The sequence below is a fragment of the Danio rerio genome, chromosome 1, assembly GCF_049306965.1.
Source record: "Danio rerio strain Tuebingen ecotype United States chromosome 1, GRCz12tu, whole genome shotgun sequence".
NCBI classification, from domain to species: Eukaryota; Metazoa; Chordata; class Actinopteri; order Cypriniformes; family Danionidae; genus Danio; species Danio rerio.
The window spans coordinates 13,683,570-13,822,500 of NC_133176.1; the positions used below are offsets into that span (position 1 = coordinate 13,683,570).

Here is a 138,931-nt window from a genome sequence, read left to right on the forward strand (position 1 = left end):
ACCATTTCAAGTGTGAAAGCCTTAAAGATTATCAGATCAGACAGCAGATGCAGATCATGGGAGAACAATTTTCCCAATTCTCTTCTCGTTTTTTAAATAAGCAGACATCCGCTTTCCTCCATTTCTTCCTTATTCCCACATCTGAGTTTGACGAAGTAGGTATAGTGGGTCATTATATCAAGCAATGCACAATAGGTCCACCGAGATCATCAGAAGCATTGATTGTGAATGTAGATCAATACTGAAGGGCCAGGAGAGAGAGACGGAGAGAGAGAGAGGATGGTTTATGGTGGGACTGTTTCTGCTGAACTTTTTATTCCGCCAGCATTTATCTTTTCTGGGCTGCAGCCAAATGGGAAACACTGATTTATTGGCTCTCTGCGCAGAAAGCTGAGTGGACACAAAAAAAGAGGAGAACAGAGCAGAGACGCCGAGGACTGAAGGAGAGGAATAAGAGAAATATGTGATTGAAGTGTCTCATGAACATCTTGCACAGGTCGTTTTCATCTCTGCCATCTCCTTTATCACGGTGTAGAGTGTTCTTGAAGAGTTCCTCCAGCTTATGCAATGCCATGGAATATATCACTGGTACTTTTCCATTTCATTTGGGTGAAATATTGAGAAATCCTACTGTGAGAATTTTTTGATTACATTATTTTTGTCCAACAGTTGACTTGTACGGTGACCAAGAGAGTTTAAATGTGCTGCTAGTGAAATAAAAACAAATATACTGTATGTATATGGAAATTCTCAGAAGGATCAGTGGTGTTGTCGGAAATCTGCAACCTAGGCTCTTTGTAAAAATGTGTTTTTCAAAACATAAACTACATTGCTCTGGGTACATTTTGTTGCGCCTTTCCAGCCTGATCTCACAAGGAAACGTAAGTATTTTAAGTTTTGTCAGTTTAGTGGCTAATTTGTACGAATTCATACGAGTTCAGTCGTACGAAAATGTAAGATGTAAAAAAGGAGGCATGGCACCCAACCCCAATCGTCATCGCAAATCATACTAAATTGTACGAATTAGATCATACGAATTCATATGAATTAGCCACTTAATCAAAAAGTTACGAATTGCCGTAAGATTGCGTTGGCCTTTCAGATGACAAATCCACTTGAGGGCGCTGTCCTTATTTTTGTGAATCTAAAATGCGTTAAGTAGGGTGTGTTTTGTTATATGTTGAACTACTGATCTAAACCCTTCCCTATAAACCCAGCGAATAGTGTTTTTAAAATCAAACCTGTGAGAAAAATGCATAGTGATGGTATAGTCATTCATTCATTCATTTTCTTTTAGGTTTATCCCTTTATTAATTTGGGGTCGCCACAGCAGAATGACCCGCCAACTTATCCAGCATATGTTTTACACAGCGGATAACCTTCCAACTGTAACCCAAGTGATGATATAGTTTCACCATTAATTTGTATGGCTTTTATCTCATTTGTAGATTTAAACCAAGCAGCAACCTCCCACTATACCTCTAGCTAATAGGAAAGTGACTGAAACTGAAATTCATTAAAATTCCACTAGGCCTGGCTCCATAATAGAGCACATTTCTATTGAGCCCACTGTTAAAATGGTTAACTTTACAGCAGTAAAAAAGGTGTACAAAGCCTGGTACAAAGAACGTTTTTACTGTATATAGCTAATAATACCCTTCATGACAACTGTGTGGGGGTGCATTTTTTGTTACTCATCTGTTTAATTTATATAGTTATATTAAGTCTGCATAATTAAGGGCGTGGCCACTTCAGTGACAGCTAGGTCTGTCGTCACTTCACCTCAGCTGATTCCGGCTGATTAGCTGCTGAACTCAGCATATACATCCTAATTTTGTTTTGTATATGTGGCTTTACACAGTTCAGTTGTCTTTTGGAATTATTTCTCTAATTATCAGATGATACAGCATGCTGTGTGCACTTAACTGTATTCACAAACCATTCACGTGGCCTCCATTTCCCAGGTGAGCAAAATTATATACTTATACAGTATACCACATCTCTAAATGTATTCGTTTTATTTAAGATCATTTATCATTTATAATTTTCTTTAGAACTGTAAAGCACTCCAGAATCCTTCAGATTTATTAGCTGTAGGCTATTTGCTATTTAAACAGTGTGGTGCAAAACGTCAAAATGACTCCTGCGCCAAGCTGAAATTAGCAAACAACAATTGAGTCGCGCATTGCGCCGCATTGCACCGAGTGTATGATAGGGCCCTTTGATTCAAAACCCAAGCACTCTGCAACAGTGTACAATGTGAGCTTCCAAGCAGACTGACCTTGCCAGGAAAGTTGGCCATTTGGAGATAGATAGGTGAGACAAACATATTTGATTCCAAATTATAGATGTTTTTAAATTGTTGTGCATAGAACGTCACATTATTTTTCATCTGTCTATAATTTGTTCCTGTAAATATCATAAGTGTGGAAAGGAACAAAAGTAGTTGGTGTCATATTGCTTCATAGCACTCATTTTGACAAAGCTGCTGTCAAAGATATGTTGAAATGCGTTTTTGTGGTTTCATTAAAAAAGTAGGCTGAAGCACGTATTTCTGATGATTTCAAATGAGATCTGAGAGTAACAAAAAAATGTTACAATAAAATTTTATTTATCATCAGTTGTGCAATTTGACTGAGTATTATGGCTAAAAATAACAAAAAAAAAAACATCTAATCAACTGGATTGACTCAAGTCACAGACCTCAGACAACACCATTTGGGCTTCCCTGTTGTTGACTGCTATTTGCAGTGTGTTTTTGTATTTGCATGTGTTGTCAAATTGATGTCGACCACTCTCCACTACCGTTTGTCCATATAGTACCCAATTTTAAATTGAAACTCCACTACATTTTATTTAATAGTGATGGAAGGTGACAGTTGTGGCCCATATTCCATATTTAGGGTCCATATTATGTGATTCAAGTGTTTTCTGTTTATCTATGGTTGTGAATTGCATTATGGGAGCTTGAGCTCAGCTCTGTTGACTTTTGATGTTGAAAATTGAACTCTACAGTTTAAGAAAGGGAATTTTTTTGACATTTTAGTACTTTGAAATTATATAATGTATAAGAAATAATATATAGAGCAATAAGTCTGTAAAATAACAGCGAATGTGCTGGCGGTTTATCACAAGGTTTTTGTACTGTAATATACAACACAAAAATGTTAAGAAAAGTCTCTTTATTTAAACTTGTCAAAGATAAAAGTTGTTGGAAGAAAGATCAAGGCCCCATAATGCAGTTCAAAAGCATAATTAAAAAGGAGGAAATAAAACAACACTAACAAAAATCACAAAATTGCTCATTTACATATATATTTACAGTGCAGAATGAGAAAAACAAGTCATTTGCCATGAATATATAATCCAGAAGTGAAAAATAAACTCATCTGGGTTAAGTCCCAGATGACGCATTTATTGCTATTACAGTTTGGTATATGGATTTTATACTGTATTCTGTCAGATTTGGAGTCTGACAGGGAGGTTATTGTTCAGGAAAATGTGTTAATAAACATCACAATGACTCGGTCATAATTTCATGAACTAATCAAGGTGAAATTTTCATGGAGATATGCCAGTTTAAGATGCTAGTAGTTTTGTGGAGTCAGCTGTATGCAGTTGCCAATCACTTTAAGTGCTCTCTGCGTCGACAGCTGAGCATATGAGGTCACCCTTCCCGTAAAAATGATGCATTACACTATACGCTATTATCTACTTTTGTGTCTGGTGTATGGTGTTTCGAAGATTATTTATTAGCATTGGAGGCTAATAGTCGCTGTGTTACATAATTAAATCACAGTTGAGTCTGTTAAACATAATTTGTTTTATTTAGGGATCCTGTAACCATTGACTTCCATGATAATTGTTTTTTCTATCTAAGTCAATTGTTCTTTTGTGTTCAACAAAAAAAGAAACAGTAAATGGTGAATATTCTTTTTTTGTTTGTTGCATGATCTATCACTTTAAATACTAGTCCAATGTGAGATATAACCTTAATTTTTTTTCTCAGTGCAAGAGTTCACACTTAGATACTGTTTGACAACTTGTTAGCAAGTTAGCAGGTTTGGCATGCTGTCCCGGGAGAGAACCCTGAGCTCGGAGATAGTTGAGCCCAGGGTTCCCGCCAGGTCCATAAAGCATGTGAGGGGAGTACGAGGTCAGGTGTTCTCGAGAGCTCCCCTCGGCAAAAGAGGAAAGGAGGAGAAGGGGTGGATGGGGGGTTTCTTCGGAAAACGAAGATAGGGGTGTACATCTTAGCTAGGTTATTTATAGTGGGTTTGGATCGTTCCGATTGGCTAGCTAATGAGCTTAGATGAGTGGCCGGCTGCAGTCAATCATATCACGTGCTCCTCTCGAAATTAGTTTATGAAACTTCATTTAATTAAGTGCATTTCTGAGGTATGTGCCAAAATCTGATGATTGTTTTTTTCAGTGTAAACACATTGCTCGTGTTCTTTTACAATATAGCATATATAGTGCAAATACATAAACTTGTATACACCATTCCTCTGTTCAGTTAGTTATTAGACTGCTCATCCATTTCATAATATATTATTTTAATTTAATTTGCTATCATTCTTCCAGCAGAGACAGTGTTTTCGCATTTAAACCATTGATTCTGAAACTGTCAATGCAACAGGTTGTGTTGTTATCAAAAGTGGATGTTGATGATAATATACACTGAATATGAAAATTCATTCATTCCTTTTCTTTTAGCTTAGTCCCTTTATTCATCAGGGGTTGCCACAGCGGAATGAACCGCCAACTTATCCAGCTTATGTTTTACATAGCGGATGCACTTCCAGCTGCAACCCATCACTGGGAAACACCCATACACACAGATTAGTTTACTCAGTTCACCTATAGCACATGTCTTTGGACTGTAGAGGAAATCGGAGCACCCGGAGGAAACCCACACAATACGAGGAGAACATACAAACTCCACACAAAAATGCAAACTTGCCCAGCCCTGGCCTGAACCAGCAACCTTCTTGCTGTGAGGCGATTGTGCTACCCACTGCGCCACCGTGACACCCGTGATTATGAAAATGTACATTTTAAATGGGCCGATATAATCAGAAATCAGTCTCTGTTGTAAATATGTTTTGTTTAGATGATCTTAAAACAATAAGGACAAAAAAAAAAAAATATTAAAGAAACAGTTTAGCTTATTAATTTGGTTTGAGTGAATTTGTAAGTCTTAATGTTTGAGTCTTCAAGCCTTTAAGTGGTATTTGACAATGGGCCGTGTTATTATAGAAATGAGCAGCACAATAAACACTTATTTTTTTTGTTCTAGTGCTGGGCAAAGATTAATCACGATTAAAAGTTTGTTTTGACATAAGATATGTGTGTGTATTGTATATATTTATTATGCATATGTGATATACACACATAAATAAAAACTAAACTACTAAACACACTAGTTACATAGGTATTTTAAGTTATATAAGAGATTATTATGGGTTATTTTTGGATATTTCGTATGGGTCATTTTGTATGAGTTATTTTGGTTATTTAGGGGTAAATTATGAGTTATTTCAATCCAATTCTCAGGGACTAACTCAACTGCTGGGTCATTTTTTCATTAGTCTAAATTAATAGGACTATATATAAAAATATATACATTGTATCATAAACATATATTATCTAAATGTAAATATCTTTTTTCAAATAAAAGCATACATGTGTGTATAAATATACAGAGCACACACTAATTATTATTATAATTATAATATATATTATTATATTATATATATAATATTAACTATACTGCAGTGATGTTTTTAAAAATCCAAACTCTAAAAAATGATGGGTTATAACTTATTTTAACCCAACTGTTGGTGTAATATGGACTAAGCCAACTGCAGGGTTAATTTTTTGAAAATAAATTTATAGGACCAAATTTAATTTAATGTTTGGGTTTGTTCAAATGTTACCCAATTTGGGTTTAAATAACCCAGCTTTTTAGTGCATCTTTATTTGAGAGTAAAACCTCTTTTAAAAGAAAAATCACTGTTGTGAACGATTGTTTCTTTTTTTGAAGTTATAAATTCTCTGTATTTTTGCTGCAGTTTAGCTACTTCAATAATACTCTTTTAAAAAATCCAAACTAAAAAATTATTTGGGTTATTTTAACTCAATTCTGGCTGTAATAGGAACTAACCTAACTGGGTTATGTTTTATTAGTATAAATCAGAGATGCCTAAACTAAGGCCTGTGGGCCATAGTTGGCCCCATGGCAACCTTTGATTTGGTCCGCCATCCCATCTGAAAAAAGAGAGAGAATGGTGGGGAGATTTGGAGCGAATGCCTTTAACAGAGATCATCATTTCTAATTGACATAACCTTTTGTTATTGCTGTGAATAATTCAGATTTGTGATATGATCTGTCACTCGACAGATCGAGGAGATGCAGCTTGACTCGTGTCCTCCGTATTGAACACCATTTTGTTATAAATGGGATTGTTTTTATTGTAATAAGTTCAATGTAAAAGGAAAAATATATATAATTATTAATATGATTAAATTATTTTTTCTATTTATATTTATTTATAAATAAATTAGGTATTTACCATGACAACTTTTCTGTAGTAGTTTATTTACCTTCAGCCCACCATTTTCAATTAAGTTTGGTTTTTGGCCCTCATAACAAAATGTTTGGGCACAGCTGGTTTTAATTAATAGGACCCAATTAAACCCAATGTTTGGGTTAGTCCATATATAATTAAACATTGTATCACGTACGTTTTATATCTAAATGTAAATAAACATTTTCTCAAATGCTTGTATGTGTGTATCTACAGTATATAAGAACAATTCCAGCATTATGGATGTGACATTTGCAGTAAAATCCCAGAATATAAATTAACAGAGAATATCTCTATTGAAACATCTCTTTACATTTTCCAAAACAACTAACCACAGAGTTATGGGATCAGAAAAATATCGATCTGTAAACATGTTTTATTTTTTAAATGAGGAAAATAAATGTGTCATGGATGGATGTGACAAAAAAGTAAAGAAATGTTGTGAATTAAACTGCACAAGCAACTGAAACAATGCTCATATAATGAATCAGAGTTAACTCACTACAGAGCAAAAAAATACTGATTTAATTTTGGCATTTTTTGCATTTATGAGGAAAAAGCTTGGTTATGGATGTTACACTTTTCTGTTATGGATGTGATGGATATAAAATTGCCACTTGTGTAATTTTAGGAAATCTAATATAACAGTTTGAAAACATTAACAGAGACGTGTTTGAGTATTTTAAAGCACTGTAAAATACTTGCTTGCTTACACAAAAAATGCAAAAATGGTTTTGATTTTATGGCGAAAACCTAATGTTGTTCATGGCAAGGTTGACATTTGTTTGGAATTGCTCATACATAAACAAACAGAGCACACACACCCAATGTGTGTGTATATATATATATATATATATATATATATATATATATATATATATATATATATATATATATATATATATATATATATATATATATATATATATACATACATACATATAATGTCAAAACAAACTTTTGTTTTGGATGTGTAGTCGCGAATCTCTTCTGCCCAGCACTGGTGTTTTTTCTATTTTAATTTAACTTAATTTTGTAGGTACATATAGGCTAGTTTGTAGCTTTTGTTCCTGGCTAAATTACATTTAAAACGGTTATGTTAATTATCAACATAACGCACAAAATGCTTTTGTTTAGGGGGAAATATATGTTGGATTACCATTCATTCAAAAAGTAAAACCCACAGTGCATTTGGCTAATGAATGTAAAAGTTTAAAGTACATTATTTTTCAGTGTAGGTCACTAAAACTATGCAATGTAAGCTAGTAGCAAATGAAATAACAATATCTGGCTTTGACACAATGTAGTCCTGACTAATTAGTCTAAAAAGAAGCAAAGCAGGCCTTGTCTTCACATGCTTGTGAAGTGACAGATCGCCTCATTAGTCTGTGTTGGAGCTCGTGTTTGCTTTCAAAGTGCCCTTCCCTTCTCTCTCACGTTTCACTGCGACACCCCGTTAAACCCCAGAAATCCCTCCCTCCCCTCCCCTTCCACAAAGCCTAGATTGCAGAACGAGTCGCTTTCGATTATGCAATCCGGTCCAGCTGAACGCACATCATGCAGCGCCTGCACCGCAATGCAGCAGCGAGGCGCACTCACTGCTGCCGGCTTCACCGCTCCCGCACGACCATCATCCTCCTCCTCTCCTTCTTTATCTCCATCATCATCTCGCGGGATTCACTGGGCGTGTGTGGAGTATCGATAAGGCAGATTGATGCAGAGGAGAGGGGGCCTGTGATCATCCATCTCTCTGCTGCTGTCTGTGGGCTGATGATCATGCCTGTAAATCTGCTTCTGCGGCATGACCCTTTTTGTTTGAGCTCGAGAGTGAAACCTCTTAATATAAAGGGGAAAACACTGTTAATTGTGAATTCTTGTTTCTTTTTAGTGGAATTATATTTTTTCTAATGTAATATAATTTAGCTACTGCAATATTATGTTTAAAAAAAATCCAAACTATAAAAAATGATGGGCTACTGTTGCTGTCAGGGGCAGATTCAAAGGTAAGCGGCTGCTTAGGGCTCCAGGAAATTTGAGGGCCTCCAAATAAATACCTAGAAATATAAATTGACCTATAATTATATATAACATAATTTTCTATCATATTTTGTGTGACGAGGGTCTAACAAAGAAATAAAAGTTTAATGACTAAAATTTCTGCGCAAATGTGTCCCCCACCCTCAATCATGGAACAGTCCAGCAGTCAAATTAGGTCAAGAAAGATTTATTGTTAAAACAAAATAGTTTATATATTATTTTAATAGTGAATTCATTTTAAGAAAACCAATCGTTTAAAAAGTTTTACAAGATGCTTTACATGTTATTCTGCATTAAGACACAATATAGAGAAGAAGGTTGAGTGATGAAAAAACTGATAAATAAACCATTCCTTCATTTTCTTTTCGACTTAGTCCCTTTATTAATCTGGGGTCGCCACCGCGGAATGAACCACCAACTTATCTAGCAACTTTTTTACGCGGCGGATGCCCGTCCAGCTGCAACCCATCACTGAGAAACACCCATACACACTCATTCACACACATTATGACAATTTAGCTTATAGAAACCGGAACACCCGGAGGAAACTTAGGCAAACATGGGGAGGACATGCAAACTCCTCAGAAACGCCACCTGACCCAACTGGGGCTTGAACTAGTGACCTTCTTGCTGTGATGCAATTGTGCTACCCACTGCACCACCATGCTGGCAACTTTTAGATCCCATGGCTGGCATTGCTTAAGGCCCCCAGATCACTAAATCCACCCCTGGTTGGTGTAATATGGACTAAACCAACTACAGGGTTAGTTTTCAAAATGATTGTACCAAAATTAACCCATACTTACCCAATTTGGATTTAAATAACCCAGTGTTTTTAGAGTACCTATGTTTGAGAGTGAAACATCTTAACATAAAAGAAAAAAAGATAAAACACTGTGTTGTGAACTCTTTTTAGTGGAATTATAATTTCTCAGTATTTTCTTCTGGGGGCGACATGGTGGCACAGTGGTTAGCACCGTCACCTCACAGCAAGAAAGTCGCTGATTAAAGTTCTCCTGGTGTTGGTGTGAGTTTCCTCCGGGTGCTCCTGTTTCCCCCACAGTCCAAAGATATGCGCTATAGGTGAATTGAAGAAACTAAATTGGCCTTAGTGTATGTGTGTGAATGTGAGAGTGTATGGGTGTTTTCTAGTACTGGGTTGCAGCTGAAAGGGCAATCGCTGTGTAAAACATATGCGGGATAAGTTGGTGGGTTATTCCGCTGTGGTAACCCCTAATTAATAAAGGGACTAAGCTGAAGGGAAATGAATAAATGAATAATTCTCTGCACTTTCTGCTTCAGTTTAGCTAATGGACTAATATGTTCTAAAAAAATCCAAGTTGTAAAAAATGATGGTTAATTAAACACAATTCTGGGTGTAAGGACTAACCCAACGGTTTGTCCATAATTGACCCATTTTGGGTTAAAATAACCTACAGTAGCATTTGTTTATAGCCTTTATTTGAGCAACAGAGCGAGGCCTCTAAATATAAAAAATCCCTGTTGTTCTCACTTTTGTTTCTTTTTAGTGGAATTATAATTTCTCTGAATTTTCTGCTGCAGTTTATCTGCTGCAGTAATATGTTTTAATAAATCCTAACTAAAATTGATGGGTTATTTCAACCCAATTCAGGGTGTAATAAGGACTTACCCAACTGATGGGTTATTTTTTTTAACTAAATGAATGGGATTACATTTAACCCAATGTACTTTGGGTTAATCCATATTAAAGTATTTTTCTATTTATTTTAATATATGAATAAATTAGGAATTTACCTTGCCAACTTTACTGTAATAGTTTGGTTTATTTACCTTCGGCCCACCACCCTCAATCTAGTTTGATTTTCAGCCCTATATATATATATATATATATATATATATATATATATATATATATATATATATATATATATATATATATATATATATATATATATATATATATATATATATATATATATATATATATATATAAGCAGTCGTTCATTCATTTATTCAATCATTCAATTATTCATTTTAAACATAATATAGGTAAAATATGGATTATCCCAAAGTAGACTGGGCTAAATTTGATCCTATTTATTTAATAATAAAAAAATAATAATAACCCAGCAGTTGGGTAAGTATATATATATATATATATATATATATATATATATATATATATATATATAACCTAATTTTAAATAATTCTAATGTATTTATTCATTTGTATAAATTTCCTTTAAGTGTTAAATTTTATTCTTCTTAATTTGTTAATAGCTTAAGTAGTAGGCTGATGATAGATTTAATTCATTCATTCATTCATTCATTTATATATATATATATATGAAGAGTTATTCTATTATTAGCCTTTTTCTTAGCCTCCTATGTCTTAATTCAGTCATTTTACATTTATGGCAAAGAATAGATTGTTTTCATTGCTTTTAACATGAAATAACTAAACATAAACATAAACATAAGAGGCAGAGAAAAATGCTGGAGAAGAAAATTACAGATGGCACTTAGAGGTTTTTGCATCTGAACACTTCTCATATATATATAAATCTGAGTGTTAGCCTTTACAAGGTTTTTCTAATGGTTGTATCAGTAAACGGATTTATGGTCAATCATTAAACCTCTTTGCATATTTTTGTGTTTAATTTGAATAATAAATACATTATTTAAATAATTAAGTTTTTAATTATCAATAATAATAATAATAATCATTATTAATACTTAGATGTAATATTGAATTTTTTAGTATTATAACATTCATTTTTTATTAATAAATATATTAATATTTAGCTGAACGTTTTAAAGAGGAAAACTTTCCTTTTAATGTCAAAACAGCCAAAAATATGAGAATATGTAAAAAAAAAAGAAAAAACAACAACTTAGTCTTCAGTCGATGGGTGGCAGCAGTGAGCTGAGTGTGAGTCCGCTCCTCCAATAGAAACAGCAGAAGAAGAGTCTCACTAGTTTTGCGCGACGCGACCAATCTTCCTCTGTTGATGATTAATCAAGCTCATCTCATTTGGCTTATTCGACTATATAAACTCGTCAAGGGAATGAACTACAGATAATCGCGTCGGACGTAAGTAACGTGCTAATATGGCTTTCTAGCATTCAGTTGACCGGTGGATTGTGTGTGTAAACTCACGCACACACACATAGGAAACTTTCGCCACGTTACATGTACCTTTATCCTACTGTTGACTCGCCTGCTGGCGTTTCTCGTCAGCTCTGTTTTTAACTTGTATCTCACTTTTTGTGTAGACAGTATTTCAGTATGCGGGGTAAAATGTACAGTCGCTATAAGTGATTGCTTATGATATCTGTAGATGAGTATAACGACAAAATCTGTCCATTCAGTATGTTAGATTTCTTTACAAAATATTACGCCCACACAAACTTAACAAATCAAAGTCTTAGTTTTTTTGTGATAAACAAAGGAAGCCTTTAACTTTTGAATAAACCTTTGTATAAACGGTTTTCATTCAGAATATGCTCACATGGATTTGCAGTTGCAACGACACAACAATAAAAAGAAGCACTATGTTACTGTAGAACATTAATAATAAATGTTAATGTAATCATTATAATTCATTTTAACAATGATATAACAAAGCTGCTATTGCTATAAATTATTTTTCTGCCATTTAAATACTGCTATATGAATTTGTATTGTATGTATTTTTTAAATGGCTCTAATTGATGTTTTTTTTTTTGAGTCTAACAGTATTCAGCTACAGAAATTCAATAATTACAATGCAAAAAAAATGCTTTTCTTTTTTTAGTTTTGTCTTGTTTTTAGTACACTATTCATATGAATAGACAAAATAAAAATGTTTAGTTTTTACCATCAGAAGAAATAAGTAAAAATTTAGAGTTTTAAGTAAAAAAAAATTCTTATAAGTGAAATAATCTTGTCTTCACTTAAAAAACCTAGATAATTGGGCTGGAAACAAGACAAAAATTATAAGTAAGAAATGTTTTATTTACATAAATCATATTAATTCGATTTACAGTTGAAGTCAGAGCTATTAGCCCCCCTGAATCATCAGCCCCCCTGTTTATTTTTTCCCCATTTTCTGTTTAACAGAGAGCAGATTTTTTTTCAACACATTTCTAAACATAACAGTTTTAATAACTCATTTCTAATAACTGATTTATTTTATCTTTGCCATGATGACAGTAAATAATATTAGACTACATATTTTTCAAGACGCATCTATACAGCTTAAAGTGACATTTAAAGACCTTGTGTTTATAAAATTAAAAACTGCTTTTATTCTAGCCGAAATAAACAAATAAGACTTTCTCCAGAAGAAAAAATATTATCAGACGTACTGTGAACATTTCCTTGCTTTGTTAAAAATTATTTGTGAAATATTTAAAAAGGAAAAAAGATAAATAAAAAGGGGGGATAATAATTCTGACTTCAACTGTAAATACAGTGATTACAATTCTTTAGCTCTTGGTTAACACTCAGCAATCAACATTGCATATCTTTTTACGATGTGACTATTGAGAATGTGCACATATAGATCCGTCAGATCCCCTACTGCCCCCTAAAAACATAAAACAATAATTTTGTGAATAATTCATTCAATTTCAAATAAGTGTTTGCTATTTTAATACATATAAAATTCAATTCATTACTGCAATTTAATCTTCAGTGTCATTACTTTTATTCAGAGTCATATAAGAAATCATTCAAATGAGATTATTATGATAATTATTAATGCATTAATGATTAATGTTGACAACAGTTGTTTGCATTTATTTCTTGAGTATTTGATGAATGCAAGCTTTATGAAATTACATTTATCTGAAATAGACAGCTTTTGTTATTTTACACACTGCTGTTCATGTTTTAAAAAAAAGAAAATAATTTTATTTATTAAGGACAAAAACATTTTTAAAAGTGACTGTAAAAGACTGTTTGGTTTTTATTTAGTTATTTTTATTTTCTTTTTATAAGACAAACTTATGAAAAATGATATATGCTCACTATTTTAAGCATCAATAATAATAAATGTGCTGGAGCAACAAGTAATTTCAGAAGGATCATGTGACAATAAAGAGTAGGTGTTCACGTAGAAAACAGTGGATTTAAAATCGCAGTAGTACTGTTTTTGCTCAGTTTTGATTCATTTATACTTTTGAGCGAAAGAACGCGTTAAGTGATCACACAGATGTATGATGCATACAAATATTACCAAAGCACTTTAAAAAAATTCACATAAAATAGGGTAATGGTTTCACGCAGGCATGGGCCAGTATAAGTTTCTGATGGTATGAGAACCTTGAAAAAAAATACCACAGTATCATGGTATTGTGTTTACTGCTGTAACAATTTCTTTTGAAATATCTTAAAAAAAACAACAACTTTTTTCCTCATTTACACAATATATTACATTTTAAAAATCATTTATAATAATTTGGAACAGTAAACATGTCAGGCTACATAATTCAACCCTTCTGTCTTCATTAGCTTCAAAGACACAAATTCCCTTACAACACATTATAAAAAAACTTAAAAAAAACAAAAACCACATACCTTAAAAACGGTATAACAAAATATATTTGCCGTTTTAATACCTTGACTTTTTCAAACTGCGGTAAATCTTGAAAGCGGTTCTCGTCCTATGCCTAGTTTCACATCTGAATTTGATCACTTGAGCCAATGAAAAATAAATAATTTGCCTTAAACAATATTTTTTAAGTCCATGAGAGTACACTGTAAAAAATCCACACAATGCATTCATGTTGTCGCAACCCTATTTGATTAAGTTAACACTTTTAACAAATTGATGTGGATTGAACATTAAAAAATTTAAGTTGTCCTAATGAAATCTCAGGCATTGTGTTGCTTCAGCTCATTTTAAATAAGAATTTAAAAAAAAAAAAACATTTTTTTTTGAGAGTACACAGGATATTGAGTTTCTGTTTAATTCACATGCACAGGCTTGTGTGAGTAACCTTAACTTTACATCGGATAAATCAAATATTTTTTAATTGAGCTCTTAATCAAATACATTTTTGTTTAGCTATCATTTGAACTTAAAATATATTACTTGAAAAATAAAACAAATAATATTAAACTAAAATGAAGCACTGCTTCATTTTTTTTTCAGTGAGGATTATAATGCACTCATTCATTCATCCATTTCTATTGTGATCAGGTGGTCCTGGGCATTCGCTTGTCACTTATTCTGCCAACAGGTGGCACCATTTCTCTCTCATTTTTAATTTATTTTTTTGATTTGTCTTCAAATTAACTTACACATACAGGCCTGTATTATTGTATCCGCTATCATTGAAAGCTTCAGGAACAGCCTGCATCCATTTGCTCTCTGTGTATTTTGGTTTTGACTCGTCTTTCGCCTCTGCTTGAAACTATCATTTGATCCTTTTATTTTTCTGACTCTCTTCCCCAATCAGCTTTTTAAAAAATTCGACAAGCTTGAAGCTCCCATTCATAATAAACTTAGCATCTTGCTATTAATCTGTGATATTCAGTCAATATAACAATCAATAACCAATCTAAATTAAGTGAAAAGTATAAATTTATTGGCAGCTTCAACATTTTTTTAAGGGCAAATGAGTTCAACGTTTTTCTTTGCAGTACTTAAAGCAGATCACTGATTGTATATGAGTGTCAGTGCAATGCCTGAGAACACACAAACACACACACACACACACATAAACACACACACATACACACACATAAACACACACACATACACATACACGGATCCTTGTCCACCGCACCTATAGGTTTAATGTTCTGCACACAACACACACCCTTATATGTGTGTAAAGAGACTTGTGTGTCTGATGAGAGAATGCAGGCTCATGTAATGACGCCTAGAGGTTTGTGTACCTGATTGGAGGGCACAGGTTATGAAGACGTGGCTCTTTTTTTCATGGTCTCTTTAAAGACGGACTGAGCTAAAGAGTTTTTGTAATGTCATTGTATATCATTTAACAGTTTTGATAGTAAGTCAGCATATCTGTTATAACAATACATTGATATTATATTAGTAAAAACACATTATTATTAATAATTATAATAGAAATAAATTGATGTTATTATTATTAACACTTCTACTACTACTACTACTGCTACTACTGCTACTAGGCATGGGCTGGTATAAGATTCTGACGGTGTATGGAAACCTTGGATAAAATTATCACCGTTTGATGGTATTGTGATTACTGCTCTAAAATATATTCTTTTTAAATGTCTGGGTAAAAAACTCAAACTTTTTCCCTTTTGAACACAATGTATTTTATTTTGAGAAGCATTAAAATATTTTGGAGCAGTAAACGTCTCAGGCTAAATTAATTTTTTAATTTTGCTGTCTTCAATTGTTTCAAACACGTTTTTTTCACTATTTAAAACAGCATTTTTTTTGCTGGAGATATTGTTGTCTTAAAAAAAAAAAAAAAACGTAATAAAAAATCGTACACATACCTAAGGAGCCGTATTGCAGAAAATTTTAAAGGTTTTAAAACCTTGACTTTTCCAAACCGCAGTATACCTTAAAAATGGTTATAGTCCCATGCCTAATACTACTACTACTACTAATAATAATGATAATAAAAAAAGTAATTAATACATTTTTTACTATAAATATAACTTTATTATTATTATTATTATTGTTATTAATAATAATAATAAATTGTTGTTGTTGTTGTTATTATTATTAATATTATTAACAACAGTACTACTAATACTACTACTAATAATAACAAATTTATTATTATAAAACAAAATTATTAATATAATAATAATAATAATAATAATAATTATTATTATTATTATTATTACTATTACTATTATTGATAATAATAAATTGTTGTTATTATTAATAAACAATACTACTACTACCAATGCTGCTACTAATGTAAGTTATTATAAATAAAATTATTATTATAACTTATTGCTATTATTATTATTATTGCTATAATAATAATAATAATAATAATAATAGGTTATTATAAATAAAATTAATATTACAATTATAACCTAATTATTATTATTAATAATATTATCATTACTACTACTACTACTACTACTACTACTACTAATTATAATAATAATAAATTTTAGCTAATATTATTAACAGCAGTACTACTACTACTATTAATAATAATAATAGTAATAATAATAATAATAATAATAATAATAAATTATTGTTATTATTAACTTTACTACAACTACTACTACTACTAGTACTACTTATAAAAATAAGTTAAAAGTAAAATAATTATTATAATTATAACTTATTATTAAATTTATTATATGTTCAGATCTATATCATGTCAGTAAAACCACAAAAAACTGTGTTTGTCTATAATGTTTGTCGTTTCATATTTCAATCTTATTTTAATTGATTTATATACTTTGGCATAAAATATCTAAAAATATTTTATTCGTTTGCCATTTGGTTGACGTTAGTTTCATTTCAAAGATAATCAGTAAAATAATTCTTTATGATTATAAAGGCAGCTAAAATCTTAGTAACATTAAAACATTTTCAAAATTTGCTGATAAAAATGAAAAAAGTCGATGTATTTTGTTTGTTATTTTGTTGTTTATTTCAGTGATATTTTTTTATTATATAATTTTAATTTAATTTTATTTATATAATTTATTATATTATTAAGGTGACGCGGTGGCACAGTTGGTAGCGCTGTCACCTCACAGCAAGAAGGTCGCTGGTTCGAGCCCTGGCTGGGTCAGTTGGCATTTCTGTGTGGATTTTACATGTTCTCTCCGGTTTCCCCGCAAGTCCAAAGATATGCGGTACAGGTGAATTGGGTAAGCTAAAAAATTGTCAGTAATGTATGTGTCTGAATGAGTGTGTATGGATGTTTCCCAGTGATGGGTTGCAGCTGGAAGGGCATTCGCTGCGTAAAACATATGTTGGATAAGTTGTTGGTTTATTCTGCTGTGGCGACCCCAGATTAATAAAGGGATCAAGCTAAAAGAAAATGAATGAATTATATCATTAAATTTTGCCCCATTTTTGTGGTTTTGATTGCTTCAGCAGTCCTAAAGCTTGATCAAATGTAACAAAAAACAAAAACAAAAAAACCTTTCTGAAAATCCGGTTCAGTTTGCCAACACATTTCTCATTCAGCTGCTGAACCTGATCAAGCTGAATGATGGAGGCAATTGATAACTGAAAGCATATTGTGGGATTGCAGTAATGTTATGGAATGTATAAAGGATGTACAAAGGTGCACATTCTTTTGATTCTTCTTCTAAAAGGAAGTGACACGACAGTTAAAACAAAAGTGTGTACACATGCACTGCAAAACGTGTTTAGTTTACTTAAAAAAATTGAGCCTTAAATTAGGTAAATGAACTGTGCGTTATTCAAAAAATTGAGTTAAGTGAACTTAACAGCTCTAATTTAACAGAATTACTTCATTTATTAAAAGTAAAATCAACTTGTCGCGATGGATTTACTTTTTTAAATGAATGGCTTTTTGGCAGCTGTATGTGCCATATCACTTCTGTGCTAAAGATGATGCAGTGGGCGGAGACTCCCTGCTCTCCTCTGTCCCAGCCAGCCAGTCAGTACGCATCAGCCTATATGACCCTCCCACTGAGGCGGTCCAGGCCGAGCTGCTTTGTGTGAAGCATGCCGAGGAGCCTCTGTTCTCCTCCCACTCGCTTTAATGGCTGTCAGAGGCTGAAAAGAAGCAGAGCAGCAATTTGATTCATTTCATTCATTGAGCAGCGGATAAGAAAACGGCGCGTGCACACACACACACCATGATGCCAGGACATGCTAGAAACCCACACGTGAGTCGGATGCCATTTTGTCATGTGCTTTTGCTCATTCCTTCCATCCCTGCCTCCCTCCCCCGTCTGTAATGAGTCTTGTGATGCCTTTTAGCAAGGATGATGATGAGGAGGAGTGAGTGTGTGTGATGGAAACATGGTGGAATTAGTAGGATCTTGATGTGGATTCTTAGTCAGAGGGATGTTCGTAGGGCAACTTCTGGTTTCTATTTTTATTTAAAGCTGAAAATCAGGAGCCGGTGCATAGGACAGATGGCAGATTTATTGGGTTTACTACATTTTCTTTAGGGTAACTGGTTGCAAACAGTTTATATGGGCTGAATTTAAACAAACAAATTAAATTGAGTAATGTTCAACTTAATTTGTTTGTTTAAATTCAGCCAATATCAATTGTTTACAACCACTTGCCTGTAAAATATTAAGTAAGTCCAATGATTTTTTCAGTGTAGGACAACAGTGATGAAGATTTCCCATAAGGCCATGCACTGCTTTTAACTGTGCCATATGCACTTTTTTTTAGGGTAGACATATGGAAGTTAAGTCTGAAGTTCTTCCTGTTGGTGGTTTTTTTTGGCAGTAGAGAAACGATTATGTACTGTCTGAGAGATTGGTAATGTCAGAAACCACGAGGGATCATATTTATGTGTGCGAAGTTGGGTTATTTTATTGCAGGGTGTTTCAGTGTGATGTCAGATGAAATGATAGTTCAGCCAAAAATGAACAGTCTGTCATTATTTACTCGCTCTTCGCTTGTTCAGAATTTATTTGTGTTTCTTTCTTCTGTTGAACAGTGAAGACTAGGGCTGCACGATATCGGAAAAGTCACATGATGTTATGATAATTATCTGCGATAAATATTGCGATATGAATAGTTTCAGAAGATGGTTTAAATAGCTCTAAAAATGCTTTTCTTACTTGGTTTTGCCTTGGTTCTAGTCTAAATATCAAATTAAATCAATTCTTAGACCAAGTAAAAATATTGTTTAGTTTTCACCATCAGAAGAAAGAAGTTTTTTGCTTGTTTTAAAGAAATGATCTGCTATGGGGGAAGTGAATTAATCTTGTTTTTACTTTGATATGTAGATATTTGGACTAGAAACAAGACAAAAATTATAAGTAAGAAATGTTTTTTTGTTTTGCATAAATCATATAAATACAGTGCTTAAATACAATTAGCCCTTGGTCAACTGTAATTTACACTGGACATTGCATATCTTTGCGATGGGACTATTGCAGATGCGCAAATTGCAATATCGATGCTAAAACGATAATTGTGCAGCCCTACTAAGGAAGATATCTTTTTTTTATAGTTCTCAGCAAACAGCATTTAGACTTCTTCTTTCATGTTCAACAGGAGAAGAATCCTCATAAAGGTTTAAAACCACACGATGGAGAGTAAATGAAGGGGTCATTTTCATTCATGGGTGAACTACACACAATACATGTTGCGTTCCACACAATCAATAAGCTTACTAGTTTGTGGTTTGAACACAAAAAATTACCAAAAGAAAACTGTTTTTCTTTTTAAGTTTGTAGTTTGAACAAAGAGCAAGCTTATTTAGAGTGTATTCAAGGTTACAGCTTATGTTGAAAGTTTTGAGGTCAGTAAGATTTATATTTGAAAGAAACGAATACTGACATTCAGCAAATATGTATCGAATTGATTTACGTTTGTTGTAAATTAAATAAAATGTTTTAATTTAAGTGGATTAAGCAAAATTAAGTTGTCACCAAAAGAAAACAGCTTTATTTAGAAGTTTGCACAGTGAAAAAAAAATTACTCGAAGATGATTCCTTCATGCTAAGTAATTGTAAATGATTATTTGGGCTGAATTTAAACAGACAAATTAAGTTGAACATTACTAAAATGAATTTGTTTGTTTAAATTCAACACATCAAAACATCTTTTTTTCTGGAGTGTATTAATATAAGGTTACAGCACTGATGTTGAAAGTTTCAGGGTCAGTAAGATTTATATTTGAAATAAATGAATACCGACATTCAGCATTGATGCGTCAAATTGATTTATATTTGTTATAAATTATAAAGATTGTTTTAATATAAGTGGATTGAACAAAATTAAGTTGTCACCAAAATAGAACTCCTTTTCTTAAAGTTTGTAGTTTGAGTAAACAGCAAACTTAATTTTCTCCAGTGTAATATACACTGTAAGAAATGATATGATTAGTTAGTCATGACAGCCTATGTTTTTAATTCATTGTAACTTATTAAACTAAATTAATCATGTTCTAACTTAACAGTATAAGTTACACAAGCTGTTTTAAGTCAGTTTAACATATTATGAGTTGAATCGACTTATAAGGGTGTTTTGATTTAGCTTACAGATATAAGGCAACCGGGATTTTTTTTACAACGTAAGGTAATAGCACTAATGTTGAAAGTTTTGAGGTCAGTAAGATTTATATTTGAAAGAAACTAATACTGACATTCAGCAAAGATGCATCAAATTGATTTACATTTGCTATAAAATTTATACACTGTAAGTGCTTGGTTCCACATTTGATTTGTGTTGGGGCAACATGAAGAAATTAAGAAAATTAAGAAATTAAGTTTATTTGTTCGTTTTTACAAATATAAGATGATTTACCATAAAACAATTAAGCTGTCACAAAAAAAACTTAAGAATTGTGTTGGTTCAGCTAATTTTAAATAAGTAGTTTGAACAAGCAGCAAAAGTCATTTTGTATAAGTGTAGATTAATAAATGCATTTTCCCAAGATGAATCTTGTGAAATAAACTGTTATTGTTTCCTGAACAATATTTAGCAGCACAAACGTTTATAAAAATAAATATTTTTGAGCATTAAATCTGCACTGCATATTGCAGTGATTGTAGAAGGATCATGTGTCACTGAAGACTGCAGTGATGATGCTGAAAATGTAGCTTTGTCATCACAGGACTGAATTACATTTAAAATCCTTAAAAATAGATTAAATTGAATATATATATATATATATATATATATATATATATATATATATATATATATATATATATATATATATAAATAATTGCATCCCTTTCTTAATTAAGCACACAAAAAAATCTTAAAGACCTCAGCATTTCAATGGTAGTGTACATCTTTTTGCACGCACAGTACACGACAGTGAAAATGTTCATTTGTGTCCATCAGTTTTTGCTCTCCAGCTTGATTAAATCCTTGTGACATGTCAAGTTTTGCAGTACAGTTTGAATGTAGAGTACTGTATAACTCGTCTGTCTTATTAAATTAGCAACTCAAAAAGTATCTAGTTTTTCAAGCCTTTAAAAGGATTTTGAATGTACAGTATTTGTGAATTCATTAATTAGATATTGCATTATAAACGCTGAATCTAAGTGCATTGATTTTTTTTATAATGTGCAGAAAACTGTTTGGAATTTTTACTATTTTTATGAACCTCGAAAAATGTATGATTTTTTTACTGTCTCGATATAAATTGTATAAAATTGTATAAATGAATTAATTWWTATATATATATATATATATATATATATATATATATATATATATATATATATATATATATATATATATATATATATATATATATATATATATATTTATTTATACATGTATATTTATTTATACATGTATATTTATTTATAGATGTGTTAATAATTGTTTATTAATTATTTAACAAAGCATACAGACTGAAATATCTCAGACATATATCAATTTAATGCTGGAAATAAGTTTATCTTGTACATATTTGTAAAAAAAAAAAAAGAAGAAGCAGCCAATGTTTTCAAGAACATCTTAATTTTTCATTGAATCCATTAAGTTCTTTAAGTGTTTGTCTTTCTGTGCCAGCTGGTTTGTCGTGATGTTTAGTTCTGACAATTTACGTGGGACATGAACTGTCACATTTGTTTTAAGACGGAAGACTTCAGCTCATATTTGACTTATTTGCATCGGCCCCAAGACACACCCTTGAGGCATTCCTGTGTTTAGGCTAGTTTCCAATTGAACACGAGTGGTTAAAAACCCCCTAGATATGTCTGCTGAATGTATTCAAAGAATGTTGAATGAAATCATTTTATGACAGTGCGCTCATCAAACCTCAGCTGTGTGCTTTTGAACAACAACTGTAGTTTTGCTAAATGAATCGTTTTTTGGTGTTCACTGAACTGTAAAAATTGTGCAAAAGTAATGTATATAAATTATAATTCTTAATATAGTAATATAGAAACAGAAATATTATTAAAACAAAAATTTACTTATTTTAAAACATAAGTAGGTTACATCTGACTATTATTTAATCTGTTATACTGGGTTAAATGCAGTTTGCCTGATTTTGCCCCGTAATGCAGTGGGACTTTGGCCCTCATAATGATGGCACCTATATTTCATGTACTTTGCTACTGCTGTACTTTCTAGTTACAGTGCTGTTTGCTTTTTCCACCTGTTAAAAAATGTGCGTTTGAATGGTCAATGTCCAAACACAGAAGTAAGCGTTTGAAGGTGCCTTAGCTCATTGAATTGTTCAGGCATTATTAGTCTGGCAGGTCGCTTTCATAACAGAAATATAGTCTTATAATCCTCTTCGAAGTGACGTCGCAATATATATACCTCTTTTTCTTTCCTTATTCTGTTTTCATGCCTCAGAGTGTTCAGGTCAGGAATTCTCATGTAAGTATGATCCTTCTCAATTTGGCAACCCTGGCATGAAAGGCTTGCTCTGATTTACTACAGTTATGATTTCTTTGTTTTTGCATTTGTTTAAATAAATACTGTATATACACGGTAATTGAAAAGTTTGGGATCGGTGCACTTTCATTTTTTTACAAGCAATTTCTAAAATGGTAGAATTTTATGTGATCAGAAATGCAGTTAAAACAGTAGACTGTTGGCAGGTAAAAGTTTTCTATAATATATAATGTTGGAAAACACAAATATTATAGAACTTAAAAGGCTTTTAATGTATTTTAAAATGTATGTTGTTCTTATAACACCATTTTTCAGTACACATCATCATTACTTTCTAAAATTTAAAAAAATGTGGAATTTTTATCATGTATTAACATTAAATTTCATGTATTCATTTGTTGTTTTTAATTGTTTATTTATTAATTAAAGGTTTTTGCCCTGAAAATAGCCTGTGTTGCTCACATCGTTTTAAAGAAAAATACGTCATAATCATAATTTTTCTGATATTTAAATCACAAGACTCATCATCATCATTATTATTAGTGTTAAAAAATATTTAAGATATGTTTTTACTGTCACTTTTGATCAATCTACAGCATCCTTGCTGAAAAAAACTTAAACTAAAAGTTACTGAGCCCAAACTTTTCTTTTTAGTGTATGTAAAGGCGATTCAGTTCCAATCTGTGAATGCTGATTGGTAAATACAGAGTTCAAGCTGTGCTTAAATATGCATTATACTTTCTGAAAACATCTCATTACACTTCAGTTTACATGTCGGGGACAGAGAATGTGAAAGTATAAGCACCATTAGACAAGATTTTTATGATGAAAACACTTTAATGCTTTTAAAACGGTATCACCAGGAAGAATTTTACGTTATTTATCAAACATGGAAGTGAAAAATCATATTTAACTTTTAATGTACAGTTTTGATTGATTTATTTCTATTTATATATTTGTCTGTGCATCATCTCTCAATAAAATATATAGTTCTTCTTATGTTATGTTTTTATGTATATTGATTAGAGCTGCACAATATCAGCATCGATATCACAATGTACGCACACACAATAGTCGCATTGCAAGATATGCAATGTTGAGTCTGAATTATAGTAAACCTGAAGCTAAAGAATTGTATTTATTTACTGTAATTATAAGGAATTTATTTAAAAATGGTTATACTTGTCCTATTTCTAGTCCAAATATCTACATTTTCAAGCAAAAACGAGATAACTTTACTCGCCCCTCTGGCAGATAATTTTGCTTATTTTAAGGAAAAACTCTTAAATTTGACTTTTATTTCTTCTCAAGTTGAAAACAAAACAATATTTTTACTTGACCTAAGAATGTTCAGATGTTTGGTCTAGAAATGAGACAAAGCAAAGTAAGAAAAGCATATTTTTTTTCACATTGTGATTATTCCATTTCTGTACATAAATACTTTTAGACTCCCTTAAGAATTGTGCTATTCAAACTGTCTTCGGAAACTATTCATATCGCTAAATTTATCTCAATTTCAGATTTTCATGAAGCCCTAATATTGATCTTTAAGTTGCTGATGTGGCAATTAATAAATAAACAAACAAACATGTCGGGGACTGTATTTTGTAGCAGAGGAAGTAAGACGCTAAATACATATTCTAAATTGTTTATAACAAAATTTTTAAATAGTAAAGCTCTCTGTTATGTTCTTCTAGCAGTGATTAATTCGCAATAATTCTTTATTTTTATGCCGTCTCAAAGCAGGGTTTATATTTCTAATCGTGTTCCTCTTTTAGGAGCTTTACTATCTGAGAATGCAGCGAGCGCAGGAGAAGATGGAGCGTTTGGAGAAGCCAAAGAAAGAAAGACTCCGCGTGTGCGTGGCCACTTGCAACCGAGCGGACTACTCCAAACTGGCACCCATCATGTTTGGCATCAAATCTCACCCGGACATCTTTGACCTGGAGGTGGTGGTGCTGGGTTCACATCTCATTGACGATTACGGGTAAGAAAGCTTGAGCAGAATTTAGGTTGCGTCATCTCTTTAACAAACTTGCACACTGTTAAAAATGCTGAGATTTGTACAATTCCTTCATGTTTTCCCGACATAAATTGATTAAAGTGTTTTGATAAATTTAAGTGGATTGAACATAAAACAATTAAGTTTCCCCAAAAAATCCTTAAGAATTGTTGTTTTTAAGGCAAGGCAAGCTTATTTATATAGCACAATTTATACACAATATCAATTCAAAGTGCTTTACATAAACAAGAAAATTGTTTACAATAAACAATTTTTATTCTAAAATAAAATAGAATTAAAAATAATTAAAAACCCGAGTAAAATGTGTTAAAACAGACTTTAAAAGAATGAAAACAAAAAAAAAGATAAAACGGTGCTCATTCAGTAAAGGCACAGCTAAACAGAAGAGTTTTAAGTCTTGATTTGAATGTACCTAATATTGAAGCACATTTTTCAACTCATTTTAATAAGTAGTCTGCAAGTAATTAGCATTTTTCAACTCATTTTATTAATTAGTTTGAACAAGCAGTAAAAGTCGATTTCTGTGTATATTTTGAAAAGGTAAATTGTGTGTTGTAGCAGGTATTCACAACTGTATATTTAATCAGTGAAATGGAAAAGATTTGGTCCATGTGTTGAATCACTCGTCTTGAAGTGTGTCGGGTCACAGAGGATATATGTATGGATGTTAATGAATTGTTGCTTATCTGTAACATTTATGGTCTTGTCGGGCAGATAAAAAGGAATATATCGAAGTTGTTAGAATAGGAGTGTCTAATGTACACTCGCAAAATATACTGATGTACTGTTAAAGTGATTAACAGAAAGAAGATTTTTTTTTTCAACACTTTTCTAAACATAATAGTTTTAATAACTCATTTCTAATAGCTGATTTTTTTTAAACATCATTTGGGAAATATTTAAAAAACGAAATTGACAGTAGGTCTAATTATTTTGACTTCAACTGTATGTAATTATGCGGGAAAAAATGCTAAAAATCTAGAATTTTATAAATTAATATATAATAATTTAAGCCTCTATTTTAATGTTTTACATTACATAATTCATCATTGTGCTCAAACAACAGTGTAATTTTGGAAATACATCAGTCTTTTAGTGCATATGCAGTTAGCATTATCTATTAAGAACGGCCACAGGTGTTTGTCAATTGTATGTTTGGTTTCTGGCCTCATTTAGTTGCAGTTATTTTTAGATGTACAAAACATCTTATTTTGCTGCCCGATGATGCAGTTATATCAGCAGTTTTTACCATGTTGTTTCAATGTATTGTCTTATGCTGGCTTTCTTCATTTTGCAGTGTTATCTTTTCTCATTATTTCCCTGTAGTGGCTAATGAATTTAAGTCTTACACATTCACACTACATTTTTTCCCCGCCATGTAAAATGTACAAAATGTTTAAAATTAAGTGTGTATTTTACTTACAGATCCGCTTTTGAAAGGTTTTGGAAACAGTAAAGAAAATGTCAGCACCAATTGGAAAACCTTTTACTAACATTGCAGTTTGCATATTAGTATTTAAGTGTAAAAACTATCAGTAAACTGTCATGTTAACTGTGTAAAATACATACATATATATATAATTGATAATAATTGCTGGATCTATTTGCAATTACTGTGTGGATAAATATGATGTAGCTACTTCAACATACAGTAATTTACCTTGTACAGTGGTAATTCTGGTTTTATAATTATGTTTATATTATTCTAAAGGTGCATAGTTTCAGATTTCATGAACTCTTTCACATTTGTAATGTCTGCTGTTTTGTGCTGTTATCAACTTTCTATAGAGTCGGGAAAATTCTTCAAAAAAATAACAATTTACTTGTTTGAAATATTTGCAATGTAAGAATATAGAGTGGTGCTTTAGGTTTAGAATCTGTTTTCTCATTAAAATCTGATCTGTTTTTATGGGTTCAGTTGATCTTATTAGCTCTACAGTAGTGGCCGACTTTTGTTCATTAGCAGTGGTTTAGAAAGTATTTCCCCATTCTTTTTTTTCCCCAGATGTCTTTGTTAAAGCCTTAACAGCTTTGAAAACATGCTGCCCACCAGCCATTATGGATTTTCACAATCATAACACTACAAAACTATATGAACATTGGTCAATGTCTATCTAGTGTCCACTTGGTGTCTAAAATGAGGAAAATATCTTGACAAAATCACATTTAAAAATCCATCAACACAATCTCACAGCAGTTTGTAATTTTTTGATTTGGTGGCTATTTCGTATGAATTCTTATGATCTCATTTGTACAATTTAGTACGATTTGCTTATCCCCCAAATAGACACATGAACAGTTTGAGTTTACTCGCTTCATTCGAGCGTCAAATTCACTTCACAATAGATGCAGATTCACATCATAGGCAGGGCTTCCATCTGCCTCGTGACTAGCTTCATTGCTTAATGGCTAACATGGATTTTATTTAGATAGTAGCTGTGTTTATGTGCTTTAGGGATGCTGAAAAACAGCTAGATTTGTTTGGCGCTGTGTCTGAGTCCACCAGACCCTTTCTGAGGTGCACCCAGCTCTGTGAGTTCAGAAAATATACCTGGATGATCGAAGCTTTCAGCGGAGCTTCAGACTGAGCTGAGCCCAGTTTGAAGAGCTTTTGTCTGGTGTCAGGAAGAGGATTTCCCCTTGGGACACCAACAACAGGCACTACGTCATAATTACTCCCCTACAAGAGTAAGCTTATGATTGGTTAACAACTCAATTGTCCGCTAAAGTTCAGATTATTCAACTCAAGTGAGATCAGATTTTTAAAACGTGCAAAATGCTGAACTCATGCCACTTCATCCATGAGAATCGCCCCGCAGGATGTCTATTCGCGTTTTTGCATTGACCTAACATGTAAGTCACTCACACTTGATGCTTCATCCGCGTCTAGTGTGAATGCAGCATTACAATTCTGCTCTCAAATTAGCCACTAAACTGACAAAACATAAAATAGTTATGTTTCCTCGAGATGAGGCTGGAAAAAATAAATGTCTAGTATATTAAATGTTTAAACATATAATATTTTAAGAATGTAGAGATCTATTTATTATTTACCACACTTCAGAGGAGTGGGTGGAGCTAAAGGCACACTTTACTAGCTGGGACTCTCTGATTGGTGTTTTTTTTAATACTAATTCTAGTGTTAAAAAATAGATGTTTAAACAATGAAGTTGAATTAATGCGAACAGATTATTTCAACAAAATTTACAATTGAAAAACAACCTCAGAAATCACAACAGGTGTGTGTTTATATGCTTATCAGTTATTATACAACATCACAATAATAATTTCTATGGAGAAGTTGTTTTACCCTGACCGTTGCTCTCTATATGGCACCACCGTGGCTTTACCAGTATTATTAGCTTATATTCATATGTACTGTAGGGACAGTTGAAATGATCAATATAGTTAGGGTTAGGAATAGGGTCGGGCCGTTTAATTAATTTAGTTTCTGTGTGAGAAAAGACAGTTGTTCATACAGGTTTATAATGTTGACTGAGTCTTTCATTTATCTGTGAACAGTCTGATCTGTTCTCTCTGTAAGGTCATAACGTCTCACAGCGGTAATGTAAAACAAACAAGCAAAGTCGTTTCCAGTAACACTGTCTGCGTCTAGGTTCGAGAGCTTCATTACATGATTCAGCACTATTTCTCACCGTTGCCTTGGAAATGTTGGTATGCGGCTTTTGACAGTGGGAGTTTAGCTCTTTCTGTGACCAGAAGTCATTGTGTTTTATCACTGAAGCCAAACCAGCCTTTACTCCTTCTGGGTTCAGTGAAATATGACATTACCTACAGGGAGCAAAGCCTTTTTCTATTTTTATTTTTCAGAGCTAATGGAAAAGTCTACATCTTTTCAGTCTTTGGTACTGCAAGGTGTTTTGAGATGTGCTTTGTGAATTGTTATAGAGTTCCAGATTTATGTTTTCTTTATATCTTATTAAAATGCATTAGCAGGTTAGCTGCGCAGGTTGTTTGTGTATTTCCATAGATATTTACATTAGATGTTGCCTACGCTATTGTTGTCTATTATTGTCTATTACTATCAATAGAGCCTCCATTTTAGTACAGGGTAGCGCTCCTTTGAAATCTATGTGGGACCAAGGTGCAGTGGATGACTGGCTATCCAGAGCCAGAGATATACACATATATACATGTCTATGATTGGGAGTTTTCCCAGTGGTCAGTACTCAAATATTTTTTTAAAACATGAAAATTATAATTTTACATCACTTTTCTACATCGATGGATGAGTGACGGCACGGGCATTGCTGGCATGGACATGTATTATCCTCCCTCCCTGTTAAATTTGATCTAATCTATGCCCTGATACACTTCTCCTCTCCTGCTTTCACTTCTCATTTTAACGGAGGGAGCGATTCGTTTGTGAATGAATCTCCGTCATGAACGACTTTTTCACTTAGCCGACATTAATACAAGTTTCTAGCACCACAGCATCTTGTTGTCATATTTCATTTACATTGTTTGCTGATTTTATTCAACCAAACTAGCATAAGCCTAATATTTAGTGCGAGTTGGTACTACTTTGCCTTATGGTCAGTGCAGTAAGTGACTGTGTTATCATCAGTAACGTTACTTGTTTAGCACAAGAGTTCAACACATATAAAAACATAAAAAACGAAATATTACCTATGAAAAGTTCTGCCTTTATGCTTTGTTTTCTTTGTTTGCTCGTTATTGCACACCCGTACACAGCGCTAAAGTCCAGCATCTTCACATTGGCTTTAGCCTTGACTAGTGCTGTTGAATGACATTTGTGATGGGAGCACTGTACAAATGTGGCGGCGCTATTAAAGCATGCTCAGGGTCCCTATGCAGTGTATATATCTATTGTGTCTTTATTTGTAGCTGTTGTGACTCTATATGGGGTCTTCTTTATTATTTTAATGCACCAGTTTCAGATGACTTTTTGAAATAGCCAAATTTATAGCGCTTGTTTGAATTTAATAGACTCTATGCAGGAACTCTGCTGACGTGTTTTTGGGAGGAGCTTAGTCAGTCTCTCTACTTCCACATAGCGCGTTCTACAGCGAAATCTAATAGTGGTGAAACTTAAATGCATCGGAGCATGGCAAAGAGGGGAGATTTACTCTTCAATTGATGAAGATCCTGTGCTAGTAGATGCTCAGCATCAGGAACATCATTATTGTTCAGTTCCACAACCCGGTAGATGATTAATACACCAGATTAGGCTGACAGTCTCCGTGACTGAAAGGAGACTGCTTCGATGCTACTTTTGGTGATGTTAAACGGCTCTTAGAAACTCTTAAAAGCATCGAGTGTTATCTATCATCCTCACCTGCGCCATCCGCTTAAAGTGATCGCTGTGCTGCACCGGAAATTTTCGTGTGGGATAACCGCAAACGTGGAAGAGATTGTGCATCTAGAGTCTATTTACTAGTGTGGTTTATTCCCTGCCTATTATTAAGATATTTGTTGTTTATTAACATTTATAAAGTGGAGTTTCTGCATGTTTGTATTCTATATCCCCAATCATACTAAACCCAACTGCTATCTTAATAACTAACCAGTAAATTAGGAGTTTGAACCTAAAGTAACAATTTATTGCGAAGATCTAGAGTTTTCGTCAAAGGGTGTGTGGCATTTTAAGCCAAAACCTCAAACTCACACAGACTTATTTTACATCTTGTAAAACGAGGAGTTATAGATCCCTCTCAATCTGTTAATTGATTCTCAAATTTATTAATCCTCAAAATAATGGTTAGTCCTATTTAATCACAATATGCCTCTCTCTTTCCCAGAAACACGTTCCGTATGATTGAGCAGGATGACTTTGACATCGGCTCCAAATTACACACCATAGTTCGCGGTGAGGATGAGGCTGCCATGGTGGAGTCTGTCGGCCTGGCGCTCGTCAAGCTTCCCGATGTCCTCCAACGTCTCGCGCCCGACATTCTGCTGGTTCATGGTGACCGTTTTGATGCTTTGGCTCTGGCGACGGCGGCGGCTCTGATGAACATTCGGATATTGCATCTGGAGGGTGGAGAAGTGAGCGGAACCATCGACGACTCCATTCGCCATGCCATCTCCAAACTGGCACACTACCACGCCGTGTGCACGCTCTCTGCCGAGAGACACCTCATCTCCATGTGCGAAGATCACTCTCGCATCTTACTGGCCGGCTGCCCGTCGTACGACAAGCTGCTCTCCGCCTACAAACGAGACGATTATGCGGACATCATCAAGTCGTGGATCGGTATGTAGATGAATGGAACGGACAAAACCTCAAGATAGCACAAAGTGCTATTTTGATGAACTGTTAATTTCTAGATGTTGCAAGGTTAATAATATGTTGCATTATTAACATATATAAATATATATGTGTGTGTATATTAGGGGTGTCACGATTTCGATTTTTAATCAAAATCGATCGAAATTTATGCTCAATTTCGATTATCGAATCAAAAAATAGAATTGTCGATGCTGCCACGCCCCCATGTCACGTCAGCTTGGCTTGCCAAGCGGGAAAAAAACAGGCTTGTTAAACTGCAGAAGCAGGAGACCCATCGTCAGAACTTAAACCCACTCCTCTTTCAATGAAGTCGCTGGTGTTTAAGCATTTTGGATTTCCAGTGAGTTATGTTGACAACGTTTGTGTTGTCGACAAAAAAAACACAGTTTTGCAAGCTCTGCTATGTACGTATTACGTACGGTTCGTCCGATAGACAACACCGGCATCGCGATCCTCCGCCCGCCCCCGTTGCAAATCCGCTTGCGAAAAGTACACACTCAGACCCTGTTTACACTGTCTTTGTTTTTTTAAATGGCATTTTGGAACGACAACGATTTGACATCCACAGTGGCGTGTAACATTTCTGAGCAGCCCTCCTTCCTCACTACCTCCGAAAATGCACATCACATGACCACAAAGACACAGACGCACACACAGCCATGCGCTCAAGACAGCAGGTCCAGGCATTCAGAGGACTGCTTCAATCTTTCACTCACTTGTACTTAGTCATTTTAGTGAACACCTCAGATACTGTTGGCTGGTTCCTATTGGTTGTGCGTCTTTTTTACCGACGCCATTATAACGACACAGATCACTGCCTATTCACGAGTCCCGCAGAAAAAGTGATTGACAGGTGGTAATTATGTGTGTATCTTGCCTTTATTCATTTATTGTATGATTTGTTTATGGGTAAAACAAAGACCATCCAGGTCAGGTAGTTTAAACGGTAGGCTACAAATAATTAATTGGTCATTAATTAATTAATTATTCATAATCGAAAATCGAATCGAAAATGTAATTGAATCGAGGATTTGGAGGATCGTGACACCTTTAGTGTATATTCACCGTTTTTTTTTTCTTCTTTGATGTGATGTCAAATGGTCAACTTGGCAGGATTCACCAGTAGGAAACAACAGTGTTTCAGTGATCCAACCTAGCCTATCCCTGATAGACTCTATCTATCTATCTATCTATCTATCTATCTATCTATCTATCTATCTATCTATCTATCTATCTATCTATCTATCTATCTATCTATCTATCTATCTATCTATCTATCTATCCATCTATCCATCTATCCATCTATCTATCTATCTATCTATCCATCCATCCATCCATCCATAAAATATACCTTTAAAGGTACCATAAAATGTACTGGGTGGCAATGAGTAAACATATAGTCTGTATTTCATTATTTTGTTCTGGTAATGAGATGTCTGTTGCATTACCCATGGCTTTCTAATGGCTGCCTCTTTTTTAAAATAATAGTCCTACATATAATGAAAAATAGGAAATATTTTAAGCTGTGTTAAACTTAGAAGACAAGGAAACATTTTTATCACTGTTGTACTCTCACTAGGAAATATTGTAGCCAATTAGATTCTCCTGAGGCGTACGTATTAATGATCCCGAGTGTGACATAACAGTCAGTGTTATGTTCTGATTTGCCTATTTTTCTGGGGTCTTTTACTCAAGTGAGAAAAAAAGGAGCAAACAATGGAGTTGGGGGCTTATGCTATGTCATTATTCAACTGTGACTAAGTTTATGCAGTTTTCCTTTCTATGGCACCTTTAAAGGGCTATGACACTCCCCACTTTCGGTTCAAGTCTACCTCAGAATTAAAAAAAAAATGCATCCTAATGGCCGTTGAGTTCTGCTATCAGGAGTGGGCGTGGCCAGCAGAGCAGGGGAGAAGGAGGGGAGCGAACAACTGTTGTCAGTCGACTCACAAAATGAGACACAAACCATGAGGACACCCATGATTTTATAGTTTACAAAGTTAAAATGTAAAGAAATAAACAGTAATTTAATGTCCTGCTACATTTGTTATTCGTAATTTCAATACACACAACCATAATTTATATCATTTTAAAGATATTCGTGTTTATATGAACACCAAATGAGGACTTCTACCTCAATCCCCGGGTCTGAATGCAGACTGTGCTGTTGTCCTGTCTATTTTAACCATTAGCCCTGCTGGTAATCTGGTAATCTAAACAATTCTTTGCTTTGACAGCATCGCGGGGAAAACATGCAACAAACCCCGTGGGTAATAGAAACTAACACATGACCCTTCATGAACAGTTAAATACAGTTTGCAGTGGGTCCGTGGACGTGGTTTCACCCAGTCATCAAGGTAGGATCCCACAGTAGGCACTGGCAGGTTTGCCTTGCCTTTGGAAAGCACATGTGGTCATGAATAATTAAGAAGCAGGCTCTTCTCATTGGATAAGAAAACTCTGCTATGAATAATGATGAGAAACCAACACGTCATCTTTGCACTTGCAATTTTGTGCTACATCACCGATTTTGATCCGGCCCCAAAATAATTTTAAACGCGGAAGATGAAATTAGCTGACAAAAGCACCAAATTATCCAGTTTACCCCACAATTACAGCTAACAGGTGCTAACATTGTCTTAACTGATGCTCAACACACACAAATCTTTTAAAATCTCAAAAATACTCGGGTTTCTTGAATTTTTAATGGCACCAAGCTAATGATTCTACAGATGACAAAGTTTCAATTGATTCAGATTAACACGCCTCAGCAATACATTGCATAATATTTAACAATTAGGTCAGTAGACAAGAGTGGGCTGTTTGAATACACTTTACCCCACAGGAGAGTTTACTCTACAAAGCACTATCTCTGTAAATGGTTGAAAGCATTGTCCACTTATTATTGTATTTATAAAACCACATCTTAATATCCAGATTTAGACCTGGAGCTAATGTGTGTGTTTTTTTTTTTGCTGAATAGGGGACGACGTGAAGGAACAGGACTATATTGTAGCCCTCCAGCATCCTGTTACCACAGATATCAAGAACTCCATCAAGATCTACGAGTTAATGCTGGACGCTCTCATTTCCTTCAACAAGAAAACTCTCATTCTCTTCCCGAATATTGACGCAGGTCAGCTCTTGCTCCCTTTTTTTTTTTTTTTCTATTAATTTCTCTCAGTTTCTTGTTTTTTAAAGGTCCCTCCAGGAAAGTACTTGAGTTTCAGACATATGGATTCAAGGCCTGGAAAATACTTAAAAACAAACATGGGTCCTTGAAAGTGCTTGAATTAAATTTGAAATGGTTTGTAATGGTGTTATTTCAGCAATTGTATTGCATAGCTGTCAGAAAAAGAATGAAAAAAAAAACTCATAATTTAAAAATACTAAATTTAAATCTTGTACTAAAAATACTGCACTTTTTAAAATAAATCTTTGTATATTGGTTTTAATTAACATAAATAAAAACAAAGCAAGAACAAAATGAACAAAAAAGGACAAAAACAAGGATGCCAGTAAATGCAAGTATAGTAAAAAAAGGTTGCAAAAATCTGAGTAAACATAGTTTGTAACTTGTTTTCTTTTTCTGGTAAGCAATGCGATGCGTTACTTTTGAATTACTTTTTAATACTTAGCGAAGGCTTGATCTCTTTCAGAACTTTTTTTCCCGTTTTTTTTTTAAATAGAGGAGCTCTGCAATTAACATTGCACTGTATTATCGACACCATCATTTACCTTAAAAAAAATATTTTTACAGTGTTTGCTGTGTTTGCTACTGTTGTCTTATTTGTCTTAAGTAAAATTACTGTACATTATGACAATTCCCTTTTCCTTTTATTTGATGCATTCGAAATAATGAACCCATTCTCTCATTCACAGCATGATTCATTGTGACTACTTTAGCTTTAATTCAGCATTTTTTAAAAGCTAATTATTTAAACCAAAAAAGTAACTTAAGTTACATTTTTGAAAAATTAACTCAAACGTTACTTATTTTTTAAAAGTAATGTGTTACTTTACTCTTTACTTAGAAAAGTAATATTATTACATTACTTGTATTGCGTTTCCCCCAACAATGATTACCAGTATTGAATTCAACAAATTTTATTACAATTTTTGAAAATGACATGCTCAAAATATCATCATTACTCTGATATTTGAATGTCAATATTAAGTGTAAGGGAAGTGTTTAGCACAGTAAGGACCGCATAAAGGCGGTCGCACAAGTCTTCATGTCGTTTTATATACACTGCTTAGCAACATGGACACCTCCCAAATTGTTAAAAATGTCACAAACTGTATAAGGTATAATTCACTCAAAAATATAATTTTTGTCTTAATGTAATGATGTGTTATGACAAGCATTTGATATGTTTTTTCTTTCATAACGAACACAAAGTGTTTTGCATGAAAATAAACATTTACTAGATCAGTATAACTACTCCAGCCTATATAATGTTGAATATAATGCAAGAGGGAATCTGATTATGACAAATGTCTCATTTTACAAGTGAAAAAAATGGTAATGTTGTTGTCAATGACAAATGACAAGCACATGTCTCAAACATATTAATTCAACCTCAGAATTATGAATAGTTGTATTCTGATGTCATCAGTTTACTGTGCATTAATGACCAGGACTGTCTATTCAGGTCCACCATTCAAAGTATATACAAACCTTCACATTTTTAACCAACAGCAGACCAACACATAGGCCTAATATTATTGTTGTTGTTTTACCATATGTTAGAGAATAACAATAATAATAGCAGACTCATATTAACCTTTATTTTACATCTACAGAATCGTGAGAAAAACGTGATCTTTTAGCCAGAATCGTGTAGCTCTACTACATATGCTGTTGAGGGAATTACAGCGGTGCTTGATTCGAAATGAAAGGTGCTTTAAAACGGCCTTGCACCTGTTCTTCTTTAAAGAGTGGGAACTCTGTTCACAGTAAAACACAAAAAATGAAGCAAACGCCATTTGTTTTGAGAAAGCAGTCAGTTTAGACTGCAGATATATATAAAAAAGCCGCTGCACCTGCACCCAAAGTGCTCTATAGGCTATATATTTACTGTCTTCTGCCCTGAGAGTTTGTGTGTCTGTGTGTTTTTTCTCACATTGAAAAGCTTCACATGACCCTCAGCCAGTTTATCATCAGTGAGTTATAAAATAACTTAAGCAAGGGCTCAGGAGATAGACTACACGGTTATGGCTACAGTTATGGTTTTGAGTGCAAGTTAATGACAGGTAGACGCTACTGGAGAAGCAGTCAAAGCAGAGCTGTTTGTCTTGCATTGAAATAAATCTCCAGTCTGTTTACAGAAACGCCACCAGTCTAAACATCACAAGGGCACTGACGCCGAGATATCTCTGTCAGCCATAGTGTTTTGATGCACCTGAAAATGTAGTGATTCCTTAAAAACGCATAGCTGTGCCAGCTTGACAGTGAGGAGCTTTAACTGTTATGAGAGAATATCTGCAGTACATTAGTATTAATAAGTAATATGATCATTTGTAGTGAGGGCAATTAAAAAAAATATTCTATATTTTTTGGTTGCTGTGCTTTATGTAGTGACAGTTTAGTGGTATTTGTCCTTCCTTCACTTTCATTTGACGGCTGCACATGAGTTGTATTGATGAGTGCTGGGTTTTACCTAAAGTTAAATCCTCAGTGCTCCTAAAAATGTAAAAAATCTGTTAAATAGACAGTCAAGCGCTCTGATCTAATAACTTTCTCGTATATTGTAGCCAACATTTGACATTTTTCTGTTATATAAATGTGTGTTAATTAGAAACTATTTTACTGTGGTTGTACTTTTATGTATTTTTTAATAATTATGTACTATTGAAATATTTATATTTTAATTTTTGTTAGTTTTTATTTTACTTTTAATTTAAATTTATTGTGTACATTCTTTTTATGTTCTTCTTGTTTTTCATGTTTTTATAATTCAATATTCAATATCAATATTCATATTATATTTAATGTTAGCTTTCAAGTAGCATTTAATTTTTTTATAGTTACCTGTATGTATTGCTGTATCTATCAGATGTATGTATTTCACACACACACAGTCAAAATTCAAAAAGTCTAAATTATTATCCCTTCTGCAAAATTAGATTTTTATTTTCCAATATTTTCTTAAGTGATGTTTGATAGAGCGAGGAAACTTTCCCAGTATATCCTATAGTCTTAAAAAAATAAGATAGCCGTTAATCTATTCTCAAAGTTGGGTTGGGAGCTGGGTCTGTTCTACGCAAGCTATGGTGACTTTCAACTTGATATTTTAGCGTGGATGTATACCTGACCGGTAAGCCGTCTGACTAAAAAGTGCCCTTCTGGATCAAATCAGCAGGATGCTCTTCTGGCTCTTCGGCAGTTTCACATTCACTCATGATCATAGTTTGATCGTGGTGTTTACTTCAAGAATGCCACTAATTGATGCATTCTCCCCGTCTTAATTCCATTTCTGTTTAGTTCAGTTATGGCTTTAGTCGGATTAAGGTGATCAAAAATCGCTGTTTTGAGCTTATGTAGACCTACAGTTTAAAAGTCATGTTTACCTGAATGAACAGTTAGTAAACATAAGTACATCTTATTGAACATCATTTATGTTCTTCACCAATTATCATAGTAGAACAGTTTCTGAAGCAGTTTGTGATTCATTTTGGAAACAGGAGATGAGCTGCTGGTCTAATGCGCCACCTGGCTTGAGAAACCCATTCTCAAAGACTTACCTTTAGTCATTATTTGGGTAGCACACATATTCTGAATGCCTTTAGTAGAATTTAAATGAGCCATTTTAATTTAGATTAATTTCAAGATTACAGTGAGATTAGTCTAGATTAAAAAAAAATCTATGCCCATCTATATTTAATACATATATACTACATATATTAATTACTATATATATATATATATATATATATACACACAACTCGCAAAAGCTATCTTTTAAATTCCTATTTTAATAGGAATCTATGCAATATTATTTTTGTGCATATACATTAGATTAATAATCAGTACTGAAACGATCTAACAAAATAACCTATGATAACTGTCCAAAATCTAGTACCCAAATTTAAATGTCATAGAAAAATATTAAATACACATTTAAAAAAAGAGGGAAAATCAAGAGAGGCAAAATAAATAGTTTTTTAAATTTGAAAACCATTTTTAATATCAATATTATTAGCCCCAGATTGGCTACAGAGCAAACCACTGTTGTTCAATGCTTGTCTACTTAACTGATAACTTGCCTAGTTGACCTAACTAAACTAATTAAGTCTTTGAATTGTAATAATTTGGATTTTAAGTAAAAGTGTTTAAAATTCTTTATGATTAATCCCCAAAATCTCCTCTTACAATCTCAGATCTTCTCTCAAAACCTTTCTGTATATAGTAATTGTGCATATTGAGTTGTGTTAATGGCACACTGCTCTGTGTTTGTGTCCTGCAGGCAGTAAGGAGATGGTTCGTGTGATGCGGCGGAAGGGAATCGAGCAGCATCAGAACTTTCGTGCAGTAAAGCATGTGCCGTTCGATCAGTTCATCCAGCTGGTGGCTCACGCAGGCTGCATGATCGGAAACAGCAGCTGTGGAGTTCGGGAAGCCGGAGCGTTCGGGACGCCTGTCATAAATCTGGGCACTCGGCAGACAGGCAGAGAAACAGGTCAGAATGGATACAAATATTACCCATCAATGCTTGGAGAGAAATTTAGGCAGTGTGGTAGGATATGTTGATAGTGATTGTTCATTTAAGCTTAGAAAGTACAGTAAACTTTTGTGGATCTGGTTTACCAATGGATATATATGTTTTATTATAGGGGAAAATGTTCTACATGTGCGAGACGCAGACACTCATAATAAAATCTATCATGCCCTCGAGCTGCAGTTTGGAAAACGCTACCCCTGGTAATGTTTTTTATTTTTCTTAAACATTTGCAATTAAGTATACTTATATCTGCACACATTAAATAGCAGTTAAAATTTTATGTTATTTTAGTATTATTTATTCACTTGTAGGGATCAGTATTTTAACTTTAAGATTTGTGGATATTATTGTATTGCACAGGTTTCTTTCTTTTTTGTCATTTTGTTTTTTTTTTGCTTTTTGCAATAATTTTTTGTTTAGCTTTTATTCTATTCAGATATAATGTATTTGAGGATTTAGTTTTAATGTTTTTCTTTCATCTTTAGCTTTGTTTCAGTAATTTTAGATTTTTAGTTAAACATTTTTTTTAATATTTAAGTTTAAGCTTTTTAAGCTTCTGAAAAAATCATTCTAATCGTGTGATTTTAGTATTATTTATATACTGTTGAATTATAACATTTTGTATTAAAGTTTTTCTTTTTCAGTTAAATTTTACATTGCAGTGGTCCTTCACTATAACGCAGTTCACCTTTTGTGATCTTGCAGTTTTGCAGATTTTTTTAGAGCAGTTTGACACTTTTTTTTTTTTTTTACTGAGCATTGTGTTCTGCGTCCTGATTAGAGTTTGGTACCGAAACCCAGTGCCATTATGACAAATAATTAGATCACCAATGTCCATGTAAACGGCAACGCAGTGGCGCAGTAGGTAGTGCTGTCGCCTCACAGCGAGAAGGTCGCTGATTCGAGCCTCGGCTGAGTCAGTTGGCGTTTCTGTGTGGAGTTTGCATGTTCTCCCTGCGTTCGCTTGGGTTTCCTCCGGGTGCTCCGGTTTCCCCTAGAGTCCAAAGACATGTGGTACAGGTGAATTGGGTACCCTAAATTGTCTGTAGTGCATGAGTGTGTGTGGATGTTTCCCAGAGATAGGTTGCAGCTGGAAGGGCATCCGCTGCGTAAAAAGGGGCTGAATGAGTCCATTCCGCTGTGGCGACCCTAGATTAATAAAAGGACTAAGTCGAAAAAGAAAATGAATGAATGAATGAATGTGCATGTAAACAGTCACAAGCACCAACCCTACAAAAAAGGAGTACACTGATTTTGATGACAGCCTTTTCACAGGATAAGCTAATGTAATGTTAATAGCAAAATGCAAAATTCCCGCTAACAAACAAATGATCAAAAGAAATATATTAATTTAATTCAAATATATAAAATATGAGTTGATGTATACTTTAAACTTTAACTATGTTGTTCAATTAAAATGATTCAAATATTTTTTTTTTTGGCAAATAAAAGATTTTTGTTGAGTTGTCCACCATAATTTTGTGGCTCAAGTGTGTCAGTTCAGGCCCCGTTTTCGCACCGGTACCGTTTTAAAAGTATGGATTTAGCACCGGTATTGAAATAACCCCAAACGATTCCCAACCCTTGTCCTAATTGGCTGTAGACCATTGTCAACTTATCTCTTTCATGCCATGTCTCCTGTACAGTTCAGAATGTGTTCATCTTTCCAACTTTACATAAATCTTCGATCGCTAGCAGTGTGACTCTGAAGTGCTGGACTGTATGATTGCAAGTTTTCTCCTCAAAAAACATCAAAGGGCAGTGAAAGATGCTACCCATTACACAAAAAGTTCTGGACATGCTAAAAAAAGGTAGAAGTTACGCAGCTGTAGGGCGCCATTACGGAATAAATGCATTCAGTTTTACAGCCTTAAAACATCTATAGTAATTAAAAAATAAAGCTGAGTACTTTGTGGGTTTCATCCCTCATTTTTAGAAAGTAACTGCTTCAATAAATGAGGGATCACTGTACATTTATTTTTTGCTTTTGTGTATTTTAAATGTCTTTTAAAATGTTTTTTATTTCTATTCAGATTTCAATTGTTTAATCAATAATACGCTTTTGATTTAGATTGAACTCTCTTTAATGTCTCAGAGTCTAAACTTGTCAAATATGTTCTGTCTTTTTCTGCTAGCTCCAAGATCTATGGAGATGGAAACGCAGTCCAGCGCATTTTAAAGTTCCTGCAGACCATCGACCTCTCAGAGCCTCTGCAGAAGAAGTTCTGTTTTCCTCCAGTAAAGGAGTGCATCTCGCAAGACATCGACCACATTTTGGAGACCCAGAGCGCACTTTCTGTCGACCTGGGGGGAACAAACCTGCGTGTCGGCATCGTCAGCATGAAGGTACACAGAGGCACATATGATATGATGATATCATAATTCACCAGTAAAAGTGCAGACGTGAACTCTGAGATGTGGGCCCTTCTCAACATCTGTGTTTGCTTATGCCAGGATGTGAGTGTTTGCCTGAATGTGACGTGCGCACGTGTGTGTGTGTGTGTGTGTGTGTGTGTGTGTGTGTGCTTTTTTAATGTAGCAGGATATGTCAATATTTCATTCGTTTGACATGAAGCAAACTGCACGTTTGATCAGAATGGTTGTGTAATCGGCAAACAAGATTTTTTGACTGCAAACTGACGGAAAAGCCATTTGATGTGCTTCACTTTTAATATTTGCTGATGGATGAAGCATTGGCCAATCTTAATGCATACATTTGGACTGATTGTTAGGCCTGCACGATATTGAAAAAATATCTGCAAAAATTTTATGGTATTTTTATGCTTTAGAAGCAACAAAAATTTGCATACAGCAGCTTTAAAATGTAATGACGATGTGCTTTTGTGTTTCAGGGTAAAGTGGTCAAGAAGTACGTACAGTTAAATCCCAAGACGTTTGAGGAGAGGATAGAGCTGATTCTGACCATGTGTAAACAGGCCATGGCAGATGCCGTTCACCTTAACTGCAGGATCCTGGGTGTGGGTATGTCTGCTCTTCTCCATGCTTTAAACTTTTGTTTAAGAAGTAAACAGATGATCAATTCCTCCCTCATAGATCAGACCTATCATCAATGGTTACGTTAAACAAGTGGCAAAAGGAATGGGATACATGGACGAAAATTAAATTGTATGAAGTTCACTCTGAAATTTTAAACCCATATTAATACCTTTTAAGATGCGATTTGATTAGGTGATTTTTACCAGATGTCATATTGAACAGTTAGTGTAATTTTTTTAAAGTGAAGACTCTTCTCAATGTTTGTTCTGCTATATTCCTCCTCCTGTAAAAGTATTGTTTGTGGACTGTTCCGCTTTTTACTGCAGAAGTTTTTTTAATGAAATGAACTCATTTGGAGAGATATTCATCAAGTATTCTGTCTATCATACATTTACGTTAAAAACCCTATTTAAATTTAGGTATTTATTTTTCTTTGGATTTTATTGTATTTATTTTTAATTAACTGTTTTTATCATTGTATTTTTTTGTCTATCTACTTGCATTATGTGTTATTTGTTTGTAAACGGCATGTAACATGCTGCTATGCAAGAAAAATAGAAGTCTATGAATAAAGTTGTATCATATTGTATTGTATTGTAATATAGCTGTATTGTATCATATCGTAAAATAGCTGTATTGTATTGTATCATTTCGTATTGTATCCTAAAATAGCCATATTGTATTGTATTGTATCGTAAAGTAGCTGTATTGTAAAGTAAAATAGCCATATTGTATTGTATTGTATCATAAAATAGCCATATTTTGTTGTATCCTATCGTAAAATAGCTGTATTGTATCATATATTGAAATAGCCATATGGAATTGTATAGTATCGTAAAATAGCTGTATTGCATCATATCGTAAAATAGCTATATTGTATGGTATCGTAAAATAGTTGTGCTCTATTGTATCGTAAAATTGCTGTATTGTATCGTATCGTATCGTAAAATAGCTGTATTGTATCGTAAAATAGCTGTATCGTATCGTAAAATAGCTGTAGTGTATCATATCGTAAAATAGCTGTATTGTATCCTATTGTAAAATAGCTGTAGTGTATTGTATTGCAAAATATCTGTATTGTATTGTATCATAAAATAGCCATATTTTATTATCGTAAGATATCTGTAATGTATTGTTTCATAAAATAGCTGTATTGTACCGCATTGTAAAATAGCTGTATTGTATCGCATTGTAAAATAGCTGTATTGTATCATATTGTAAAATAGCTGAAGTGCATCGTATCATAAAATAGTCTTATTATATCAGAAAATAGCTGTATTGTATTGTATCAGAAAATAGCCATTTTGTAGTGTATCGTATCATAAAGTAGCTGTGTTGTATTGTATCTGAAAATAGCTCTATTGTATTGTATAATAAAATAGCTATATCGTATCCTATCTGTCGATATATTCGCTCTCTCATTAATGCAGTGTTTTTTTTGTCTCTGTTTCAGGTGTGAGCACAGGGGGCCGTGTGAACCCTCAGGATGGTGTCGTTCTTCACTCCACCAAGCTAATAAAGGAGTGGAGTTCGGTGGACATCCGCACGCCCCTCTCCAGTGCCCTGCATCTGCCCGTGTGGGTCGATAATGATGGGAACTGCGCTGCTCTGGCTGAGAGGAAGTTTGGCCATGGCAAAGGCGTGGAGAACTTTGTTACCATTATCACTGGAACCGGTTCGTTCCCTTTTTAAGCTCTACTTTTTATGCATCGTTGCACAGAAAAAAAACATGAGTGACAGTGGATTTAAAGTTATACCACAATCATCCAAGCTTAACTTTTTGTCAAGCAGGCACGCAACCTGTCTGTCATTTTTTTTTTTTTTGGCATCCATGTCTTTATGTATCTGTAGGTATTAATTTAAAAGTCAAATGAGAATCTATTGCTATAAAACAATTGAGAGTCCACTTTCAGTTTCTTTTGATTTATGCATTTGAGTACAATATTAATATTTGTTTAATTATACATAGGTTTGATAACATTTTGTCTACATTTCAGATAAAGATATTGTCCAAAAAGAATAGTTGATCAGAATAACAGTTTTTTTATTTGTTGTGACTGAAGATTTACAAGGTTTTCCCACTAAATATTGTTGGTAATAAAAATTATCTGAACACCTTAAATTATTTTAAGCCAAACCAATGCTCTGCATGACATTTTTATTTTAAATAAAAGTATATAGGTATAGAGTTGAAGTCAGAATTATTTTTATGTTTTCCCCAATTTCTGTTTAACCGAGAGAACACACTTCTTAACAATAATTTTAATGACTCATCTCTAATAACTGGTTCATTTTATCTTTGCCATGATGAGAGTAAATAAAATTTGACTAGATATTTTTCAAGACACTTCTATACAGCTTAAAGGGACAATTAAATGCTTAACTAGGATAATTAGGTTAACTACGCAGGTTAGTGTGTGTGTGTGTGTGTGTGTGTGTGTGTGTGTTTACATCAAATTATTTTTATTATTATTTATATTTATTTGAATTTTTTATTTTTAAATATTTTTATTTTAATTTTTTTATATTTATTTATATTTTTGTTATTTTCTTTATTTCTTCATTCATTTTTTTGTTTATTATTTTGTTTATTTTATTTCTTTCTTTATTTTTTTTTGAAGAAATGTCATTAGTAGTTTGCACAATAAAACAAATGTTGTTTTACTCAAACAAATAACTTTATACATTGTAAATCTGAAATGGGACTCTTATTTTACATTTTTCTACATCAGCACAGTTCCAATTCCAGTGATCTAAAGTTACAGTAAAATTATTTCAAAATTAAAGGAGATTACTGATTTTAAAGCGTTCCTATAAACTTTATTTTTGGGAATATAGTATTAAAAATATTAATGAGAACAACTGTTTTGAGCATTGATTATAATGAGAAATCAATATAAAATATGTTAGCTGCCATAGGAATAAATTGGGCTTTTAAACGTATCTCACTAGAAAATATTTATTCCCAATTCAATAAATGTATTTTTCTGTACTTTAAAAATATATGTTTTTTTTATTCTGTGTATCTTAAATCTTACAAAAAGCAACTTATTACATGTATTTTTTAAGTTATTTCTTTCTAAATAATTACCTAAATGTTATCCCAGTGCTAAGTTGCAAAGTTTTATAAGAGACTTTTATAGAATTGATAGGATTCAGTCAAACAGTGACTGAATCCTATCAATAAAAATGTAAATAATAATAATAATAATAATAATGGATCAATAATGCTAATGCACAACTGTTTTCCAACATTTCCAATATAAGAAAAAATATATAGTACGTCAAAGGTACTTTATCTGTATAATTTGATAATTATATAATTGATATATGTGTGTAAACAGCATTCATGAATTACAGGTTTCTTACATTGGGAACCTTCAGATTTCTTAATTGTCCTAATAAATCAAGATGAAAGCTGATGGAATTGCGGTTATTTGATGTAATAAGCTAATTCTGCTATTCTTTGTGTCTTTTATATGCAGGTATTGGAGGTGGTATAATCCAGCATAATGAGCTGATCCATGGCAACACATTTTGCGCAGCTGAACTGGGACACATCGTGGTGTCGCTGGAAGGACCAGAATGCATGTGTGGAGGCCACGGCTGCATAGAGGCCTATTCATCAGGTCTCGCTCTGCAGAGAGAAGCCAAGAGACTCCATGACGGTAAGAAAACGAACAAAGAGAAAAAAAAACACAAAGCCGAATGACTTCTTACCAGCCTCAATCACTCAGGTGTGTAGGTAGGTAAAAATCAACTTCCTGTTAGGTTCAATTCTATAAGTTGTTTTAAAACGTACCTGAATAGAATAAACACTGTAACTTGATTTTTACAGCTTCTATAAGCAGAAATCACTGTGAATCTCAAATGTGCTGGCAAACAAAAGGAGTCTGTGTTTTAATGACACTTTTTTTGGCTTTGCTAACAGAGGACTTGCTGCTGGTGGAGGGAATGACTCTGAATAACAAAGAACAGGTGAACGCCATTCATCTGATCAACGCTGCTCGACTCGGCAACTCCAAAGCAGAGACTGTCCTTCACACCGGTGAGATCTTTCATATACACGTCATTCTCACACACATCTGAGCTGAGTTGTCACAATGCTGTATCCTATACCTTAGTACGCCCAAGTCGGTTGTAATCAAAATTTATAATGTTTATTTTGCTAGCTCACATTGGTATTCTTAATGTGGACCTATTACACAAAAGACTATTTAATAAGGGCTTTATACACAGCTGTGTGTCAGAAGTCTGTAAATATAATTAGCTTTTTATAATCACACTTCATAAAAACTGTACAAAAACAGAAACACTTTGACTGACATTTCTGCATAAGTCTTTAGTCTTGTTTTTGAATCTGCCACTATGTTGACACATAGGCATTTGTAGCTCCGCCCTCTTTTGAAGGGAGCACAATCTCATTTGAATTTTAAAGCTACAGTCACCAAACTGGTGCAATTTGGGTCAAAGCCTAAAAGTGGCTTTAAAAAAAGTTATAAAACATTATTTGTTTGATATTTTGAGCTAAACTTTTACCTACATCAGGGTTTTTTGAGTGTTTGCCGATACAGAAACCCAACCCGATACTTCTATAATACATAAAAAAAAAGAATAAGGAAGAGTATAATACATATTAATAAGAGAATAAATACAGGGTGCTCCTTATTTTTTATTTAATTTACCTTATTTTACCATTCAACAACTCTGTTAACAAACAGCACTTCTGTAAGGTAGCTTGAACAATCAAGTCATAAATAACATCAATTCTTCACTTTTGGACTTTAGTGCAACAGTAAATATAAAAACTAAAACCACCTCAACTTAAAACACCCGGCAGGCAATCCTAAGTTTACATGCTCACGCTTCCTGCTTCAAGCTGCTTCCGTGTTCTACTTTGCCAGAATTTAACCAATAGCGTCTCTAAAACAGAGTGATGTCATGCCCCACATGTTTTTGTTTCAGTGTGAAGTCAAGAAAGAAGTCTAACTCTGTACCACAGCATAACTACAGATGAATATTTATATATGAATAAATATTTGAGTCTTGATCGGGAGGTAACATCCGATTCCGATCAAGTCTTAAACCGTGGATCAGGCCCGATTTCCGATCACGTGATTGGATCTGGACATCCCTAGTTTTAGTACTCTTCAATCAAAGTGTGACCCTTGGCTTCCACTTTGGAGTGGTGGTCCTTCTGTTGGCATTAACCTAAGGGTTTCCATAGCAACGACATATAAATAAATACCCTCTCTTACCATTAGTTTTCAATGAGGGATGAAGTTCAAGAGAAAACCCCGTACCCTACTCTGTATTCCCTTTCTTTTGGAAGTACATCAACATGATGAAATAATAGTTTCAGCAACTTCCACTTCATGCTGACATTAAAGGGCATCTATGATGAAAAGCATCTTCTGTAAGCTGTTTGGACAGAACTGTGTGTAGTTACAGTGTGTCCACAGTCATATTGGGGTGAAATAAAGACAATAAGTCGCTTTTTTTAATTTCCTGCCATTAAAATAGGATCCAAATCCCTCCCATTTTGAGGCCCACTGCAACGGGACGTAGGGGTGCGGTTTCCTCACCCACTGAATTGATTGGCAGCCGCGTATTAACATGTCTCTGTAGTAACGACTTTAATCATATCAACAGGACAGGACGTGCACAAAGCAGCTGTGATTAAAAGATCTGTTAAAAAATGAGTTTTACAAGTTTAAAACATTTTTAAACCAGTGCAAGTTCGTAATAAAGTAAGTTAAAGACGATAAACTTGATGTAATTCATCAGCACAGCCGCACGTCAGGACAATTATAAAAAGACGCTTCAATCCCGGTTTGTGGATGGTAAATCAGGGTTATTTTGTACATTAACATAACGAATGTTCATATAGCAGTGGAAATAAAATGTGTCCTGTCACATTTGCCGTGCAAAAACATAAGTTAACTGAGTGTGTGTGTGTGTGTGTGTGTGTGTGTGTGTGTGTGTGTGTGTGTGTGTGTGTGTGTGTGTGTGTGAACTTTGTTACGGCATTGTGTGTGACTCATCGTTGCAGAAAGGCTTGAACTAACTCCACAACAAATACATCAAATAATCATTGGGAAAGTTCTTACTGTAGTATTTCTCTCAAACGTTACGTGAAATCTGCTTCCTTCATGTCTGTCACTGTGCTGTTTATCTGACGCAGACAGAGATTGAGGTAGAGGTCTGCATTCTCGCAGAAACTGTGGGACCCGACCAGATTTCTTGCAGCGTGGGAATAAATTTTCGAATAAATCGCAGGAGTGGTCGGTAACTTGTGTAATTTGAACGGGAGCAGGCGGTCTAACAATATCGCTCCCGACTCCAGAGCGAGCGAACACGTGTTTGTATGTGTGTGAATGAGAGAGCGCGATGCTGTGTGTAGCTTGTTTGTCGCTGTCTTATGTGTGTGCGTCTGTGTGTAAATGAGAGAGAGAGAGAGCTTGGTGCCGTGTATGTGTGTGAATGAGTGAGAGTGTGATGCTGTTTGTGTGTCGCTTGCTTGGTGATGTGTGTTACGCAGATCGCTAGATTGAGGCATACTCTGACAGGCACGTGGGAATGGTGGGGCGGGGAGAGCTAGCATTAAAGGCACAGGCAACAAAAACAGCTACATAGAGTTCAAAGCAGAAAATCCAATAATCTAAAAGGTCTAATAAATAATCTGATGGGTGAGCTGAAACTTTACAGACACTCTGGAGACACAAAAGACTGATCTTAAATCTTGAAAAAGAGGGAAAATAGACGCCCTTTAAAGAATAATGATATTCAGAATCATTGCTACAGCATTCATTGAAATCAAAATTGATCTATCGAACGACCGCCCTAGTATCAATACACATCAAACCTTCATCACTTTTGAAACAGTGCTTTAATCCATCTTCTCTTATCTTTCCCCACAGCGGGTACAGCTTTGGGTTTGGGCATCGTGAACATCCTGCACATGATCAACCCGTCTCTGGTCATTCTGTCTGGGGTTCTGGCGGTGCATTATGAGACTCCGGTCCGCCAGGTGATCGGCCAGCGGGCGCTGCTCACCGCACAGGGGACCAAAGTCATGGTGTCCGACCTGGAGGACCCAGCGCTGCTAGGAGCCGCTAGTATGGTGCTGGATTACACCACCCGCAGAACTTACTGAAATATCACTCACAGACTCAAAGAACCAAGGCCAATCATGTGCAGCATCCTTGCTCTGAAGGTTTTTTAAAAATGTGTAGTTATTCCTGTAGGTGCTGTTTGCGAATAACTTTTAATAAAAAAATAAAAGTTTACATTTACATAATAATTTTGTGTGTATTAGCTATATTTATTATGTATGTAAATATATATATATATTTATTATGTATGTAAATATATATATATATTATTATGTAAATACACACGTGCATCTATACATGTTTGTAGATGTATAGAAAATGCTTATTTATATTAATATATACAATATTTATATATAACATATATTTATATATGTCATTTCATGTAAATATTTTTAAGTTATATATGTGTGTGTGCATTAATACATATATAAATATACACCGTTATGTAAATGCAAACTTTTATTTTTGTTTTTTTGTCTCGATTAATTGTTAAACAGCACTAGTACTTTTATTATTTGGGAACAAGTATTGAAGGATAAATTACATTTTTGTGAGAAAGCTCTTATTTAATGTTCGTATAAAGGAAAACACACTCTGTGTCTTGCTTTGGTTTTTTTTTATTTATTTTTTTTTTTTTTAGAAATTGTACCATGTAAAATGTTGGTAAAATTATGGCTTATTTGTTGCCAAGCCTTTTTTGTCTTCCAGAATTATGTTCAACTATATTAAATTAAACATGTTTGAGTTTAGTTTTCGCTTTGAACAAAATAAGGTCCTTTATCATAGTATTTTTATTTTACTATGGATTTCATCTTTTTAAATCTCATATAAAGTTTTTGAACATCTCGAGGATGACTAAACGCTTAGTACATTTTCATTTTTGGTTGAACAATGCCTTTAAAGACACTCAGCTGTATGAATGGGAAAAATGTCTGTCCACTGTGTTTTCCTTAATTTAATATTTAAAATCATTTACAAACATTTATATTAAAACCAATGAGAACACTGTTACCTTTTATTGCCAATTAATTTATTTAATATATTAGAGTTCCGTTGTAAACCTATTGAATATACGTGGGCCAAAGATGAGATGCTTCATTATGGTTTCCACATCAAATGCAATTGTTTTATATACACTGAAAGCTTAATAAATGGAGGTAGAAATTATTTTGTAAAAATTAAATGTCAAATGTATGAAAAAAAAAAATCTTCCATTGTCATTTAGTGTCTCACTTATGCTTTTGGAAATGTGTAAAAGAATAATTAATCGTATATAATGTTGTTATATTGGAAAAGCTTGTTAACACTTGGGTAAAGCCTAGTGGTTTGAAGGATTGTGGAAAATATAAAGAATTAAAATGACATTTATTCAGATTTTAGGGCCACACTGTGTGATTCTTTTAATATATACTCTCACCGGCCAATTTATTAGGCACACCTTACTTGTACCAGGTTGGACCCTCTTTTGCCTTCAGAACTGCCTTAATCCTTTATTGCATAGATTCAACTAGGTACTGGAAATATTCCTCAGAGGTTTTGGTCCATATTGACATGATAGTATCACACTGTTGTTTCAGATTTCATGATGTGGATCTCCCGTTCCACCACATCCCAAAGGTGCTCTATTGGATTGAGCTCTGGTGACTGTGGAGGCCACAGAACTGCCGCTCACTGGATATTTTTTTATTTTTTTCCTCCCATTCTCTGTAAACCCTATAGATAGTTGTGGGTGAAAATCCCAGTAGATCAACAGTTTCTGAAATGCTCAGACCAGCCCATCTGGCACCAACAACCATTCATCATTCAAAGTCACTTAAATCACCTTTCTTCCCATTTCTGATGCTCTGTTTGAACTGCAGCAGATGGTCTTGACCATGTCTACATGCCTAAATGCATTGAGTTGCTGTCATGTGAATGGCTGATTAGAAATTTGCATTTATGAGCAGTTGGAGAGGTGTACCTAATAAAGTGGCCGGGGAGTGTAGAGTAAAATTATTCTTGTTTTAAACATGCCAGACAGTATTTTATTAAAAATAATAATAATAATTAATTAATTTTTAATTTTGTAAATATAAACTATTAAAACTTATATAAACCATTGAAATACCAAATTATATTTCAGAGGGTTCTCAGGATACTATTGATATTATTACAATAAATCACCTTCTATTATATAGAACAAATAAATAAATACATACATTTTTGGACTTTAAATAATTTCATAATTAAAACACATTTTCACATTCTTTTGACCTTGGTGTGTGCATATAAATTATTTAAGAAAATTATGATTTCAGACTTGGTAGTACTGTCTTCCACACTGTTTACTATTATAGCTTTCTCATTTTTATCCTTAAATCATTTTTAAATAAATAAAACTTTGAAAAGCTCAGGGCTTTGTTTATGATTTACAGTCATTTTTATTTTCCAAACATTAATCTGCATAAAGACACAATATACATCACTTAAATGTGTATTTCAGGTGACTGAGAGCCACAAAACCTTATTTCATGTGTCATTTGATTTAAAAACCCCTTGAATATTTAGTAAATAAAAAGTAATATAATAAATGTAAGAAAATAAAAGTAACTATATTGAGTGGTCTTTTATTTTGAAACGCAATAAACCCGGAAGCTCGAGTCACTATTTCAACTCGGCGTTTGACGCGTGTAGTAGTCAAAAAGGAGTGTGACTGTCTGTAGACTCCTCGAATTTCTGTAGCTTTTCTTGTCTTGTTTGTGCATTTAGTTGTGAGAATGCCACTTAAATTTGAATTATGTCCCGGCCGCATGATCGGAGGAAACAATCCGTGCTTCATTATTGCAGAAATCGGACAGAATCATCAGGGAGACATTGAGATTGCCAAGAAAATGATCAAAATGGCAAAGGTGAGTTTTTTTTTGCAATTATAAACCGTGATGCATCATATCTGCTTATTTATGTAAGTCTACAAGGGTTTAGCAGAATGTATTGCGTTGTTTAGTCTGTATTTGTAAGTTAATAGTGAGTTTTAAAGTGCTCGACAGGTCCATAGAGACTGCTCAATATAATAACGTTACTGACATTTAATAAATACTTCAAATGGTCATTCAAAACATATTAAGATAAAATTTTTATATTCGCACATCCTTTGTGCTTTTTACAATGGTAACGTTACTTTGAATATTCGAACTGAAATCACATGTAAATATGACTTCAGAACAACATTAGCACTATTTAATTGAATGTGAACAATGTACTTTGATTGTCACTAGCTGCTAATATGATTTCACAATTAGGAATTTGCAAAGAATACTTTTCTAAAATTATATTATTAAGGAGAAAGTCTGAATGTGTGAATATAAAACAAAATTTACCTCAATTCGAAACATGATTTACCACAGAGTATTTTTTTGACATTTACGTTACTATATTATAACTCTTACAATAAAGGCGTTTAGTTAGACTAAAATCTCTAAGCAATATTTCCAGTACCTTGTTAAACCTATGCCACAAAGGATTAAGGCAGTTCTGAAGGCAAAAAGTGATTCAACCCAGTACTAGTAAGGTGTACCTAATAAAGTGGCCGGTGAGTGTTTATACAAAATGTATTAGTTTAATATTTTTTTCTATTCGGGAGAAAATTATTTCACATAAAAATAGTTATTTTAACCTGCAATAATGACCGTTTTATTGTTTGTTTAATTGAATGAGAGTGATCTTAAAGGGGTACAGCACTATTCACTTCAAGGGGATCCTTTTTATTCTGATGAACACAAAATAAGATATTTTGTGGAAAGCTGAAAACATGTAACTATTGCTTGTTACAGGTTTCCAGCTTTCTTCAAATTGTCTTTTTTGTGCTTAACAGAAGAAAGTGAGTCAAAAAGGTTTGGAACAAGGGTGAATAAAGGGTGATTATTTTTCAGCTTCCGGTAAATTATCCCTTCATCTATCCCAAATACAGCTATGCCTAATTTCAAAACTCTGGTACTAATAATTGTGTTTTAAAAAAAAAAGACAGATGATTACTGTTTTTTTTTTTTTTTTTTTAAATGCATGATAATTAATTCATTTTCTTTTCAGCTTAGTCCCTTTATTAATCTGGGGTCGCCACAGCGGAATGAACCGCCAACTTATCCAGCACATGTTTTACGCAGCGGATGCCCTTCCAGCTGCAGCCCATCTCTGGCAATCATCCATACACACTCATTCACACTCGTACACTATGGACCATTTAACCTACGCAATTCACCTGTACCGCATGTCTTTGGACGGTGGGAACCGGAGCACCCAGAGGAAACCCACACGAATGTGGGGAGAACATGCATACTCAACACAGAAATGCCAACTGACCCAGCCGAAGCTCAAACCAGCGACCTTCTTGCTTTGAGGCGACAGCACTACCTACTGCGCCACCACATCACCTTTTATGCATAATTAATTAAATAAAAAAATACTTATTAATTATTTTTGATTAGTTATCTGTCACCAATATATTTAAGGATTGTTTAAAGCAGGGGTCTCAAACTCAATTTACCTGGGGGCCACAGGAGGCAAAGTCTGGGTGAGGCTGGGCCGCATAAGGGATTTCACAAAAAAAAAGTCCTCAAATGTCATTATTAACAGTTTTAATTATTTCTTCTGAACATGAAGTGTCCTGAACATTAATAAAACATTGAGTGAAGATTATGAACAGTTCTTCTGAACATGGCATCTTTTGCCTACTTCTTGCTGCCAGAGACTTGACAGCGCTTCTTCTCACAAATCTGAACCATATTTGGCTTTAGAGCGGAAGCAGTTGAGACCCTCAGTATGGCTTGAAGATGATCATCAAGTCTAAACCTGTACTTTGACTTATTGAAGTTCAAGGTGGAGAATAACTTCTCACACACTTCTCACACACACTCAAAACTTCCATTCCCTCACCTAAAAAAAGGCGTATATATGTATAAATAAAACACCCCCACCCCACTCAAGTCACATCAGTCTGTGCCAGTCTGTATCTACCTATAATATATATAAGATGCAGGCTGTAGCTAGGTAGGTGGCAGGCTGCAGATAGGTAGCTAAGTGGCAGGCAGGGGTGGGAACAGCTTACCTTGGTTCTGGCTGGCGCGAGTTCCCTCCTAACACTTCCCGCCCGTCACAGCGTCTAACAAAGGGGCGGGGTGCGTGGTGACGTCACCGGCATCCCCGCCCCTTTGTTTACACGGCGGGCGGGGAATGCCAGTGACCGCTGTGTACGGATAGAATCAGCGGAGCGGGGAGCGCTCTCTCTCCCCGCTCCGCTGATTCTGTCAGTGTACAGCGGTCGGCGCGGGCCACAAAATATTGCACTGAGAGCTGCAAATGGCCCGCGGGCCGCGAGTTTGAGACCCCTGGTTTAAAGGCTTTATTTTATATATTGTTCTGTGTGTATCTATGTTTCTGTTTGTGTATTTTTTTCCCCTCTTCTGCTAGGACTGTGGTGCGGACTGTGCAAAGTTTCAGAAGAGTGAGCTTGAGTATAAATTCAATAAGAAAGCCCTTGAACGGCCATACACCTCCAAACACTCCTGGGGGAAAACATACGGAGAGCATAAGCGACACCTGGAGTTCAGTCATGAGCAGTACAGGGAGCTGCAGCAGTACGCTAAACAAGTGGGCATCTTCTTCACTGCGTCTGGAATGGACGAGGTGAGCCCCTTGCTGACATACTAAGCCAGAATAGACCACTATATATATTTACATTACATTTTACATTTAGTCATTTAGCAGACGCTTTTATCCAAAGCAACTTACAAATGAGGATATATAAATATATATAAATAAATAAATATATATTTATTTATATAATAAATATTTATATTTATTTATTTATTTTTTGCTTCAGAATTGCTGTTAAGTGGGAAAGAACACTTTAGACTCTATTTCGAACATGTAAACATAAATAACTACAATAAAAAAAAAAACAAAGCAAAATAATTCAGCACAATACAATTTTTGCTCATCCATGACCAAAAAGAAATGAAAAGGATCATATGCTGTTTAATCCCTCCCCTTCTCCAATCTACATCAAATTATAAATAAAAATCCATAACAATTAATTACTATCCATGATAATCAGCAAATTTACTCCATGATTCTGTCATCTCTTATTCTGATACACTTTTGTGGTGTAGGGAAAAAGGAATTTATTTTTATTACTTTTGTGTCTTTATTTTTTATTAGAAAAAAGTTTAGACTAACAACAGATTAATCAATCTTTTCTATTGTATTATAACGCATCTTGACCAGACACACTTCCTCTTTTTTACTGTGCTGCATACTTTTTAGAAGAACTGCTGACTAGTGGAAAAAGCAGAATAAGAATAAATTTAGTTTTGTTCCAGACTGCTGTCTGGACATGTCTCAAGGAGCATGATCTTTGTAGAAGTTATAAAATATATTAAAGATGCACGTAATTGTTCAGTTCTGGTATGCAGAGAAGGGTTGCAGAAAGAGGAAGTATGTCTAGGGGTTACAAAGAGCCAAGGGACCTGCAGAATGACTGATCAGTGATGTTAAACCAAAACTCCACCTGTTATTATCAGTTGTGTGTATATATGCTGGATTCAGGAAATGTAAGTTAGTTGCAAACCTCCTGAATGTAATTCTTGTATTGCATTGGGGTAACGTAACCCAGAGCTCTGTCATCGAATTATTCATTTGTATCTAATCAATTTCTAATATTTTTGGCATTGAAGAAAACGCTCTCCAGACCTATTGAACACGCATGGAATTGGCTTGATATTCCAACAGTGAGAACATCAATCAAATCTGTTCTTCTATATAGATTCTGAAGATCATATATTCTGTGGTTCCACAATTTCATTCCACACGCAGAGATGCAGAAACATCTTAATGTTGCACGAACATTATTATGGAGTCTGAAGGATCTCAATAATAATTAATGCAAAAGACACTATGTGCATGTGTAGCCAAGTTCGCATGCATAAAATCTAATTCGCGTGCAAAATTTATACACACACACACACACACACACACACACACACACACACACATATATATATATATATATATATATATATATATATATATACACTAGCAAGTTCATCCTGATTAAAAATGTGCAAGTCGTCTTTTGTCAAATTGGTTTTCTGTGTGCGTTAGTTTGCACAATGGTTGGTTGGTTCATTCGTTCGTTTGTTGGTTGGTGGTTTGGTTCATTTGTTGGTTCGTTCGCTCGTACGTTTATTGGTTGGTTGTTTGGTTCATCGGTTGGTTGGTTGTTTGGTTCATTTGTAGGTTAATTCGCTTGTACGTTCATTGTTTGGTTTGTTGGTTGTTTGGTTCATGGTTGGTTGGTTGTTTGGTTCATGGTTGGTTGGTGGTTTGGTTCGTTAGCTCGTACGTTGGTTGTCTAGTTCGTTGGTTGGTTTGTTCGCTTGTACGCTGATTGGTTGATTGGATGGTTGGTTGTTTGTTGGTTTGTTTGCTCGTACGTTTGTTGGTTGGTTGTTTCGTTTTTTGTTTTTTTTGTTTTGTGCATGTGAATTTGGCTACATTGTGTCTTGCATGAACCATTTTTGAGATCCTTCTGACTCCATGTGTTACACTTTTAAAATAATATATATTTTCTCCACTAATATATAGTTTTGAATATGAACAATTCTTTATGATCATTTGATCTTTAATTTGGTGTAGTCATCTCACACTATTAATAGGTGTTTAGAAAGTCTTTATCCAACAGTGATGATGCTGACAAAACCTTGGATGTTAATTGTAGTATTTCTGTCTTTTAGATGGCTGTAGAATTCCTCCATGAACTCGATGTGCCTTTTTTCAAAGTTGGATCTGGAGACACCAACAACTTTCCTTACCTCAAGAAAACTGCCCAAAAAGGTCCAATATTTCCCTTTATACTAGCTTGCATCATTGGATGGAGTTGTGTTAGAAATTAACAAGGTTTCAATACTAATCAGTTTAGTGACAAATTCATAGAAAATACATTGTTAGTGTTTGTATATATAAAAATAGGTTACATGTAAAAATGTGTGCGTCAATAGACACCAAATTCAGTGTGTTTTAAATTTTTTTTTTTTTTTATAGAAGCATGACATTATGGCTAAAGAAGTCACATGAATAATTTGCTTTAGATATTACCATGATTTACAGATGACACCACCTATAATAGCATTCAGTGTAACAATAATTTATATATTCCCAACAATTGTGAGGAATAGAATAGTTAGAGCAAACTGTGTTTAAGTATATATTACAAGACTGTAGAGCCCCAAAATAATAATTCATTGCAATTTATGTTTATACTTTTATACCACTAAAGGGTTTTCTTGTCTGCATAAAAAATATACTTAAATGTGATTTAAATTGTATATTTATTGGTACTGAACCAAATTTAACTTGCAATGCTTGTGTTTGATTTCAGGACGCCCCATGGTAGTGTCCAGCGGGATGCAGTCCATGGAAACCATGCAGCACGTTTATAAGATTGTGAAGGAGCACAATCAGAACTTTTGCATCCTGCAGTGCACAAGTGCATATCCACTTGAACCTGAGGACGTTAACCTGCGGGTTATCACGGTAATCAATCCAGCTTTTTTCTGTTTTTTTCTGTTTCCATTCAATTCCATTTTGTGTAGTACAGCCACCAAATTGGCTACTCGGTACACAATACTTTGTGACCTTTTCTAAAGTGCTACTATTAAATAATTAATTTGATTGGCTGGTTGGGTGATACAGTGGCTCAGTGGTTAGCACTGTCACCTCACTGCAAGAAGGCCACTAGTTTGAGTACCAGCTGTGCCAGTTGGCATTTCTGAGTCGAATTTGCATGTTCTCCCCGTGTTGGCGTGGGTTTCCTGCGGGTGCTACGGTTTCCCCCACAGTCCAAAGACATGCGCTATAAGTGAATTGGGTAAACTAAATTGGCTGTATTGTATGAGTGCGTGTGTGAATGAGTGTATGGGTGTTTCCAAGTACTGCGTTGCAGCTGGAAGGGCATCTGCTGCATAAAAACACATGCTGGAATAGTTAGCGGTTCATTCCGCTGTGGCGACCCCTGATAAATAAGAGTAAGCCAAAGAAAAATTAACAGTTAACTAATGATTTATATATATATATATATGATTATATATATATATATGATTTATTTATATATATATATATATATAAGTAAACATTACGTAAAAATCTTGCCTAAATTTGAGTTAAATGATGTTAAATAAGCAAGTTATTCCCCAAACCTAACAGGAATATCAGAAAGAATTCCCAGACATTCCCATCGGTTACTCGGGTCATGAAAGTGGGATCAACATCACAGTCGGGGCAGTTGCTCTGGGAGCCAAAGTTGTGGAGCGGCACGTGACCCTGGATAAGAGCTGGAAAGGCAGTGATCATGCAGCGTCTCTGGAACCAGAAGAGCTGGCTGAGCTGGTGAGGTCCATCCGCATTGTGGAGAGAGCTTTGGGCACTGGACTGAAACGCATGCTGCCATGTGAGGTGCCATGCCATGATAAGGTACAGGTATTTTTCAAGGTATTTTTTTTTCTCATAAATGCAAAAAATGTCAAATAAAAAAATAAATTGCATTATTTCTATTGGGTTGTGCAGTTTAATATACAGAATTTCTACACAGAAGGTCACTTCCATAACAAATGTTTTTTTTTTTTTTTTCTTCCACCTTTAGAATACATATTTTTTCCAGATTAATATTTTTCTGCTCCCTAACTCCCTTAGAATATAAACAGATGTTTCAATCTAATGTTAAAACATACCATCTCCCTGAATCTTATGTTCTGAATTTTTACTGCAAATGTCAAATGCATAATGCTGGAGTTGCTCAAATGTAACTTGAAAATTGAAGTTGAAGGAAGTTGGAAATTTATTTATTTTTTCCTCAGAATTGGAAGTACATATTTTCAATTGCAGCCTTTATCCATTCAAATTCAAACAGAAATGTAGCAAAAACTCTAGTAAGACAAGAATTGCGAGAAAGAGATTGCGAGAAAAATTCAGTCTCAATGTTTTTTTTTTTACTTTGTATTTTGTGACATTTCTTTGTAAGTTTCTAATTTAATATCTCAATTAATAATAAAAACACTATGCTAAAGACATAAATGAGTTAAAGGTGCAGTAGGTGATCTGCCAAAATGCTAACCGCTTAGCATATTGTCTTTGAACAACAGGGAGGGACCGACTCAAAGCCACGCCTCTTGAAATCGCGGATGCGCGCACCGCGTCACAACAGCAGACAACCCACTAGTTCTTGTCATTTGCCAGTTAGTTAGTGTTTGACTGGCGGCGTGCAGGAATTACATTTATTACTAAGCCATACTTGCATGCTATTTCAGAGCGAATATTCAGAGTAGCGGTAAACAGTATAGGAGGGCTGTCTTTGTTCAAAAATGAACCAATGTTAATAAAAAGCAACTTCAGCTCAAGAAAAGCAGGTTATGCGGAATAGCGCTGTTTACTGATGTTTTGTTAAACTGAATAAAAATTGACATTTATAGATGCTGTAAAAGGCCCTTCTAAAACGGAAAATAGTCACATCAGTCTTTCGCTGGGAGATTTCAGTGGCTGAACAACACTTCTATGCATGTGAGCAATTCATAACACAACACAATCTAACATAAGCTTAGCCTAAAAATAGGATCTGCGTGAACAGATGAGCAGAAGTCCGAATCTGCATTTGCTGACAGACAGTTTGAGCTACTTATTGGAATTATGAAAGATGTCGGCCCGACAATATTTAATTGGATAAACATTTTTTTTAGTTTTAAGCCTTACCCAGAATATAACGTGTCTTTAAGGACAATCACCTTTAATTTGCTAAATTTGTCTCTCTTTTTTTTTTTGTATATAGTTGTTTATTAGCATTTGCCTTTACATCCTCCTCCTGCATATTTTACAGCTCTGTTCTCTTTCTGTCTTGCGTTGCATTCCTTTTCCTATTTCCCTCCAAAACATCCTGTCATCCTGTCTTCACTTTCTTCTTTTTCCCATCAAATTCACCCATTCGTGACTCGTATCATACCCCATAACATTCCTTCCTCTGACATGTTTTTTTTTCTTCTTTTTCCATGTGTGTGTCTGGCATTTGTTGTATAGCACACTCACCATGTCTTTAAGATATCTGCTCCGTCTCTGACATTCCTATAATTCTTCTTCTCCATCTTTTGTTCCTCTTTAGCTCGGAAAGTCGGTGGTGGCAAAGACCTCCATTCCAAAAGGTACAGAACTCACCCTTGACATGCTGACAGTGAAAGTAGCTGAACCCAAGGGTGTAGCTCCAGAAGAAATCTTCCAGCTGGTGGGGAAGAAAGTGACCACAGATGTGGAGGAGGACGAGAGCATTACTGAAGATGTAGTCGACAGCTATGGCAAAAAAGCTAAAGCTTGAGGAAAGCATGTGATCCTTGATCAAACTGCAAAAAAAGGTTACATGTTTCAGTGCCCTGATTAAAATCAAGTTTTGTTTTTGAGGCAAAGACAAATTCTACAATACAACAAATACTGTGTATGAAGCCAGACTTGTTTATATAATGCATTATTTGCCAAATACTGTTGAATAAATAATGGATTATAAGACAATGGAAATCTGTCTCGTTTTGAAGATAAATACATAGGATGCTGTATTTAAAAAAAAAAGTGTATATACAGTGCTCAGCATAAATGAGTACACCACTCACTAATCTCTCTTTTAAATTAATATATTCTTTTGGAAAATATTTGAACACAATATATATATTTTATTTTGAAAAACATTTAAAATACTTTAGTGCAGTAAACACTAATTATTTAGTCAGGCTAAATATTTTAAATAAATCATTGCCTTCTGCTGTCTTCAATAGTTTAAAAAATACCATACAGATTTCTTTAATTTAAAACAGCATTTTTGGAGATCTTTTATACTGGAGATACTGTTGTCCTAAAACAATAGCAACAACAAAGTAAATTAAAGCTGCAAGCAGCGATGATAGGGACCTCGCACCCGGGCTCACCGCCGCCCGGTGGCATCAGGATGACAGAGAACAGCGAACAGTAATAATTTAAGCCGATATATTAAAAATATCTGAGAAAATCACAGATTTATGCCAAACTTCCTCCTGTCAGCAGGTGGCGCTATAACACTGACTCATGACTGGCATGTAGATGTCTTCAGGAGAGGAAACTTATCAACCATGTGAAGTTTTAGGCAGATCGGACATTGTTTGGCTGAGTTATAAGCCAAACTGCCTTTTTTCAGCAGGTGGCGCTATGACAGACTCAATGTTGTTATGTAGATGTGTTTAGGAGGGGACTTTCATCAACCTTGTGAAGTTTCAGGCAGATCGGACTTTGTGTGGTTGAGTTATACTGCAAACTACCATCTGCCAGCAGGTGGCGCTATAACTGTGACTTAAGATTGGCATGTAGATGCCTTCAGTAATGGAATTTAATCAACTATGTGAAGTTTCAGGCAGATCGGAGTTTGTGTGGTTGAGTTATAAGCCAATCTACCTTCTGCCAGCAGGTGGCGCTATGACTGATTCAATATTGTTATGTGGATGTGTTCAGAAGAGGACTTTTATCAATCATGTGAAGTTTCAGGCAGATCAGACATTGTGTGGTAGAGTTATAAGGACTTCCTGTTCCATGGCGAAGCGTTGAGGTTTGTCATGCCACCACGGACACGCCCCTCTGCAAAAACTCTAGATCTTCACAATATATCATCGCTAGAGCTTTCAGATGACACCACTCTATTTTGGTGCTGATACGGGAAAGTTTGTGGAAGGAGTTTGTTACAGTGTCAAACATGTCATTTCCTGTAGCCAGCAGGTGGGGCTATAACTGTAACTGGATATCGGCACGTAAACCTGTTCAGGTCAGGACTTTTATCAAACGTGTGAATTTTGAGGCAGATCTGATAATGCATGCCTGAGTTATAACGACTTCCTGTCTTGTGGCGGATCATCAACGTTTGCGAGGCCGCCACGGACACGCCCATCGACAAAAACTCTAAAGCTTCGCAATTTAACATCACCAAGGCCTTTAGATGACAAAACACAATTTTTATTGTCAATCAGATAAAATCCCTAGGAGGAGTTCGTTAAAATATAACGCCTAGAAATGGCAAAAGAGCCACTTTTTCGCCACAGGAAGTTAAAAATATACGACTTCCTGTTGAGTTTGAGATATGGCTCCAAGAGACTTTTTCGTATGTTTTGCCATGTTTGAGGTGTGTGCCAATTTTCGTGCATGTGCGTGATTTGTAGATCGGGGGCTCGTCCGTTTAATTTTTATAGGTGGCGCTGTTGAGTCGTTTTGCCACGCCCACTTCAATATTGTTATGTGGATGTGTTCAAGAGATGACGTTTATCAACCATGTGAAGCTTCAGGCTGATTGGACATTTTGTGGTTGAGTTACAAGGACTTCCTGTTCCATGGCGAAGCGTTGAGGTTTGTCATGCCGCCACGGACACGCCCCTCTGCGAAAACTCTAGATCTTCACAATATATCATCACCAGAGCTTTCAGATAACACCACCCAATTTTGGTGCTGATACGATAAAATTTGTGGATGGAGTTTGTTACTCCGTAAATCATGTCATTTCCTGTGGCCAGCAGGTGGCGCCATAACTGTCTCTGGATATTGGCATGTAAACGTGTTCAGGTCAGGACGCTTATCAAGCGTGTGAATTTTGAGGCAGATCGGATAATGCATGCCTGAGTTATAACGGCTTCCTGTTTCGTGGCGAATCGTCAAAGTTTGCGAGGCCGCCACGGACACGCCCATCGACGAAAACTCTAAAGCTTCGCAATTTAACATCATCAAGGCCTTTAGATGACAAAACCCAAATTTGGTGTCGATCGGATAAAATTCCTAGGAGGAGTTCGTTAAAATATAACGCCTGGAAATGGCAAAAACGCCACTTTTTCGCCGCAGGAAGTTAAAAATATCCGACTTCCTGTTGGGTTTGAGATATGGCTCCAAGAGACTTTTTCGTATGTTTTGGTGTGTTTGAGGTGTGTGCCAATTTTCGTGCGTGTGTGTGATTCATGGATCGGGGGCTCGTCCGTTTAATTTTTCTAGGTGGCGCTGTCGAGTCATTTTGCCACGCCCACTTCCGAAGCCCATAACAAACGTAAATTTTCGCCACTTCTGAGGCGTGTGCAAAGTTTCGTGAGTTTTCGGGCATGTTTAGCCCCTCTAAATCGCGATTCATTCCGCGGAAGAAGAAGAAGAAGAAGAAGAAGAAGAAGAAGAAGAATAATAAACAGAGCAATTCCAATAGGGCCTACGCACCGTTTCGGTGCTCGGTCCCTAATAAACAAATCGTACACACAACGGTATGGCAGAAAATTTTGGTGGTTTGAAAGCCTTGATTTTTCCAAATCGCAGTAAACCTTGAAATTAGTTATCGTCCCATGCAACCCCAACATATTTTCTGTTTTACATTTTTAATTTCTATAGCTTCCAAAGAGAATGCAAAAAGAGCCACATATTGATTTATAATGGTATGATAGCTGTTTTAACATTAAGTTAAGAATGAATTGCCTCTTGTTACAGTTATGAAATAGTTTGATAGCAAGCAGGAAATCTTCATGGGCCAATGACATGACCACACTGAAATGGTCTACAAACAAGAATTAACATATAAAAGGTACTCCAGAGATTTGTGTGTGTATCTGAATGTTTGTCTTTTTATCTATACAACAAAGCAGGCGTTTTCCTTTTACCCTGAAATGATAATTCTCACTGTCAGGTGACCTTGAAAAGATCCAGCATAAGTGTGTCTAAGATATTCTGTCAGTTTGTCATGATAAAGCCTATTTATATTCGTTAGATTGATACGTATGCAATTTCATTTTGCTGCAACGCCCTATCAGGGCACGCTGCTGGTCACGGGACTCGCGCAGCCACGGTTTAGTCATTTCATTGGCGGACGACTAAACTATTCGTCGTTTGTATGGACGACAAAAATGCCCGTCAAAAATAGACAACCCTGATTGGTTGAGCGGCCGTTTCCTTCGCGTCCGTTTTATCTTAAGTCCCTCCCCACTGACATTGGAGCCGTCGACGAGGAAGACAGTAGGGTGATTAGTGTTTTCGGTTGTTCTCCCTCTGAGCACATTCAGCAAGCCATGGACGATTTCGATATGCTCAGTGCCCCTCAAGGAAGCGCAGGGAACGGTGTCGGGGCAGACGAGGACCCGGCGGCGGCATTTCTGGCCCAGCAAGAGAGCGAGATCGCTGGCATCGAGAATGACGAGGGCTTCAGCATCCTGGACAGCGGAGATGTGCCTTCGTCCCTGAGCCAAGACCAGGACGGTGGGTTTACACGACATATTATTTGCACCACATCGATGATAAAGATTAAAAGCGTGCTTTATAGTCTTAAATGCGAACGTTTAGAAAAAACACCAAAACAAAGAACTCCTTTATTCGCTCATTAGCCAGCTAGCCTTCATCTATGAAGTGTCGCGCGTGCAGATAACACTGCCAAAACACCGTCAAAATAGCCGCTTAAATGTATTAATGCTTCACACTGGACTGGTTGTTAAAGTAAGCAGGAAAATGGCGTTATCTGTTGTTAAGTCAGTCAGTTATCTATAAGTATTCCAGTGGTAGACCTCTTATTAAACGGTTTAATCGTAATTTTATTAGGTTTTAAAACAGATGAATGTTCCATTGAAACCCATTTGCCGCTCTATGTTTTGATTGATTATTCCAGTATATGGTGGTATCAGCGAAATTCGACTTCCTTAAACGCTGATGCTTTTTTTATTATATAATGACCTTTGGACTGGAGGCTGTATTTGTGTGTTCAAGTTCATTACGCTAACGTTAGACCAGACATCCTTTAGATTATTGAGGTAAATTTCGGTTTTATTTTTGCACATTGGGACTTTCTCTTTGATATAATTTCAGAAAAGTATTGTATGCTAATTCTAAATATGCATATTTCATTCATTTTCTTTTCGGCTTAGTCCCTTTATTAATCTGGAGTCGCCACAGTGGAATGAACCACCAACTTATTCAGCATCTGTTTTTTTTACACAGAGGATGCCCTTCCAGCTGCAACTCATCACTGGGAAACATAATTCTAAATAGCGAAATTATATTAGGAGCCAATGACTCAGTTGTTCTGTCAAATAAGTAGTGTTAATGTTGTTTTGATGTCATACTTGCAAGTGATTTCAAGCAGAATATTCAAAGTATCATGGTAAACAATATTGAGGTAAAGTTGGTTTCATATTCGCACATTCGTTCAGTGACAACTCCCTAAATTGTCACATGTAAGTATGACTTCAAAACAGCATTAGCTCTACTTATTTGACTGTGAACAATGTTGTACTTTGAAAGTTATTGGATGCCAATATGATTTCACTATTAGGCTTTTGCAAATAATTATTTTCTAAAACTGTTATTAAGGTGAAAGTCCGAATGTGTGTGTATAAAACCCAATTTACCCTATTGTAAACAATATAGGGAGCATGTCACAAGCTGTCACTGAATGAATGTTAAAATATAAAACCAGCTTTACCTAAATTTTTGGATTTATATGACAAGCAAAGCGTGTTCATGTTTGCTCCTTAACTTTATTCAAAGGTTAAAGTTAGGGATGCTCTAATCAGGATTTTTGCAGCCGATACAGAGTACCGATTCTGTTGCTTTAAGCTTCATAATAATTAAGTGGGGATCTCTCCTTACCTGAGAGAATAAATTAAGGAGGATGCATATAATCCCTTAGATACCTCTATTATAACCATTTACTATAGGTGTGAACATGTCAAGAAAAATTGGTAAGAAAAATGACTAATAATGCAATTTAGAAATGACAACAATCAGGAAAAACTTTGGAGTGCATATTTGATGCATGAGAAGTTAAAATGCAAACCTATAAATCCATTACTTCTTTACTAAAAGGAAACAGGTCTATAAACTACTGTTTATGGCGAAAACGTACAAGTGTTAAGTGTTTAAGTGTTTAAAGTGTTTAGGTGAAGTACCATAAGTTAAGTTATTAAATATTCTTGTAAAAAAATATAATTAAAAGTTTTTTTTTTATCTAATATTTCCAGCCACGTTTTAGTGAACTTGCAACATTGTCAAAAACACAGAACTTTCAGTTCTGAAAATACCTAAATACATGCGAGATCATTCAGATATTTTGCTCATCCCCAATTAAAACAAACACTTGCGATTAGTTCATGTAATCAGCCAGATCAGCGAGTACCGATTGAGTCATCAAACGTGATTATTGGCCGATACCGATCGATCGAAGCATCTCTAGTTAAATTGCTTATTGCTTAACAGGATATTTCTATTTCTTTAAATAAGTAAAGTTTAGCGCACATATGACGACTAAAAATGTTTGATTCAGTGGTTCAGATGTGCCTGTCATTATTATAAATGTTTGATTTAGGGTTGCATAGTACTGGAATTCGGTACTAATCGATACAGCAATGTTAAAAACCTCCATTTACCAGTGACCTTCACAGCCAATCACAGTCATTTCTGTTGAGCATGTGAAAACAACGGCAAATCCGCGCTGTTTAAGAACGTGCTTCATAGCACTCAAATGTCAGCGGGAAATAGACTATATAAAATTTCAGTATCGTGACAACCCTAGTTCGATTCGAATAACCAGTAATCCCAAAAAGTTTGTTGAAGGTTCAGTTGACTCGTCTTTGATTCAAAAATAGAGATTCCAAAACGAATGTTAGAAGGTTGCGGCTGGAAGTTAATGAAAATGATTTATATTATTTATTTAATTTCCTATTAATTATATTTTATTAACGTCTACCCCCATCCCAACCCTAAATCCACCTGCCACAGTAACAAAAAAACAGTAGTTGTACTGAATATTATTATTTTATCTACTAAATTACCAAATAAATTGTATTTTTTTGACATCTACTTCTACCCTAACCCTAAATCCAACTGCCACAGTATTGTAAAAATATTTATTATTGTCATAAAAATGCTTCTATATCATATATCGCACTTCAGGCCAGCCGTGTATCCTATCTACACTTTACTATGTTACAAATGCATCTGTAATTCCATACCCTGTCTTATAATTAGCAAATCATAGCATTCAATCATAGTTTCTATTGTAGAAATGAGTTAAAATTGATAAGTTCTAAATGCTTGAATATGCACTAGGTCTTAATGGTTCAGGTAAAGTTAGTGTTATTTTCACACATTTGTTCAGAGACAACCTCCCTTTATTTTTTTTATCATGATACCTCAAATATTTGGTCTGAAATTACTTGAAAGTATGGTCTGAAAACAACATTAGCACAGCACTATTTATTTTACTCTAAACAATGTTGTACTTTGAGAGTCAGTGGCTGCTATTATGATTTCACTTTTTAGAATTTGCAAACACTTTTCTAAAATTATATTTTTGGGGAGAAAGTCTGAATGTGCGAATATAAAACGATTTTATCTCAATGTTTTAAGGCCCTCTCAAATGTCCATCACAAGCATCTCACAGCAAAATGAGTCCCTACAGCACAGGTGTCAAATCCAGGTCCTGGAGGGCCACAACTGTGCACAGTTTAGCTTTAACCCTAATTAAAACACCTGATCAGATGAATTTAGTTCTTTAACCTTGTTTGAAATTTACAGGTAAGTGTGTTGAAGCATGGTTGCAACTAAACTGTGCAGAGCTGTGGCCCTCCAGGAGTTTGACACCTGTGCCCTCCAGTAACCAAACATTAAACAATTAAACTTTTTGATGTTAAATATGTAGATTTTAGTCTTTTTTTGTTTAGTTACAATAACAAGAGTATTACTAATCGCACATGTGTCCGATATTCCCTGTTCACTGGCTGTTGGCTTGAATGTTACCCTGGTCGAAAGGTTTGAATAAATGATGATAGGGATGTTGTTTCACTGGCACAAAGGCACAGTCTGACTTGAGTCTAGAATGACTGAAGACGGCAGTCTTGGAAGTAATATCCATGGCACTGTGCAGAAAAGCATAAAATCAGGCTTTAAAATCAATTTGCATGAATTGAACATTTTGATTATTTCTGATGTAAAACTCTGATTGCCTAATGAAAATGTTTAACTCGCTTCTAGTAAAGAAAAGTTAGCTACTTGATGTTTTCCACTGATTCAGGAAGAAAGGAAAAGAAGTCAGCAAAACCAGAGTCTCAGGCAGGCGGAAAGACTCCATATCCTGCTCTCAAATTCAGTATATATTCTTGGAAAATGGCTATTCTTTTACAACTGTGCATTCAGCAGATAGTTTTATCCAAAGTAACTTGCATTTCTTTCTAGTTATGTCTTTCTCTGTTTACCTTGGAAGTGAATTGCCAGTGTATGTTTCTTTAAAAAATTCTGTCTATGGCTGTACTTTGGGTGATTTGATGAATTATGAGATCTGCATGACAGTTTGACTAGACAGTAGTTATTTATTAACATGTTCTTTTTCTTTTATCCTTGCAGGTGGAGCAATGAATGGAGATCTGCATGGGGTAAGGCCTTGAATGCTGTATTTTGAATGCTCAATGCAATAGTACAAGCACTATTGAACAAACCTGCATTACATAAGAACCATATATGGTCATTTCATATTTATTACAATAAAAAAGTAAACATGCATGTCTCACAGCGTCTTGTAATAAACCCAGACAACAATCTAGTGTTTTTTTTAAAATATTTATTTCAATGAGTGCCCTTTAAAGGGTTAATACCTAGTGCCAAACCAACCTTGTTTTAGTTTTAATACATAGTAGTTGTACGTGTGAGTTTCTCTTGCATGTTTTTATACTGCAGTGTAAATACATCTGTAGTACATTTTAGTTTTTGCTAGTGTTGATAATAGCAAATGAACAAAAGACTAAATCTAAACCTTCTTTGAACTTTTGTTTCAGTTGAAGCACTGGTTTAAATAGCTGAAAAATTACTTTTGTATATTTAGCCAATATGTGATCATTAGCCTTATGAAGCCTACTGTAGGTTTGTTTTACTTTTGTGCTGTTATGCATCAGCAGTGTTGAATAAATGTAATATTTAATATCTGGATCATATGTGACGCATCTGTTTTTAATTTGATCATCTCTTAAGCCTGGTTTATGCTCCGCCTTCGCTTGAGTGTGCGTGGCGAATGAATGAGATGTTATCTCTGTGTTTGTGTAGGTTCACTTTGGGTGCGTGACAATTTCGGCTGGCGGAGTGCACAATTTTTATTTTTTGAGACTTGAGCGAACAGTTTGAGCGGTGCTGCGTTTGATTTAAGTTGAATATGAAATACTTTGAAGACATTTTGTCTGAAACAGTACGACTGTACAGACATCTTCATGATCCGTCCATAAGTGATCGTAGGGATTATCAGGTGGAAAATGATTATTGGCTAGAAATTGCAACAGCCATGGGAAAGAAAGTTTATTAAAACGTTTGGAAAAACCTGAGGGATAAGTTTGTTTTAGCCAAAAGAGGCCATGGCAAAAGTGGAGACTCGGGTACACAATTACAGAAATATATTTTTCCACCATTCACAGGTTTTACACTGATGCATATATTACAGTTTTAAATTTAAAAACAATTTAATAGTTACAAAACTGTAATTAGGGAAACAAATTATTTCTTTAATAACTGGAAAAAAAAATATCGAACCTATCGGTTTACAATGTACTGATGCCCTGTTTTACTAGGCTTTATTGGTGATAATGGTCAGAAATGTTGGACTAGGCTAAATCTGACACATCAACAGTATTTTTTTAGTAAGTGTACTTTTTTTTTTCTGCTTTTATTCTTGCCATAATTTAAAACGTATTTGAAGAGCAACGCATGCTCTGTCATTAACATTTTAATAAACGTTAATAGGTAAAAATGTTTGAGATATTAACAAAAGCATGTGATGCATCAAAGTTTGATAAAAAAAAATTCTTGAATGGTTATAAAAATGTTTATAATCATTAAAATAATGTATTAGAATAATTAGTTTAAAAATCTTGAATGATATTAATGCTCTAACATGGTTCCGGAAACTTTCTACTTCTCTGTTTTGTCTGTCTGATTTTACGGTGTGTTTCTTTTGACCGCCTCATGTCGTTTTAAAGAATATCTCAATGGCGAACGCGTCAAGTTTAAAAACCTTGTCCATTTCGTAAGTTGCGACACCGCTTCAGGCAAAAGTAAAAATCAGGCTTAAGTCTTCATTTAATGTCGTTAGTTACACAATTTGCCCCCTCAATAAAATAATACATTTAAACATTTACAATACATTTATTTATCATCTTACTTTAACCTATCAGATTTAAATGATTAATTACAGAATAACTGAGATCGATTTTTGCATTGTATCTAAATTGCCTTCCGCACTTTTCTCACTAATTTCCATGACAAGCTTTTAGATTGACTTTTAGAGTCAACCCAATTGTGTAATTTTCTTCTGCTTGGTGCTCTTCATATGCTATAAGAGTATATTACTTCTATATGACACATAATGTGTGTAAATGTCTATGTATTGTGTCAAATATGATACAATGCTTGATGGATGAACAAATAATTTTGACTCCAAATCAAATAAATTGTCAGGCTTTACATGCTGAGCAGAATTCTGAATGCCCAGTTTTACCAGTGACTCCTATTTTAAAAAGCCAGTTTTGTTTTTCCAATTCAAATATATAATAAAATTCATAAACATAATGGACAAATCCCTGATCCAGATACCAAAATTAAAATCTATCAACTAACTTGCGTTCTGGAATTGTGTGGCTTGGCTGTGTGTGTTCTGTAGGAGAGTAATGGCCCTTCAGATGTGTACGCGGCCATCTCCAGTGTGGATCGGTTGCAGGCTGAGCCGGAGAGCTTGAGGAAGTGGAGAGAGGAGCAGCGAGATAGGCTGGAGGAGCTCGGTAAACGCAAACCTGACCCCTGGATGCTTTTATATAGATGCATTTAAAGTTTGAAGTTCATTTAGGGTTGACGAATGTTTCTCTTCAGATGCGAACTCGCGTAAACAGGAGGCCGAGTGGAAAGAGAAGGCAAAGCTGGAGCTGGAGGAATGGCACACCAGGCAGAACGAGCAGCTGGAGAAAACCAAAGTCAACAACAGGTACAAAACACTGTTCGAGCAGAAGAAATCAACAAGGCAGGCCTAGTTTCTGGCTTTTGCTGTGCGATTACAAGAGCACAAGACCTGCACAGTTTAGTTTCAACCCTGCTTCAATACACTTACCCAGAGGTGTAAAACAAGCCTCAAGGACTCCATTAGTTTGATTAAGTGTGCTTAATAAGGGTCAAAGCTAAACTATGTAGAGCTAAGGACCTCCACAAACTGAGTTTGACACCTGTGCACTAGACAGTGCATGGCTCCCTTTATTACTCCATTTGTATATTAAAAAAAAGTTTTACACAGCATTAAAAAAAAAATATATATATATATATATATTTAAATAAATTTGCACCAAACAGAAAAACAATCAACATCAAACAAACAAACATCCCCAAACAAAGAAGCTCCATTTTTAAATACACAGCCGAGACATTATACCAGAAGAGGCACATCGCTAACAGTCTGCAAACAAATGGTGTTTGATCAAGTCCTCAATCGTCATACAAATGCACAGCAAGTGTATGCATAGGTTGAATACACAACTCCATAATACTCAAAATAAATAAGATTAATAAAAATGTAAAAAGTAAAATAGACAGTTAAAATAAATAAATAAATAAAATGCAACTCATTGGACACTCCCAGCATGAGTGATTGTAAAGATTTATCATCTTCAATAATATTGTAGGTTTTTTGATGTTGACTATGGCACAAAAATAGACTTGAATCGTATTACGTTCTTGTATTTTATAGAATTATCATAACCGTTTGATTAGATTTAATGTAATGATTTATTAGGGCTGCACAACATACAGTTTTAGCATCAATATTGCAATGTGTGCATCTGCACATAGATGTGTATATGTTGGTATTATATTTTAGTAAGAGCGATTATCCTGAAAACATGAAACTTGTGGATTCGAACCATAACAAAGTTTGTCATCTGCATGTGTTAATAAGTGAAAAAGCAAGCCTGATAAAGGTGACCCATACCCATCTATACTGTATTGTGCTGTACCACTCAGTGGCCATAATACAGATTCCTTGTATTTACCTATTTATTCAACAAATAAATGACTATACAGCGTTATCTTGCATATGATTATTCAATTTTTGTATCTGAATACTGTTTGACTCTCCAAAGAAACATAAAGCACTAGCTTTAATTTAGCCATATTTTTAAATGATAATTTATACATCATTCACACCCAGAATAATCCCCAATCAGTCTGAATAATAAAAAAAAAAAATTCCACATGAAGCTATTCAAGCTATCTGGTGAAGTTGTATTTATATCGCAATAAATACTGCAGGAAAACAACATATTTTTCCAATATCGTGCAGCCCTATTAATAATAATGACTTATTACTCACTGCTGCCACCTACTGCTGGTTTAAGTGCCATGTGTATTTATCCTTGACAGGATAGGTCAAGCTAATGTTCCAGCACAAAAGCACACCTTCAAGTACTCCAAGTACAATTGTAGCCATTTTATGATCCGAAAAGCACACTGAAGAAGCAGATCTGAGAGTCTGACCTTGTTCAATGGTCATGTGAGGTCACAAAATCATAGCTGGTCCAATCAGGAGCAGGTATTGTATCCATCATCGCTTTAGGATGTTGTGTTAGAATGGGGGGAAAAAGTGATGAGAAACTCTTGATCAGTTGGTGAAGCATCTGAGAACTATATTACAAGAACAGGTATTAAGTCAGAAATCAAATGTAACTTCAGTCACATGCTTTGTGCTTCCCATTCAGTCCCAGTGGAAAATTCACAAATGTTTTGGTACAAATGAAAATGCCACGTCTTCTTAAATCTCTTTCAGAATATCTGTCTTAATTCCTGTCAATGTGAAACGGTTGTCTGAGTTCTTTGTCTCTGTCTGTCTCTCTTATGTGTTCACGGTTTGTCATCTTGTATGTTCTTGGCCTGGTGTTAACACTGGCTCTGTATGAGTGTGGTTTTTCTCCTTTTTACCACTCTCTCTGTTCTCTCCTGCTTCGCTGCTCTCCTCTGGGACTTCCAGGGTGCTGGATGAGGATTTCTACAAACAACCCTTCGCTGATCTGATTGGTTATGTGTATGTTGCTAAAACTAACATCCTTTCTTTTCACATGCATCTCTCATTCCCTCGTTTCCCCGCATCCCATCTTTTTTTCCATCACCTGTTAATCTCACACATCTCTAACTAAACTCTTCGTTCACTTCATGTTTGAAGCCAGATAGTTTTTGTTCAACTAATCAGACCAATATTGTTGCACACTATGCATGTTGTTCATTTGTATATTTTTGTTTTAGTTTCATAGATTTTTTTATTTGTCTTGTCCAACATTTTTTTTTTTTAAATCAAGATCTTTTTTTTTTCCATGGTCATTCATAAAACGTTTAACTCATTATTTTTCTGTCATTTGTGTTGTGCTTTTTTTCATATTGTGTGAATTATTCCGATATTGAAGATATACTGTGTAAACATTTGTATAGATGATGATTAGTCAATGCTGTTTATTGTCTTTTATTAATATTAATTTAGATGATTCAATATGTTAGTGCTATTTAGTGTAGTAGAAGTAGTTGTGTTATCTGTAATGCAGTGAATTTCTTCCCTAAGTATTAGTGAATTTTCAAGCAACTACGTCTCTGGCTGATCTTAAAACCAGCGGATCAGTGAACTAGCCAGATATTGAATGCTAAAAAACAAAAATGTTTTTTAATGCTTTCTAAAACTAAGTCTGATATGTTTTTGGATATATTTGTGTTTTGGGTGTCTTAGAGGTGCACTAGGCCTTTTATTTTCTTTTAGTATAAATAATAGTAATGGGTTTATTATTAGAATATACTATAAAAGCTCTCTCTATAAACAAACTGTTGAATTGAATTGCTTTTAGGGCTTTAAGATATCTGTGATGTGGAAAATGTAGAAGAGATCCTGTCAAAACTGTGCAAAATGAAATAAATGTACAAATTTTGGATCAAAAGTCGAAAAGTATACCTCATTAAATCAAGTTTGACAAATTATAAATGGCAAAATGTATATTTGTATATATTAACTGTGTGTTCACACAGAATGCGGTGAGAGCGTTTAGTTTGGTCTGGTGACAAACACTGTCTGGGTTTACTGCTCCACTGGCAAGAGCGCCAAAATTCGCTGCGTTGATCTCATATTTAAAGGGTCCGCTGCAGCGAATCGGTTACCTTCCCGCATAAAAAACATGCTTTTATCAAATTCACATAACTGGAAGATCAAGTTGTTGCACGTGGTGTGGCTTTGCTCTACTTATTCAATATGTTTCTTAATGTCAGAAATATTTTGAAGCAGCAATACTGTTTTGTATTGTCATTACAGATAGCATGAGATTTCCGCTTTTTTAAAGAAAAAAAAAAATAACATTAATGCACCAACTCGCCAGTAATGTTGTTTTAATGTAAATTCCTGTAAGAAATTATCGTTAACAATCAGAAATCTGGCGACAGAGACAATCAAACCCATGGGAACAATTGTCGTCGGAACCAAAGTTCACATGACTGTGTTCTCTTGAATTCTCTGTAGCGGTCTGTCTACATTTTGATTTGTTGCCACTGAACAGTGTCAAAGCTCTTTACCATGAAGTTCACTTGATTTCAACCAAAGTCTTTTTAAGGCAAGTCATTTCACTTGGCGGCCATCTTTGAAATGTTTGGGCTTTGTGTTTAAACAGGGAAACGTTAAGTTCTCCAAAATTGCTCGCCAAGCTTATGATAAAATTTCATATTACAAATAACCACTAAAATTAAACAACAACTATCGCTTTACTTTTATTTCTAAACATTTGAATCACATAAAATCTGCAGAAAGTCACACCTGGTCCGAGCCCCTCCCTCTGAGAATCCTCAGTCTATAGAGATCACTGATTGGCTACTGTAGTAGAAGGCGGGGCTTTATTTGCCATATTGACGTTACACTTTTCCTCGTCTTGTGTCACGCGTCTTGTGTTTTCTATAGTCTTTGTTCCAACTCTCCTTTACATCCACACCAGGGAAGATGCGCCTCCTCACTTATCGTCGGCAACTCCCATCAAAAACGAATGACTTGCGGCGACTTTGACGCTCTTGCCACTTTTTTTGTGAACGCAAAGTTGTATCATGACGACAAATTTCATAAAATATATATAATTGTATTGAATTTTATGTTTATAATTTAAATTGAAACTTTTATACATTTAACATTGAAATGTATATAACTTATATAAATTTATATAATAAAAACATAATTTTAATTGTTAAATGTAAAACTGCTTGTAATAAAAGTTAGTTTTCAATTTATTACAAAATTTTGGTTAATAGAAATTACATTAACATTACATTTTTAATACATTTAGGTATATTTAAAATTGTTTTGTTGTTATTATTATTGTTATTTAAAAAAGTCTTTGTGCACCTTTTATCTCATAACTGGCACTTCGGCCGGACACCTAGTTGCTTCAGTTAGACAGTTTTCTTTATTTAGAAGTATGTTGTGCATAGGTTGAGCAGAGCTGTCCCAGGCTAGAACTGTAACTGTCCTCTTAGTTCTGCAGCCCTCATGCTCATCACAGACCTCTTACTGCTTCTGCCTATTCTGCAGAACTAGCACAAACACTAGCTGCTTTTCTTTTTTGCTTGGTAAACATCTCTCAACTGAAGCGCCAGTTGAGATTGCTGAATGCCATATAAGCGGCTCACACACACACACACACACACACACACCTCAATGACGGCTGCAAGCTAAGCGCACTTAGAACAACACCCCTAAGATGACTTGGGTTTTGAACAGTGCATGCCTGCTTTGGTCATCTGCATAAATCTCATTTCTTTTGGTTTTCTATATATCTGACTTGTGATCTGTTTCTCCTTGTTTTTCTTTTCTCTATGCACCTTTAAGCACTCACATTAACCATCCTTGCTACCGCCTAGACCAGTTAAGTAAAAAAAGAAAATGACAATAACCAAAAAAATCTTAAAACAAGACAAGAAATCCAAATATGCTCAGGAAACAAGCCACTGACTGCAAATTGATATACACCAATGAATTGCTGTCTTTATTACCATCAAGATGTTTCTCTTCTAAAGTTTCTAAGATTCTGGATGTCATTTTGTGGTGATGTGTTGGTGCACTAGTCCTGTGCGTTGATGTAATTGATTGTGACCGTGATTTACCTCATTGGCTTTTCATACCCATTTTGCTGTGTATACTGTGTGTGTATATATAGTGGAGAGGCTAATGCAACTCTACTAGACTGAGTCCACGGCAGCGGAAAGGGTTGGTAACGGGAATAGTCCAATATGGTTTCAAAAACCTTTAGTGTGTTTGGCTTGCCAGAAACTTGGTTTAGTTCCCCTCCCCCATGCTCAGCAGAAGGCCCCGCTTTTGGTCACTGCCAAACGCATGGCACGTTCAGCCTTTGCGCAAAGATTTAGTGGTTAAAATAAGCCAATGGGCCTGTCAATCGATACATTGAAGGCTCATTAGCGTACGCCGTTCCTCTGACCCTCAAGAGACGAGGAACATCCCTTAATTCAAAGTGCGACCAATTGTTTTAACCGACTGAATCGCTGCAAAACTTTTTAATTATGGCTGTTCTGGAAACCTTTTCCTGCCTTCAAGATGGAGACTAGTTCTGGTAATGGTGGGTTGGGGGCATGATGCTCAAACTACCATCTGTTTTGGATGTGGTCACTTGAAGAATGTCTCTGAATGTATCGATGGATGGAAAATAAGCACCTGGACGCTCCTGCTTTTGGCTCACGCACCTCTAACCTCCTAACCAAAAAGCTCCTGGTGAAACATTTCAGATTTTAGACAACTCCTTACTGAGTTCTTTGGAAATTGATCGTTTGAAGTTCTGGAGGCTTTGAAGGAGGTCAGCGGTGCTGCGCTCAAGCAGGACGGGTCTGCGAGTGTTCCCCGTGTCTATCTGAAGCTGATTTTGGTTTGTCATCGGCAGGGCGGCTGAGGAAGCCATGGTGTCGGAGCTGGATGAAAACAGTCCTGGCACAGAATGGGAACGTGTGGCGCGTCTTTGCGATTTCAACCCTAAATCCAGCAAGCAGGCAAAGGATGTGTCCCGCATGCGTTCAGTGCTCATCTCTCTTAAACAGGCTCCGCTCGTCCGCTAAACAGCTTCAAAGTAAACGAAAATCCAACAATCCCAGCAACCATTGGGTTTCACAACATCGATTTCCTTTGTGGCCCTATCCCAATGGCTTTGAGCTCCATATATGAATAATCTATATTATATTATATGTATGTGTAATATGATATAGTTATGTCTATAAATATTTCATCTATAAATATATACATGCATACATAAATATATATAACAATGTTTTTATTTTTGGTGTCTATTTTATGGACCAAACTCCATGTTCCACCTATTTTTCCCCTCGCCGTGTAGAGCCAGCGTGTGGCATTGTGACACTATCGATCTATGCATTTCCCTCGTGAATCTGTTGGGGAATCCAGTACTGACGTCTTGTGTATGTTGTATACAGATGGTGTGCGTGTGTGTGACTGTACATAAAGACTGGTCTTCTACACTTCATTGTGAGATTATGGCACAAGTTGTTGTTGTTGTTGTTAAACAGAGCTGTACCCCGGTAAACGTTAACTCATGTTGTCCATTCTGTTTCAGTTTGATTAAACACATTTGAAATGGTAAGTGTTTGTGTGTCGCCACCATTTTATTTGCACTGTTTGGAGGAAATCGTGAGATCTGCTTTTTCTTTAAGTTTTCTTAAAAATCCTTTACTTAAAGTGAAGAAATGTAGGTTTAATTTTAAAGTTGCTGTATATACATTTTTGACTCTACTAAAGCATCAAAATACCATAATATGTTTGCAGATATTTGAGAAACATGCCAAGTAAATATACTTGTTTATCTGAAAAACAATGCTGAAGTCAGATATTCTGCTTTTATAAATGTTCATTACGTGCCAAAACGACTGTCTTTGTTTTGGGTTTTTTAACCTGCACATTGCCAGTTTAGCCAATTATAATTCAGCACCCCGGGTTGCCTCGGTGGAAAACCAAATATTTCATTCATTCAGTCAGGAAGGCTCTCAGAGCATGTGCCTGTGACCAAAAGGTGACCTCTGGTGGACAGTAGCAGACTCCTAAATGAGACGCAGATTCAAAGTTCCACATGAGGTTATTATTTAGCAAATAATATAAAAATATGAACATAAGCATTAGGTGAGCAGGTTACACTGTAACCCTGTGTCCTAACAACATGCTACGTGACGAGATTTGCAGTGATACGCAATTTGGCTGTTTGCACCAGACGAAACAACAGAAATTTAAATCCAGCCATTCAGAAGCACAGAATATGCACTCACTCACGAAATGGTGAGGATGATTAATTAATACATATTAAACCTCTTTAACATTATGAAATGTAGATGCTGAATTACTTTGTGTTGGTTTTAATTCTAAAATTATATTTTTAACTGTTTATTTTCAAGATCTGAGGTGAACTATCTGCTGCTGCTGTCAGTAGTATGGCAATAAATGTCATGTAAAATGGCATTCAAACTCACATTATTTTTATACATTTAACACTGGATAACAATTATTATACATTTAACACTGGATAAAGCACATGAGGTGATCATTGTCAGTTTTCTGTTGTTCAGCTGTGAGAAATAGAAGCCGAAGAAGGACAAAAACCCCTTTTAATATGGAGAATATTTCCACTATTGCGTGCCGTTGCTTTTATTTAGAAGATGATTTAAATCAGCCTTTAGTCTCACTCATCAGACTTGGGTTTTTTTTTTTTTTTTTTGGTCCTCAATCTGGCAACATGCACTTGCGTTTGTTTTGATCCAGCAATGCAATACCTATTTCAACCACTGGGTGTCAAACATATACTGCACCTTTAAAAGTCACATTTAAAAAAAATTCAAAGAAAAATAATAAATTTATAAATTATTATAATGATAACATATTAAATCATCTGATACTTGTAAAACCAACTGGTGACCTGTTGCTGAAATATTGTGAAAAAATCTAGATTATTAATGCATGTCTCATGATTTCATTTACAATCTTTATTCTGGTAAGTCTAGGGAAGCCAGTCTGCCACATAAAATAAAATTACACATTTCATTATTTCATTGTGTTATCATTAGAAATGTGTCAATTGTTATTGTGGTATTTATATATAAAAAAAATCATTTATACCTTTAGATTGAAAGATTTTCCCCTTCTAAACTGTATTAGATTGATGGGAGTATGGCTATTGTGACCATAGATGTTGAACTCATACTCAAATGTGACAGAATAAGGCTTCCTTTATGAAAAGTACATTATTTAGTTGAGCGAAAACATTTAGAGACAGATTTATACAAATATTTGGTTAACTCTCACTCAAAATAATTGGGTTAAAAATACCCCAACATAGAACCCAACTATAGGTAATTATAGCAACTTCCCAACTATAGGTTATATAATTTAACCCAATGCATTGGGTGATTTTGATTAAATGATATTTTCCCCATTTTTACATTATGGCTGTGTAAATATATAATATATATATTTTTTAAAAATATTGCAAAATGCTTAATTTCCGTTACATTTCAGTTGCAGACACTTTTAAAATAAATCAAGAATCACGAACAATAAAGAAACAGAACAAAGTACAGGCAGTTATAAACTGCAAGCAGAGAATCCTCTGTTGATGGAGCACAATATGAAGCTGTGTGTGCTGTAGTGACCATCCAGCAGCTGCAGCAGGCTTCACTCAGTGTCTACAAGGACAATACATTTTTACCACTCCTCTATCTAATAAAAGATGGTTTTGGATAGTGAAACGGATATAAAAAAAAATGACAGAGATCATTTGATATATATATATATATATATATATATATATATAATTGCGTTAAAGCTTGAATAAACTATAACGCTAATCGGTTAAATCAGTTAACTGTTTCTAAATTCTAATTTTTACCCTAACTGGTTGAGTTTTTAATAAATAACCAAATAAGGGTTAAAGGGTTAAAACAAAACACAAAATATGTTTAACTCAACCATTGGGTTAAATAAATGACCTTTTTTAGAGTGCCTGATTTTAAAAAGCAGATGGAGCATCTCTGGTCTGTTCAGACTTACTTAAAGGGGAACAATTTGAAATATTAGTTTGACATTGAATTAAAGATGAAAGGAGCAAACATTCAACAACCCTGTAGTGCAAACGGTCACATTTATTGGCTGTCTTTTACAATGGCACAAGTTTAAAACCAGCACAATGAAATGCGTTTAGAAAAACCATAAACTCAATCATTCATCAATATAGGTTTGGTCATCTTCTAAACCATTTGTCAGATAAAGTAATGCAAAGACTCCAGCATGGCCAATTAAGATGTGCTTAGTTACCAATTTCACTACAGCAAAAAACTCCCAATTTTTAATTCAGTCATAGTAATAAGCCAATCAATTCATTCATTGCAGAGTTCTTCCAATGGAGTGATTAAAAAAATCTTCATTAAAGGTTTTCTGACAAAAACTGCTGCTGTTCATCTATGCTAAAGTCTCCAGATCCATCATGGATGCCGCTTTTCTCCGTTGTGACATCACACTCAGCTGAAAGAGAGATGGGGGAGGGTGTTCAGTACAGATTCTGAAGAGAAATTGATTTATACCAGCAATAGACCAGCATGTCACATACGTTTACACACATTGCTTTTCTAAAATGCAGTAAAAGCAGCAGCCCGAGCGAGAAGCATTTTCTGTTACAATCTGTGTTTTAAAATGAAAACACACAAGTGTAAATGCCCCCTATTTGCAGGGTTTTGTCTGGTTCAAAATGAGGAGGTGGCGTCCAGATCATGAATATTTTGCTACAGTTATTCTCCCTAAAGAGCTCTCTCATTTAACAAGGCTAACATCAAATGCAGTAAACACATGACCAGTGCTTGAGCTTTAGTTGGGGTCTGTCATATATATTCAGTTCTGCATTTGCTTAGATATTAGATAACAATTAAACAATTGTCATTTGTCAATTAGCAGTGCATTGTGGGATTGTAACTCTTGTTTTAAACTATGCCTCTGAAGTAAAACATTGTACTGTTGTGCTTCTCCTCATAGTGGTTCATTAGTTAAAGTGTGTAGAATATGGCAGACGTTCACCTGTTGTGAAGCACTTGCTGCACGCTGCTCTGCCTGAGAAAGACGCCGCTGTAGACGAGTGTTCTTCTCCTGCTGTTCTGAGACCTGCCTCTCAAACTACACAAGACCACAACCACAGACTCGATCACTCACAGGATATATTACAGGCACAAACAAAGGTGTGCATTATTATTTATCTATGACTATAGCGAGATCAAATATCACTCATTCACTGATCTGTTCAGCCACTTGATTGGTTTCTAAATCAATCAATTATTTTGAGCAAATTGTTGAATCAATAAATCCCTCATACAAACGGGAACTTCTGCCACCTATTGGCACAAACACAACATTGGAAAAGAATACAGCAGAATTTGGAAAAAAACATTCATTATTGCTAATTAAAAAGTTTTCCCAAACCATAAATAAGAAATGTTTGTGGATCTTGCCCACCTCCAGTATCTTCTGATGATCAGCTTCCATCTGGATCTCTAGTTCCTGAACGCGTTGTTTCTGTCTGTTCAGCTCTGATCTGTAACCAGCAGTCATTTCAGTTTAACCAGGGTTCCCACACTTTCAAGAATTTTTAAAGCACCATTAATTTTAAATCAAGCACCTTTGTGATTCATACCCCAGCTATAGTATATGTAGCACCATGAAAGTCCTTTCACTTACACTAATCATTTATTTATATTAAAAGTGTCAAGAGTCATTTTAAAAAAATGTTCAAAGAACTTTATTAAAATTTGTTGAACGCAATAATGGTAATATTCAAATGTAATTCCTGAAATATTGAGCAAATGTGTATTATTTGTCAGTGTTATTGTACAAGATTTATTACAGGGTTTTTTTCATTCTATTTTTCACAATTGAGTACAATTGTTGAAATAGCACCATAAACCAATTTTATTTCTAATTTAATTCAAGCACTTCCAAGGATCAACTATGTTTATATATTACAAAATAAATAAATGATATATATATATAGATAGTCACCTTTCAATTATAAGGTTCTGTCTGACATTTTTGTCAAAATTAAGTTATTGACATTCTCATTAATTGACAACACATTACATTTTAAGACTTTTTATAAAAAACAAAACAAATAAAAGCTCAATATCTCAAAATCATTCAGAACGCAGATAGAACCTTATAATTGCAAGGTGACGATATATATATATATAGTTTCAATCAGAATTATTAAACACTGAATTATTATCCCCCATTTATTTTTTCCCCATTTTTTGTTTAACGGGGAGCAGATTTTTTTTCAACACATTTCTAAACATAATAGTTTTAATAACTCATTTCTAATAACTGATTTATTTTATCTTTGCCATGATGACAGTACATAATATTTGACTAGATATATTTTTAAGACACTTCTATACAGCTTAATGTGACATTTAAAGGCTTAACTAGGTTAATTAGGTTAACTAGGCAGGTAAGGGTAATTAAGCAAGTTATTGTATAACGATGGTTTGTTCTGTAGACTATCGAGAGAAAAAAAATTTGGTTAAAAGAGTTAGTAATTTTGACTCTAAAATGGATTTTTTTTTAAATTAAAAACTGCTTTTATTCTAGCCAAAATAAAACAAATAAGACTTTCTCCAGAAGACAAAAATATTATCAGACATACTGTGAAAAGTCCCTGAATCTGTTAAACTTTGGTAAATATTAAAAATAAAAATCAAAAATAATTCTAATAATTCTGACTTTAACTGTATGTATGTATGTGTGTGTGTGTATATATATATATATATATATATATATATATATATATATATATATATATATATATATATATATATATATATATATATATATATATATATATATATATAATTTTAAGCCTACTTAAATACTTAAAAGTTAAAAAAGGATAATAATTCATATGTAATTTTACCAATTCTTAAAGCATTCTAGGAGCAATCCATTTAAAACATACATTCATATTATTTTCAATAAAAATGTGGTATATGATATATTTAGCTGATAACTGAAATTTGATACATTTTTAATGAACATGAACATGTAAGTCTTGTATTGTAAACTTGTTGTATGTGTTCAGATGTGTTCACTGTATGTGTCTGTTCAGATCACTAACTGTAAATATGAGTAACGGTGAATCTCGCCATGGCAAACTATGCATCTGTGGGATCTGTGTGTGTCAAGTGTTTAATATGTGTTGACCTGAGGCTGTTGAGTTTCTGCTGGAAAGCCTGTGTGAGGTTTTTGGCCTCGTCTTTGTATCGGCTGATGGTTTTCTGCTGAGCGAGCAGAAGTCTGGTCAATCCAGCGCTGGAGTTTTTACTGCTCTCCTCCATCTCTCTCAGCCTGGACTCCAAACCCTGCTCTTTCACACACAGCTCCTGCTGCATTGAAGAAACCTGCGTGCGCACACACACAACCAAATATCTGTTGCTAAAAAAGATGCAGTTCTCTACACTTTTAGCACTTTGGTTTTTCCTTATAAATGAATGCTGGGTGATCTAAAAACTTCAAAAATGACGTTCACTTTTAATTGGCTCACTTTCTGGTCAAGCAAGACGCAGGTTAGTATTTTTAGTAGAACATTAAAGAAGGCTTTCAGCTGAAACTATAGTTTGGGATAGTTCACCAAACAAAAATCAAAATTTTGTCATCTTTTATTCACCCTACATTTGTTCCAAACCTGTTTCTTTCTTCTGTTGAACACAAAACAAGGTGTTTTGGAGGATGTTGGACGCCAGCATTCTTCAGAATATCTTGTTTTGTGTTAAATAGAAGAAACTCAAACAGGTTTTAGAACAAGTCGAGGGTGAATAAAAGAATTTTCATCCTTGAGTGAATTTTCCCTTGACTTTTGTTTATAAAGTTACAAATAGTTTAATTTAAAAAACAAATGTAGTTTGTACATACTGTTTTCTATATGGAATGCAAAAACTTTGAAGCTCAACATCTCAAAACTCAAAAATTCCAAGGTGACGATTTGTGAAGTCATTTTTTGAGCGCACAAGTGTTCAGGGAGCTTCATATGAATGCAGTTGAACCACTGAAGTCACAGTGAATGCGTTTGGTTCCTTTTCTGAACTTTGAAAGTGTCATGACCATTTCTGTCTATGGAGGATGAGGGAGCTCTCAAGATTTCATCCAAAATTCCTTCATTTGTGTTCTGAAGATGAACAAAGATCTCAGGGGATTGGAACGTCATGCGGGTGAGTGATTAATGAATTCATTCATTTTCTTTTTGGCTTAGTCTCTTTAATAATCTGGGGTCGCCACAGCAGAATGAACCGCCAACTTACCCAGCATTTGTTATACGCAGTGGATGCCCTTCCAGCTGCAACCCAACACTGGGAAAGACCCATACACTCTTACATTCACACACATACACTACGGCCAATTTAGCTTATCCAATTCACTTATACCACATGTCTTTGGGCTGTATTTGAATAGTTCTGAGGTTGGGGTTAGGAATTGGGTAGGTCAGGGCGATATTATAGCTTTATATTACACTACTCCACAATTAAAATTTACACTGGTAGCAAAATCTAATGGGTAGGATCAGAGGTAGGACAATCTGACAAGATAGAACAAATTGTCAAAACAAGGGTTTCCTGTCGAGAACGAGAAAACAGACTAATGTCATCCCACCAACCTGATTTCACCAATTAGGTCATGGATTGCCTAATAATGGATTGCCTAATTCTGATTGGCCGATTGGAATGTTGTTCCAGGATCAACATAGATGTTAATCCAGGAACAACATTCCAATCGGCCAATCAGAATCAGGCAATCCATTAACTGTTTATGTTAAGTTTAGGCTTACAGTTTATACACTTCTACATGATTGTTATCCAACTATTTTTCCCCTCTGATTTTGTTAATAATTTACAGTTATGGTTGGGTTAAGGGGTAGGGAATAGCTATGGATTATATTTTCGAACAAAAATGATGTTCCAGGATCAACACAGATGTTAATCCAGGATTGCATCATACTTGGCAAAATCATGACATTCACTGCCACCCACGGGTGCGAAAAAAGACAGAATGCACACTTTCATTTCAGACGGCTTTTGTCCGGTTGGTGTGTTCTTGGATTTGTTTTGGTCTAGACAGAATCAATTGTGAGCTGATCGGAAGCGACAACGCAGTAGGGATAGTCAGCGCTAGTTGTTTGGCGTGGATTTGGTGTATCCTGGCCCTTCAGTATTCTATTTTTCAAATCGGTCACCTGTTGTTTGGCTCTTCTCTGAGCGAGCGCACACTCTTTTCGCAGTGCTTCCATGTCTCTGTGCATCTGCTGGTTCTCCTGCTGCAGTGTGAGTCTCTCCTCACTGACCGCTGTGCTCTCCTGTCTGGCAGTGGTCAGCGCTGACTGAAGCCTCCGCACTTCCTCCTGACAGCGAGAAAGCTCTTCTGAATATCTGCACACACGTCACAGGAAGCGGAACGACGTTATGGATTCACCTGCGCATTTGGCCGACATCTACTATACTGTATATACAGAGAAATGTGTTGAAAAAAAAAATTCTCTCCGTAAAAATAAACAGGGGGGCGAATAATTCTGACTACAACGGTACACATAAGTGCGTGTGTGTGTGTGTTCTTACTCCATCTCCATCTTCTTCATCTTGTTGTTCATGCTGTTGAGTGCAAGTTGTGTTTCATCCTTCAGTCGTTCAGCATTTAAACACCTCTGATGAAGAGCCTCCATCTTCCTCATCTCAGGCTCTCCAACTCGGCCTTCTTTATAGACCTGCAGCAAACAAATTACGATTCATTATTCTTAGTATTTAGCATTTGTTTACTGCCATACCCGCTTCATTGGCTATTACATGACAGGTATAAATGAAACATTTAACATAATTTCACAAATACATTCATTCGGCTTAGTCTCTGATTTATCAGAGGTCACCACAGCGGAATGAACCGACAACTATTCCAGCATATGTTTTACAGCAGGGGTCACCAATCTCGGTCCTGGAGGGCCGGTGTCCCTGCAGGGTTTAGCTCCAACTTGCCTCAACAAACCTGCCTGGATGTTTCAAGTATACCAAGTAAGACCTTGATTAGCTTGTTCGGTTGTGTTTGATTAGGGTTGGAGCTAAAATCTCCAGGACACCGGCCCTCCAGGAACAAGTTTGGTGACCACTGTTTTACAGCATTTTATTATGTGTGAACAAAAATATCAGCGTTTATTTCCACCTTTTCTAGCTCTTCCTCCACAGCTTTTCTCTCCCGGTGGGCTCTTTCAATCTGCGTCTCTTTATCAGCACATTCCTGAATGCATAACCAGAGGAAACATGTTAACGCACATTTAGCGGCGGCTACATCTGAACGCATCTCTACATGTGCTGATGAATGGCTCACCAGTTGTAAGGCAGAAAGCTCTTCAGCCATACGATGAATCTGAACATTGCACTGCTTACGGACACTCTCAACCTAGAAAAGGAAACCATTCAGAACATTGAAGTCATACTCAAAGATGTTCAATGTAAATACATGAACACAACAAACTAGCTCAATGTCAAAACATTAGACTTAGAAATCACATTGACTTTTATACAAGCTTTTTATGACTGTTGAAAGGTTTTTTTAAGGGGCAGTTCACACAAAAATTAAAACCGTTTACTCACACTCAAGAAGTTCTAAACTTTAATGAATGGAAAAAAAGCAGCTATTAGCTGTGTTTTCATCCACATATTTTGAATGCAAATTTATCACTATAAAAATTATTAATGGAAACACCATGATGTGCATAAATTTCTTATATAACAACATAGTAGGTTCAACCTTTTACCTCGTAAGAAAAAATGCACAAACTACAATGGAACAACATTTACTGAACAAGAAAACTTTATTCTCTTTGACTTATTGGATGGAAATGGTGCTTAATTCATAAAGGTTTTATGCAATATTCCATTTGTGTATGGATGGAAGCACAGCTATCGACATGTATAGTAGGAACAAATATTACTATGGGTTTCAATGGATGCTGTTTTCCAACATTCTTCAGTATATCTTCCTTTGTGTTCAACAGAAGAAAAAAACTGAAATAGATTTGGAACAAGTGCAGGATGAGTAAATGATGACAGAATTTTCATTTTTTTTTTGTTGAACTGTCCCTTTAATATGCGTTCTATACATTTGCAAAATATTTGTTTGTAAATTTAATTTGATGCAGACAGAAAAATAAAATGTCTAATCTTTGACCCATCAAAAAAAAATCAAATAAAATAAATCTTTTGTCTGCACTGTCTGTAGATCACGAAGGATTAAATCGGGGGTCACCAATCTCGGTCCTGGAGAGGCGCTGCCCCTGCAGAGTTTAGCTCCAACTTGCCCCTATACACCTGCCTGGATGTTTTAGGTATACCAAGTAATATTTTAATTAGCTTGATCAATATCTCAATGATTTTGATTAGGGTTGGAGCTAAACTCTGCAGGACACTGGCCCTCCAGGAACAAGTGTGGTGGCTGGCTGGGATAAGTCACCCCAAAATAAAATACACATTTATGATCATATATTCACCCTTTACTTGTTCCAAACCTTTATGAGTTTCTATCTTCTTTTAAACTCAAAAGAAGATGCTTTGAAGAAAGCTGGAAACCATTGACTTCCATAGTTTTTGTTTTTCCTACTATGTAACTTAATGGTTACAGGTTTTTAGCTTTCATCATAAAATCTTCCTTTGTGTTTAACAGAAAAAAAAAGAAAGTCATAAGAGTTCATAACCACTTGAAGGTAAATTCGAATAGTTTTTTTTTTTTTTTTTGTGGAACTGTGCCTTTAAAAGTCATGTCAGTGAAATTAAAATAAAGTAATAATAATGATAGTTGAGTTGATTTTATGTTCTATATATTATTTTAGTATTGTTCAGATATTCTGATGAGTCATGAGACCGCAGTGTTCAAAAGAAACTCTAGACGCACCTGATCTCTGTCATCCTGATGAAGGCGGTCGAAACGCGTAGGCACAGTTTTAAGGTCAATAAAGGCATTTATAATTTTAATATTAATAGTTTTTTGAGTGCCTTGGACTTATTTTTGCTGTTTATTCTGATGAATCCCTTACCCAAAGAGCACTGATAAATTAATTAAGCTAGCCCTGAGCACTTTTGATTTTGCTAAATTGGTTGTTTTTTTTAAGGGAGGAGCTACTCTATGTCCCGCCCTCTCTTTCAGTTAAGATTATGTCAAGGATTGAATAATAAATGTACATTTCAAAGCTAGGATGGGAGCAGAGCCTAATTGAATGTGCTTGAGACTAAACCAGTCAACTCATGTTTACTCTCATGTTTAGTGTTTCTGCAGATTTTACCAAAGTAAATTCAAGACTTTAAGACATTATAAGGACCATTATGAAAGAAATTTTAGACTCATACAGGGCTAAACGCTAAGGTTTTTTTTTTGAATATTCCAGCTGAAAAAGATTTTTATTTGCCCCATCAAAAAATGTATTATAATTTAATAATAAAACAGTTGAATAATTTTGTTATTTCTTAGCGACGTCTTTTAAATAATGTGCCAAAACAAGCAAGCTCTAGTTATATACATTCAGCTTTCTCAACATAGCCTTTGTTTAAAACAAAAAAATAGACAAATTAAAAACAGCCTGTGCAGGGCAGTGTCCTCAGCAGTAAATACATGGGGAACTTTTAAACAAATGTAATATAAGTAAATTAATTAAACCATTTTGGTAAATAAAGTTCAAAAATTACTTTTTTTTTTAAATAAAAAGTTGAAAGTTTAATTGAAAATGAAGAATCAGGGTGAATCAGGGTCCTTCCGCATTCTTTAAATTTTAAAGGTCAGTACTGGGCCAATACCCCCATAAGTGGTTCTGTTCTCTCATCAGTTGGAATAGAATAACGTTTGCATAGATTATGATAGAGAGATTTTTCTTTTTTCCTATGATTACTGACATGTGCAGGAACCTAAAAAATTAATTACAGCAACCTAGACCACACAGAACCTAAAAGGTACACTTACAAACTTGAGTTTACAAAAAAAAAGTGCCTCTTTTTTGGAAGGGACTATTATAACACAAACAACATATACAATTATTTTAATCATTTAAAATAGTTTTTTTATGAAAACTCTAAGGTTTTTTTTTAAAATGATACTAAACTCTTGCATTAGCACCTCTGCATGTGGATTTGGGAAGCTTTTAAATTTGGGTAGGTAAAATCCAGGCAGAAACACCAAAATAGCGCTTGACTTTAAGAGGTTAAAAAAGATTTAAGGCCTACAGCACAATATTTCAGTAAATTTAAGACTTTTTAGGCCCTAAAATTTTGTTTTTGAAATTTCAAGACTTTTTAAGAACCTGCGGACACCCTGATTCTATTGTCTCCAGTCTTTGCATAATTGAAGAACGCTAGCAGTAATCACCTCTTTCCTGGTGCGCATGGCAGCATTCTGGATGAGCTGCTTCATGGCATCCTTCATCTTCTCCAGCTCTTCTGCTCTTTGTTTCTCCCTCAGCTGAGCCTACAGGAACACACACACACACACACACACTGATTTGAACTGATGTTATAGTCAGCTGTGATGGGGTTTGTGGTTTTTGTGGAGCGTGACCTGTTCTCTTTGAAGCGACGCCTCTTCGGCCAGCTGGATGGAGCTGCGGAGGCGACTGAGGGCTTCAAATTTCTCATCTTCCAGAGAGGAGCAGCGGCCCTGCAGTTCACCAACCTGCCTCTCGCAGTCCGTCTGCTTCCTGCGCACAGACTCACAGTCCTGTGTCGCCGATTTGAGTCTGCAAAACAACACATGAGCAATTCCATGTAAATGTCAACCTTGCCATGAAACAAAAATATGTTTTTACCAAAACAGCAAAAACCCTAAGTTGTTTTGTAGGCTTGTGTTTTAAAGTACTGTAAAAATACTCAAAAATTTCTCTGCCAATGTTTTCAAACAATCATATTTGTTTTACCGAAGTCACACAAGTGGAAATTTCACATCTATCACATCTATAACAAAGCTTTTTTCTCATCAATTCAAAAAAGTAAAATAAAATAAAATGTTCAACTTTATTTAAAACATTTTTCTACCGTGAGCTAACACTTATCCTTTTGATTAGCATAGTTTCTTTTGGGTTGTGCAGTTTAATTCACAAAATTTCTACAAAGCATGTATACTGTAAACTAGGGTTGGGTGATGTCAATCAATTTAACATTGTACAATGTCTAATGTGAAAAATTACGATAGACGATGGCATCGTCATTGTAGGCAGCGGTGAATAAATTATTTATGAACAACTAATTACTTCATAAGAAATGTATTATTTGTAGCCTACCGTTTCAACTACCTGACCCACATGGTCTCTGTTTTACCCATAACCAAATCATAAATAAATAAAGATAAGTTACACATAAATTACAACCTGTCAATCACTTTTTCCTCATGAATAGACATGATCTGTGTCATTATAAGGGCGTCGACAAACTTGGTTGCTAAAAAAGGTGCACAACCAACAGCAACCAACCAACAGTATCTGAGGTTTTCGCTAAAACTACTAAGTACAAGCATGAAAGATTGAAGCAGTGTACTGATGCTGTGACACGTCACCTGATGGATTCAAAAGATTGAACAGTTGTTAGATAGAGACAAGATGAACTAAATATCATGTTTAACGACTATAGTGAGGAAGCGATCCAGCGGTACATCCTTGATAAACTGTCCGACGTGCACTGCTTTCTGGGGTTTTGTGCTCAAAGCACTCGCTGACTGCTGAAGCTCATACATGCGCATACACTGCAGCATATGACAGTGTGTGTGTGTAGTCATGCGATGAGCATTTTCAGCAGTATAGTTTAGACAGAGATCTTTTTCGAAATCCTAGGTGAAACGTCAGTGTGGACGTGGATCATTTTCCTTCTAAAATGCCATATTAAAACTAAGACATATTAGTGTAAACGAGGCCGTGTGTATTTTTCGTGAGCGGGTTGCTGCTGTGACGAGGGCGGAGGATCGCGATGCTGGCTCAGTATCGTGATGTCTATCGTCCATCGATGGACGATAGCATCCTTTATCAACCCAACCCTACTGTAAACTCGCGTAAGTTTTTGGTCACATCCCTAACGCATGTTTATTAGCCTCATTTGAAATGAACAAAATGTTTACAGATTAATATTTTTCTGATCCCATAACTCTGTGGTTAGTTGCTTTAGTAATATATAAACAGACGTGTCAATATAACATTATTGAATGCTTTCTGCAAAATTTCTGTTTTGAGTTTTTACTGCAAACGTCACATCCATAACCCTGGAACTGCTCACATCCATTATTTTTACAGACATGGACAAAATTGTTGAAACTCTTTCATTAAAGAAAGAAAAACCCTCAGTGGTCATTGAAATAACTGGAAACTGAAAAAGTAATAATAGAAAATAAACTAATAAAAATTAGATAGTGCTTTCGAATACTGTGATTCAACAGAAGCATGACTAAATCTAACTAATGAAACTGGCCTGCACTGGTAGAAGTTGCGTTAAAATCATTGATGCTAATAATTTTGTGCAATTGCTTTGGAAATTTACGGATCATAAAATCCTGTTGTATATCACAGCGTCCAGACGATTTTCAAATTAACGTACTTGTGACGTGTGTGTCTGGACATATGATCTTATGATCATCTGAATTTGCACATACTGTAATGCACATGTTTGTCTTTACAGTTCTACCCTTAATGATGCAATGCAAATACTGTTAACAGTTTTTGCCTGAAAGAATTATAAAGGCTGAATTTGTTTTGTTCATGGAATATACATGCTGATATATATACAATTTAAGCCAGATGACCTAGGATGATTTTGCAAATGCACTGCATAAAATATAATAAAAACAGAGCAAAGATACAAATGAAATAAAAAGAACCAAACCAACTTTATGGTTTTCCAGGGAATAGTCACATGTAAAATAACACTGTTCTTACTTAAAAAAAAGTCTTTACTGTGACAGTTTAACTATTTTGTTTGACTGTTAAATATACAAATGTACTTTTCCGTAAAACTGAAATGAACACTGGTAAATTTCACCTGGCCTCCAGCTGGCTCAGGGCTGCTTGTAGTTGCTGTAATCTCCGGTCAGACGCTTCTTCTCTACCCTGAGCCTCTGCTGCATCCTCTTCCTGCATGCACGCACACACACGCACACGCACACACACACACACACACACACACACACACACACACACACACACACACACACACACACACAATTTTATTACAAAACCCTTCCATAAGGACACAATAATAGCAGCATTCATAGCGTCTGCAAGCTGGCTTCTCTCACCCTCCTCTGCATCTGATCCTGGACGTTCTGCACGAGTCTGTTCATCTCCTCCACTTTAGTCGCAGCAGATCTCTGATCCAGCTTTGCTTGCCTGAAACATCAAACATATACAAATCACACAACCTGCCCAGGGTAATGCAGTGGCATTCCAGTTGCGGCTGGAAGGGCATCCGCTGCGAAAAAAAACGTGCTGGATAAGTTGGCGGTTCATTCCGCTGTGGTGACCCCAGATTAATAAAGGGACTAAGCCGACAAGAAAATGAATGAATGAATGACAACCTGCCCAATAATTTAATGCAATCTGTGCCAAAACTGATCTTCCCAAGTTTGTATTAAGAGTGATCTATATATTACATTTATATTCTGTTATATTTATTCCAGCTTTTATACATGTTTTAAAAAAGCATTTACTAAAACAAACAATCGAAAGAAAAAAAACTGAAAAAAAATGTTTCCTTGATGTTTTCTGGCAAATAATGTAAAGACTATTTAATATAACTCAAATTATAACATAAATCATCAACAACAACTACATAAACTAAATTGGTTGCACACTATACAGGAATATCTGTGTAATAGGTTCAAAAATACACTACAAAAACACTAAAAGAGCAGTTTTCAATCTTCTAGATTAAAAGTGACTTGACAACAGTTGTGCTCCAATGCCTGAATTACGATCATATAAGTGAAACAGATCTACACTGTAAAAAATACTTATCTTACTTAGAATTGTCTTGTTTCTAGTTCAAATATCTAACAACTACTAAATCAAGACAAAATAAATTATTTTAGGCCTATTCTTGACAAGCAAAACACATTGTCTTGTTTTTAGAAATAAAATGTCAAAATTAAGTGAGTTTTTCCTTAAAACAAGCAAAGCAAATCTGCCAACAGGTTAAGCAAAATAATCTTATTTCAAAGGGAAAGCTAGATAATTTAGCTTGTTTTAAAGAAAAATTCACGTAATTTAGACAAATTATTTCTGTTTTTTAGATATTTAAATTGGTTTAATGGGTGGCATGGTGGCTTAGTGGTTAGCACTGTCGCCTTAGAGCAAGAAGGTTGCTTGTTCGAGTCCTTGCTGGGCCAGTTGGCATTTCTGTGTGGAGTTTGCATGTTCTCCTCAGGTTTCCTGCAGGTTTTCTGCTTTCCCCCACAGACCAAAGACCTGCGGTATAGGTGAATTGGATGAACTTAATTGGCCGTAGTGTGAATGTGAGAATATATGGGTGCTTCTCAGTACTGGATTGCGGCTGGAAGGGCATTCGCTGCATAAAAAAATTGCTGGAATAGTTGTCGGTTCGCTCCGCTGTGACGACCATTGATAAAGGGTAACTAAGGGACTAAGCTGAAGAAAAAAAAAATGAATGAATGACTGACTGGAAGTACTTCTTTATTGTCCCTGAGAGGGGCAATTTGATTCATAGCAATACCCAACACAGAACACCACACATATACATAAAAGTTAACAATAAACATTAAAATGAATCATAATCAAATAAAATGGTAATTATAAAAGTAAACAAAATAATTAATAATCAGGAGTATCCAATGTACATAAGCAAAATACAACTAATTTGCACTAGAAACAAGACAAACACTTAAAAGGGCACCTATTTTACCCTGTTTACAAGATCTAAGATAAGCCTTGGGTGTCTACAGAATGTGTCTGTGAAGTTTCAGCTCAAAATACCCATCAGAGAATTTATTACAGCCTCAAGAATCTGTCCACTTTGGTGTCTGACTACAGTGTAGCTGTTTTTGTAGCCTGTGGCTTTAAATGCAAATAAGCTGCTTCTCCCCGCCCACTGCTGCCAAATGCATGTCTGCTTCTCATCATGCATTACACATCAGATAACCAGCAGGCAGTGACAGAGATAGACACGGACGAAGCTGAAATACAGCTCGTTGGTCAAAAATACCAAGTTAGTTTATTTTATGTATTTGTGGTGGAGTTTATTCAAGCCTTTCTGAAATGATGAGACACACACACACACACACACACACACACACACACACTAGCGTTTACTGACACCATGTGGCCGTGGTGATTATAACATAGTAAAGAATTACAGCGATTTTACTGTCTTTATTACAAACCTGCTCTGTTTCAAAAGGTTTTAAACTTTTAAAGCTTGTAAAAATCACAGAGAGCTTGAACAGCTATTTTAATCCCAGTTTACTTGCTAAACAAATGTTCTGTAGATATTGTGTATACATGTTATTATAGAAACATGGTGCCTGTCAATCAATTCAGCGGGTGGGGAAAACCGCACTCCTACGTCACATGGCTGTGGGCCTCAAAATCACTGGCATTTCGGTCCTATCTTAACGCCAGGAAATAAAAAAAGAGACTTGTTGGGTTTATATCACTTCAATATGACTGTGAACACACTATGTATACACACACTTCGGTTCAAACAGCTTACAAAAAGTTGATTTTCATCATAGGTGCCCTTTAAGTAGGTGAAGCAACGTTTTGCAGTGTAATGTCAGAGTGAAGTGATGAACAGTACCTGAGTTGTCTGCGCAAGTCCTCCAGTTCAGCGCTCTGCTCCGCCACAGTCTTCACAAATTGCTGATTCGTCTGAGTGTGACAAAACAGACATGAACGCCGGCCGGGCATAACGCCAAACACACACACACTGCACTGAAATCCACATGAAAGATGGTCGAGGGGGGGTTTAGAAGTTGAGGTGTGAAAAAGCTGTGGGTTTGAGAGCTACACCACTCATTTAATATTGATGAACAGAGTAGTATTTCTCTCCACACACACATATACACAAGGCTGAACAATGAACAGCACTCACACAAAGGTGATGTTCTGACTAGCACAAGCAAATGTATGTGTGTGTGTAGTTAAGACAGTAAAGATTAGGCCTTTAAAACCATTACATAACAACTGACTACACACAAACCCTCTTATGGCACTGAAAGACCTATTATAAAGTGGTATGAACATATAAAAAGATTATGGCAGCACATTTTGGCCAATTTGAATCGGATTGGGCAATGAAAAGTTGTTGATAAGATCATATAAGAAAGGGAAGCACAAATATTTTCATTAGGGCCAAAAACCAAATATTATTGAGAGCCTTGTGCCGAAGGTAAATATACCAAACCATTTTACATTAAAGTTGGGTAATTTCCTAATTTATTTAATAATGTTTCAAAATAAATAAATAAAAACATTGCTGTAAATCATATTAATTAATGCAGTCTAACTTTTTAAATGATAACCTAATGCAATAAAAACCTAAACAATCACTTTTATAACACAGTGGAGTTCAATGCTGAATACACTAGTCAAGCAGAACCTGCCTTTGCTCACTAAAGTCTCTGCATTGTTGGGTGACATAAATGAACAAAATCTGATTCATTTACATCATTTAAATGGATAATTTCATTTAGCTTTTAACAATAAAACAAACAGACAAACAACAAACAAAGAGTTAAATTAAATTTGAATTGACGATCTCTAAACCATCCCCATCTTATTCCCTCTCTTCTTAGATTAGATGGCGGGCCAAATCAAAGGTTAGCATGGGCCAACCTCGTTTGGCCATCTCTGATATAAGTGATAATACACTGAAGGCACTTGGCCATTATCACACATAAACAGGGTTTACAGGGGTTAATTAAAGCTCATATAAACTAAGAGAGTGATATTAACATAATACTGCAGGTTATATTTAAAGTTACATGTTTTTATTATTGAGATTTTTTTATTGTTAATTTTCTGTGTTAATCTTAATGTTTAAGTCTATTAATTGTCTTTTAATGGTCTTAAATAAATATGGTAAGTATTTACATTTTTTCATTTTATTTTTAGTTATTTTTGTTTTACTTTTATTTTTTATTTTTCCTTGGTAATTAGTTGTAATAATAAAAAAAACACTTTAAATTCAGTTTTTCTGCTTTTATTATGTATGAGTTTAAGTAAAAAAATTATATCTGTTTTATTCTGTAAATATATGATAAAATAAATAAAATTAGTGTTTAAATTATTTTATTTTAATACTTTATTTTTTAGTTATTTTGCTTATTATTTCACATATAAATATACATTGAATTCATCATTCATATACTCATTTCTTATTAGGGCTGCACAGTATTGGTTAAATCTGATACAGCAATATGTTGTTTTTCTGTGATATATATATATATATATATATATATATATATATATATATATATATATATATATATATATATATATATATATATAATGCAATATATTTTGTTAAACTTGGAAAGATTTTTTGGTCTTTATTTTAAGGTTCAATTCTCACTCTAAGCAAACCATTTTGACTTTTGCTTAAGTAAACTCCTAATTTGCCCCTTATTAAAAGTTGTTAGGGTAGTTTATAGGGATGTAGAATAAGATCAAACAGAATATGCAGTTTATAATACTAATTAACAGTCAAAAGCTCAACAACAAGCATGTCATAAGCATCTAGATAATAGTGAGAATTGGTCCCTGAAGTGTTACCAATTTTGGTTGATTGGGATGATTCTGCAGGGAAGTGAATCATGCATAACATGTAATAAACACACTACGAGCATAGATAAATGCAACAAAGCTAAGATAAAAGTGAAAAACAGTGCATGTATTATGGTTTTGTATATGTTAATGTAAAAATTACACTGCAAAGTTAACTCAACATTGCATATCTAAGTGATGTGACTATTGCAAATGCGCACATTGCAATATCGATGCAACCCTAATTCTCATCTCTTTTAAAATTAAAATATTATTAATTTGATGTGTAGAAATTAATCTAAACATGTCTGAAAAAAACACAGTCTTACCGAATCCAGTTTCTGATTGGTCAGCTGAAGTTTCTGGGCGTGTTGTTGAAGCTGTGCCAGCTGACTCTAGAACAGCACAGTGATTGTCAGTAAATGCTTCAGACAAAGTATTTCAATAATTAATCAGTGTGTATTATCATAGCTTCAAGCCACAATTAATCCAATATTTCGCAGCCAAGAGCTAATATTGAATTCATATATTCAAATAATTGAGCTGAGCATGCCTTCTGGTTTATGTATAATTGTGCGAAAGTGCTGGGGGTCTGTTTACTCTGTTAACTGTCTGAATGTAGTTCAACACTGCCCTCTGGAGTTCATTGATCGCATTACACATACCAAGAATTAGAATTAGTCAAGCGTTCAGAGAAAGACGTCTCGTCTGTACAACAAAAGTGTTTTAAAACCTTTATCTCAAGCCTGAGTTGAATAAGTTCTTGAATACACCCCCACCACCAATCACACAAACAAATACCAAACACTTCAACAAACTATTGAAAATAGGGGGGGTCATTAGAAAATGTTTTCAGCAATATAGTAGAGAGTGAAAAAAATAATGATTAATTATTTTTCATGATTATAGAAAAGGAAAGAGGAAAAGAGTTGACCAGAAATCCTGAATGATCTGGAGAGATTCTGAATGAACAAATGCTCTCTCTAATCTCTTTCCATTTCTCCTCCAACCTCATTAGGAACTATAGTAGATTTAGAGCTGAAATTTAGAAAATCAAATGTTGCAAAAAAGCATGCTAATTTGAACAAAAAATGTACTATTGTATGCAACTAAAATGTACTAATATCCCAGAGTTTCGATTGTTTTATTTCAATGAAAGTTTACATTTGAGGTTACAGTTGAAGTCTGAATTATTAGACCCCAACCGCCAAGAATTTAATATTATCTTATAATAACTCATTTCTTTTGTCTTTGTCATGATGACAGTACCAGATATTTTTCAAGACACTAGTATCTAGCTTCAAGTGACATTTAAAGGCTTAACTAGGTTAGACAATTCATTGTATAACAATGGTTTGTTATGTAGACAAAAATGTTGCTTAAGGGGGCTAATAATATTGCCCCTAACATGTTTTTTAAAAATTGAAAACTGCTTTTATTCTAGTCAAAATAAAACAAATAAAGAAAAAAAATATTATAGGAAATACTGTGAAAAATTATTTCATGCTTTGTTATACATCCTTTGGGAAATATATAAGAGTAAGAAAAAACTAAATCACGGGAGGGCTAATCCTTTTGACTTTAACTGTATTTCCCTAAATAAATATTATTTTTATTAGCTATTATCTTTATGACACTTATTGTCTTATATGTACTCATGTATTATTTTTTATTAACAACAAATACATAATTATACAGTAATATACAAAAACATATGCCAGAGTTTACATAAAAACATTCAGTAATTAAAAATCTTATATTCCTTTAGAATATTACAAGTCTTCTTTGCTTTTTTATTAACAATGTTCTCCAAACTTAGTCCTTAGTCCAGGGGTGGGCAAACTCAGTCCTGAAGGGCCGGTGTCCTGCACAGTTTAGTCCAACTCTAATCAAACACACCTGCTTATAGATTTCTAGTAATCTTGAAGACACTGATTAGCATGTTCAGGTGTGTTTGATTAGTGTTGGAGCAAAACTGTGCAGGACACCGGCCCTCCATGACTGATCTTGCCCACTCTTTGCTTGAAGGAAATAAACAAAATTTAGCTTTGATCCAGTCCATTTTTTAACTATATGAAACTTTCCCATAATACTTAAAAGCTGTACTAGAAAGGTAACATTTTTTGCATGTATTGACATAGTAAATACAAATATCAAAATTTTGTATGCTGAATACAGTATTTGTTTTTCTTCAAATTAAATTTCCACATCCACCCAGAAAATCCTTTTGTATATACAATCACAAAACATATGGATATATGGATTCTTTTTCCATGCAACAAAAATTACAGGAATACTCAATATCCAAACGAAATCTCTTTAAAACCTCTTTAGCTGGATATATACAATGAAAATGTTTAAATTTAACTTCTTTAACTTTGTCATTTATACAATATATTTCTTAAGAACGCCAAGCTTTTTTTCTAATTTATATTTATGAATACATTGGACATGTCAAAAAAACTACATCAAAATACAAATGAAATAAAATAACTGTAAACAGTGTCAACATTTTCATTATTTATTTATTAATTTTTGGCTTAGTCCCTTTATTAATCTGGGGTCGCCACAGTGGAAAGAACCGCCAACTTATCCAGCACATGTTTTACGCAGCGGAAGTCCTTCCAGCAGCAACCCATCACTGGGAAACACCCATACACTCCCATTCAAACACATACACTATACACTATATTCACCAATAGCACATATTTAGACTTGTGAGGGAAAGCGGAGCACCCGGAGGAAACCCATGCCAACACAGGGAGAGCATGCAAACTCCACACAGAAATGCCAACTGACCCAGCCGAGGCTTGAACCAGCGACCTTCTCGATGTGACGTGCCACCGTGCAGACTTTCCTTCTTTTATGATATTTTATTTTTTGTCAACCAGCAAAACACAAACTAAACTGCATCCCTTCCAATTCAGTCATTCGGTTTCATACTCTACTTTAGGGAGACCATGTTAGTGGAATAATGTAGGAGATAGTGAATGAGAGTATTTGGGTGATTTTAGATACAGCCCATGTTCATCTTTGAGGTGAATATAAAGATAATAAGGCCCAAACTGATTGGTCAAGTAACAACTTATGCATGCAACGCACAAATGCTTGTCACACAAAATAAATGTAACTTAACAAACCTCTCTGTAGATAAATATTGCATATATGATTATCGTATTTTTGAATATATACTGTGCACTGCAGCCCTAGTCGACTAGAATGCAAATACCTGCATGTGTTGTCGTTCAACTGCATGTATTTGTCCATCACTCATGGAGCTCTGGAACTGGGTCTGAAGTCGATCCAGCTCCTGTGACGCTGTTTGCCACATCTGAAGAACTCGTTCTTTTTCCTGGAGACATAAACATTTTACTTTAAACCTACTAGTGTTGTGGCCTTGTATCTAAACCCCTTTTGAAATACATTTGAGATGTGAGATACCAATGTTAGTGAACTGTACAGAAGCAATGTTAATTGAACAGTAAAAACTTGTATAGCGTGGACTTATAAAGTACGAAACTTGCGAGGTCAAGGTCATTGTATTTATGTGCAGGGAAAATTATTTATTTATTTTTAGATAGAAAAAGAAACAAAATCTTTTTTTAATGTTTAAAATGTGCACTTTTTTAAAGGCATCTGCCAATTGCCTAAAGTTTTTCATTACTTTTAGGGCATAAATCAAAACATACAATGAAAATAAATAACTCTCTTATAAGCAAGAACTGTAACTATGGCAACCGTGATATTTTGGTGTAAATATTTACTCGTAGAGATTGCAATAGATTTCTTTTTTAAACAACTACAATTATAGTTTCCAAAATGTTTGGGTTGTGACTCAACTTTAAACTACTTTTTAACAATTGACTTGTTAAAAAAAACACTTTTAAAAATGTAAAATGTCTGTGAATACTCCTGAGTATTCATGCAAATGGCTTGCTTAATTCAAACCTGATTCATTAAAACAGACAGTGTACAAGAACTGATTTGCATGAATGAATCACATCCCCAGATCTATTACTTTTTTTCCTGCTAATGAGGTTTGAACCAGATATGCCATTAAAATATTTTAGTCATTCATTCATTTGCATAACAAAAACGGGAAGACTATTACACTTCCAACATTCACATGATTACTCAATTCTGTATTGCTGTAAACCATGGTGAATATGGTTTTAAACAACTAATACATATGGAATATAAATAAGACATATCATATAACAAACTATAACTACAGTAACACTTTACAAAGAATAAGATTTATATTATTTATAATCCTTGTTAGGAATAAAAAACCCTTTTCATTTGTATTATGTTTTATGTACTGTATCTAGTTTTGTTTCCATCATTCTTATTCAATTTGAATTTCAAAATTAGTAAACAGCACAATGATCATTGTTTAAGTTCATGTTAGCTCTGGTCAACTAAATATTTTACAAGATACAGCATTTTATTTGATAATGTAATAATAAACATTGAAATAGAATGAAAAAACAATAAAAATGCTTCTACAGCATTTATTAATAGAAGTTAATGCAAACTAATGTTAATAACTGATGTTAACAAATAAAACTGACGTCAAAAATACTGCAAAGTCTTGCTAATAATTATTCACTCATTCATTTTCCTTCGGTTCAGTCCCTTTATTTATCAGGGGTCGCCACAGTGGAATGAACTGTCAATTTCTCCAGCATATGTTTTACATACACACTCATTCACACATATACACTACAGCCAATTTAGTTTATTTAATTCACCTATAGTGCATGTCTTTGGACTGTGAGTAAAACTGGAGCCCCGGAAGAAACCCATGCGAACACGGGGAGAACAAGCAAACTCCACACATATATGCCAAGGACTTAGTCCCAGCCGGGACTTATACCAGCAACCTTCTTGCTGTGAGATGACAATGCTAACCACTGAGTCACCGTGTCGACCACTTTAAAAAAAAAAAGTCTTAAATTTCAAGAACAAAATTAATTTCAAAAACTTTAATTCACTAAAATATTGTTTTAAAACATTTTAAACGGGTCTTAATTTTCCTTTGTTTATGTAAAAGCTACCCAATCGATTCAACACCCATTCAATCACCAACAACACATCTCGATAAAGCTTTTAGCAAAACTATATTTATAACTAATATTATAACAGTTTGTTGTACATTTAGTTTATTGAAGTTATGTTGAAAAAAAAATGCATGTCTGCTTGATTTAACACATTATTTAAAACGTGATAAGAAATATCTAATTAGTATAAGCTAGTAAAAAACTTTTTCTGCTGTGCCATTTAAAAAAATCCTTAGCATTTAGCCCTATATAAGTCTGAAATGTCATTCTTGATGCCCTTAAAGGTCCCATGAAATTAAAATTTTTAGATGTTAGTAGCAGTATTATTAGTTTTTAAGTGACTTGTTTTAGCTCTTTTGGTCTGTTAAGAAGCTTTGCAGTGTGAAACCGAACTGCACCAAGAGCAAATTGCAACAATGTAACAATTTTAATCCCTGTTTCGTTACAACTGAAACGATTTGCAGATGTGAAAGCACCCTAAGATATCTATAAGCTAGTGTGCTCCAAAAAAAACAGTGACAAAATTGGCATTTAGAAGATATTAAACTTAAATAAACATTTTAAAACTAGTAGTTTGTCACTTCTGTCCTATATGGAGCAACATTTTTTTTCACGTCACATCAAATTACAGTATCTCATTAACTCATAACCAATCAAACATGTAAAGCTTGTAGTTTGTCACTTCCGCCCTATATGGAGCAAAGATTTTTTTCAAGTGACTTCAAACTACAGTATCTTATTAAATAATAACCAATCAAATGCTCTCTAGTATCTGACATGCCCGCCCCCTTCAAGACATTTCACATTTGCTTTTCATTTGATGCACTTGAGCTCAATCGCTCTCACTGATGGTCATAAAAACAATTATGAAAAAAAAAAGGGGAGGAGCTACATTATGTCCCATCCTCTTTTTGTGTTTTGGTTGAGATAACGTTGAATAAAATCAAATAAAATGCACATTTCAAAGCACTTCATGGGACCTTTAAAGAAGTCTTAAAAAGTCTTAAATTTGACTTGGTGAAACTTGCAGAAACCTTGTACATGTAATATAACAAAATACAGGGTGGCGCGATGGCACAGTGGATATCGTTTTCGCCTTACAGCAAGAAGGTAAATTCGAGTTTCGACAAGGTCAGTTGGCATTTCTGTGTGGAGTTTACATGTTCTCCTCGTGTTGGCGTGGGTTTTCTCCGGGTGCTCTGGTTTACCCCACAAATCCAGAAACATGCACTATAGGTGAATTGGGTAAGCTTAATTGTAAATAGTGTATATGTGTCAATGAAAGTGTATGGGTGTTTCCCAGTGATGGGTTGCAGCTGGAAGGGCATCTGCTGCGTAAAACGTATGCTGGATAAGTTGGCAGTTCATTCCGCTGTGGGGACCCCAGATTAATAAAGAACTAAGCCGAAAAGAAACTGAATGAATATAATATAATATAATACAGTTCTAATTGAATTATCCTTTTAATTTTGCTTATTATCTGCACCACCTCTATAATAAGAAAGTGGCTAAGGAATCTCACTGGGTGTTCAATTTATACCTAATTACTTCATTCTCAGTTAATTAGGAAATTAGAAATGTAAATACGAACGAAAAGTAGCAGAAAGTCCACAGACTCAAAAACAAGTCACTTGAGGCTCAGTGGAGGTTTCGATGTGATTCGCAACATAACATTCTGCTGAACGGCTCCCTAAAGGAGGGCAAAGATGCATGGCGTCGGGCTGAAAGTGGAGCGCTTGATGAGCGACGCACTAATATCTCATTACACCCTAATGTCAAGTGTTGATATGTAATCCTCAGGAGCACCTGGAGCGTAATTCATGCTGATTAAAACCCATTCCCTCCTCACAAACACGACCCGCGCCGTCTCATCATGTATTAGCTAAAAGAAGGAAGCTTTAAAGACAGAATAACCCTGGATCACCCCTGCACTGTGGGAATCCAAGCGCCTGTGGGTCTGCGGGAACACAGAGAGACTCATGGGAGTTTAGAGGTGTTTTTTGGAGCAGGTCTGGATATTCACCTCCACTGCACACTTGACCTGCTCTTCCAGATTGCTAATGGCCATTGCGTCTGCTGCCGCGTCTCCTTCTGCTCCGGCTGACAGAGACTGCAACTGCTTTTCGACGGAAAGTCTCTGCTCTGCATGAAGCCTGCCAATGGAAATTAATATACATGGTTAACAGGTCAATCATCATGAACACCTCTAGGAATTAACGGCAGGCATGCTTTAATTTGGTTTAAAATGTCATGACTTTGAAGTCTTAGTGGTGGACTGGCAGTACCACACTTAGATTTGTTAATCAGAAATTAAATCTTTAGTGTCACATGATGCATCTGAAATGATTTTGATATGCTCGTTTGCTGTTTGATTGCAATTACCAGAATTATAATCAGGTTTAAATCATCAGCGAGGGATGTTATTACTATTCACAACAACTTGATAAAGATGAATTATTTATTTTATATGATTTTATTTTTTCTGCTTATTATTTTTGTAGGATTGATTTTGCATCTGAGGATTCTCTGATAAGTAGAACGTCCAAAAGAACATTAATATGTATTTATAATAAAGTCTTGTAACATTAAACATGTCATAATGTTACTTTTGATTCATTTAATGTGTCTGTATTTTGTTTACATACACTACCTGACAAAAGTCTTGTCGTTATTCACAGTTGTAAGAGCAACAAATAATACCTTGACTACCTTGAAGGTAGATTTTTCAGATGAATTATCTGTTGAACTGCAGTATTTATGATGATTGAGATGCAAAAGACCTATCGGAACCCGTATGGACCCAAGATTCTCACAGTCATCAGTCAAGTTTGGTGAAGGAAAAATCATGGTTTGGGGTAACATTCAGTCTGGGGGCGTGCGAGAGATCTACAGAGTGTATGACAACATCTACAGCCTGAGGTATCAAGACATATGTGCAGCCCATTATATTAGAAATCAAAGGACAGGGCAAACTCTTCAGCAGGATAGCGCTACTCATACTTCAGCCTCCATATCAAAGTTCCTGACAGCAAAGGTACTCCAGGATTGGCCAGCTCAGTAACCAGACATGAACATTATTAAGCATGTCTGGGGTAAGATAAAAGAGGAGGCATTGAAGATGAATCCAAAAAATCTTAATGAACTTTGGGGGTCATGCAAGTACGTTTCTTTGCCATTTCAGATGACTTATTAATAAAGTTATTTGAGTCATTGCAGAGATGTATGGATGCAGTCCTTCAAGCTCATGAGAGTCATACACAATATTAAATCTTTTTCCACTGTACCAGGACTTTATATTCTATACTGTAAATTATTTCTGTTAAGTGACAAGACTTTAGTTTAAGCAAAGTCAGACCTTACTGCCCTAATGAAATTGAAATAAAATGAAACTAAATATCAAGACATGATCATGTTTTATTTTGGTAAAATAAGTGTAATCTAGAGGCCTTTGCAAGTTATTATTTGATATTCCTAAAACTTTTAGGTATACAAGACTTTTGTCAGGTAGTGTAGTTTTATGGCTATTTCATAACGGTTTTCAACATTGCTAATAATCATACTTTCTTGAGCCACAAATCAGCATAAGAAAATTAATTCTAAGAGAAATAAATTGCATTTTAAGTAACATTTGCATATACAAAAGCTATTTTAAGATTTTGCAATAATTTCATAATATAAATGTTTTTATTCTACTTTTGACCAAATATGGAATGTTATTCACACAGAAAAAAAGCTATTTTACAAGGAAATCATATTTCATAATCCAGAATATTCCAGAAAACATTGTACTAGAAGACTTTCTTTTACATCACAGCATAAAAAAAAACAGAAGATAACATTTGGTTACACTTTATTTTAAGGCGTCCTAACTATTCATGATCTACTGTTAAATATGAATTCATTACATGTACTTATTATATGAAATGGGTTAAAATGTGCGTAAGGTTTAGTTGCATGTAATTATGGATAATTAATTGTAAATACTATATATGAAATGGACACAATAAATAGTACATTTTAATGCCACAATTAAATTTGGCAGTATATTTAGTTCTGATTCTGTGCTTTTCTTTACATACAACAATACTGACAACTAAATGATCGTATGAGGTGCAAAACTTCTAGAATGAATAAAAAAACAACAACAACAAAACTAAATTAGCACTAAATTAGAGCAAACTTCACAAACTTTCTCCCAACAAAGTGAATTATCTTAAAAGGTGTGCTGTTATTACCAGAAGCGCCTCATCTTGCAGTGCTGAAGCTGTTAGCACTGACTGACTTCGATAATAAATCAGTGTCTGGGTGGAGAAAATCAGCAGGAGATCTATTCGAAAGCTCTTACCGCTCGTTTTCTTTAACCACCTGCTCCAGGCTGGCTTTGACGTCTGTCATCTGCCTCTGACGGAGAGAAATAAGCATGAGAGTGAGTGCTGGGAGGAGGAGGCTGATTGAGAGAAAGTGTACTTTTGAATGGCAAACTTATTATAGCACAAATTCACTTGGCATGGCATTAAACTGCAATTTATAGCTGACAGCATGAAATCGGACCCGTCGAGTCCTGACAGCTCACTGCAACGCCAGCATTTACGTGTTGTGAGCATATGTGTGTAGTTGTGAGTCTTCATGCATTGTGTACCTGATAGAACTTGAGCTGCATCTCCATCTGTTGAATATGCCTGTCGTATTCTTCTATTAGAGGAGCCATTAGGCTGAAAACACATAACAGGACCATAAACATGCAGTCAAGCTAACAGGATATCATTCATTCACTCTCCTTCGGCTTAGTTCCTTTATTTATAGGAGGTTGCCACAGCAGAATGAACCGCTAACTATTCCAGCGTATGTTTTACGCAGCGGATGCCCTTCCAGCCGCAACCAATACAGCCAATTTAGCTTATTCAATTCACCTATAGTGCATGTCTTTTGACTGTGACAGAAACCGAAGCACCAAGAGGAAACCCACGCCAATGAGGGGAGAACATGCAGACTCCACAAAGAAATGCCAACTGGGCCAGCCGGGACTCAAACCAGTGACCTTCTTGCTGTGAGTGGACTGTGCTAACCACTCAGCCACTGTGCCGCCTACACAATACCAACTGGATGAATTTCAAAGTGGATTACATATAACAGTACAGTTCTAACTGTAACTGTGGTAAGCTTTATTACATAAATGGCATAATTATACTGCTCTGGAGAAAATTAAAAGACCACTTCAAAGTTTTTAATGAATTGTCATTAATATGTGTGTGTTATGAGTAAGATGTTAATTAGTGTTTTAATTATAAACTACTAATAAAGTGTGTTTAAAAATTGTAAATAAGAATATTATCTTTTAGATTTTTTTTTATCACACACTTCATTATTATCCACGACTTTGTGTGATACAGCATTATAATATCTGTTTGTTTTCTGATAAAAAAAACGACAATCATACATTTCCCAATGATTTCTAAAAGGCAGTTACTAAAACTAAATACATTTTAACAATAGTTTATATACAAAAATGTTTGTCAGACATATTTAGAATATTAATCATTTGATGACATATTAAATGACTGCATTTAAGGATCACAGTGGAGCTCCAAAATATGAATTAGTTGTCATTGTAAATCTTTCAAACCATTAGGTTTTAGAATCTATCAGCAAGATTAATCGAAAATATAATAAAATTCAGTATAGTAAATATTTTTATAGATTTTAATAAATACAGAAAAAGTATGTCGTTTTATTTTGATATATTTGTACATCTGTTACTCTGAAGGATTTCACTCATGAAATTTTAATTTCAATTATTTTATATATTAGTAAAGTTTTTTTTAAATATTTGATATACTTTCTATACATATATGCGTGTGTGTGTTTGTATATATATATATATATATATATATATATATATATATATATATATATATATATATATATATACATACATACAATACAACAGTAAAATAGTGAAAAAAAAAGATTTTTGTTTTACGTACACAAAAATAACTACATCTACACATTAATGCACCTCTTGAGGTTTAGATGAAATTTCTGACACCCTCTCAATATAAAATCATCATTATAAATTATTATTTTAAGATTACTAGTGGGTTGAATGCATGCTAAAGTTACAGCTTTTAATATTAAAAGGTTGATTTACATTTATAGGCAAATATTAACTCACCCTCTGTCTGCGAGCCAGGGAGCTGCAGCTTCTATGACCACATCTTCCACCTAAAAAAGTGAACGTTTATCTGTTATTTTGAGTCCCGTCATAACACATTGAAAGTGCTTTATGAAGCTCTTAATCCTCACATATTCTCTAACATCTTCTTTAAGTGTTATGCAGAAAGACCGTTGGAACAGGAAACACTTTATTTGATATTTAAAGGGATAGATTAATGTCTCACTAATTACTTGCCATCAAATAGTTCCCAAGCGTCATAAGTTTCTTTTTTCGCTTGACACAAAATAAGATATTTGAAAGAATGTTGGAAACTTGTAACCATTGACTTTCATTGAAGAAACACAAATACTACAGAAGTCAATGTTTACAGGTTTCCAACATACTTCAAAATATATTTTGTGTTCAACAGAAGAAATTCTGAAGATTTGTCATTTTTGGGTGAACTATCCCTTTAAGGATACATTCCATACCCATCATAACACCCTTATCTTATTATTTGCCAAATCAGATCTACAAAATAACACAATAAACAATAAAATAATTCATCATAAATCCATCTAATCATACAACCGACCTGTGATACAGAGGAAGGAGGGGGGAATTCATCTTGATATCGACCAAGGACGGAATTAAGACGATTCACTGATAAGACACAAAACAAAGTTCAAGTTCTGATGAATACAAACGACTATACAAGAATGTAACTGCATAACATAATTTCCATCGACTTTCACCTTGATCTCGAAGAAACTCGACTTCTGTTGTCATTTTTGCATCTGAAACAGCAAGAAACTTTGTTAGGTTGACGTATATACAAATGTAACAACACTATAATAACATTTATGTTACTATGTGGGTCGGGAAGTATTCTAAACTTTTATTTTATACTGTTTGCTTATAATTAGATGTGTACTGTATGTATTAAATGTTGTGAAATATATAATAAAAAAGTTTTATCACATTCATTTGTGTGGCATTTTTACACACGCAGTAGTTGAATTCAAAAGGAAAAATTAATGAACAATATTTAATATTAAGCAATACTGGAAAATTATTACTACTTATCCTGTACTCTAGGCAGTATTGGTAAACTGCTAGTCTAAAAGCATTAATATTAGTAGCAAAAATGTCTCATGGTTGCTGAATGTCACTCTAAACCGTTGCTACAGCCCTCTCACGTCTTGAATTTCTACGTTGTAACAATGTAGCAAGCAAGTAGCGACGTTGCTCTAGAAAAAAGACAACGTTATTGCCGTCTGTCACTGAAAGTGTCAGGAATATCTAAAACAAAACCAACTTAACCCCGCTCAACGAGCGTGTTTGTTGGGTAAAGTTAGGTGGTATACAACGGGCAACAATTTGTCTCACTGAAGCAGTCGGTTTATAAACAACCAGCACAAATGATCCCTGGAGAATCTCTTTTGTGAGAGAACATTGGTTTACCATAGCATACACTGTCTCTATAGAACTAAACCATTTATCAATTTGGTATAATCGAGTCAACGAGCATTGTAAAACTAACGTTAGTATAACGAAGCAATTCTTTAATAGACTGAATAGAAAAGAAGCGAGTCTTCTGTGTAATCTCAGCAACAGCTTGAAGCGTTGGTATCCAGGTGGAGATTTACATTAGCAGGCTAACTGCTACACGTATATCAGCAATTATTTTAAACGCGCTGGGTAATCTGAAGCGATTTTAAAACGTTTGTTTTTCATAATATATATGACGAAACAGCAGATATTCGTAAATAAATGTTATATAATAAAAGAAGAACCTACAAATCCTTCCGCCTCGCAGTTTAAAGAGCCTCCCAGCCAATCACATTCATCTACACCAACGCTCAGATTCATCCTCGGAGCCAATCAGGTTGATTCTCGGGGACGCGGTGCTACTCATTAAAGTGTTCCCGGGAAACTTAAACTTGCTTGCGTTCCGTGCAGTTTGTGGAGTTCCTGTTTTTTGTGTGTGTTTTGTTTTTAACAAACTGTGAAAATGGAGCTCTTCGCTGTGAACGAATAGGTTGATGACTATTTTGTTTACTAAATTCACATATATATTTAATACTAACGACATGCTTATGATTTTCTGCTGTATTGCATTTATGACAGAAATGAGGAAGTGTTTTCCTTGATATCAAGTTGTGTGTTATCTGAGGTAATGCTTATCAATGACTGTTGAACCTTATTGCACATCAGATAGTCTAGTGTTCTAAGCTGAACAGAACACAAGTGTGGATATATCATAGAGTGTATTACATATACTGTTTTTAAGTTGTAATAGTTTCAGGTCTTGCTGTGAAAGAAACTAAGGTTTTACCATGCTCATCAACAGTATCTGCAGTGGTTGTGTCCTCCTGACTGCCATGGATTTCTATATCAGACACACATGGGACAGCTTACCTGTGGATCACAAGCCCGTCAAGATCCGTTTCTCTCCTGGGGAGGACGGTTTGTTAATGCAGGTGACTGCGCCTTTCTTTAATGACCCCCCTGCACCAGCCGGACCACCAGGAGAACCGTTCCCTGGTCTCTGGGACTATGAAGGTATGTTCATATTCACTGAAACAAAGATTCGTTAGATTTACTATTTATTTTTAAGGTGAGGAGTTGCAAATAATTTTATATGGGCTGAATTAAAAAAAAAAATTAAGTTAAACATTTCTAAATTTAAATTCAGTCTAAATACATTTTGTAAATCCAATGAATGATTTTTTTTTCAGTGTACACTGGTCATAAAGTGTAAAAAAAAAAGGTTTCTATGTATTTATATAATTATATAGGCCATTAACATGTATCATTGATGTTGGAAAATCTAGTATCAGGTAAATTAAAGACATTTAACCCTGGTAGGAACTTTAATTAGTATCTGAAAGAAAACATCAATTATTTTCAGGCTACACTCTTGTTTTTCAGTGGTAGAGTCCTTCTTCCTGAACAGCGAAACAGAGCAGTATCTTGAGGTTGAAGTCTGCCCGTAGGTTTAGTCTATACAGTGTATTTCAGACATCAAGAAGAGATTTTCATTGCTAACATGCAACTTGTTATAATATTAATATTACAGACATGGACAACACCTTATTCTGCTGCTGAATGGAAAACATAATGCATTTATGGTAAGAAAATGCACACCCTTACTTGGTTTATTTGTTTTCAGCTTTTTGTAAACATGTAGGTTGGGATCTGTAAGAATTTATTTTAAAAAAAATTCAGTGAAGTTTCACAAACTAATTCTTAAGAAGAGCACGGAATGTGATTGATCGCAGCTGCTCTTTCATCTATAATCATTAGTAAGCCAATCAGATTAATCCAAAATCACTATAAGTTGCCTGTCTAAAACTACTCACTCATCTACCAAGGAGAGTTTTCGAGAACTACCGGATCTCGTATCCCTTTACATGCTCATTGACCATACAGGAGCCCTGGGCTCAATTATCTTCGAGCTCAGGGTTCTCTCCCGGGACAGCATGCCAAACCTGCTATTATTATCAACAATGTCTAAGTGTGAACTCTTAAAATTATGTCATACCAAAGACTGCATTTATTTGATCAAAACTCTAATGAAATTTAAATGCAATTTAAATTCTAATTAATTGAACAATTTAATAATTTTCAGTCTTCAGTCTCTTTATGTTTCTACTATTATATATTTAATATCAATATTCACAACATAGCTGGTTAATATTGTTATGAAAACATATTATTTTGGAGTTCTTTATGAGTAGAAAGAATATTTAAAATATCATAATTTAATTGGACATGCAAAATCTAAAATTTATTGTAACACAATGCCTTTAATATTTGGTGAAAAAAGTATTGTTTTCAAAATAATTATATATTAAAACATTTTAGAAACAACTATCTTGAAGATATTTTAGAAAGTAATAAATGAAAATGTATTTAATAAATGATTTACATTTTCATGTATTACTTTTTAACATATCTTCAAGATAGTTGTTTCTAAAATGTTTTAATACATAATTATTTGTAAAACAATATTATTAAATGTATTTAATAATTGATTAACATTTTTATTTTAATAAAAATAAAAATGAAATACAGTGCCCAGCAAAATAAGTACACCCCTTACAGATTTCAGTCATTTTACAATAGTTTCATTAGTTGATATGAGTTAATGTTTACTAACGTGAACTAACAATGAACATTACTTGTACAGCATTTATTAATCATAGTTCAACATTTACTATTGCATTATTAAAATTAAAATACATGCTTTGTTAGCATTAGTTAATGCACTGTAAGTTAACATGAACAACCACTGTAGTAAATGTGTTGTTTATTGTTTGTTCATGTAAGTAAATGCTTTAAATAACATTAATTAACTAATTAATTAATACAGCCTTATTCTAAAGTGTTACCCAGATCTCTTTTTACTATTAATAGTTTTTACATTAGATTAGTCAGTACCAAAGCTAAAACCGGAATTAATCTTACAAAAAAAAAACTCGCAAAAAATAATACACCAAAATTCATTTTTGAATAAAGAGGAAATAAATCAAGAAAACCATAACAGGGCATATGCAGGAATCCTAAAGGTAATTTCAATAAGTTTTTAGGCCTTTTTAAAGACCTTCTAAGAATTCCTTCACAGAAGATCTCGTCGTCACTTCAATTTCTAATTAGTATCAAAACTTTAACTTAATAAACAGTTGTTAATAAACAGTTGTAGTTAAATAAATCAATGGAGCACAGCCATGCAACAGAACTCAAATAAGCTTGTAAGAAACTAAGCTTAAAATAATAAACTATGTGTTTTTTTTTCATTGACAGGTTTCAGTCGCTGTTTAAACTTATCTTTCTCTAACTAGGAGTACGCAAACTTACATTTTTCAATTTTGCCGTTGTTTCAGCAACAGCTCCCTCTATCATTCAGAGCCAATATAGAGGACAGCACATGGCATGGTGAAGCACTTCTACCTTGGAGGTATTTCCCTCAGGGCATTAATAAGATGAACTCCTATGCCATCCATGGTTCTGGTGCAGGAAGAACCTACGAGTCTCTGTATCCTGTGCCTAGAGAAGACCTTCAGGAAGGACAGGGACCAGATTTGTAAGTTTCAATATGTTAATCTTATTTCGCTTTCATTTTATGAGCCATTAACATCACTGAACATTTCTCCTCTCATCCAAAACAGTCATCGGCTTGAGTATTTTCAAGACTTCACTCTGCAAAGCATCATGGGAGAAGACTGGGTTCAGCCAGAGTCTGACCTGTGGGATTTAGCCAGGAAATGACCGGCTGAAAATCACAAGCAGAGTCCAACCTGTCTCATAACCAGCTTTTAATGCAGTAATTACTTGTAATTTGCTTCCATGTCTATGTTAGAGCACAAACTCCACTGCAGTCTAATCAGAGTTAATGATGTGGCTTGTTTTAATGTGGGTGTAATGGCAAAATAATGGCTTTTATTATCACAATTTAATAAATCTTCCTTCAGTAAAGCAGCACTAATCTAAGCTGTAAGTATTCCATCCAGCATCAAATATCAACGCACGTGTAGTAAACGGGAATGACATTTTTATACAGAAATGAAATGGTAAAAGGTGGAAGTAAAGCATTAAATAAACAATTGATAACAATTCACTTTTTTTGTGCTATTTTGGAGATTGGAACTGGATTAAATTCAATTCATGTTTATTTATATAGTGCTTTACAATTCAGATTGTGTCAAAGCAGCTAAACATAGAAGTTCTAGTACATCTGAAACTGCCTCAGTCCAATTTTGTTGACAGTCACATATATATGTCCCACGTTGCTAAAAACAATATTAGCACACATATTTCACTAAAAAGTGAAAATTGGTTGGTTTAAAAATAAGTAAAATAATTTAAAATAAAATAAATAAACAAAATAAAATACATTTTGAAGCTACGTCACGACGATGAGATCACTGTGTAACATGGAGGTTATCTGTACCGGCTGGTACAAAGTGACGTCACTGATTTTTCAGCACGTCTGTTCATTAATTCAAGAGAAAGATTTGGTTTGAACCAATCAGCGTACTCTATTGTGTATGAGATGCAACTTCATTAACATGAATGATATAGCTTTGAAGACTCCTTTTACCTGTCACAGTGTTCAGAGAGACGCCACGTTGGGTTGCCAACCTTAATTCAAACAAGTAGAAGAAGAATTGTTTGGAGACATGGGTCATTAGTGCCCTTTATAAATGTGCAGCAATAAAGGTTTTGTTTCCATTTCCCCGTGATGGGAGCATAGCTTGCGTGTGAACCAATATTTGTGGATTAAAGTGGTCTGCTAACATGCATCAACAATAGGGTTGTAAGGAACATTTTTACCCGAGAGTTTTCCGTATCTGGAAATGGTGAAATCTGGATTTGCCGCTCGTCTCCTTTTAAAAGAAGACGCAGTTCCAGTTCGTGTTGATTATCCTGTCCCTGCGGATTTGGTGCGGTTAATGTTGGGGTTATTTTGGAAATATAATAATTACAGATTACAAATTACCCTATTTAAAATGTAATAACTAGTGTACCTTTTCAATTACTTTATAAAAGTAAAGCAACTAATTAAATCGGATTTCTTTTTGATTACTTTTAAGTTTCTAATGGATATTTTCAACTAAATAATTTTCAAGCATTTATACCAAGCAGGTGTGACCTTACTCTCTTACGACCTTACGCTCTGTTTGCTGTTAGAATTTCAAAATCTTTCATCACTTAAATTAAGATTAGATTAATTTAATTTTAAAGTAACAAACAAAATATAACCAAAAAAAAATAAATAGCTTACTGTCGTTACAAAATCAAAATTTTAGTTGTGCAGGGTGATTTTTGTGGCATTTGCAATAAAAATACATCTAAGCTTGCTATTTAAATTTTTATATTAAAGCAACTTAAATCCAAGTCAATCAGATCTTGGTGTTCGATAAACTGTCAATTAAACATATGAGGCCTACTTGTTTAGTTCAATTATTTACTGTAAATAATATGCTACAAAAAACAGAAACAAAATATATTTAACAGCAAAAACTACAAATCACATAACTAGATACTATAGTAATTTATAGTAAAGAGAAATATTTAGGAATAAGCATTAGATTGTATATACCTTTACAACTTTTCATTAAAAAATCTGCTGTAGTTCACGTAATGAAACTCCCCTTTTCATGCAAACCCTTCCTTCTTTTGCTACTCGACACTCCTTAAACAAAGCTGGACTCACCCACTTTCCTGACTTTTTTCAAACTAGAGGGGTTCATGGCCCTTTAAGAAATGCTACAGTTCCATAGAGCAGCCATAATGAGTGTAATTATCCCTTCAACATGTGCCAGAATGATCTTTTCTATGTTTTATTAGGTCTGTTGCAATATTAAATAAAAGAGGTCTCCTCCAGCTTTGAAAATCTGACATTAGTTGGTGTAAAACTTGCAACGATATAAAAAAAAACTCTTCTAAAAACAGCCGAGCTTTAACTCTCTCAACAAACCCATGCATATAATCAATAGTCACTGCGTAAACTACAAATTAGCAGTTAATAAGACGGAACACGGGTTTATAATTACAGCCGCTGTCCGTTAAATGAATATTAACAGTGACTAATTACCGAGCCGCGGCTCTCTCGCTGACGAACTCCTGACACGAGCGCTGACTGGAGCGCGCACTGTGCGCGTGAGCTGAATGCGCGCTCTGTACCTGCGAGCGAAGGTCACGGCTGATGAAAGAAGGGCTGGATTAAAGAGATTGTGAAATGTTTTTTTTATGCAGGAATATTTGATACGATAACTTCTTTTAAAGTTTACAGTTTGATTGCCTCAACTCTGATTTAAGGAGAAAAACATACTGAAATCTTTTAATATTTTGCTTGTTTTAGAATAGTCTACTTGTTTTTATCATTGATTATGGAAATGCAAAATTGTATGAATGCATACATTTAATTATGCTGTTGTAAAATAAACATTTTGAGATGTAAAACTAAAGCTTAATAACTTATTAAAGGAACAATTTCAAAAATATATATGTTTAAACTCACTCAGGGCCATTTGAGGATGGATTAAAGATAATACTACACTATAGAAAATATGATCAAATAGTCCTGACAGCATATGCCTTTAGGTCATTGTAACTTATTAAACTAAGTTAATCATGTTTTAACTTAATTTTTTTTAAGTTATGCAAGCTGTTTAAAGTTAGTTTAACATATAAGTTCAATTGACTCATAAGGTTAATTTGATTTAGCTTAAACATTTAAGGCAACCAGGATTTTTTACAGTGTAATTTTACTTTATAAAACTTCATGTATTGTCAGAAGTTAAAAGTTTTAATCTTGTTTTACTTAAATATGCATATTCCTTTTACTCTACTTGTATACTGAAGAAAAAATCCCCTATCTTGGATGGCCTGAGGGTGATTAAATTAACAGCATTGTTTTGTGAAGAAATATCCTTCTAATAAAGGTGTTAATTATATATATATATATATATATATATATATATATATATATATATATATATATATATATATATATATATATATATATATATATATATATATATATATATATATATATATGCAGAATCACATTTAAATAATAAAAAAAAAGATTTTACCCAAATTCATTCTTGGGAGTGGAGGGAGATACACATTACTAATATATTTTGCCTAAACAAATAAATAAGTAAAAGCAGAAAGCAAGAATCACATCCAGGCCCCGCGCTCAAATTACACACACAGACTGGGAGTAATCGCATTTGTTCTCTCCACATGCAATCTATTCACTGGGGGAAATAGCAGAGTACAAATTGCTTCTTGTTAGGAGCAGAGCGAAGTCAATCAGATGGCCTTCCACTCATGTTTTTTAAATCAGGGAGAATTTATGCGCTGACATTTTATAATTGATAGGAGGCCTGTTGAAAACTGAATGGCTAGATTGGGCATGTTTTCAGAGGTATTTCTACAAGCCGAACACTGTTCGCAGGCACGGAAATGGAATTGATTTCATCGAACACACATTAGATATGACCCCTAACCCTAGAGGAGGAGGATGACTATTGTCTCTCCTTTTTTTAAGTGAATAAATCATGTTTGTTATTTGATTCCATTATATCTATAATGGACCTGTTTACCTGTCACTTCTGCCCCTTCCATCCATTTGTCACAGACAGCACTAAAATAATGATATTGAAAAAACATTAGCAAACAAATATTTTGAACCTGTAATAAAATCTAGTGAATCTTTTTTTATTTTCTAAATATCCGTGATTATTTAGATGTGGACACGCTGGAGGGACTGTGTCTCTCGGCTGGCCTGGGAACGCCTCAGGATCCTCCCGGAGGAACTGGAGGAAGTGTCTGGGGATGGGGAAGTCTGGGGTTCTCTCCTAAGACTGCTGCCCCCGTGACCCAGCCCCGGAAAAGCGGCAGAAGATGAATGAATGAATAATTTAGATGAGCAATATCACATGCGATGTGGGTGTATATCGGCACAGGTAGGATGTGTGCGTTGCTTTTAGGGTGCTTTCACACTAGCACTTTTCATCTGAACCCATATTTGTTTGACGTTAGAGTATGGTACGTTTAGCTAGTGTGAATGTGTCTTCTTATCTCAGGTGCTCACCCATGAACCATACCCAGGTCCGCTTAAAAGAGGTGGTCTGGGGTACGATTCATGCAAACTTTGGTCTGGTTCATTTCTTGTATGAATGCAATCATATCAAATAACGAAAGTGGACCGCCAACTGTACAACAAACTAATGCTATCATTTTCATTACGTTTCATTCGTGTGTGTGTGTGTCTGCGTATCATGTACTGTACCTTGGTGACAAGTGGGACTGAGCCAGGGCAAACACAGTGAGAATGTTTGCTTTGTCTCCTCCAAAATCAGCTTCTGCAGACATTGCGTTATGTTCTGAACATTTATAATATTTTTGCAGCAGATGGACGTGAGTTGCTTTCTGTATGTCGAAAACCAAAAGATTCAGTAAAAGCAGAATGACCGTAATGTGCGGACGTCTTTCCATTTTGCTTTGCTTTCGTGTTTGTCACCTGGTAACAGTCGTACACACAACAGCAGCTCGATGGCGCAAGCGTACCGGGGTTCTGAAGGAAAAAAGAACACAAACCAGCCGAGAAAGTGGCATGGGGGGACAATCGAACTTGGGTCTGATCAAGGCAATTGAACCAAGTGGCCACAATACGATATACAGCCACATCGTTACGAGTGTGATATTGCGTTTATACAACAGTTTGATGGCATAATTGTAAATATAAAAAAGAAAATCAAGCACGGAGAGTCTCATAACCCTTTTTGTAATAGGAACTACTTTCTTTCATTTCAACGTCACTTTAGAGCTAGTGTTTGAATGATTCTCTACCGTAATGTCTAAACTGACATTTTATGATTATAAGGCTAAACAACACGAAATGCCATCAGACTAGAGATATTTAGTATTTCTCTGTTTTAGTACTGTTTTATTAATTTTACTATGATATGAATTCAGCACTACAACATGCAAACAAGAGAGATTGACTTTGAAAGTTATTTACCTGTTTAATAATGATTTGATCAGCTATAGTTTGAAATCACGCAGTTTTTCTCTAAGGGCTTATTATGGGGTCTCTGTCCTCATCTTGTCGATGAACATCGTCAACTGTCTTTGCTTAAAGACAGGTTAATGGCCGCTGACACACTGTTTCTCAGAAATTTTAAACATTTTAAAATAGGCACTATCATTATAAATAAACTGCATAGTCAAAATCTAAACAACTACATTCTCAACTAAAAAAAGCCTCAAAAGTACATTATGTTGCCCAACAGTAGCAATATTTGTCAAACTGTAGAGTGTCCTCTGCTCATTGCTGTATGTTGGTGGAGTAATACTCAAGGGTGAAGGGTTAAGAGGCTGGCCGAGTGCTGTTACTGGTAGATTATTGCACGGCTGAGCCAATCAGATTCAAGAACCAGAAAGGTTGTATAAATATGCATATTTTTTTACTTTTGCTCATCTCTAAAAAGTATCAATCATTGCTCTCTGAGCTCTAAATATGTGTTTCCATGGCAACAAAAGCTTTCGTGGATGAAAGGGGCTGTCAGGGAGAATATTTTCCTTTATAACTCTGTCATAATCATAAACATTAGTACAATACACACTCTCTCGCACGCACATCAGTAAAGCCCATTAAAGGCCACTATAAAAGAAAGAGGCCTTAAAGTAAAGGATGATAAAGAGCCACACTCGCAAAGCGGAGGTTATTTTTACGGATTTTAAGGGGAGGGGATGATGATAAATCTGAGTTGGGAGGCAGTAATAAGAGAGGATGGCAGGCAACACAACATTATCGGGCTGTTTGTGCTGTGTGGAAGTGCTGGAGGGAGGAGGGCCGCCGAGGAGAGCCTTTACCCGTGCGACACCCTCTGATTGATAGCGGAATAAAGGTCGTTCCGTGTGATGAATGAATATTTCGATATAACCCAATCACGGCGCACAGGAAAACGAATGGCTGGATGCGAACGAGATGAGCGGGTCCACTGAGGGCAGCGAACGCGGGGCCAGCAGAGGCACTAAATCACAAAATAACAGAATTGAACTTTATATGGCCATAAACGGGAGAGTATGTGGAGGGACGGAGTTGAAAATGTTAACCCGGATACTCTCAGCTTTTCTGTCAATACTAAACCCATGAAGGTAGTGCGAGACGGAGCCAAGACTCTTTCCTCAAGACATTTAGAGGTCATGCTCTGAAGTAAATGCGGAGCTGTTCATAAAGTGTTTAAATTGCAGTGAGATGTTGTGTTTGTGCACGACGGGACGCTCGGTTTTGATGGAATATCAGATTCCATTTGACGGAGAGCCACAGATGGGTGAGCTGGAGACAAATGCTGCAGTTAGACGGCCAAAATGGCATCTTGGTCCTGATGTGCACAGCATTGTATTGATTAATATCACTGACAGAACTAACTGGCAAAACAACAGTTACGCTCTAATGGGAAATGAAAAGCCTGCAAGCATGAGATAAGTATCTGTGATTGCACATTAGATGAAAAGTGAGTCACTGAATCGATTCTTTCAAAACACTCAGGCTATGTCCAAAATCCTCCCTTTTCCACCCTATTTTGTGAAATGGAAGTGAGCTGTTTTCTATAAGTCCAAAAAATATATATGTTGGCAAATTAGTGAGTAACTCCATTTGAAAATGTGTGATATATAGAAAAAAGTAATGAAGGCTCACCCCTAAATATAATCATTACTGATGCGTGAACAACAAATTCATACAAATTAACCACTAATTAGCCAAAAGCGAAATATTATGAGATTGTATTATGAGATTGTAAGTAAGTAATGTGTATTTTATTTAGCGCATTTATCGTGTATGAGGGGGGTCTCTCCACTCCATCACCAGTGTGCAGCATCCAATTGTTTCATGCAACAGCAGCCACAGGACAAAGGTGCCTGTGCGCTCATTACACACCAGCTATAGGGGGAGTGGAGAGACAGTGATAGAGCCAATCTGGTGGATGGGGATGCTTTGGAGGCCGAGATGGGTAAGGGCCAATGGATTGAATTTGGGTTACCATGGATTACGAGAAGGGCCGTGGGATTGTTCATTAGCATGCAGGTAAATAGGCAGAAGGCAGTAAAACTTTAATATGATAAAACGATCGATCGTGCAGATTCGCACTCTATAAAATCAGAAAGATCCGACCCTTCTTATCTGAACATGCAGCTCAACTCCTTGTTCAAGCTCTTGTTCTCTCCAAACTGGATTACTGCAACTCTCTACTAGCTGGGCTTCCAGCTAACTCTATCAAGCCTCTTCAACTGCTCCAGAATGCAGCAGCACGAGTGGTCTTCAATGAACCTAAACGAGCACATGTCACTTCGCTGCTAGTCCGTTTGCACTGGCTGCCAGTTGCTGCTCGCATCAAATTCAAAGCTCTGATGTTTGCCTACAAAGTGACTTCTGGCCTTGCTCCTTCTTATCTGCTCTCACTTCTGCAGATCTATGTGCTCTCCAGAAACTTGCGTTCTGTGAATGAACGTCGCCTCGTGGTTCCATCCCAAAGAGGGAAGAAATCACTTTCGCGAACGCTCACGCTCAATCTGCAAAGTTGGTGGAATGAAATCCCTAACTGCATCAGAACAGCAGAGTCACTCGCTACTTTCAAGAAACGACTAAAAACTCAACTATTTAGTCTCCACTTCACTTCCTAATCTGCAATTGCCTCTCTGAATATCACACTAACTGTACGAAAAAAATAAATAAATAAATAAAATACTAATACTACTAATACTTCCCTTCTTAGACTTTACAGACCTGAAACTTGCCTATAGCACTTATTCATTGTTGCTCTTAGTTGTGTAAATTGCTTCCTTGTCCTCATTTGTAAGTCGCTTTGGATAAAAGCTTCTGCTAAATGACTAAATGTAAATGTAAATGTAAATAAAACCTGTACACTCTCAGAAAAAAATGGTACAATGTTGTACCAAAGAAGGTACAAACCCTTTTCACTGGGGCAGTACCTTTTAAGGGACAGAATTGTACCTTAAGACAAAGAAACAAATAGCGTTGCAGTTTGTACCTTTAAGGACATCATTTGTACCATGGAAAACCAAAATGTACCTTTGATTTTTAAACCCTGCAGATACAAATACCTTCATCAAAGGTACAAAGCTGATCCATAAAGGTACCACTACAGCGACAAGACACTTTGTACCTTAACAGTGTAAAAATGCTTACCAAGCATTTATTTAAAATGCCTTAAATTTTAAGTTTACAATAGCTATAGTTTTATGATTTACCAGTTGTTCTGTATTATTGTATTATAGAACTTAATAATTAATGTTTATACGTTTCTTTAAACGTATACTTTTAAATGATGATTCTTGTTTTAATATGTATATTCTTAAAGGCAGCAACACCAAAGCTCCAAAAATGCACATTAAATTAAAAAGGCTGACACAAAGCATGTAACGTCTTGAGCACACGGCCCTTCATCAGACAGTGTTCAGCACAGTAAGGTGCTCCTTTTTGTACACTTCCGGATCAAATAATCTTCTATTATCTCACAACAAGAAAAAAATAAAAATAAAAATAAAAATAAGAAATAAAAGAATACACATTTATGAATTATAAAACTTAAAAATACAACAAAATAATACAACAAAATATACAACAAAATATAGCCAAAAGACCTATACCCAAACACCTAATTAAACATTAAAGAATTATGTAAGAAAAGGAAAAATGTCAAACTCCTAATTTAAACCATTTGGAGACAATGTATGTAGAGTGAAAATCCAAAAGGCTTCATGTTGTAACAACAGTTTATTAAGATCTCCTCTCCGGCATGGACACTTCACAACTTCAATCCTTAGAGTCGAGACAGAATGTGTCATAATTGAGAAGTCCTTGAGGAGCAGTTTTGTACCTTTGTAAGTATTGTATCTTATATGGTACAGAAAAGATCTCTTATAATATTGTTCTGTACCTTTTATGGTACAATTGATATAAAGGTAAACAATTGTTCCCATATAAAAGGTTCAAAAGTGTTGATTAACTTTTTCTTTATTACAATACCAGTGACAATAAAAATGACAAAGTGATTTTATGAATAAATTCTAGAAGAAAGAAACATAAACATTAATTATTAAGTTCTAGAATACAATATTACAAATCAACTGGTAAAAGATATACTACAGGTATTGTAAACTAAACTAGGCATTTTAAATAAATGCTTGGTAAGCATTTTTGACACTGTTAAGGTACAAAGTTTCTTGTCACTGTGGTGGTACCTTTAAGGATCAGATTTGTAACTTTAATAAAGGTACAATTTTGTATCTGCAGGCTTTAAAAACCAAAGGTACATTTTAGTTTCCCATGGTACAAATGATGTACAAACTGCAACGGTAAAAATTTGTTCCTTTGTCTTAAGGTACAATTCTGTACCATACAAAGGTACTGCTCCAGTGACAAGGGTTTGTACCTTCTTTGAAACAACATTGTACCAGTTTTTCTGAGAGTGTATACCATATAAGGTACAATTTCTAAAAAGGTGCAAAACTGCTCCTCAAGCAACATTATTTGCACCACCGTTTACCTCTATTTCTGAGAGTGTTTTTTTGTAAATACAACAGTTTCCAGTATCAAGTAAACCTTTTGTATTTAATAACAGTAAGCAAATGACACCAAGTGTTGGGAATTTAATATCCACCATTCTTACTCATGCACAATTCTGGAGAAATCCAAAGGGGACATTATCAAGTGCACTCATTCATTTTCATCATGCACCTTAAAAACAATTGATTTTTTTGGTCCTCCAAGTTCCTCAAACAACCTTTTGTGCAATTTAAATGTTCTATGGATGTTTTATTGAACCAGCTTCTTCACAAAACCACCAATGACAATAAAGAACATTAATTAATTAATTTAAATAAATAATAAATAAATTAATTTTTAGGAATAATCTAAAATCAAAGTCACTAGAAAAAAAAAACATACACTGTCTTGCCAATGTATTCACATGTCTCGCCAGAAGATGGCAACTAAATTCACCCATGCATTGTACTATATTTAATGCAATTGATAACTTTTTGGATTAATGTCTAATTTGTGTGAATTTGCACACCTGACATTAAAAACCATACATATTCATATGGATAAACTGGATTAATTTGTACAAATCAGACACTTCTCTGACAATATGTAATATAGATTATGTTGACTATGTAAGGAATGGCATTTTTAACTACAGCGATGGTGGAAAACTGTACATTTCTAGTCAAACCATCCTTCTGCAGTCTTATACCAAGAACGGAAATAAGGGCAGTATTAATAGCTTAACATGTGGCATTGCATTGCTATTATGTGATTGTATTGTATTGCAAAATGGAGCCATTAGGTGTTGATGTTAAATCAAAAGTAATTAACAAATGTTTGAAAATGAAATTATTTAATGACAATAATTCTCTTTGGTACAACTGAATTAATTATAAAATAACTGTATATAATCATAAAACATGAAATAATAAAAACATTTTGATAAAGTTACCTGTGAGAAAAGGAGAGACAAAGAGAGCAGGCCCCGAAGATACCCTGATAGCAGTTAAGTCAGAGAAGATAGACTTTAGAGATAGACTTCAAAATGAAAGGTCGTTCAGACTATAATGATAATAAATAAAACACAAATATTTAATGTTTTTTTTTGTGCGACCCTGTACCAATTGATCCATGGACCAGTTCCAGTCTGCAGCCCCGGTGGTTGAGGACCACTGTTATATACTGTAGAGCTGTGCTGTGACTGCTGTGTAAATTTACCTGTTCACTTCATGTGAAATCATGTATAATTGCCCCTTTATCCACTGTACTGTTCACACACAATGGATTTCCATGTGACCGGGCTCGGTCCCTTTGGATTTGAGCAGTGGTGGCTGGAGTGCATAACAAGTCCACTGGAGGAGCTCCATACATTTGCTTTATTATTATTTTATGATTAAAGTTGTTGAACATTTGCCAGTTTCCGCATTTTTGTTCTGTGAATGTTTGTGATTTTGAGCAACTTCCACATTAGCATCACACACATTTCCATTGTAAATCCAAAACATTCGCAAGAAAACACAAGAGAGTGGAACATAGAAACCCCGCTAGCATTTTGGAAATGTTATGACCACTGACATATAAACAATAGTTCCTTTCACACATACAGACTTTTCCGGAAAATTGCCAGTAAAAAGGTCCGTATGTCTGAACAGGACCTTTTTGAAAATATCAGTAAATTTCTTCTTGCAAATTTTCGAAAAGAAAAGTTGTAACATTTCCGGTAATTCACACTCTGTGTGAACGCAGAAGAAAGAAGGGAGATTGCCATGAAGATCGCGCTCATGCTTAGCACACGCTGACGTGAGACGTCAACTTTAGCTAATCAGAACACTCAGACGCATTAACAGCTGCCCTGTGTATAATAATAAAAGCCTTTGAATATTTTTTCATACACATTTAGCTGCTAGATGTTAGTCAAATAACGTTTCTATGTTCCTTCTTAATGTTAACCGTGTAAATAATTAAAGATAAGATGCTTATGATAAGCCGTTGTTTGTTTACCTTCAAGCTCTGCTTCCTTCAGCCGCTTGATTCGTTGTGTGTTCATGTGAAGCAGCCGGTGAGCGCCAGCACACACACACACACACACACACACACACACACACACACACACACACACACACACACACACACACACACACACACATATTATGTACATCTTAACATGCGAAAGTGTTTCTCTATATATTTTCATCAAAGTTGTTGACAATACCTAGCCATCCTCAGAGTTTGTAATGTAGTCAAATGTTTACAAATATAAGCGCAGCCATTTAGAGCTCATTTCTGGTAAATGGTTTCAGAATTTACTAGTATTTTGGAATGTAAGTGTGAATAGTATTTACTGGAAAAATTCCAGAACGTCCTTACCGAATTTACTGGTAACGTTGTTCCGGAAATTTTCTGAATAGTTACCTGTATCACTATGTGAAAGGGGCTATTGTCAGCTATGTGCAAGATACGCACAGTGAAGTATAACAATTACTAAATGGCGAAGTATAAATCAGGCTGTTCAGTCTAATGAATGCACCAGTTACTCTATTGCAGTGGTTCTCAAACTGTGGTACGTGTACCACTAGTGGTATGCGGGCTTCCTTCTAGTGGTACGCGGAGGAATGAAATATGGCATGTACAGATATATTTCAAAATTTATCAAAAATGATGTATAGAGTATGCCATATATGACATATAGCCTATATTTCTGAGGTAATTTGCCATGTTTTTTACAACTGTGCAGAGTTGTAGCTGCTTTACTGGGCCTACTACACTACTGTATTTCAATACTGCTCACTTTGATGGTACTTGGAGAGACAATTTTTTTCTGAGGTGGTACTTGATGAAAAAAATTTGAGAACCACTGCTCTATTGTACAATGGTTTGGTTTAAGACAAAGCAAATATATAAAAGCTGTTAATGTTTTGTCTAAAACATTTTACTTAATATTGTTGTTAACTGTTGTATCATAGAAGTATTACACTGGAATGAATGTTCTGTGATGTGTCAGATGTTCTCTGCTTCTGCAGACGACTAAAGCCATTTAGAAAGATTTCAAATTAATTGTTGAATAAGGCTTGACGGAGTGTGCTGAATGCTAATTAGCCACAAAACTTTAAGTAACCATTTTCGAAAAACATCAGCATCGTCAATGGAAAAAGAAATCATCAATTAGTTAATCAAGACTCTTTGCTTAATTAACAGAGAATGTCTTAGGCGTCTTGCCCTTTTCTCAATTATGAAAAGCTCCGCACAAACCCACAAAACAAGAGGGCATTATTTGCTTGTCAAATACAATCATATTAACATTATATTTCATAAGGCATCATAATGCGGGTGTCTGAACCTGGGAGAGAGAGAGAGAGGAGCGAGGGAGAATTTCATTATTGCTTTTTTCTTAGTCACTTTCTTCTGTATCTTGTGGCTGCGATGATATCAGAATGCCATAGAGTAGATATCAAGCAAGCCATAGATAAAACTGACACGTCTCACTCCAGTTAACACCACTTTCTCTTTCTGCCGACAGAAATGCTCATCTGCATGTCGAATAGGATCATCTCTCGCACACAGATTAAAGTCAAGAAAGCTCAGACAAATCTGCTCATGTTTCGTTCTCTTTTTTTTCTTTGTGTCACTTTGCTTTCTGACACCGCACTATCTGTCTCAAGGCATGAGTTTCTCAGCATTATCCAATTATCTGAGAGGTAAGGCATGTACCCTCAGGTTGCTACCTTGACAAAATCAATAAGGATTCATAATGTCTGAAACTGCTGTCTTCGGAGTACACTGTGATCTTCTGTGAGGAGAAGAAAACAGGGAAGAGCGATGACAATAAAACAAAGTCGGACATCTGAGAGGAATTTGCTTTCGTGAATCAAAACAAATAAGCTTGCTTGGAGAGAATGCTGAAATGATTCGGTGTTATAAACAAAATGCTGTAAAAGATGTAATGGGCAATTACAGAAACAATTAATGTTTATTGATGATGAGGTAATGTCAATGTAATGCTCACTCTTTGCATATATAATTGGTATTTACACTCTTTTAGAGGCATAAATCTTATGCTTTTGGATTGGAAAGGAAAAGTTGTTAAAAGTCAATTCAATTTATGTAGTATAAACTTATATTTAGACATTCTAATTGCTTATTTTTATTAAAAAAATGTTAGTGTTGACTGCATTGTCATGCTTAAATTGAGGTACAACTTAATTAAGGCACAATTTATATTTAAATTTCTGTAATTTAATAGATATAACAAATTAAAAACAAGGTTTGTTAGATTAAAGAAAATTCTCTGCTCTTTCAAGATATGGTCAATGAAGTCTTATATTATGGATTACGTATATATATTGTTAATCTAGATTTGTCTCACTGTAATCTTGGAATTAATCTAGATTAATGTAGATTAAAATGGCTCATTTAAATTCTGCCAAAGGCATTCAGAGTATGTGTGCTACCCAAATCCCAGAACAGGTTTCTCAAGCCAGGTGGCGCATTAGACCAGGGCCTCATCTCCTATTTTCAAAATTCATCACAAACTGTTTGAGAAACTGTTCTACTATGATAATTAGTGATAAAAATTATGTTCAATAAGATGTACTTGTGTTTACTAACTGTTTATTCAAGTAAACATGAATTTTGAACTGTAAGCCTACATAAGCTTGAAACAGCAATTTTTGATCACCTTAATCCAATTAAAGTCATAACGGAACTAAGACATATAACACATTGTGAATTGGGGAAGTTTTTCTTTCCATTTGGCATGCGCTATTAAATTCCATAACACTCTTACCAGTCCTTACTCATTATTTGCATCTAATACCCCAGCTTGTCAGGGGGGCATGAATGAAATGTTCATGAGTGAATGTGAAACTACCGAACTGCAGTTAGTCACCCAAAATTACAGGAAACTCTTACATGAAAGCACTTCACGTAAACACCTTAATTATATTATTGTCTATTAAGGCAAATAACTAGATTACTGATATCCATGTAAGTGGAGTCTGTAGTGTCTTCGAAGTAAGTGAAAGATCCAGAAGGGCATCCTGCTGATTGGATTCAGATAGGCACTTTTATGTCAGACAGCTCACTGGTTTGACTTTTGTTCACCGTCATTTATTTTAAAAAGAACCCGGTCCATTTTATTTGTATGTTTTACTCGAACACATAAACTCTACAGGTGCCTGATAGATAGATGTGGAGTTAACATTAATCAGATTGACTCTAGTGAACTGCATCTATGTTAGCATGTCACGTTTGATGTGGCAATTTCACAGTAGGAATACACACAGGTTCGAAGACTCGTTTTCGCCACCTACAGTGCAATTCGGCCAGGTATACATCCGCGCTAAAATATTAAGGTGCAAGTCATCATAGCTTGCGTAGAATAGACCCAGCTACCAATTCAACTTTGAGAATAGACCAATTACCAACCTACGTCACACATGACGTCACACGGGTCTACGGTTGCAAAAAACAGACAGGCTATAATGGGAAAGATGTCGTGTTTTGCGGTAGGATGACGAATTCGAGTCCAAAAATGGAAAACTTAACTTTTACCATACACCACACACTGCTTTAATACCAACAGCAGACGTCTTTGGCTAAATGGGAGCTGAATGAAGTGAGGAGCTAATTAGAAATGCTGGACTCTGCAGTTCTCATGTCATATCAGGATGTCATCTCATGTCATATTACACTATGCTGAATCATACTCATTACTCGTTTTTGATTGCAGAAATGATTTCAGCAAAAACAGTTACATGTGGTTAATACTGCGACGGCCCGCGACCCACAAACTCACTACTGCCACCTGCTGTGGCACCCTGTGAGCTTCGAGCGGTGATAGTGCTCGCTACAGAGTGGTGCGTGTCAGAATGGTTCCCGTGCCGCCGTGAGTAATTATGTAATGGACCCGGAATGGGTTCACTACCAGGTGTGGGATGCCCAACACCAGCAAAAAAATAAAAATAGAGTTCTCAAAAAATTATGGCCTTATCCCAGAAGTGTAAAAAAGATGGTTTATTTACAATGTCATTAAAAAAATTAACACAAGCTGTTATTAAAAGAAGGAAAAAAAAAACCCTGGAGAGTTAAATCACTTGCAATTAGCAAATATGACAGGCATAATTGAAAATACATGTACCCATATCAACTACATCCAATTGAAAAAAGTGAACTGTTTACCCTCATTTGATGGCCATTTAAATCTCTGGCCTTGATAAAATCGGCTTTAAAGCAAAAATAAGCCCTGTGGTTGCTTTAGGGCATGTATTTGATATTGACATATCCCAGCTGTCACAGGACATCTGCATGCATCCAATGCCTTTCCGAATTAATTACAATTATAATTTTACTCAGTGCTGAGAGCAACCAGCTAATCAGGACTCCAAGTGCTCGTACGTCTCTTACAAATTGCACTAAAAATAAAGAAGCGCGTGGCGAGATCAGAGGGACTTCACCATCAAGATTCATCTAATGTGCCATTTAGAATCAAGGACCCTCCATTTGGGATCATCAGGACTTCAACTGGAATTTAAAATGCTTTCGGATCTCACTCTAGAAATTGGGATTTAAAGGCTAAGAGGTGCTGAAAAAGAGTCCCAGAGGGATGAATTCTAATACTGGATCTATATACCGCTGGGGGTCAGTGAGGAAATACAGTAAAGGCTATGTTATTGTCAAATATTATTACAATTTCAAAGAACTGTTTTCTATTTGAATATATATTACATTTTTATATATTCCAGCTTCATTTTCAGCTGCCATTACTTCAGTGTCGCATGATCATGCCGAAATCTTTCTTACATGATGAATTAGAAGATCAAATCATTTCACATATAATCACAAATCAAATATCATTCATTCGTTCATTTATTCATTTTCCTTCAGCTTAGCCCCTTTATTTTCAGCGGTAACCACAGAAGAATGAATCGCCAACTTATGCAGCATATGTTTTACACAGCGGATGCCCTTCCAGTTGCAACCCAGTACTGAGAAACATCCATACACGTATATTCACACACATACTCATTCACTACAATTTAGCTTACCCAATTCACCTGTTGCACATGTCTTTGGACTGTGAGGGAAACTGGAGCACCCGGAGGAAACCCACACAAACACGGGGAGAACATGCAAACTCCACACAGAAATGTCAAATGGCTCAGCCGGGACTCGAACCAATGACCAGTTGGTCAGAACCACTGAGCCACCATGTCGTCTTTATCAAATATTAGTGGTGGCCAATAATTATTAATGATCATTTAATTTTGTAACATTATAAATTTGTGTGTGTGTGTCTGTCATGGCGAAGTTTTTGTGTGTGAGGTTGTGTATGTCAGAGTGAGGTGTGTGTATGTTAGGGGGGAAATGTATGTGTGGTTGTCTGGATACAGTGTATGTGTGTGTGTGTTTGTGGTTATGTCAGGATGAAGAAAGTGTGTGTCTGAGGTTTTGAGTGTGTTATGTCAGGGTAAAAAATTGTGTCTCTGTGTGTGTATGTATGTGTGTGTGTGTGTGTGTGTGTGTGTGTGTGTGTGTGTGTGTGTGTGTGTGTGGTTATGACATGACAAATTTGTGTAGTTATTTCAGGGTGAAGAGTTTGTGTGTTGTTGTGTGTCATGGTGAAGTGTGTGTGTGCGTGTGTGGTTCTATCATGTTGAAGAGTTTGTGTGTGTGTGAGTGTGTGTGGTTATGTGAGGATGAATTTTTGTAGTTATTTCAGGGTGAAGTGTATGTGTGTGTGTGTGTGTGTGTGTGTGTGTGTGTGTGTGTGTGTGTGTGTGTGGTTTTATCTGGTTGAAGAGTGTGTGTGTGAGAGAGTGTGGTTATGTCAGATTGAAAAAAATGTGTATATGTGCGTAGTTATGTCAGCATAAAGTGTGTGTGTGTGTGTGTGTGTGTCTGTGTTTATGTCGATTGAAGTGTGTGTGTGTGTGTGTGTGTGTGTGTGTGTGTGGTTATGTTTGGGTAGAGAGTGTTTTTTGGGTTTTTAGATATGTCTGGGTAAAAAGTGTGTGTGGTTATGCCAGGTTGAAGAGAGAGAAAGTATGTGTGTGTGCGGTAATGTTAGAATGAAGTGTGTATGTCATGGTGAAGAGTGTGTGGTTGTGTACGGTGTGCGTGTAGTTATGTCAGAGGGAAGTGTGTGAGTGTGGTTATGCCATGGTATGGCATGCGTTTGTGTATGTCTGTGGTTATATCAGCATGAAGTGTGTGTGTGTCTGTAGTTATGTCACCATGAAGTATGTGTGTGTGTCTGGTTATGTCAGGATGAAGTATGTGTGTGTGTCTGGTTATGTCAGAATGAAGTGTGTGTGTGTGTGTGTGGTTTTGTGAGGATATAGAGAGTGTTTTTAGGTTTGTATATATGTCTGGGTAAAAAGTGTGTGTGGTTATGCCAGGGTGAAGAGAGAGAAAGTGTGTGTGTGTGCGGTTATGTTAGAATGAAATGTGTGTGTATGTCATGGTGAAGAGTGTGTGGCTGTGCACTGTGTACAGAATGTGTGTGTGTGGTTATGTCAGGGGGAAGTGTGAGGGTGTGGTTATGCCATGGTGAGGAGAGTTAGAGTGTGTGTGTGTGTGTGTCAGGGTGAGGAGTCTCTCTGAGGTGTGGACTAGACTTCTGTCATCGGTAGATAAGAGGCAAAGAATGAAGTAAGCACTTGGGGTTTGAGGAAAAAAGTGACATAAAAAGGCGACAGCAGTAAGGATGACCACACACTGAGCTTTAGCAGGCAGCATCAGCCCTTAGCGACTGTTTCAACTGCACACTGACTGCAGCGATCGCTCACTGACTTTATATCACACTGACCATAGATGTGACCTTCACTCTGCCGTTTAAGGAAGTCACACATCAGCTCTGGCCCCGTCCTTTACTTCCGCTCTTACACTTTTACAAACACTGTCAATAAAACAAATCCATGAGCATTTCTCAAAGTCCCAGTGAAATTAAAATAAAGGTTTTTAGATGTCAGAATCAGTATATGGAACACCAGGAGTGAGGGTTAGAAAATAAATGAATAATCAAATCATCAGTTTAATATTTGAAGCGTAGATGGCACAGTGGTTAGCACTGATCAGTTTTGTCCCAGATTTGGCATAAATCTGGCACAGAAGTCATTCATTCAAAGACCTGGTTTGGCAGAGGTGGCACCGTCTTTAAGGCAGCACACAATACGTGGGCCACATGTAAATTGTAGTATTTGGCCCAGATGTTAATAATTGATATGTGGGACATGTAAGTTTGGCCTATCCTGACCCACAAAAAATAAAAATAAAAAAATCTACCATTCAGGTGGCTTTGAGAAAAAGCAAGCAAGATTGTGGTTGATGCAATGACACACCAACATATCTGGCCCAGTTCAGGCTGAGTTATGGGTTATTATTTTGGCTGAGACTTGGCCTAGATATGGTTCATGTTTGGCCCTTGTCTGGAAGCCAGACTTGGTCCATTCATGTATCGTAAATCACTGCGGCATGTGGGCCAGAGCTGGCCCAGAGATATTTTGCTATGTGGGTGTCGCTTTAAGACAAGAGAGTCTCTGCTTTGAGTCCTGGCTGGGCCAGTTGGCATTTTTGTGTGGTAGCTTGCATGTTTCTCCTCATGTTCGTGCGGCTTTCCTCCGGATGCTCCGGTTTCCCTGGTCCAAAGACATGCACTATAAGTGAAATGGGTAAACAAAACTGGCCATAGTGTATGAGTGTGTGTGAATGCGAGAGTGTATTCAGTAGGTATTTTCCAGCACTGGGTTGCGGCTGAAAAGGCATCCACTGTGTAAAACATATGTCAGAATAGTTGGCTGTTTATTCCACTGTGGGGACTCCTGATAAATAAGGGACTTAGCTGAAGGAAAATGAATGAATGAATAATTGAAGCATTAAATTGTATATAAATCACAATTTACATAAATAATGGAGAAATTAATAGACATATTTAATAAATTGTGTTTTAAAATGTAATTTAACAAAGCAATAAAACAAAATAGCTTTTTAATGTATAATTAATTAGAACATTTTAGAACTGTGTTTAATTCATGTTTTAAAATGCTGATTAATCAAACAGTAAAAAACTATATTAATAAAACATTTTAAATAGCTTTTTAAAAAGGCAAATGGCAAATACTTTTCGCTCTCTGTTTGTCACTTGCTTTTCTTTATCTTTTTTCTTTTCTCAAGTTGAAAATAAATTGTGTTATGCTTCAATTATTAAATTGATCATTTGATTTCTTACTGGCATTCCTGGGCCCAGTTTATTTTAAAAGTAATCCAGAGGGATTTTGGATCACGGATTGGGTTTTTGAAAAGGGTTTTTCAAAAGTAACAGAAGCATTTTGAATTAAGATCAGACCATGTAATCCAATCTTAAATTTGATTTGGATTAAACCTGCCCTTTGTTTTATTCAAACCTTTAAACTCAGATTGGGATCTATTTGATAAAAAACCGAATTATCTTGATTCCATCAGATGGGTGGATTCAGTTGTGATTTTTTGAACCAAATAAAAAAAAATATATATATTTTTTATGTGAATGATCACAAACGTAATGGTTACTGATGATTTATAGATTCCTTCATATTAGAAGCCTATATGAAGCATGTCACATTTAATGAGATATCATAAACAACAAAACAACATTAAAGCAATATTGTATTAGAACAACTAAAACATGTAAAATGTTTGTTTATTGCAGTGTTTCTGTTTCTTACCATTATTACAATCAATGGCTCTTTGTGGCCACTGGTATTTTGCCTACCTTTAGTTTTTTGCTAAGCCAGTAGGCTACACTATTGGTTCCATTTAAGGCTATGTTAAACAGGGTTTGGCAATCCTGAAATTTGGTATTTGGATCACAGTGATCCAACTTGTTCTTTTAAAAAAAAAATCATAAAATGAAGATATATCAGTTAATCCTGTATGGCAAAACATGGGAATTTCAAATAGGAACCAATTTGATGAAGATACTTTTTTTTTTTTAAACCGGGCCCTGGTCATCCATATCAGTATGTTAGTCTTAAGGTCTAAATACTAATCTGCTACAAAACAGTGATAAAATTATAATTTTTTAATAAATATTCAAGAAGATATACATTTTCAAAGTTTGCAGTTTGTCTCTTCCGTCTAAATGAATGAATGTTTCGACATCACCTCATACTTCAGTTTTTCATCTAATCTTCTAACCAGTCAAATGCACAATTAACTGACATGCCCCGCCCTCTTCAAGACACCTCATTTGCTTTTCATTTGATATGCTTGAGCTCAACCACACAAAATGCTATTGGCTGTTTTCTAAAAAGGGGAGGAGATGCTCAGTTTTGCCCTGTTTTCATGGTTTAGTTAAAATTATGTCACACATGAAACAAAAATGGACATTGAAAAAAATCTTCACAGGACATTTAACCTCACAAATACTGATGACACTTAGTAAACAATAATATTTTTGGTCATTAAAATCTTTTAAAAAGTAGTATTGCTTCTGATTTGATTTGTTTGGACTCCAGGAGAGAGAGAGAGAGAGAGAGAGAGAGAGAGAGAGAGAGAGAGAGAGAGAGAGAGAGAGAAAAAAAAACAGAAAATACTGTAAAAAAAAGTTTCTTGCTCTGTCGCAGCAGGTGCAGGATTTCAATATGACGTCAGATTGACATTGTACTCCAGTTTCGTAGGGATGTTGCATTTTGTTTGTAAATGAAAATCGGGTCCAACATCCAAACTAAAATCAACTAAATATCAATGTCTAATAATGTTATGGCTTGACGTTGTGTGGACGTTACCACTATGATGTCTATCAGACGTTGGATTTTGGTTACCATGACTGACGAATAAATGTCAGTATTGACGTCAATATGACGTTGGTTTAAAACGTTAACTCGATGTTGGATTTTGGTCACTTTACAACACAACCTAAAATCAATTAAATATCAAGGTCTAATGATGTTACAGCTTGACATTGTGTGGACGTTACCACTATGACGTCTATCAGACGTTCGATTTTGGTTGCCATGCCTGAAGAATCAATGTCAGTATTTAATGTCAATGTGACGTTGGTTTAAGATGTTGGCTCGACGTTGGATTTTGGTCACTTTTCAACACAAACTAAAATCAAGCAAATATCAACGTTGTTTGATGTCAATATTGGACATCAAAATAACATTTTCCATAGACGCTGGCTAGACATTGAATTTTGCTCACCTGGCGTCACAACCAAAATCTAACCCAATATTAATGTCTTATGACGCTGTGTGCCTGCTGTTGTTTTACATCACTTGGGAAATATGTGAAATATAAAATTTCTAACAATAACTAATCATTTTGTATTCAACTGTATAAGTTATAATAATATAGTGTGTAAATTAACTGTGTGTAAACAGGTGTATATAGCTAGCTATAAATATATTTAATTAATTAAATGACACAAGTTTAAATGGATATAAAAGGGGGTTGAAAAAGCCTTTTAACCATTCAGATAACTGCAATTAACATAAATGAACTCTCAGGTATTACAGGAATATTTATAGCTCAAGCAGACTTTAATTAAACAGAAAAGAGCAGAACATTCAGCTAAATATCTTTTTTTAAAGTTCAGTGTAGGAACAGACAACATGCGAATTAGTAATAATGTCAGAGTTTTCTCTTTCCATCGAACAATTTGTTCAATAACCGCAGGATCCAGCGGTAAAACAATTCCATCCTTGGTTGGCCTGCTGCTTCTTCACTCTGATTGGACGCTTTTTTTTTGTGGCGTGTGCTGCCACATGAAACCATTTGGAGAAGTGTTCTGCTGACCCCGCACATTAAGCACATTTAGTCTTTATGGGGGATTATTACACGCCATTAGCTGGTGTATTGTGTATGAGATGATGTAAGACCTCAAAGAGGACCCTCTAGCTATAGTAAACGGTTAGTCCTCTTTCTCTCTCTCTCAATCTCTCTATCTGCCCGTCTCTTGGGAGCGAGCGCAGCTATGTAAAGGCCTAAATGGATCCACTCGGCTCTGATGGTCTCCTGCGGATCAAAATGGATATGGGGTCTTGACCTTGACTTGGCCATCTGCGCTCGCCTTGGGAACATCCCAGCACTATAAAATGAGTGCGCATGTAAGTTTACTTCAATGCAGAAGGAAGCTGTTCTGAGACTTCTAATTTATTGCTAGCAGATAAGGAGATGAATAATGAAGTGCTGTAAAAGGTCAAAATGTTTGTTTATACAAGTCAACATGACTATATATAGCATCTGCTGTGTAAAACATATGACAGATTAATTGAGATTAATTCGGGGTTCATTCCCACCAGTGACGATATACAACTGAATCGCACTGCTACTTATGTGATATTGCGTTTATACAACAGTTCGACTGCATAATCGTATATATAAAAGATAATCAAAAATTCATTTTGTACAAGGAACTACTTTCTTCTGCCATTCTTTCACATCTGCAGCTGACTTCAGAACAGCAGAAACTATTGCTACTTCACAAATGTCACTTTAGAGCTAGTATTTGAATGATTCTCTAGCGTAATGTCTAAGGTGATGACAAAACAGGTGATTTTGCTAACATTTTAAGATTATAAGGCAGACTGGCATGACATGCCATCAGTCTACAGAGATTTCCCATATTTCTCTGTTGTGACTGGGAGATCATAATAATAAACCCTGAAAAAGCCAAAGCAAACACTACCAGATTACTATGGTGTAAATATAGCACTGCAACATACAAAAGAGAGAGATCAACTTAGACAGTCAGTTACCAGTTTTATATGATTTTATGTGCTGTAGTTTGAAATTTATGCTTCACGGAGTTACAGAGTTTTTCCTCCCTTATAAGCACTTATTATGTGGTCTCTGTCGCTATCTGGTGGCAGAATGTCAACCCTCTTTGCTCTGCTCAATGACAGGCTAACTGCCGCATTGAATCTCCAAATGTTAAATTTACACAAATTTTTTATTTTTACAAATATTTTCACAGATGCAACACACCAAAAAAGTTGAAACAGAAGCAAAATATATATGTGAAAAGGATATACAGTTGAAAGCAAAATTATTAACTCATGTGAAATATTCTTTTTTTTTTTCAAATATTTCTCAAAGATGTTTAACAGAGAAAAGACATTTACACAGTATTTCTACTTTTATTCTGAAGAAAGTCCTATTTCTTTTAGTTTGGCTGGAACAAAAACTGTTTTATACGCTACCGGTGAAAAGTTTGGGGTCAATTTTTACCCAAAAAGAATTTTTAAATGTTTTAAAATAAGCTTCTCCTGCTCACCAAGGCTGCATTTATTTAATAAAAAATACAGTACAAATAGTAAAATTGTGAAATATTTTTGTACTATAAAACTGTTCAAAAGTAGTTTATAATTTAATTCAATAATTTATTCCAGAGATTTTAAAAACTACATTATTATTATTATTATTATTATTATTATTTATTTATTCATTCAATATTTTCTTTTCGGCTTAGTCCCTTTATTAGTCTGGGGTTGCCACAGAAGAGTGAACCGCCAACTTATTGACAGTGCATAATATTTTTTCTAGATAGCATTCAGCATAAATGCAAATTAAAGGCTTAACTAAATTAAATAGGTTAAATAGCTTTATCTCTACTCTGTCCACTACAGCCATAGCAAAATATTGTTAATAATCATTTCATTATCAAGTATTTTGAGAATTAATTTTGAGTTGGCATTAACTGATTGCTCCATATTGCAATACAATGTAAACACATAATAGCAGCGTTCTCCCACATTTCCGTTTTTGGTATAAGATTGCAGAAGTATGGTTTGACTACACTGTAAAAAAAATTGAAGACAACAAATTTTATTGTTGCTTTAACTTATCTTAATAAGTAAAATCAGGTTTCAACTAAATTCTTAAGTTGTACAAAGTTTAACTTAATATTTTAGTCAGACTGATCAATGTAAGTTCATTCAATTCAACTTTAAAAATTAGGGCAGCAAGAAGTTTTTTTACAGTGTAGAAATGAACAGGTTTTCCAATGCTATCTCATGGCAATTCATAACTTTTTGATTTAGTAGCTAATTCATATGAAATCGTACGACCTCACTCGCACTATTTAGTACGATTCACTTATCCCCCAATGACAGATGGGTTTAGGGACGGGATTTGGTGGCACAACTCTTTTTAAAAATCGTACACTTTAAAAATCGTACACTGTAAGAAATATATGATCAATTAGTCTTGACAGCATAAGATAATCATGTTCTAACTTAATTTTATAAGTTACGCAAGCTGTTTTAAGTCAGTTTAATATAATAAAAGTTCAAATGACTTATATTAAGTAATTTAAATAACCATAAGGTGGCAGCATGGTGGCTCAGTGGTTTGCACTCTCACCTCACAGCAAGAAGAGCACAGATCTTTCCACTGTGGCGACCTCTGAAATAGAGACTAAGCTAAAATAAAATGAATGAATGAATGCCTCACAAGATTAATTTGATTCAG

At 34.9% G+C, this 138,931-nt stretch overlaps 5 protein-coding genes across 20 annotated transcripts; 4 read left to right on the top strand and 1 right to left on the bottom strand.

Annotated features, from left to right (window-relative positions):
* Window positions 1-11,563: 11,563 nt before the first annotated feature.
* gne (glucosamine (UDP-N-acetyl)-2-epimerase/N-acetylmannosamine kinase) lies at window positions 11,564-50,611 on the top strand. 4 transcript variants are annotated; one of them, NM_200883.2, is given in 13 exon segments: window positions 11,564-11,703; window positions 24,883-25,091; window positions 30,911-31,365; window positions 34,385-34,537; window positions 38,871-39,083; window positions 39,238-39,325; window positions 41,261-41,471; window positions 41,978-42,107; window positions 43,576-43,797; window positions 45,608-45,790; window positions 46,054-46,170; window positions 49,043-49,456; window positions 49,508-50,611. In NM_200883.2, coding segments are annotated over 11 exon segments (2,178 nt in total). In that variant the 5' UTR covers window positions 11,564-11,703; window positions 24,883-24,921; the 3' UTR covers window positions 49,279-49,456; window positions 49,508-50,611.
* Window positions 50,612-51,911: 1,300 nt separating this feature from the next.
* Window positions 51,912-60,816, top strand: nansa (N-acetylneuraminic acid synthase a). 3 transcript variants are annotated; one of them, XM_073913237.1, is made up of 6 exons: window positions 51,912-52,125; window positions 53,303-54,895; window positions 57,004-57,103; window positions 57,648-57,802; window positions 58,472-58,738; window positions 60,414-60,812. In XM_073913237.1, exons 2-6 carry the CDS (start codon window positions 54,887-54,889, stop codon window positions 60,621-60,623), a joined length of 741 nt encoding a protein of 246 aa, XP_073769338.1. In that variant the 5' UTR covers window positions 51,912-52,125; window positions 53,303-54,886; the 3' UTR covers window positions 60,624-60,812.
* A 3,453-nt stretch (window positions 60,817-64,269) lies between these two features.
* On the top strand, window positions 64,270-77,958 carry clta (clathrin, light chain A). 3 transcript variants are annotated; one of them, NM_213045.1, is given in 7 exon segments: window positions 64,287-64,534; window positions 68,669-68,697; window positions 70,965-71,082; window positions 71,171-71,282; window positions 73,311-73,364; window positions 76,182-76,217; window positions 77,245-77,958. In NM_213045.1, coding segments are annotated over 7 exon segments (708 nt in total). In that variant the 5' UTR covers window positions 64,287-64,347; the 3' UTR covers window positions 77,417-77,958.
* A 2,524-nt stretch (window positions 77,959-80,482) lies between these two features.
* Window positions 80,483-110,860, bottom strand: sclt1 (sodium channel and clathrin linker 1). 7 transcript variants are annotated; one of them, XR_012405482.1, is made up of 22 exons: window positions 110,188-110,225; window positions 109,143-109,184; window positions 108,983-109,050; window positions 108,406-108,455; window positions 106,873-106,945; window positions 106,579-106,634; window positions 104,257-104,386; window positions 100,400-100,522; window positions 97,500-97,565; window positions 95,204-95,274; window positions 92,688-92,778; window positions 92,432-92,523; window positions 89,973-90,150; window positions 89,784-89,882; window positions 86,760-86,831; window positions 86,595-86,669; window positions 86,000-86,145; window positions 85,621-85,813; window positions 83,598-83,794; window positions 81,858-81,936; window positions 81,201-81,521; window positions 80,483-81,074 (listed from the first exon to the last, which is right to left on the bottom strand). XR_012405482.1 is itself a non-coding variant. In XM_073949398.1 (22 exons), the coding sequence occupies exons 2-22, from the start codon at window positions 109,174-109,176 to the stop codon at window positions 80,817-80,819; spliced, it is 2,052 nt and encodes a 683-aa protein (XP_073805499.1). In that variant the 5' UTR covers window positions 109,177-109,184; window positions 110,809-110,860; the 3' UTR covers window positions 80,483-80,816. The 7 variants fall into 7 exon arrangements, 4 of the variants coding, with proteins under 4 accessions (XP_073805499.1, XP_005159869.1, XP_021331681.1 ...); XR_012405483.1 differs by having other exon boundaries at window positions 80,483-80,879; window positions 81,426-81,521; window positions 83,598-85,094; window positions 85,233-85,813; XR_012405484.1 differs by having other exon boundaries at window positions 80,483-80,879; window positions 81,426-81,521; window positions 83,598-85,094; window positions 85,233-85,813; window positions 109,931-110,225.
* On the top strand, window positions 110,339-114,010 carry zgc:77739. Of its 3 annotated transcripts, NM_001431078.1 has the most exons (7): window positions 110,339-110,428; window positions 110,518-110,563; window positions 110,741-110,952; window positions 111,322-111,382; window positions 111,470-111,521; window positions 113,277-113,476; window positions 113,562-114,010. In NM_001431078.1, the coding sequence occupies exons 3-7, from the start codon at window positions 110,772-110,774 to the stop codon at window positions 113,659-113,661; spliced, it is 594 nt and encodes a 197-aa protein (NP_001418007.1). In that variant the 5' UTR covers window positions 110,339-110,428; window positions 110,518-110,563; window positions 110,741-110,771; the 3' UTR covers window positions 113,662-114,010. The 3 variants fall into 3 exon arrangements, with proteins under 3 accessions (NP_001418007.1, NP_001418008.1, NP_957190.2); NM_001431079.1 differs by lacking the exon at window positions 110,518-110,563; NM_200896.2 differs by lacking the exons at window positions 110,339-110,428; window positions 110,518-110,563 and having other exon boundaries at window positions 110,609-110,952.
* Window positions 114,011-138,931: the final 24,921 nt, after the last annotated feature.

Bases quoted from the DNA above. Each gene is read 5' to 3' on its own strand.
- gne (XM_068214395.2), top strand. From the start codon at position 18,406: ATGATGCCAGGACATGCTAGAAACCCACAC. The intron at 34,538-38,870 runs GTCAGCTCTTGC...TGTGTCCTGCAG, and splicing joins CTTCCCGAATATTGACGCAG to GCAGTAAGGAGATGGTTCGT. The intron at 43,798-45,607 runs GTTCGTTCCCTT...TTTTATATGCAG, and splicing joins TACCATTATCACTGGAACCG to GTATTGGAGGTGGTATAATC.
- nansa (XM_073913237.1), top strand. The intron at 57,803-58,471 runs GTAATCAATCCA...CAAACCTAACAG, and splicing joins TTAACCTGCGGGTTATCACG to GAATATCAGAAAGAATTCCC. The intron at 58,739-60,413 runs GTACAGGTATTT...GTTCCTCTTTAG, and splicing joins AGGTGCCATGCCATGATAAG to CTCGGAAAGTCGGTGGTGGC.
- clta (XM_005159805.4), top strand. From the start codon at position 64,348: ATGGACGATTTCGATATGCTCAGTGCCCCTCAAGGAAGCGCAGGGAAC. The intron at 64,535-68,668 runs GTGGGTTTACAC...TTATCCTTGCAG, and splicing joins CCTGAGCCAAGACCAGGACG to GTGGAGCAATGAATGGAGAT. The intron at 71,283-73,310 runs GTACAAAACACT...TGGGACTTCCAG, and splicing joins AAAACCAAAGTCAACAACAG to GGTGCTGGATGAGGATTTCT.
- sclt1 (XM_073949398.1), bottom strand. From the start codon at position 109,176: ATGACAACAGAAGTCGAGTTTCTTCGAGATCAAG. The intron at 106,635-106,872 runs GTACACAATGCA...TCTCTCCGTCAG, and splicing joins TGCAGCTCAAGTTCTATCAG to AGGCAGATGACAGACGTCAA. The intron at 83,795-85,620 runs GTGACCGATTTG...GTGCGCACGCAG, and splicing joins AGAGAAGAGCCAAACAACAG to GTTTCTTCAATGCAGCAGGA.
- zgc:77739 (NM_200896.2), top strand. From the start codon at position 110,727: ATGCTCATCAACAGTATCTGCAGTGGTTGTGTCCTCCTGACTGCCATG. The intron at 110,953-111,321 runs GTATGTTCATAT...CTTGTTTTTCAG, and splicing joins TGGTCTCTGGGACTATGAAG to TGGTAGAGTCCTTCTTCCTG. The intron at 113,477-113,561 runs GTAAGTTTCAAT...CATCCAAAACAG, and splicing joins GAAGGACAGGGACCAGATTT to TCATCGGCTTGAGTATTTTC.